Genomic DNA, 144,179 nt, shown 5'->3' with positions numbered 1-144,179 from the left:
CCCTCTGCCCTCCCTTCCTCCCTCCCTTCCTTCCTTCGTTCCTCCCTCCCTCCCTCCCTCCCTTCCTTCCTTTCTTCCTTCCTTCCTTTTCTTATTGATTCATTCACTGAAAAACTGTTGAAACATTTATTTAGAACTGTTTATTAAGCATCTGCTGTATGCCAGACACTGCACGAGACATCAGACTCAGAATAATGAGGAAGAAGAAAACCATGGCTCCTGCATACATGGCACATGAACACAGTGAGAGAGAGAAAGTGACAGAGCTGTAGGAACACATAGCAAAAACACCAAAACCGGGGGCTGAGGAGCAAGGTAGAGTGTCCCAAGCATAGGACCCTGAGACAAGTCATTGTAACGTGGCTGATGTAGCAAATGCAAGAAGGAAAGTCTGTGGAGGAAGAGGCTGGAGCCACCGGACGCTGGAAGAGATGAGGAGGGACTCTCCACTAGCGCCTCCAGAGAGGGTGCAGCCTGCCTATACCTTGATCTCAGACAACTGTGAGGGAATAAATTTCTGTTGGTATAAGCCACCTAGCTTGTGGTCATTTGTTATGGCCACCCTAGGAAACCATTCTCTTTTTAAAAATTACTCACATAATTATCAAGTGGAGGCCCTGACTTTGTTAACAATTAGAGTTATTAGCTACACGTTTGTGTTTTGCCTGTAAAATAGGTGGTGCTGAGTATGCATAAGTGGGGTAGATATTTTCTTTCTATCTTGTTTGTTTATGTCTTTCCTTGATGAACTCATTATAAAAGTCAAAGCAAAAATAAACATTAGTTTATCCGAATCCAAAGCCAGATTTGTGAGGTGTTGAATGAATAAGGTGCTAGTGTAAATGGTGCAACCTTTGCTATTTTTATAGAATGTCATGCTTGTGTTTGGCTAATGTAATTAATCATCAGCCAACATCATCTGTTCCACATGGACACTCTATTTTCAGTGTTTCAAACACTGTTTGGAAAGCACCATTCTGCTTTTGTTTGTTTCTCAGGTGAGTTTAGCAGTTTTCCTGCAAGTGGACGCTTGTTGTTAACTGGTGCAGGGGTTCTCAACTAACACAGCGCACACCCAGCAGGTGCTGGGGCACTTGTTTTTGATCGGGGTGGGGGGGGGGGAAGGCAGTTCTTGTTACTGAAATTCAATAGGCAAGAGCCAAGACTATCCCACTCAGAATGCCCATGAGCACCACTGTGAAAATTACTGCTATGGATTTCCATTGCAGCATTTGTGACATGCCAAAGAGATGCTCTATTGAATCAAAAGTGACTTGCATTGGCTTCATCCCTTTGTATCTGAGGTACTTTATGCATAACTCCCTTAATAACTTTTTCTCATCAAACTGTGTATTCGCCTATCTATCTTCCCATAGTCTCTATGTTGTATCAAAACTAAGACTGTGCTTCATTCACCATTGTACCCTAGCACACATCAGGAACACAAAGGGTGTTCAGTTCAGTTCAATGAAATTTGGGAAACCAAAATGTTTAGAAAATGTTCATAAAAACAAATTATCCCTTTTTTCTTTTTTACAGAAATACTTTTTGTTATCCTGTGCATTCTGGTTCAGTCTTGAGGAAAGAACACAGGATTTGGGATACTGGTTTAGGGTTCTTGGCATGGGGGTTCTCCCATTATTTTACTAAGTCTTTTTTTTTAATCTGGGAAATAAGAAGAGTTAGAGTTTGGTCTGTATTATTCTAAAATCTTTTTTAAGTTTAAAAATGATGTTTCCCTAATTTAAAATAATATATGCATCCCTATGTTCATTGCAGCATTATTTACAATAACCAAGCTATGGAAGCAGCCCAAGTGCCCATCAATAGACAAGGGAATTAAAAATTGATAGTACATATACAATGAAATGTTACTAGGCCATAAAAAAAGAATGAGGTCTTATCATGTGACAGTATGGATGGACCTAGGAGGTATTATGCTAAGTGAAATAAACCAGTCAGAGAAAGACAAGTATCATATGATCTCACTCATATATGGAATCTAAATAACAAAATAAACTGATGAACAAAATAGATCCAGAGGCATAGAAGCATGAAACAGACTGACAAATCTCAGAGGGAAGGGGGGACAGATGAAAGGAAGAGATTAACCAAAGAACTTGTATGCACATATGCATAACCATGGGCACAGATAATATGTGGTGAAGGCCTGGGGGCGGGGGTGCAGGATGGAGGGGTCAATGGGGAAAAGGGGGGGCATCTGTAATACTTTCAACAATAAAGATAAATTTAAAAAGAAAGAAACCCAGATGCACATTGACAGTTTTACTATTATGTTACTGGGTCTTGGTCTCTTTATATAGAAAATAAGGGCATTGTATTGAGCAGTATTATTCACAAGTTCAAAGTCATGGAAGACAAAGAAAGGATTTTCACAGTTAAAAGAAGACTAAGGAGACATGACAACTAAATGCCATACGGGATCAGAAAAGGAACATCAGGGACACTGGTAAAATTCAAATAAGATCTCTAAATTAGTTAATATCATTGTCTCAATAATTTATTGATTTTGAAAATTAGACTATGGTTATATAAGATAGCAACCTAAGGTAAAGTTGGGATGACAGGTATGCAAGAAGTCTCTCTACTCTTTTTTACAACTTCATTGCAAGTCTAAAGTTATTTCAAAATACAAAGTTTAGAAATAAAAACTCCACCTGGTATTCTAAGTTTGGGGTTCTGATGGTCTTTCAGCCTCACACCACAAGTTAATGGATACAAGACCTTTGATCTGAGCTACAAAAGAGTCTCTCCTTGGTAGATTTTAATCAACCCATATCAAAGGACATCTTGCTTTTGAACAACAGGTGGAGTTTGTGTTTCTGCTATATTGACTATTTTTATTTAAACCCTTATAAAACATTAGCTCAGTTTTAATTAATCCCTTCTAACTTTATAGAGTCAAGAGTCTACAGGTTTTAGTCTCTGTCCTTCATGTCATTAATGTTAGAAGAAATTGCTCATTCAAATCATTAGCAAAAAATACGTGCACTTCAAGATGCAAATATGCTGCTCTTTAGTCATGTTTTTACATTTTCCCATGACTTACATAGTCAAACATCATTTATCTGAAAATATGTCCAGAACGTGCACAGCATGGTACATTTCATAATTATATGAGGGAAAATTGATCACTAGCCATTTTGTGTATTATGTTGGTGGTAAGAGCTGTCTAATAGTGCCTTAATTATTTGTCATGATAACTAACATTTTATTCTTCTTATATGTCAGTCACTGAGCAGACCACTTTATGGATTATTTCCTTTAATCCTTCAATAGCCCTGTGAGGTTGGCACAGATGATGCAGCAAACACATTGGTTAATAATTTCTGGCTTTAGATAAATGCACACTGGACCTATTTGATCAATCCCCTTTTACTTATCTCTTAAATTGAATCATTCTGTTAACATTGGCATGGAGGGGAGAAAGGAAAGGTAGTGAAGGGCAGGGGGGAGGGAAGGAATAGAAGAAGGAAAAGAGGAAAGAATTATGTCAAATTGTATAAAGATTGTCAATGTCACAAACATGGAACTTACAGCTTGATGTGGTTTAAATTAGAGGATTTTCCAACTGGAGGAGAAAGACTCAGGGCAAACGTGAAAGCCATCTTTAAAAATGTGAAGAGCTGTTTTGAGAAAGAGGGATTAGAACTGGTGTGTGTGATCTGAGAGGGAAGTTTAGAGAGAGTGATTTCAGCTCATTATCAAGAAACTTTCTAACCCAGATATCCAATTACAGGTGAGGCTGCCTGAGGACTCAGCGAACCCCTGGTCCTGGAGGACCAGCGCTCAAAGAAGGATGAAAGCAGGGAATTTGTACTTAAATTAGGGGCCCTTGAAAGTCTCCTCCAGCCAAGAAGCTCCAGGAGAAAGTCTGTGCTTCCACTTTGCCACTGGATCAGACCCTCTGAGAAATGAAAATTTGCAGCCACTTGCTCCCGGTGACATAACTCTAACTTAGTTATATGTTCAATGTGGAGAAGCAAACTGAATAGGTGTTTGGGGACAAGAGACCAACTTAGACAACCGGTGGATTGATGTGAGAGTCATATGGAGCCAAAAGGGACCCTACATGAGGTCTAAAATTTGGAAAACCTACCTTTGTGAACTTGTCTCCCTGATGATCCTGCTCAGCCCTTACCTATAAGAAGAGCTGGTAAAGTATAAACTTTGTGACAAACTTAGTGCTCAAGCCAGACCACCAAAAACGGGAGAGGTGGACGGGGCTCACCACATAGGAATTCAAGCTGATTGTCTGCACCATGCCCTCTTGTTTCCTGACTGCGGAGGCTGGACGGACCACTGCAGAGTCTGGATGAGGTCAGCAAAGATAGTGGCCAGCTCCCTGGAGGCCACTTGTTGGGATTCTTTGGCTGGCTTGAGTCACTGGAAGGTTCGTTGTGTTCCAGAGCTACAGCAGCCCAAGAGGAGGCAGGGGCGTGACCCAGACTTCAGGGCAGTGTCAGGAGAGGCTGTGCTTACTTGTGAGAGATGGATAAGGGTTAACCAGGCAGAGCAGGGACTAAATAGGCAAAGGGAAGACCACAGCAAAAGGCAAGTAAATGACAAAGGCTGATGCTTTTAAGACGTTCAGTGTGACTGGAGTAGAGGGTGTGAGGGGGAGGATGAAGATACTAGTAGAGACCTAGGAATAGTATAGATGGCCTTGTGTGGGAGGCAGAGGAGTGTGGATGCTGTACTGAAGAGCTTGAGAGGTTTGGGGATAGGATTAAGGTCATCAGAGTTGTATTTTAGACAAATTAATCTGGCAATGTGTGGGGAAAATTGACTAGGTTCAAGGGTTATAGAAGGCAGCATACATATACAGTATAATTGCCAACCTAACTTGGAGGTCATGCAGGCACTTTAAGTCCAATGTGTTTAAAACTGATCTGAAGCTCTCACTCTGCAAGTCTACTTCTCTATGTTCCACAGTTCAGGAAATGGCACTGATATCAGAAACCTGGGCATTATCCTTGGCACTTTTCTCCTTCATCCCCTTGCCAGTCTATCGCCAAGCCCTTTAGTTTCTGATGGTTTCTCAAAGCTGATCACTTTTCTCTACTTTCACTGATGTTCTTTTCACCATCATTCGTAGCCTGAATTGGGCCATTGCCTCTGCACAAATATCCCACATCCATTCTTGCTCTCTTTCAGGTGTCTCATTTTTCATGACCAGAATTATTGTTTCAAATATAAGTTTGATCATTTTATGTCTCTGCTTAAGCCTGAATATCTGAATAGAGTCCAGTTCCTCATAAAATAAGGTCCCAAACCCTTAGCATGAACTCCAGGTCCCCAGGATGTGGCCTTTTCTCTCTGCAGTTTTATCTCACCTAATGCTTCTCCTTAATCTTTAAGCTTCTGTCTTGTTGGCCTTATTTCAATTCTTAGAATGCACCAAATTCTTTCCAACTGGAGTCTTGGCCCACACTCCTCTGTTTGGAGGAGTGTCCTTTCTCTTTTACCCCATCACCACCATCCCCCCCCCCCAGGCTGATTATTTCTTACTTTTAAGTTCCATTGTAAATGTCATCTTTTCCAAGAAACCTTCCCTGACCTCCCTGTCTCAATCATATTTGCTAATTATATTCTCCCTATACTTTACCTTCACAGCACGTAAGGAGGTGACAATTGTTAAATATTTGTGTAGTTGTTTAGTACATCTTATCAGAGGGTAATTTCTATAGCATCTGGAGTGTTGCCTGTCTCCTTCCTGGTGAACATCCAACACCTAGAACAGTTCCTGGGCCCTAGTTGGTACTTATTCAGTTTTAGATGGAAGGAAAAAGCTAGGTGCTTGGGGATATCAAAGATGATCAAGGAAGGCCTGGTTTTGTACCCAAGGAGTTTGCACGGGGATATTTACTCAAATCTCATCTAACCAAGAAGCATATGAGGCACATGGCTAAGAAATGGGTGGGAAAAGCTGCTTGAATCATGGCCACATACTCTGTTGACTGGGTTCTGCTCTGCTCAGAACTCTGCTCAGAATAGTCAAGGAGGTGGGTAGGAGCTAAAATCCATCCACGCTTGATTCTCCAAGTGGCATGTCTGTGGGAATTGCATCAGCTGGAGATGTGCCTTTTTTTTCTAATTTGCACAAACTAGTGTAGAGGCTGGTAACTTTCTTATTCACATCCCAAGGTGTGGGTCCTTGATGGTTTTGGTTTAAGTGGTGTCCAAAGAAATGGGATAGCCTGAAAGTCAACCAGGTAATAAATGAACCAAGAAAAAGCCCAATGCTTGTGGCAGATCCTTTAATCTATTATGTAGCAACTCAAACAGTTAATTGCCAGGGAGAACAGAAGAGAAAAATCTAAATACGTATTGAGTTCTGAGATGGTAATTAAGGACATCTAATAGAATCTGTAAGTGGTTCCTATCTGACTTTAAGATGTCTCTCAGAAGTCAAGTAGGGTTAAATGGAGCCTCCAAACACAATCTTGCTAGTTAAGATTCCCAATAATCCCAATATTAACCCCTCAATTGCTTTCATATATTGCACCACTTGCTACAAAATTAAAATCAATACAACGAATACTCAGTGTGTAAAACAATTCAAGGCTCTATTTCAACATGAAGTTTCATTTAAACTGTAGGAATAAAAAGAAAAGACAACCCTTTGTTCTCTTCATTTCACAATCCTGCAAATGGCCTCTTAGCCAAAATAGCTCCTCTAATCTTTAAGTTTTAATTAGCTGCCCACAATTCATAAAATATCAGGAATTAAAACGCTGATACCTCATTCTCCGAGAAATGGCACACAATTAACCTCTTTTGTCTGGTCAAAGGCAGAAACTGAGAAAGGGTAATGACAAAATTAATCTATTCTGGTGGCCCGGCTGGAAAGTAGCCTCCAACCCTGCCTCAAAGGGGAAAGCAATTGCGAGCAAGTAGAGAAACTGGGGATTCGTGTTGTGTGTAGCCTTTTGTATTCATGCTAAGCATATCACAAAACCATATTGGGCCCCCAAAATCTTACAAAAATGTTAAACGGCTCCCCAGAATTAATCAACTGCACCCACCTTCCTTTTGCCTCTGAAAACAGGTACACACATACAGTAGGCTTTAAGTCATGTCTGGCTAAAACTCTGGTTTTTCTAATGAGGTTGTTAGAAAAAGAAAAGACTGAGACATGCACACCTTGCAGGCATGCTCTCAAGATCAAAACATGCTCCTGGCAGTAAAATCAGAGGGAGTTGCTGATACCAAGTTTATGCCTTTCTAGAATAATTTTTTCTCTTCAAAAGGTAGATTCTGATTTTCTCACCTAACCATAAATTACATGGTAAACATTTAAATAAGATTAACCATTTAAACTTAATGAGAGCTCATAGAAACAGAATAGAGTTCAAGACATTTCAACATGCTCTCAATGATGATATGAGGAAGTAACCGTTAAGATGGAGGCTGATGGCAATGCGCTAGCTGTGTGATCTAGAGGAAGTTGCTTAACCTCTCTGAGCTTTTGTTACATATCTCTAAAATGGGAACAAAAACCTGTGTTGTGAGGATGAAACAGAGAATGCTTATAATATGTTTAGCACAATAACTGCCATTTTACAAGTGCTCATAACTATTCTTGTCAATAGAGGGACCCAAATATCTTTAATGAGTACAAAGAGAGAAAGATACTGTTTCATGTTAAGAACCCTTTGATAATTCCAATTGCTGCTGTTTTTCAGGTAATAGATTTATTAAGATACTATTGGCCCAGTTCGCGAAATTCATGCACTTGGGGCGGGGGGAACCCCCAGCCTGGCCTGTGCCCTGTCACAGTGCGGGAGCCCCATGATCCATCGCCCCAAAGAAGTAGGCCGGACCCAGGGGTCCCACCTCCGTGCCACACGGAGCCACGGGACCCCCATGCCTCGCCGCACGGAGGCCTCCGCTGGGCCCCAGGCCTCATGGTGATGGATTGTGACAGCGTGACACAAGTCTCCGACGCTGCAAGTCCCCATCCACCCATGCCTGCTGCGCATGCAGCCTGCTGATTCATCGTTACTGGTGGGGGCATCCCGACCATTTGCATATTACCCTTTTATTAGCATAGATAATTCTGTACCATACAATTAACCCATTTAAAGTGTTTACTTCAGTGGTTTTTAGTGTATTCAGAGTTGTGCAATCATCACCACAATCAATTTTACATTTTCATTACTGCAAAAAGAAACCCCTTACCCATTACCTATCATTCCCAATCCCTCCATTTCTCCCAGGCCTATGCAACCAGTAATTTACTTTCTGTCTTTACAAGTTTGCCTATTTTAGACATTTTATATGAATTGAGTAATGTAATATCTTTTGTGGAGTTTCTTTTGCTCATCATAATATTTTCAAGGCTCATCCATACTGTAGGCTATATTAGGACTCCATTCCTTCTTATGGCTGTATAATATTCTATTGTATGAATATACTACATTTTCTTTATCTATTGCTATTTTTCCTTGGTAGAGTAATTACAAATTCAATGCTAATAATAACAGCATAATAACACCTACCACCAACCTTCATCCACATGGAGGTGCTTTCTAGCCAATGGGTGTGTTGACATATGTGATTTCATTTGAACATAAGAGGTTTTATTTGCAGCTCACAATGATCTTGGGCGGCAGGTGTTGTTTCACATCTTATGGATGAGTCTGGGAAAGTTAGGAGTTTTAGCAAAGATTACATTGGCAGAACTGGAACTCAAACCAGACCTTCTGAGTTGAGTCCCATGTTTTTCCTAATACAGGTGATAGGTATGTGAAAATCCATAGTGATGGGTTTGTGAAAGTCCATAGCATTAGAACACACTTTCTGTGTCTTGGAGAGAGCTGAGAGGAGATAAAAGCTCTTTTCCATGACCTCCATTTGCCCCCAAATGTAGTCACCAGCGACTACATAACCAGGGGTAGGGAATCTTGGCTCTCCAACTTCAAAGCGAATGATGTATCACAGCTTCTACTGGGGTTGACCCATTTCTTGAGGAAGCAGAACAACAGATCCTTTCCTAAACATTCTATTTCATATCTCCCTAGCCAACTTCCTACAAGGTTTTACAACAACACCATTTCTAAGCAGCACATGTGTGATCAGAGACACATTTGCCCTGGATTCAGTTCCTTCTTTTGTATTTAAACCCCTATTTGAATTGTCTATACTTTCCTATAAACACGTACAATAGCCTGCTCCTTCTGATTATTTATATTTTCTTGTTCATTTTTTAAAAATCATTTTTCATTTCCCCCAAGCCTAAGTCAAAGTGATTTGTTAATAGTAAACATTCATGGACCCAACTCAAGTGTGTACAGATGTGTACACAAATCTGAAAACCACTTTAAGAGGGGGAAGGAGAGGAAGAAAAGGGTTTCAGAGGCTATCTGCAGATTTAAACTCAGTAAAAATGAGCTAATACCTCCTCCTTTATCTCAGGACAGATGCTCTTCTTCAGACTGTTCCATCCAGGAAAGACCCTCATCTGCAAAACTCAAAACCAGCTGTGACAGGGCACAGCATCTCGCACCTGTACCAGAGACCTATCCATTGTTCCATGATGTCAGAAGCTCTTGTCAACCCAGCAAAGCTCCTGACAGACACCCGTGGGCTGTGGCACCTTCAATGGCTCAATAATTGAAAGCAACATCACACAAAGCAGGGCAGGGATGCCAGGAAGCCATGTGTTCACGGCCTTCTGTCTGCTCAGGATGAGACACAGAGAACGTGACTATCACCAAGGCCTGCCAGCTCTCAACCTTCCTCAGTCAGATTGGACCCTTGCTGGTGCCATTTGCCACTGGCCTTGGGATGCTGCAGACAGGTTGGTGCAGAGTCCTGTGTACTGAGGTGGACAGTGCAAGCTGAGCCAGCATTACTGTACCGGTTGCTTTGTGACTCTTTACTTCGATGAAGAGGAAGATTTTGTTCCATTTTAAGCTCCTGTGCAAAGTCACTTTCAGCCACTGAGAATTCATAGAACCTTCTCTTGGTTCATCCTCAGTGGTGGCTTCTGGGGAACCCCAGCAGGGCTTTATTGTGGGTTAAATTGTGTTCCTCAAAATTCGTTTATTGAAGTCCTATTGCCCAGTATCTCAGAAGGAAACCTTTTTGGAAAGAGAGTTATTGAGGATGTAATGAGTTAAGATGGGGTCATTAGAGTGGTTCCTACCCCTATATGACTGGTGTTCTTGGAAAGAGGAGTGTGGATGCAGACACGCACACAAGGTAAATGCCATGTGAAGATGAAGGCAGAAATAGAGTAACACTTTTACACCACCAGAATCAAGGCAAAAGGCACAGAACAGTCTCCCTCAGAGCCTTCAGAAGGAGCCAACCATGCCATCACCTTGGTCTTGGACTTCTAGCCTCCAGAACTGAGACAATAGCCACCAAGTTTGTGCTACATTCTTGTGGAAGCCCTAGCAAAGGAATAAGGGCTGCTGCCCTCGCTTTTTGGAATTAGTTCTCATCGCATATCCTTTCTTCATGTCACAGGGAGAGCTACCTCTTTCATTCCAGCCTCACTTCAGCGGGCAGGCAGCTCCCTTCCCCTTGCTTGTCCTAAGGAGAAGTGTGTTGTGTTAAATGCAACTCTAGGGGCCTCTGCACAGCTGGGAATACTAAAAAGACATTTCCTTTTAATAAATTCCTTCCATTCATCTCTTTGTACTAAATTTTCAAGATAAGAATATCTTCATATTACAAATAATTAATATAATAATATAGAAAACACCTTTTTTTAAGTTTAGCATATTCCAGCCTCTGTTTGGGTACCTATATTAGCAATCTCATGATCACAACAATCCTATGAGGGTGGTACTGTTATGATCATCCCCATTTTACAGGCGAGGAAACCGAGGCAAGGAGAGATTGAATGACTTCCACAAGGTCAGTAGCTGAGTCAGAGTTCAAAGCCAGGCTTCAGTGCTCTGAACCACAATGCTAGATTACATCTTGCAAGCAAAATTAATAGCATTATTTTAGGTAGCAATCATCCCTGCCACCTAGGGGTCCAGCCCAGTGTCCGGGAAATGGGATGATGGTACACTTCCATCCACCCACAGTGGGTTATTTCATGCCACAGGATTATAAGAACGGGGGTCCTGGGCATGGTTGCTCCAAAGCTGTGTGTACGCCTGACTGCTCCCCACCAAGTGTCTCTGTTTGCCAGGCATCATTCTCAACCTGTGCACTTTTTGTATAGCAGCCTCTTGGATGTCCTTTCTTCCTCCCAGAACCTTCAAGCTTTGAATGGCCCCCTTTAGAAGGGGGAAGACCCAACTTCTAGGATACTCTGGAATCATGGTGCCACAAATCCATCTACCCAGGAGCTTGTGTCTGCTTAGATGACCCTGAAAATGTTTCCTTTGCCTTTGTAAACTTATCACCTATGTAACTGCTTTGAGTTGAGCATACAGACCCTGATGCTTATAGCTATGAGAGGTTAAGTTCAGATTTGTTCTCAGTAAAATCTGATGTGGGCACTAAATTCTGGCCATATATGCTGTCTTCAAGGCTTGTGGCTCATGGAGAGTGATTATCTCTTCACAACTTGACTAAACTATGGTGCATATGGCTTTGGGGTCCCAGCTGTGAGTACTGTCACAGCAAGAACTAAATTGGGCACTCATTCTGTGCCCACACATTTAGTTAACACAAGTTTACTGAGGGAGTATGTGAGTCAGGCACTGTGGGAGGCCCTAGGAATGAAATGATGAATAACACACAATTCCTAGCCTCAAGGAATTGAAAATCCAGATTAAGGACATTAAAAATCAATTACAAAGAATTTTCTTGAGTGTGTCTGATATATTCAAAAGGCAATTCTTGAAAAAGGGCCTCCCTAGCAAATTAAGTATGGAAAATGATAAATATGATGACCCATCTCCCCAAACTCCTTTTCTTTTTCCCAATTATAACGCAAAAGGATATGAAAATTTGGCAGTAAAAAATAAACAAACAAAAAAGTATTTTATTTGTTTAACCCAACTATTCCTTACATTACTAGACTATGAAATTACCTTTCATCAAATAAAATTTACTAGCATCTTACCTAAAATATTTACTGGGAATTTTTTTTAAATCTCAGGTGCAGGCAGCATTATAGGATGGGCTAACTAGGCAACATTGTGCCAATCCCTTGAGGCAGGCAAACACCCCAGGACAGGTAACCAGCTAGAACAAACTGTAATTACTGAATCTTACAGGAGAATAACCAAGTTGAAAGAAATGGAGTAGATAGATGCCCTCTTAACGATTGAACTGGAGCTGGTCAGTAGGACTGATAATTAAAAAAGTTGGTTAAAGCAGGGAATCATGAAAAAAGGACATTGGCACCTTAAACACTTTATTTTACCTCAAAACATTTAACAGTTCATCATTCACAAATCTTTTTATGCATGTATGCCTTGTTTGAGTATAAGCTGGCTAATTAACATCATTACATTTATTATATCATGATGCGTGTTCCATGATTTCCACTAGAGCAAAGTCATAATAATTCTTATGAAACAAGTTGAACACACCTCTTTATACATTCACAATTTCCCCCTATCTTTTCATTTATCTTTCTTCATCAACTGCCCAATCATGTCTAGTCCTCCAACAAAGACAAAGTAATCAAATAAATTTCCCTTCAAATCTGTAGTAATAAATTTCCCTTTAAGGCTGGTATCACCTCAAGGGAAGAATTGTTAAGTTCTCAGGTCATGTTAAGTGGAAAGTTCAACAGGTCAGTAAGCTGAGCCCCCATTACAGGCATATAATAACTATAGCCGGCAACTCCATTTTATTAAGTCTTTCAAAATAATCCAATTTCATTTTCCTAGAAACTCCAATTATTTCTTTGTCTTTTGCTTTTCACATTTATACAGTAACTAGAGGCCCGATGCACAAAATTCGTGCAAGGGGCTCAGCCCCCGCTGCCGCTTCAGCTGCCTTGCTCCCCGCCACCATGGCAGCTGCCTCTGTGGCCTCATCTGCCTCAGCCCTCACAGCCCCAGCTTCATCCAGAAGGTCCTCCAGAAGGCCGTCCAATCTAATTAGCATATTATGCTTTTATTATATAGAATAAGTACAACTGTCATGAATAGGTTTGGAAACAAGAACAATAAACGACTTTTGGCATGGATACAACTCAACTGCTGGGAGCAGAGAGTGCTGGGACAGCAGAGAGTGGCCAACTGGCCATGAGCTTTCAGTGAGTCCTGATAACCAGGCGATTTGTCTCAACGTAATGGAAAGCATAGGCTAACCGGTCAAGTGGAAGTCTGTCAGGATGGTATCTACTGCACTGCAATAGCTGCTCTAGGTGGGGGAGTGAGCTCTTCAAAGAACATTCTCAAACAACATCTGAAAGTTGCTGAAGTACCTTCTAAGCAGGATGAGTAGAGGTCATTTAAACACTCTCAGCTGAGTGAAGTAGGAAAATTTGAAGGCAGGAGAAAACCTGCCCAACATCAAAGCTGAGAGTTGCCACTTGCTATCACATCCTTCATCCCTCCCCTGTGCCATCCAAATAAATGTTGAATCAATATTTTAAAACAGCATTTTTAAGGACCCACAACCTCCTCACATGATTAGACTGCCTGAAATGTCCAAATATTTAATTCGACTTGAAGGATTTGGTTTCAGCTTGTCGATATATACAATTTAGAATACATTCCATGTACCCATTTTTATGCAGACAATTTTAGTTATATCTATTACTGAGGTTTAGGATCTACTATGGTCATATTTGATTGAATGGTGTAACAGACCCAAGAAAAGTCATTTCCATGAGATGAACTCCAAAGGAACTTTAGGTTTTTGGCTTAAATAAGGAGGAAGCATTATAGCTATGATGACATGGAGATATAGGGAAATGAAATGGAAATGGTGCCTGTCACTCCATCAAGCCCAATGGAAAGGAACTTGCAGAAACTGAAGGAGATCTGTCATAAAGATCTATCAGACAAGGGTGCTTCCAGACCCACCAGCAGCTCTTTTATGCAGAACACAGTAGCACTCAGCACCTGAGGGCACTAAAATATCTATGTCAGTGTCCCTGAAGCCAAGTAGGAAATGAGAGAAACCAGAAGTCCTATGGTGGTGCCTGGCAATCTGAGATTTGTTTGTGAAAATATATGAATTAACCTCAACAGGTATAGGTGAGAGTCTTTCTGGTTGCTGAGGTCTTCAATAAAGACTTGGGGCAAAAAAGTCAGAAAACTCTTGAGTTTTACCAATACCAAGACCCCATCTGTACCCTCAAGTTGGTAGGCCATGGGGAGTTGCAAATACACACTAATAATCAATACTTTGAAATAGTATAGCCCAGCGTAGTATGCCCTCTTAAAAGGAAAACACCTCCTGTCACCCTACAGAGGCTCCATGGAAAACCGAAGTCAACCCCACTCCTTCTCAGGCATCCAAAGAGGTGTTAGCTGGAGATAGTGTAAACCTGAACTCCAGGGAAAAGTTGGGCTATGCTTCTAAAATGGTCTTGAGAAACAACCCAGAAGCTAGTGAGTGACACAAAACCCTTCCACATCAAGAGAAAGTGAACCCTTTATTTAAGGGCTAGCGGACCCAACTATGTGCACAGATGTGTGGCAGCTACCAAGGGCCAGTGGCAGATACATTCTAGGATCCAGGATTGACAGGTCCAACCCTTAAGAATGCCATGCACCAAAAGGCCTGGACCTGATGATTTAACATTCCCATTGGACAGCATAATGTTCTGGGAGCCGCCAAGGTCTGTGATGTCCAGCAGCTGCTCTTCAAAGGGGATCTCCCAGGCACACCTCCTGAAGATCGACAAATAATGACCTGATAATTGATTACTAGTAATTAAGTAAAACGTTTGCATTAGTAGGACATGCTTCTGTTTGTGTTGGACTGTTTGTTTTCTTTATATCCCTTTGAATACAAAACCTTTATTTAGCTTTTAATCTGTTACATATGAAAGGTTTTTTAAAACCTGTTTATCTAGAAAGTTATTTAAACCTTACACTTAAAAATAGCAGAGCATTTTAAGTAACTTGAAAGTTGGAGAGAAGGTTTTGATTGCTGTTATTAAGACATTTACTGAATCTCACCATGTGTGACTATGATCCTAGCTCATGGATTTATGAACCAAATTCACCTGGGCTCGTGCTCTGGCAGATTCTGGTTCCCCAAATGACTCAGCTATTAAGACAAACCCATGCTCTTTTTGGAGCCAGAACAAAGAGATCCAACTTTCTGCTGTCCTGTTCTGCTGTGTTGAAGGTTTAGAGGCCTCTTTTTTCCCTCCCTTTTAAATTATTCAAATAAGAAAAATTTGTAAATACAGAGTAACAAAAAACACTGAAAATCATCCATAGTCTTAAATTAACCACACAGCTTCTGCAGTCCCTCTAAAAGAGTTACTTATTGTCAAATCGATAGATGTCAAGAAGCATTTCCTGAGAACCTAAAGTGTTTCTGGCACAGGGTTATGTGGTATAAGGCATAGAAAGGAAATAGGAACCTCAGTCTAGGCCCTCAAAGGAGTTAATTCCCTTGTTAGGGAATATAATAAAAACAAGTGCAGCCAGGGACTATGACATGGTGGTGAGCAACGATTGGCAGAGTGAAAAGGGAGAAGATGTGTTAATAGGCGTTCAGCACCAACTATGTGCCCTCTGCCATGCACTTGAATTGTGATCTTAAGCAGATCATAGCAGAAAAGGCCAGTGAAATACAGTAAGATATTATCTAGATGGATATGTGGATGAAGTGTGGGAGGCACAGAGTAGAACAACGAAGCTTTCCTGGGGAGCCACAAAGAGCTGGAGTTTAAACTGCTTCTGAAGGAAGAGAGCAGTGTGCAGGGTGAGCCTCCTGAGCATGCAGGACACTACTTGCTGGGCATGTTTCATAGATTCTCTCATTTAATTCTTATAATAGCCCTGTATAATAAGTGTTTCTCCTTTTCTCTATTTTACAGTAGGGAAACGGAAACTGAGAAGGGTTAGAGAACTTAGGAACATTACCCAGCCAATAGGTGGAGTCAGAGCTCAGCTCCAGCAGACCTGCCTTCAGGGCTATGCCTTTGGCCACTCCCCATTCGACTGCACAGGGCTGTGGCACCTTGGCTTGCCTCTGGGGGGACTGCATTTCCTCCTCTGCATCCTCTGCAGCCCAAAAAGCATATGGATTTGGTGCACCACCCACCTTTTTTTCCCCCAGTGTGAGAGTTCAAGGCTATAAGCTATTGCCATGAGCTTCACCTCCTATTCTTCAGTCAGGCTGGCTGAGGGGGACAGACTCTCCACTGCCTATCATGAATTTTTTAATCTTCATTGTTGAGAATAGTAACATTTCTCCCCCCATGTCCCCTCTCCACCCGGTTCCCACCCTGCCCCAAACCTTCACCACCCTATTGGCTGTGTCCATAGGTAATGCATATATGCATATAATTTTGTTGTTGTTGTTAATTTCTTCCTACCTCCCCCTGTCCCCTTCCCTCTGAGATCATCAGTCTGTTCCATATTTCCATGCCTCCGTTTCTATTTTATTCATCAGTTTATTTTGATCATTAGATTTCTTGTTCATTTAGATTTTTAGATTCAATTCAATTGTTGATAGATATATATTTATTGACATTTTATTGTTCACACTAGTGACCCAGTGCACAAAATTTGTGCACATTAAAAGGGGATTAATTAGAGGAAATAATTTAATATTGCTATTTGCTCTTTCTCTATAATAGAAGTGTCAGAGATGAAAGAAAATTAGTAAAATGTATATGAAAACCTTCCTCCTGTCAGAGTCTGGGGCTCACCACAGGATCCAGAGTCAAGTCCCTGCCCACCCACATGCACCTCAAAATCGCATGAGACCCAGACCTGGCCAGACATCCCCCCCCCAAAATTGGGCTAGATCCAGACCCGGCCAGTCCCATCCTTGTCAAGCCCTGCTGGGCAGGGGACATAGCATCAGGTCCCCTGGCCCGGTGCCAGGATGGGGGGCATGGCCTGAGGTCTCCCAGCCCAGACCGGGGCAGGGGTGTGCCTTGAGGTCCTCCGTCAAGCCCCACCAGGTGGGGGATACGAACTGAGATCCCCTGTCAAGCCCCACTGGGGGGGCATGGCCTGAGGTCCCCCATCAAGCCCTGCCAGGCAGGGGGGGCACAGCCTCAGGTCCCCCAGCCCAGCACTGGGAGGGGGGCACAGCTTCAGGTCCCCTGTCAAGCCCCACTGGGCGGGGGCATGGCCTGAGGTCCCCCAACCTGGCGATGGGGTGAGGGGAGCAGCCTGAGGTCCCCTAGCCCAGCACCAGGACAGGAAGTGCACCTTGTGGTCCCCCATCAAGCCCCGCCAGGCAGGGAGAGCGGCCTAAGGTCCCCTGTCAAGCCCTGCCAGGTGGGGGGTGCAGCCTGAAGTCCCCTGTCAAGCCCCAACTGGTGGGAGGCACAGTCTGAGGTCCCCTGGCCTGGTGGTGGGGCAGGGGGAGCAGCTTGAGGTCCCCTAGTCCAGCACCAGGGAGGGAAGCGCACCTTGAGGTCCCCCGTCAAGCCCCGTTTGGTGGGGAGCGTGGCCTGAAGTCCCCTGTCAAGCCCCACCTGGTGGGGGGCACGGCCTGAGATCCCCTGTCAAGCCCTGCGAGGGGGCAGGGGAGGGCGTAGCCTCAGGTCCCTGCTGATTGCTCATTAAAGCGCCTTATGGGTACTTAGCCTCAGCTGTGGGTGCAGCCATCTTTGTGATGGAGTGATGGTCAATTTGCATATTCCCTCTTTATTATATAGGATTCCTCTTCTCCTCCTCCTCCTTCTCCTCCTCCTCCTCCTCCTCCTCCTCCTCCTCCTCCTCCTCCTCCTCCTCCTTCTTCTTCTTCTCCTTCTCCTTCTCCTTCTCCTTCTCCTTCTCCTTCTCCTTCTCCTTCTCCTTCTCCTTCTCCTTCTCCTTCTCCTTCTCCTTCTCCTTCTCCTTCTCCTTCTTCTTCTTCTTCTTCTTCTTCTTCTTCTTCTTCTTCTTCTCCTGCTGCTTCTTCTTCTTCTTCTTCACTGCTTTTCTCTTGCTGCTTTTAAGATTCTACCATGATTGAGCCACAACCCAGGCATGTGCCCTGACCGGAATCGAACCAATAAACTTTTAGTGCACAGGAAGATGGCCAACCAACTGAGCCACACTGCCAGAGCAGGGAAGAGAGTTTGACTGCCCCTATGCCTGCCTGCCTGGTTTCATTTACCTTGCTGTCTTTGCCTTTTCCTTTTGTTCTGAGACCCCAAGCCCTACTCCACCTCCTAGGGGTATTCAGCCCACACCCCTCCAGCTACCAGGTCACATGACTTCTTTCAGAGCACCACTACTGGATAATACTGGCATTTCCTTGCTAGAACATGGAAACTCTGAAGTACCTCTCCCTGAAGTCAAGGCCACCTTTTTTGAGGAGGTAGCATTTTGTCACAGGAAATGAGCACCCATTCAAAAGTGAAAATGAAAGATGCTACAGAAATATATGCCTAATGTATAACATTGAGCTCCTTGGGAAGTCAAAATGGGGAGAGAGCTTGAGCTATGGGAAAGGTTTCATGAGGAGGCAAAACTTGAGAGAACCTGAAAAATGGTTTGAACTGAGAAGACATTCAAGAAATAAGAAATGAAATGAACAGGTAACTGATTATTTTTATCTGAGCAACTTACCAACTTGACATAAGAAAATACTTAAAAGGGAAATGTTTTTAGGCTGCTGTATACCTGTATCTCATTCTTATTTAATCAATAGCTGAAACTACTTAACAGATAAGGCCTTCATTATTTCAAAAGGAATAAAACCAAGCATTTGTTAATAAATGTTCCTAGAATAAGAGATCAGACCATTCAAATTTAGATACAGTTTATGGATTTAATATTAAAACCCTTTACAATCATATCTTTAAAATCCAATTCAATTAAGGAATGTAATCATTGATATTGGGTGAGTTTATCTCTGAATACTTTATAGGATACTAAATATGGTTTAAAAGTTCAGCTCAGGTTTACAATCGGTTAAGAAAAAAAAAGAAAGAAAAAAAGCAAGTATGGTGCTTTGTGAAAAAAAGAATGTACAGTTTTTTAAAAAAGCTTTAGAACAGTGTGTATAATAATGATACTATTTGTATAAAATGTCATATGTGCTTGCATATACAAAAACTCTTGAAGCAAGGATAGTCTAGAAGTTACTAACAATGGTCTCTGCAGAGGGGAGCGAGGCACAGAGCTAAAATGGAAATGTGCTTTTCATTGTACACCCTTTCTGTGTTTAAACTTCTCACTGTGTGTTTCAGTGATCAAGTCTAAAAAAGAAATTAGAATTTTTAAAACATTTTCTCAAATTCCCAAGTCTTAAATGTGAGATTAGACTCTGTGAGTTGAGAGAGGGGGATTGGAAAGAAGAGAGGATGGGAAGAAAGAAAGGAAGTATATGTTATTAATTAGATGCTGTGCTCTGGGAACTAAGGGATGCGGACAGAGAGCAAACCTCTTTTCACATTGTCCGCGTGTTTAAAAGGCATTTCCCTTGGAGCTGGGCTCTCCAGTTAGGAGACACTAGAAAAAACTGAATCAGCAACTACACTGACTTTGTGAAGATGAGAAAGACTATGGGAGGACTCAGATTTCAAAGGGAACCACACTAATGTGGAAAGAAGGAGGCTCTGCCATGATTCTGCACACAGCCCATTGCACTGGAAGGTACTCCAGTGGTTCAACTCCAGATTTTAGGAAATAACCTGCCCCCACCTTTACCTTCACACAAGTAAATGTATATAACTATATAAATATTCATTCCCTAGATAACTAACTTTAGGGACTACTGCTTTCCTGTCAAATTTTCCTTCAGGTAATCATGAAACTTGCATAAAACAGACTGGCAGGATGCATGCTTCCCCTGTAACAGGACACATCAATGTCATTTAAGTGTGTGGATTACTCTCGAAAGCACTTTAAACATTAAGTTAGGTCTTCATACTGACCAAGAACTCTTGAGCATTCCATTTTTTCATACCTATTCCCTTCCTTCAAGGCCCTCAAGAATGGAATGGCAATTTTCTTTGCTGAATTCTCACCAGATACTGCTCTGTGCTTCAGGTGTTCACCTCCACATGTTTCTTTTTTTTTTTTTAATTAATTTCTTTATTGATAAAGGTATCACATATTTTTCCTCATCCCCCCATTCCCATCCCAAACCCCTCCCCATGCATGCCTGCATCCCCCTGTTGTCCGTGACCTCTGGTTAGGCTTATATGCATGCATACAAGTCCTTTGGTTGCTCTCTTCCACTTACCCCCACCCTCCCCTACCTTCCCTCTGAGGTTTGACAGTCTGATCGATGCTTCCCTGTCTCCGGGTCTGTTTTTGTTCATCAGTTTATGTTGTTCATTATTTCCCCTAGATGAGTGAGATCATGTGATACTAGAAATACACTTATAAGAACCGAAAATGAGACAAGCAATAATGGTTATGCTGGGAGGCAAATGAATCAGTCTGTAGTGAGTTTCTTTCTGGGCCAACAGTTCTTTTGAGTCCCAATTTCAATGTCAAACAGTTCCTTATGTGTACATGTCAGTGATGATATTTCAGTTCTGGATGGTGGACAAATGGTGGTAATGCAGGTCCGACCCTAGCTGCTGACTGCTAGTATGGCAAGGAGTCATCGGCGTCTTCCATCTCTGGACTGTTTCTTTTCTGTCTTCATGGCTGGAGCAGTCCTGTCAATTCCTCTCTGTTGCAGGAATCCACATGGTCTTGGAGTTGTTTTCTGAAAATATACAAACATATTCTCGACCAAAAGTTAATAAAGGAATCTTTTCTATAAATTTGACTTGGGATCCTTTTTCATTTTTTGCCCAAACGATTTTCCTTTGGCTTGTTTAGACACCATGTGTGTTTTTCATGGGTGTCTTGCTGTTAGCATTACAAATGAAAGTTAATTTTCTAAAGTAAAAATTTTCTAGATGTAATTTACTTACAGGATATTTTTCCTTACATGATATTCTTCTACTATCCCTCTTTTTTTATTTAAATATTAGGACGCTTTTGGAAATTTTATAATGTAGTCTTGATAGCTTTTAAATTTTAATTTTTTGCACTAAAATATGACTGCTTTAGGTTCATTACATGTTTCATTTGCCTGAAACTCTACTGAAGGACCCAGATTTTTCTTTTCCTAACACTGAGTCCATCTTTAAGCAAACATTTGTTCTGAGAAAAGCACTTCGAAAAATAAAATAGATTACTTGCAAACAAACTAGCTTAAAAAAAAAAAAACAAGAAACTCTGAAATAAACCCCCAGAAAAATCCAACGTATATACCCATCTCTATACACAAGATGAACAATGTTATCAAGTTTACAGTTACTCCGTTCATCATGGGAAAACAGCGATTCTACCACAAGATTCTATCTACAAATGTCACCACACATCTTCAGACATCAACGCTGAAACTGTCATGATAAAATTATCTTTGACGCAGAGTCAATAACTTTCAGGAAAGGCTCATAACCTCATTTATTATGAGAACTCTTACTAGAGACATGGGATCTTCTGGGGGCTGCTTGGTTTATCTCAGCATACAGGGTGTTTCTGAAATTTTTTTCTGACTAGAGTACATGATTGTGACATGCACACTATCTCATCAGAGAGGTGGGGAGATATTCCATATGGCTCCTAGACCTATTTAATGTTAAGAGATAATAGGATCCATTCCAACTACCCCTTTTTAAAAATATATATATATTTATTGATTTCAGAGAGGAAGGGAGAGGGAGAGAGAAAGATAGATAGAAACATCAATGATGAGAGAGAATTATTGATTGGCTGCCTCCTGCATGTCCCCTACTGGGGACCAAGCCTGCAATCCGGGCATGTGCCCCAAGCGGGAATCAAACTGTGACCTTCTGGTTCATAGGTTGATGCTCAACCACTGAGCCACACTGGTGGGGCATCAACTACCCTTTTTATGGTCTCTGCCAGCAATGCCCACACTCCATGCTACCCCATCCCCTTCCTTCCAGAACTGTCAGCAGAACAACCACAAAGAAACCACAAATCAGTAGATTTTTTTTGGAGGTGTCTGAGGGTGGCAGAATAAGCCAACCCAAACATACCACTTTGGCATAAGGATTATTTTGAGCTGAATGCAATTGGGAACACACAAATACAAGAAAAGCTCACATCATTTGTAAAGATGTCCCCTCTCCCCTCTCTACCAGGAAGGACAGAAATTAATCACCAGAGATAACTCTAGACCCTAATCAGCCCAGAGGTGGCACCAGAGAATCAATATAACAAACTTTACTATCTAATCCTCATATTCTATTAGCTTCCCCATATATCTGCCTTTCCATAATTGGCCACCCTAGAAACTCCAAGTCCTTTTCCTTTGTCTTGTCACTTCTCTATAAATGTACTAGAGGCCCAGTGCATGAAATTCGTGTACTGGGAAGGTTCCCTCAGCCTGGCCTGCACCCTCTTGCAGTCTGGAACCCCTCAGGGGATTGGGCCTAAGCCGGCAGTCAGACATCCCTCTCACAGTTCAGGATCCCTCTCGCAGTCTGCGACCCCTCGCTCCTTACCACCCGCCTGCTTGCTGCTCCTTAACACTCAGCTCGCTGCTCCTTAGTGCTGCCACACAGGCAGGTGAAGCTCCTGCCACCGCCGCTACGCTTGTCATCAGTGAGCCTGGCTTCTGGCTGGTGGCGCTCCCCCTGTGAGAATGCACTGACCACCAGGGAGCAGCTCCTGCATTGAGCGTCTGCCCCCTGGTGGTCAGTGTGCATCATAGCCAGTGGTTCCACAGGTTGTTCGGTAGGACATATTTGCATATTAGAGTTTTATTATAAGGATTGTTTTTTGGTTAAAATGCTATAAACCCAAGTTCTAATCACCCCTTAGAGTTATTTATTACTGAATAGTACTCCCATGTGCAAGCATGCTGCACATAGTAAACTTGTTTGTTTTTCTCTTGTCAGTCTCATTTACAAGGCCCTAGCCAAGAACCTCAGAGAGTAGTGGGGGAAAAGTTTTCTTCTGCCCTACATACCAAAGTTGGCTAAACACAGACAAATCTATTCAACAGCAATTCTCTAGATTACCCAATTTGTTCAGCTGCTTTTTTAAAATCACAAATCTAGATCAAATATTTTATCATAATTTGTCTCTTTAACTAACAGAAATCTCTCACACCTTCATCTAAACCCATTTCTTCTTGTGGCATTTTCCTAAAAGTTATATAATCTTGAGAAACAATAATTTGAAGACAGTAATCAAGTTACTGTTAACTTTCTTTTATCTTAGCAAGTCTATTTCGTATCTTTTTTGTTATTTTATAAAATAATTCTCCTCTTCCTTAATCATGTTTTTGTTCTTTGTTAACCCTTTCCTCCTAAGGTGAGTTAATTAAAACTGAACAAAGTGCTCTGACATGGATCTCACTAACAACATATAAAAGAACTGCTACTTTATTTTTATGGCTAATGTTCCATTTTAATACATCTCAGAATTATGCTGGCTTTTTACAACAGCACACCACACCTATGTAGCATTTTTTAATTTATATTCATCTATGCCTCCTAACTCAAAGGGTTATTAACAGGTTTGATGGGGAAAGTACTCATTAGACTGCTTGGCACACAGACAACTCTCCATACATGGTGACTTTGGTTAGACTTGATACTTTATACTAGAGTCAATGAGGTATGGAGGGGAAAGGGTTGCTCAAAGTGCACTGTAGAACATATTTAGCTAGTGAATGGTCAAATATTTGTGCACCCTACTTTAAAACAACTCATTACATGAAAACTGGAATTTATGGAACCGGCATGTGACTCAGAAGTCTGTTATGAAGAAGTCCCTTGCCTTTGCTCCAACTGTCCTCTTTGCTTCCTTGGTTATCTGCTGGCCCTCTCCCAAACATTACATCCAGCAGCTGGACTGCAATCAATCCTTCACGATTTTCAGTTAGATATGTGAACTACATTTAAACAAGGTAATCCACATATGAAGAATGATTGAGCAGGATCCATATATTTCTGGAATCTAAGGCAAATCCAAACGAGTTGTACTAGTATTTCTGACCAAGGCACAACATCAGATAAATCAAAGATATCAATAATACAAATAATATAACATGAAACTAAGCAACTATAAGGCACTATGCATTTAAAAGAGTAGAAGTATGATCCAAGACTAATAAAATGAGCATTAATGTGTGTACACATCTATTACACAACAGGCCCCAATGAGTTATTAAATGCTCATCTAGTTTTATTGTATATAACAATTATAACAGCTCCACTGTATCATAAACCTGGCCTAAAATGAAAATAGTATCCAGAATAATTAAACAGTAAGTCTTCATTTAGGAGCATGCTTGCCAATCACCTTAGAAATTTGTCAGATGAGCCAGATGTCCCAGGTTTCTTTCTAAAATCATGTGGGGTTATTGCATCAGCCCCACAGGGTAGTCAGCCCTCAGATTATCTGAAATGACTCTCATTTCCAACATCTACACCATTCTCTTTCCATTTAAACACATGGATAGCTGGTTGTTCCTGTTTAGTCTTTCCCTGCTCAAGAAATCTCCCTCTTGAAGGCCCAATCAAGACCTACTTCCCCATAGAGCCTTTTCAGATTAACCAGCAAAAGCTTTTACTTTCCTCCAATTACCTCCACTTTTATGCACACACCTTAACCAAACATCCCAACACATACTGTATTCATGTATAGTGACATTTAGGAGGTGATAGATGTTAGATGGCTGACATATTTAGTCCTTGCAATCCTACAAGAACTGTTACATGTTATGTACTTCATAAGGTAGGTATGAAGATCAAATAATACCTGACACATAGTGGGAGGTCAATTAATGTACAATTGATGAATGAATTAACAATGTGAGAGCACATAGTACTTCATAAATATGAGTTGCCTTCCCCTCTCAGACCAATAGAAGCAAAAGATACACAAGACCAAATGTATAAATCCAACAGGTGACTCTTTCACCTGAAGGCCAGCAACTCAGCACCCCACTAAACTGTATATCCCATTTTCTAGTGACGCCAATAGATTAAGATTTCTTCCTCCTGTAATTTAGATCTACATCCCTGAACCTTCAACCCTGGAGTCATGACTCAGCTAAAGGAGCCATACAATCCTATCTAATAAAAGAGTAATATGCAAATTGACCATACCTCTGCTACACCCACAAGCCATACCCACCAACCAATCAGGAGCGAGTATGAAAATTAACTCAACCAAGATGGCTGCAGTCACAGAGAGAGCAGGAGGCTTGGGTTACCCCCAGCAATGGAGGAAGCCAAGCTTTCTGCCTGCCCTGGCAGGCCCAGGCTTCTGCTCAAGGTTATAAAGTTTCAATTATAGAAGATAAATAAATCCCAACAAAAATGGCTGCAGCCACAGAGCAAGCAGGAGGCTTGGCTCTGCTCAAAGCTACAAAGTTTCAATTATAGAAGATAAATAAATCTCAGATACCAGGGCCTCTGCTTGGGTCGCTGGGGGCGTGGCCGGCCTGCAAACTACCACAGGCCCCCACCATTTCACCAGGCCTCTATCCTATCTAATAAAAGAGTGATATGCAAATTGACCATCACTCCAACACACAAGATGGCTGCCCCCATGTTGTCAAAGATGACTGCCCCCATGTGTACACAAGATGGCTGCCACAAGATGGCCAGCAGGGGAGGGGAGTTGGGAGGGACCAGGCCTGCAAGGGAGGGCAGTTGGGGGCAATCAAGCCTGCAGGGGAGGGCAGTTGGGGGCAACCGGGCCTGCAGGGAAGGGCAGTTAGGGGGGACCCAGGCCTGCAGGGGAGGGAAGTTAGGGGCAAACAGGCTGGCAGGGGAGTGGTTAGGGGGTGATCAGGCTGGCAGGCAGAAGCGGTTAGGGGCAATCAGGAAGGCAGGCAGGCAAGCAGTTGGGAGCCAGCAGTCCTGGATTGTGAGAGGGATGTCTGACTGCCCGTTTAGGGCTGATCCAGGTAGGATCAGGCCTAAACGGGCAAGGGAGCGGTTTGGGCCTAAACGGGCAGTCAGACATCCCTTGAGGGGTCCCAGATTGGAGAGGGTGCAGGCTGGGCTGAGAGACATACCCCCCCATACACGAATTTCATGCACCTGGCCTCTAGTCTATATAATAAAAGCCTAAGTGACTGTTATGGTGGAATGACCAGAATGACCGGTGGCTATGATGCGCACTGACCACCAGGTGCAGACGCTCAATGCAGGAGCTGCCCCATGGTGGTCAGTGTGTTTCCACAGGGGGAATGCCACTCAGTCAGAAGCCGGGCTCACAGCTGTCGAGCGCAGCAGCAGTGGCGGGAGCCTCTCCCACCTCCGCAGCAGCGCTAAGGAGCAGCGAGCAGGCAGACAGTAAGGAGCAAGGGTTCCTGGACTGAAAGAGGGTGCAGGCGGGGCTGAGGGACGTCCCCCCACCAGTGCATGAATTTCTATTATAGAACTAGAGGCCCGGTGCACAAAATCGTTCACGGGGGGTGTGTCCCTTGGCCCAGCCTGCACCCTCTCCAATCTGGGATATACCTCTCACAATCTGGGACTGCTGGCTCCTAACCGCTCGCCTGTCTGCCTGATTGCCCCTAACCGCTCTGCCTGCCACCCTGATCGCCCTCTAACCGCTCCTCTTCTGGCCTGATTGACACCTAACTGCTCCCCTGCAGGCCTGATCGTTCCCAACTGCCCTCCTCTGCAGGCCTGGTCACCCCCAACAGCCCTCCCCTGCCAGCCTTATCTTGCCCCCAACTGCCCTCCCCTGCTGGCCTGGTCACCCCCAACAGCCCTCCCCTGCTGGCCTGGTTGCCCCCAACAGCCCTCCCCTGCCAGCCATCTTGTGGTGGCCATCTTTTGTGGCAGCCATCTTGTGACGACGTGAGGGTGGGCATCTTGTGAAGGCCATCTTGTGGCGGCTATCTTGTGATGATGTTGGGCTTGGACATTGCGCCACCTAGGCTTTTATTATATGGGATTAGATGCCTGGGGCCTCTTCCTAACTTAGCCTTGGGGTGGACCCCCACATAGCTAGGAAAGGGGATGCCCCTGCACATTCCACCCACAAAACACACTCTCATTGTGAAAGCAAAAATTCTTTAAGAAAAAATAATTTTGAGCAAATGTCAAAATTTTATTTCAGACTTGCAGAACAAAAGACAGCAAACAGGAAAAGTGTGTTCACAAAAAGTCTTGGTAAAGAGCTCTTTCGAAATAGAAAGGAATAGCTAGATAAATGGATGTCAAACTTTAGTTTCTTCAGAACCTCACTTGGAGGGCTTGTTAAAAGTGTTGGGAACAAGAGTTTCTGCTTCCTTAGGTGTGAGGTGGGGCCCAAAATATGCATTTCTAACTAGTTCCCAGGTGAACATGAGGATGCTGGACAGGCGACCATACTTTGAGAACCCCTGGTCTAGATTCCATATAAAATTGTATAGCTGCAAGAATGATTAATTTTACAGAGCTGTAAAGCTGCCTCGCCTCTATCCATTGGGGCACTCGAGCCACCCTGCCTGCGCCTCTAACCAGAAGTACATTCACCAGCAAGGCCAGATGGGAGCCATTTGATTCAACAGTTGCGTTTTGCCTTTCAAATTAGGATGCTCTGAGGAATGAAATTTGGGACGAAGTTTTCTCGTCCCCGGAGACGGAACCACTCCTCTCTCGCTGGACTCCCTACGCTGCGCCCTAAACTAAACAAGGACAGCGCCGGAGACCGGGACGGAACGGAACCTGGGCAGCCGAGGCCTCTGCCCCCAGACTCCCAGTGCGCACGCGCAGCAGCGCCTCCCACAGCAGCAGAGGCCTCTGTCCCAGGCTCCCATCGCGCACGCGCAGCAGCGCCTCCCACTAGCCTGAGAAATGGCCGCGCCGAGAGGCTGCTCCTCTAGGAGTGATTGGGACGGACACTTTCACTCCTCCCTTAGCCTCCAAGTCCCAATTCTGAGTTGCGCTGGCATTAATGCGTCAGGTTATTCCTTGGAGGAGATCCTACGAAATTTGAGTCCCTTCGCATTAAAAGGAAAAGTGGAAGGTGGTCCTGCCGAAACCCGGGATCGAACCAGGGACCTTTAGATCTTCAGTCTAACGCTCTCCCAACTGAGCTATTTCGGCTCCTCTCACGCTCGCCTTTCAGCGGGATATTACTGAATTCTTCGCGTCTTCCTGCTCCGTCCCTTCGATAATTGCAGCGTTTCTCCTTTGTCTCATTAAATTGTTAACATCAGAATTCTTTTGTCTTGCTTTTTACAAGACACAATTAGCTGCCCTGTAAACGTAACGTACTTTCTTCAACATGACCCGAATTTCCGACTTCATTTTCAACAGGGATCGTGAACGAGCCCGTGTGCGGCTGCCGGCTTCGGCGGTCAGTGCGAGCGGGGTCGGGGGTGGCGGCGGCCGCTGCGCAGCGGGGAGGCCGCCCCGTAGGGCTCCTCGGAGCTGGGCTGCTCCCCAGGACCCCGCACGGCGGTCCCTTCAGCCAACCCCCGGCCCTTCCCTCCAGCCCGCCCCTGGGATCAGGGAGTGGACAAGGTCGTGGAGGCAGGACTGGGTCCTCGAGATGCCCCTTCAACTTACCGCGGCTTTGTGCGGAGGGGCCTGGCTCAATGCAGGCGCTCTGAAAGCCTGGCGTGCTCATTGGGGCGATTATCCATTGGCAATCCTGCTTCCTACGCCAGTAGATCATGTTTCTGAAACATCCTCTGTTTCAGAAACATCCTGCAATGCCTAAACATCCTATTTTTTCCCTTCTCCAATTAAATTGTAATTCGCTGAAGGCAGGAATGATCATCGTACCGCACTTTTAGCCCGCTTCTTAGAGCATTGCATTAAAGCGGGGGCTTTACAGCCAACATTTAGGGATGGAGGCATGCATACATGCGTTCCAATGGGGGGGGGGGGTGGAATATTTGGATTTGTTTGCAAACGCTAAGGTGGAGAGTCGCTTTCTGAGCTCCTTTCTTGTGCCAAATCCAAATAACAGAAGAGCTTGAGATTTAAAAGAAGGTATTGGCTAAGGAGGGGAAGGGGACCAGGGAACTTGGGGACGGTAGTGATCTGTGAAGGCTTTGGTGGGCTTGGAGTGAAAGAAGGAGAAATTCGAAGCATCTGCCCTGTGCGCGTCATACATAAAGAAAGAGATAAGAAAAGATGACTTTTACAGGCTTTCTTGTGCGACATGAATGTAGCTACCTTTCACATTCTCTTCAAAACAGTGTAGGAAAGACTTGAACCTGGGTGACTAGGCAAGTGCCCGGTACGTTTTGAAGGGATTGGGGGTGTGAGTAGGGGGGTAAGAAAAGGTCCAGGGTCTGAGGGGAAACGGAGGAAAAAGGATCGGAGAGGTAAGAAAAGGAAGAACATAACCAATAAACTTCATATTTTACAATCTAATGTGGTAGCATCCTTTGGCCAATGACAATATAATAGAAACTAGGTTGTAATAGTGATCACTTGTAAAGGTGAATTTCAGAATGTAAGTGTTGTGATGTATGTCATGGATTAACTGGGTGGCCACGCTACTGTTTGCCCTGAACAGTCCTTGTTTACATCTGTTGTCTCTGAATATTGATATGTACTCTTGAAAATATCCTAGAACGACTGGAAAATAACGATGTGATCACCCAATTTACAAACTGTGAAAAAGAGCCACAGCTTGTTCTACATAATGAACTCTACTATGTCACCATTAGTGAAAAGATTTTTAACATCAGCACAATATTTGTTGCTGTTTTATAAAGGAGACTTTTTCCTGGGCGTGGTGTCATAATTCCCAAATTGTGCAGCCAGGTGCCATGGGGTGCTACAGTGCTGCATGGGTACATTTTTGAGGGAAATACAGTGATATTGGACATCTGCGGGATGCTGCACAACCTACTAGGTAGCTCATAGTTTCAGCCATAGATAACGCTACATTTCTTTCAGTGACATTATCTCTTTGGGAAGCTAGGTTTTCAGCCGTTATGATAAAAAGCAATTGCCTGTGAAAATAAATGTGTAAAGGAAATAAGAGTGGCGGTGTCTAGTCTGCTTCCATGGCTGGAGAAATTGTGCACGAGCAACAGGGTGCACACATCCCATTGGTAAATCATGATGTTTATAAATAACATAAAAATAGAATTTTTCTTTCCATTTATGTGTATAATTTTTTCCAAACAATTACAAAATTGTTGGACATAAATACTTGAGTTGTTTGAGCCTGAGCACTTAATAAAAGGAACTGTTCGTGTCCTGGCCAATGTGGCTCAGTAGGTTGGAGTGTCTCCCCATACCTGGGTTGCGGGTTCAATCCCCAGTCAAGGCATGTACCGATTGATGTGGATGTATCTCCCTTCCCCTCTTTCTAAAATCAATAAGCATAAAAAATAAAATAAAATAAAATCAATAAGCATGTCCTGAAGTGAGGATTTTAAAATTTTTTAAATAAATATGAAAGGAAGTTTGGTATTTCTTTTGGCCTGGAGCATTGGAAAAGATTATTGAGACACTGAGCATTAGGAACAGAGAAAGTTTGAAAACCTCTAGCTTAGTGCCTTAGTGTTGACAGTAAGAATGAAAATCATTACTGAGCTTGGGAGAAAATCTGGCTTTGCTCAGCAAGACTGCAGAGGCAAGGAGAGCCATCAGAACCTCCACAGAGACCATGTGCCAAGGGCTCCAGTAAAGTGAAAACCTGCAGATACGTCACAGTGAGAGACAGATGAGAAAGAAGTTGGCATTCAAAGGAGAAGGACGTTGAAGAAGACTCCATATTGAAAGCAGTTTTACATAGGCCGCAAATTAGCCCATGGATTTCAGCCAATTCCAGTCTAATTACCTATGATGACTATGAAAACTAATTATGAGAAGACCTGAGACTAAAACCACTAAAGAGAATATGTTGTATATAGTTATAACATCTAATACATTTTTGAGTTGCTGTCAACTGATAATTTGTCCTTAACTTTGCCTCCAGGACCCCACAGCACACAAAAATAGCACTTACTTTGATTTGCCTCTGATTTTAATCAGTATTTCTCAAGTGTTTAAAAAAACAACAACATGGGAATATATAAAAATGCATAGGAGCCAGCTTGAAGGGAATCCCAGTGGCCAAATTTAGGACAATCTGAGCAACAAAATAAATAAGGAAAGTAATAGATTATTTGCCTATTGAATAAAACAAATATCTATGAGCACAATAACAGAGGGAGAGGGACACTGATAATTCTGGCTTATGGGTGAATGACTTGCATCTACTGATAAATGTGAAGAGTGTAGTGGCATTGGAAATCATTTTCCAAGCATCATAGTAAAGACTGGTTCAGTCAAGAATAATCAATGGATGCAAAGTCTGGGGGGAAAGTTATATGATGAGCAGGATCATTGCATGGTCTCAAAGTGCTTCTCCACATATTGCTTCATAGTTGCATGGGGAAATAGAACCTATACAGTGGAGAAGCTGGACAATGCCTTGATCTGGTCATCAAGATTAACATCACCAATGAAGGACATTCAGATATCATGTGCCTCCTAATGTGATTACCTGGAGAGGACACAACTTTGTCACTTACGTAATGGTCCAGCCAGGGATGCGTAACCTGAATTTAATCTGGAGGCAACACAAACAATCCAAAATAAAGGGCATTTTGGTAAATGACTGGCTTGTATTACTAAAGTTGTTAAATTCAGAAAAGCAAAGAGCTGAGAAAAGCAAAGAACTGTTTCAGATGGAAAGAGGCTAAAAAGACATAATCACTAAATGCAATATGTGATCCTGGACTGGTTCCCATTGTGGGGAGGGGTAAATGCCTTAAAGAATATTATTGGGGCAATTGAAGAAATTGGAACATGGGTTGTAGATTACATAAAAGTTTCATGTCTGTGTTAAATTTCCTAAAACTGGCAACCATCGTTAGGTATGAAAATATTCTTGTTTTTAGGAAATACATACTGAAGTATTCAGGAACAGAGAGATATCAAATCTGCCATCTACTCGCAAGTGGTTCAGAAAAATAAAACAGTTTGCGTACAAATACACACACAGAAAAAGAAAAGAAGAGAATATGAGAAAGTAAATGGGGGGAAATATTACAAGTTGTTGAATCTGGATAAAAGAAAGATGGAGCTTCTTTGTACCATTTTGTAATTTTTATAAAAATTGGAAAGTCAGAATTTAAAAACAAAACAAAACACTTAACTGATGTCCTTCTGGAGCCAGAAAATTTCAGATTAAATCAAAGTAATGCTAGAGACAGAGAAGAACTTAGGGTTTATTTAGTCTGACCCACAACTTTTACATACCAGGAAACTGAGGCCAGAGATGCTATAAACAACTTGATCACGGTTATTGTCTTGCTTAAGATTGGCTTGGGCTGCCATAGCAAACCACCATAAACCTTCAGGGGAGAGGAGGACAGTGCTTAACGAACAGAAATTTGTTTTCTCACAGTTCGAAGTCTGGGAAGTCCAAGATCGAGGTGCCTGCCAATTAGGTTCCTTGTGAGCAATCTTTTCCTGCCTTGCAGGTGGCTACCTTCTCACTGTGTGCTCACAGGGACCTTTCCCTGATGCATGTGCCTGGAGAGAGAGATTAGAACCCTATCCTTATGAGCTCCTTAACTTTAATTACCTGCTAAAGGCCCTATCTCCAAATACAATCATTTTGGGGGTTAGGGCTTTGACATATGAATTGGGGGGAGGAGGTGTCACAATTCCAACCATAGTAGTTTCACAATTAGTTTAGTGCAGAACTGACTGCTGACCTATAGAACATTCTTTAGCTTGCACCAAATGCTCCTAATATATATATATATTTTTTAAGAAAGACCTTATTTCAATTAAAAATTGGCTTGAGAGTCTAAATCCTCAACTAGAATCTGGTATTGAGGGCTCAGCTTTTATACAGGCAAGTCTACACATTTGAAATTCTCTGTGTACAAAAAATAATACCTTTGCTTGATGGATATAAAGTGATTTCTTCAAAGTTATATGTTAATGTTGTAACTTAGGGGGAGAAGTATAAAAAAGTTAATAGATTGCAAAATCATCAGTGTACTAAATTGATCCAAAAGAAGTTCATTTATTTAAAGCCATTAAATCACAAGTCAACAAAGACCTTATTGTTTTTTGTTTTCGTTGAATCACATACATCGATATAAAGCCTCTACTTACCAGGCCAGAAACAATTAAGTAAATTATACTCAAGTTTTTCATATGTCCTAATCCAATCCTCCCAAATCCATCAAGCAAACGCCTAATTAATCATGTGGACCCTGCACGATGGCCTCAAGGCCCAAAAACTTGGATTCCAGAGCTTGAATTTCAGCAGTTTGCACACTCTTTAAATTCTCGTCAACTTAATTGCTTCTCTTTTTTAATGAAGTGGGCCAGCCTCCCAACTGCATCCCTGCCCAACTCCCTACCCCACCCCTCTCCAGCAATGAAAGGATAAGGTCTGATTATTCACTCAAAGAAATAAGACAAAATAAATGTAATGCAGGAGCTTCCTAAACCCTTGATTATTTTTTTAAATGCCAGAAACAAGAAATAATTAGTCTTTTTTTTTTCCTCAGTGAAGATGCACAAGGTAGTGTTAAATGACCAGAGGCTCAAAAAAGGAGGCCAAGACAGAGAGGCACCTGTGCTATTTGGCCCTGAGTCCCCTCCAACCTCCCAGGAACCTCATATTGTTGACTGTCACTGCTTTCATCACTTCTCTAGTCCTGTTCTTTCATCCCTTACCACACCTTCCTGTCTCGCCATTGGCCAATTCCTGATCCACGTCACACTTACCCAGGAGTCTTCACAACAGTCAGCTCTTCTCTACCATTCTTCCCCGTCTTCCTAGCAAAGCCCGGCCAGAGTTTTTCTGGAGGACTTCAGTAAATGGGTGGGATGGGGTGAGAAAAAAGAGTAGAACCTTGCTGCTTCCTGTGGTCAGGAAATGACTGCCAGTTTTCTTATGTATGAAAATGGCATTATAATTATGTAGGTAGGAAAATGCTATGGATTTTAGGCTATCTATGCTTGGTGTTGAAGTGCCATGGTGTCTACAGCTCACTTTAAAATGTCTCAAACATAAACACACACACACTCATATGAATAATATTAATACAGCAAAATATTAACAATTGTTCAATCTAGGTGAAGAAATGTGCCCTTTAATTTTTGTTTTAATTTTTTATAATGACATTTGAGAAAAGATAAATATGAGCCTTATGTCACAGATCCAAGGAATTTCTGAATTGTAATGCTATTTTCCACTACATAGTGAAAACCTTTGTTTCTTATTGATGGGTTTTTAGGCATCAGAATGTGAACAGGAATATATTTTGTGAGAATAGAGAGGTTCTTCACCAAATCCACAATCAGTCCAAATAGCCCATTTGTCCATCAGTTGCTAAAGTTTGTCCTGTATGTACCAGGACCATATTTTTGGAATCACCAAATCAGGACATGGGGTCTGACAAAGGATTTTTTCCCTTATTTCTGTTCTTACTCACATGAAAGCCTTACAGAGGTATAACATCAAAATATGCATAAATATGATTTTTTGTTTAATATATCATGAAGCACCTTTGCTGAAAAATAACACAATTAAATGAAATGATACTGTTTCAAAGACTGGGACACAATTTCCCAGAAAGTATGTTCAAGGAAGAAAGTATGTTTTATCTGGTCTGTGGTGTGTGAAGTAGTTGTAGTCAACTCCAATGTGATTTACAGAAAAACCTTTAACTTTACAAGGTCAACTCAATCTATCATGACATATGTTCGGGATAGAAATGTCTTCCTTTGTCTTTTATTATTAACTTTTAATTTCCTTCTTGAATCAGGCTTTCAGTTTTGACCTTCACAATTACTAAGGAAAATCAGATTGCAGTAATTAGAATATTGCAGAAACACCCTATAAAACTATGGTTTGATTAGTCCATTAACTTAAGCAACCACACTTTTAACTCCTGAGAATTTTAAACTGATTTGATGTTAGCTGTGTGGTACACTACTTTTTTTATGATAGCTGAGATATTTGCAAAGTCAGAGGTAGCATACTTCTTTAGAATGTTACAAGGGCAAAAGGAAAGCCTGCAGAATAGCAGATGAATCTTAGGGAAATGGGTGTTTTCTAAATATTAACACATGGAATTGACACTTGATATGTAACATCCCAATAAGCTATAATGTACATTTTACTGTGGAGGCTTTTCCTGAGCAAAAAAAAATTGCTTTATATTTTCACCTAAGTTTATTCTATTAAAAAATGTGAAGGGCAGAACTGCAGAACCATTCATCAAAGTTTTTAAATTTGCTAGAAATAGAAAGATGTTTCTCAAGGGCTTATTTGGCCTATTTCATGTAATATTTCTCATCTCTGTGATTTTTATGCAGCATTTTAACCTGAAAATGTGCTTTCCCTCCTCTCTTACCCGTATCACTGTTTCTCACCGTGATCTTCATTAAGTGTTCCAAGTCAAGTCAGTATTAAGGGATTAAGCAAAGCACAGAACTGTTATTAGAACAGACTTTTCATTGCAAGGTTTTCCAGCAGTTTAAAGCCAAGAGAGGGAAACTGTGAATTAAAATTGCTTTTTTGCTTCTTTAAAATTGACCTAATTAAGTCAAAATGATAAAAAGGAGCTTCCTACTTTCTGGGTTTTTTTTATTGAATTACATTGGTTAATAAAATTATATAGGTTTCAGGTGTACAATTCTATAATACATCATCTGTATATTATATTGCGTTCACCACCCCATGTCTCATTCCATCACCATTAAGCCCCCTTTCCCCACTTTACTCTCTCCTGCCTTCCTCCCACCCCCATCTACTTTCCCAATGTAGGATAGAAAGATTACATTGGTTAAACAGAATATTTTCCACCATTGGGTAAAGCTTGTCTAAGAGTGTGTCAATTAAAGCATGGTGAGTTTAGCTATAAACACAATATTAGAAACACTGACTATTAAAGCTAAGCAAAGATCAAAGAACAATTATTCAAAGAAGTTTCCACAAAGAAGCACCAAAGTGAGGATTAAAGATCAGTCCTTCTAAACAACAAAACATAAGTGAAATCAGTAGCAAGCATAAGACTTGTGAAACTGGTTTACCTCTTTCTTCAAGTGTGAAGTTCAAGGAAGAAAGTATGTTTTATGTGGTCAGTGGAGTGTGAAGAAGCGTGGGGTTCTGCCTGGGGTGGGTGGAAAAGCAGATGTGTTTGTGTGGAAAGAGGGGCAGAGAGAAACTGAGAGAGACAAAAAGACAGTGACAGATAATCTGCTCCTTTAAAACCCCACAAGTGAATAGAGATGCTGAGTGTCTGGGTCCTGGGGTACAGAGATGATTATACTCCCAGGAGCAACAAGTCTAGTGGGGCACACAAACCTATAAACAGATGAATCTCCGAGTAAAATCTATTGGTAATATAGAAGGCAGAATGTCAACAGCTGCAGGTGAGGCCAACTTTGGTGAGTAGGTGACATTTGGGTTGGGTTTTGAAGATTGACCAGGAGTTATTCAGACAAAGAGGAAGGTGCATTTTTGAATGGACAGATAGCTGTGCAGAGGAATAGGGCCTTCAAAGGGCTTGGAAGAGCCCAGCATCCTGAGGAGGCCAGGGTGCCCATGTGTGAGGGCAGCTGAGGATAGAGCTGGAAGGAAGCAGGGAGCCTGGGTATGGTAACCCTTTAGAGTTTGAAGCATTAGGCAAAAGGGAACCAAAATGTATTTTCTATGTCAGGGAGTGGTTTGATTTATAAAAATACAAGTCTGGGTGGGCTAGAAAAGGTCAATGGCAGCGGGGGGGAGGGGAGAGAGGGACATATGTAATACTTTCAACAATAAAAGATTAAAAATTAAAAAATAAATACAAGTCTGGGGAAGTATAAAGGAAAGGTCTGAGTGGAGAGGGTCTGGAGGCAGGGAACCAGCTGGAGGGTGTCACAGTTAAGTACTAAGGCAGTGGCAGTGAGTGAGAGCTGAAGAGGAGACACCAGAATTCAGAGATGGTTATGGAGGAATTGTAGGATTTATAATTAAACATGAGCAGGTAAAGAAAGAAGAGTCAAGGATGGCCTCAAAGCTACTGGCTTTGGAAAGGGGGAAAAGTTGCTCAGAGTGTAGAATACAGGAACAAAATGTAGGTGCTAGGAAAACGAAGTGTGGGCATCATGGTCATCAGGAGGATGAGGATTGAGGATATCCAGAGAGAGCATGTGAGTGAGGAGGTTCAGAAAGGAATGCTGGAAACATCATCACACAGCAATGCTTCTTAACAAGGGAGGCAGCACAGAGGAAAGAAAGGAAGGTCCCCTGAACTGTCTCGGGGGCTGGCTCTGCTTGGCTGCTTTTATTAAGCTGGGGACAAGGTGGGTTTTTGTGAAAGGGCATACTTTTTAGGAAAGGCAGGCTTGCGGAATTTTCCTTTTCCATCTGCATTGCAAACTATGTTTGCGCCTTTGCTGTGGGGACAAGATGGCAGATGGTTCATCACTGCCACCCTAGAAAGGTGTTCCTGTCAAACCTTTATCAATTGTGCAGGCAGGCCAGTGGCTTCAACACTCCCAGTTAGAAGGAGATAAAATCAGCTATCTCTGTGTTTCTGAGTAGAGAGTGGAGGGGTGGTGACATTCTTGAGGTCAGCCTATCTGGCATTCCTTCTGGCCATGTGGTCTTAACTTGGCTTTCTGGTCACCTGGTGTTTTCTATTCCCTGATGTCTCATAATCACTCCTCAATTTTTATTATCTAGATGCTCTCCTCTCCTACACTCCAATAAATGGACTCTAGATATTTTGCCTGTGTTGCCAAAAGGAAGAGATGTTTTTTGTCTTTACCTTACTAATCTTCAGCTGGCCACCTACTTGTTACTGAATGTCTATCCCTTTGGCTTCTGTGGTATTATTTCCTCCTGTTCTCTGCTGCTCCTCTATTTTTATTATTTTGTTTAAACATTCCTTCTTAATCTCTCTGGCTTCTCTGCCTAAAACTTATACCTTGGTGTTTCTCATGGTTTGTTTGTGAATCATGACACCCATCATCATTTTTGTGACCTCCTTGGAGAGATTTTAATCCATTCTCAGGGTTTTAATAGCCATTTAATGCCTAAATACAGTTGTTCGTATGGAAAAAGACTTGCAGTTTATGATGATTATAATAGCTTTAACTCAAAAGAATGTCACAACTATAAACCTACTTTGGCCCACACGGTTTGGATCTGTAGATCTCGAGACCTGCCCACCAATTTGAGCTTCAGAGTCATGTCTGATTGTTTGTTAGATGTCTCCCACAGATCTCTAAAGATCTGCTAAATGTAATTGACCATTCTCCACTCTTAACAGTGCAACACTTAAAAATCTTAAAGTACCACACAAGTCAAGTTCACCTCCCACATATAATCAGTGAAGTTTTTTAACCTCAAGCATTCTCACATCTGTCCTCCATACTACCCCTTCCTTACAGTGCTGTGCTTTAGGCCTTCTCATTGCTAGCCTGATTTACTGCAATGGCTTCATAACTTGAATCTCTGCAGGAGCTCAATATTGCTTTCCTTAAACTCATGTTCCATACTGCTACCAGAATAAGCTATCAAAAATGTAATTCTGCCTGACCACTGTGGCTCAGTGGTTGAGCGTCGACCTGTGAACCAGGAGGTCACGGTTTGATTCCTGGTCAAGGCACATGCCCGGGATGTGGGCTTGATCCCCAGTGGGAGACATGCAGGAGGCAGCCAATCAATGATTCTCTCTCATCATTGATGTTTCTATTCCTCTTTCCCTCTCCCTTCCTCTCTCTGAAATCAATATTTTTTTTAAAGAAATGTAGTTCTGCTATCAATAAAAATGGCAAAAGATCTCATAACATGTAAAAACACTCATGATATATTCTAAGCTAAAAAAAAAAAAGGCAGACTCTAAAACAGTATATACATTATAACCCCATATTTGGTTTTTAGAAATATACATATATATGTTTATATTTCAATAAATGAAATGAGGACCATCCATCTAAACAATAACGGGGGTTATCTTCCAGTGGTAGGTCATGGGTGATTTTCTTTTTTTACTTAGTTTTCCAAGCTTTCTGCAATGAATGGATATTCTTTTTGAAGTCAGGAAATCGATAAATCCCACAAATCTAACAATTTCAATTTCTACGGTAAATGTTGAGTTAGCTCTCTGCTGGCAGAATAAAGTCCAAGAATGTTTTCACGGCAGACAAGGCCCTCCATGAGCTGGCCACCACTCCTCTCTAGCCTAATTTCCCCATAGTGAAATGGTTCTCAAATGTTAGGGTGCATCAGGATCAGTAGGCCCCACCCACAGAGTTTCTGATTCCAATCAAGTTTGAGATGAGGCCCAGGAATTTGCATTTCTAACAACTGATTCCAATGCAGTTGGTCTGGGGACACATATTTTTTAAATTATTGTGATAAAATATACATAACAAAAATTATATCTTAACTATTTTTAAGTGTATAATTCAATGGCATTAGCAATTTACAATGTTGTGCAATTATCACCATTATCACTTTTAGAACTTTTTCATCTTCCCAAATAAACTCTGCACCCATTAAACACTAACTCCCTCTTCCCCTCTCCACCTAGCCCCCACCCCCTGGTTAACCTCTACTCTACCTTCTATGTCCCTGAATTTGCCTACTCTATATACCTCATATAAGTGGAATCATTTGTCAGCATCTGCTGGTGTCAGTGTTCCAGATTTTGGGTTAATAGGTGTGCAGTGGTATCTCATTGTTATGTTAATTTGCATTTCCCTTGTGACATATGACATGGAGCATTAATTTTTTAACACTTTGTTACATTAAAAACAAACTGGTTTTTTATGCTATGTTCCTAATGTCTGTCAAGGTCATCTTCTGAGATTAGACAAACAATAAAGTGAGTCTATTAAAACTGAAAACAAAAGTATACACAAAAATGTATGTAAGAACAAATGACAGAACAAATGATACAGCAAGTGTTTTATTTTGTCATCTGCCCTCAATGACCAACTCCACCACAGACAATTGCTCAGGTGGTCCCATTTGTGCCTGTAACTTCCTAGCCTCCCTGAACTTTCACCTCAACCTCCCTTACACCTGGCTCCTGACCTCCATTTTCTACAGGCTACCTCCAAGAGGCATTTCTTCCCTACACAACTAAGACCTGTGGAGCATCATTTCAGTTAATCTCACTCCCTAGTCCTTCTGCCCGACCTGATTCATACTATTCCCAATTCTGGCTCAATCTAACTATTTTTACCTATCTCAGAATTTTGAAGTTACAAGTATTCAACTTCAGTTTGCGTTTGATTTCTGTTTGGCAAATCCTCTAATCTTGGATATGCTTACTCTTTGCCCAATCTCCACACTCTCAAGGTCCTCACTCCATTTCTCTCCCTCTCCCTCACCACCTCTGGGTTAATGACCTTGCTTTCTACTTCACAGAGAAAACAACCATCAATCATGCACCGAACCCAGAAAGCTGGGCACACTCTCTGACTCTTTTCCCTTTCTCAACACAATGTCCAATCAGTTACATTTTCAAATAATCTTAAAGTCTTTAGGGGAGAAAGGAATTAAAAATACATAATTAAGTATTTAAAAACTCTTCTATAGGAAAATAAAAACATTCATTACTAAAAAAAAAACGAACATGTTCTATATTAAATACATTAAAATATAGATCATTTTATAAATAAAATCATTTTAAACATGATAAAATTTCTGATACAAGGTTACTTATACATAGTTCAATGATTGACTTTGAAAATATAAAAACTATGTCCTTTTAAAAAAGATTTAACTTCATGTTACAAAATTATCAAAAGTTAAAAAGTGCTTCTATTTTGTTCTATTTTTAAAGCAATTATAGCACAATATTATACCTTAAAAAAAAAAAAAAAAAAAAAAAAGATGAGTTAGGGCATACGTCTCATCCTACTTGCCTGAAAATGAGAACTTCAGAGACATTCTAGGCAGGAAAAGGCTGGGAGGCTGACTGAGTTCAGTGCCAGCAAAGCTGTCATCGGCCGAGCTAATACTGTCCTTGTTCTCAGAACCAGGCAATGCCTCCTTCTGCCCATTCCTATGAAGGAGTCTTTCTATGCCTACTGGTTCCTAATTCAGAAAAGTTTCCTGAAAGAATTTTGATACTTAAATCCTATGCCAATACTGAAACTCTTCTAAAGATTGAGGAATTTTGCATTTGGATTTTATACAAAAAGTCATGAATCTAATTCCAAATAAAAAATTTAAAAAAATAAAAACTTCATTTGGTCGCTTGATTGTGCATCTTGTCGAGGTAGGATAACTTTCTTCTTTTTCCAAAAACTGTCCTGACTATACAAACGGTGGCTGTACTGGGAAGGGTTCTAATGCCTTGTCCGCATTCTTCCAGTTGTCAAAATTTTCTTTGTACCACTCAACTGATAGGGGGAAAAAAAGACAAAAATAAAAATTAAAAAACTAAACATCAGTTAACCAAAATATACTGAGTTCTGCTAAGTAAGAAAAGTCTTGCCCAACAGCTTATGAGCAGGCAAGGACTGCCTAATGACAATCTGATTTTGAACTGACATTAATCAGAAGATATTTCATCAACAAAAATTGAGATTTAAAAATCAACTATTTTTTTTCTTTTTAACTTCAAAAGTGCTTCAATGTTTAATTTGCTGGTGAAAGTGTCTAAGACATTCTGATTTTAAGAAATTCAGCGGGAAATTAGATAAATCATTTGCATTAGTTTTAAAGTTACAGAAAATAGGTGTAGTATTTTATTCATGTAAATGTAGAATACTACATTACAGGCATAGAGAAATGATGTGAGTTTCCTTCTGTTACTATGTGAAATTATTTTATGTTGCTATACTATTAGTAAAGCTTTTTAATTAAAAAAAGATAAATTATCTTTGAATTTGCTTTTTAAAATTTAACACAAGTATTTTGTATTTTAAGCTCTGAATCAAGAATTTATGTTTGGACATATTTTTTCTCATTAGTACATTTCTAAGTAGAACTTTAACATATATACACAAACTTTATATATACTTATTTTAATAGATATTTCTATACATATTCAATTTGCTTCCTATTTATTTGTTTCAATATAAAAAGACTCAAGACATTTGCCCTAGCTGGTTTGACTCAGTGGATACAGCATCAGCCTGAGGACCTAAGGGTCCCAGGTTCAATTCCTGTCAAGGGCACATGCCCAGGTTGTGGGCTCATTCCCCAATAGGGGGCATGCAGGAGGCAGCCAATCAATGATTCTCTCTCATCATTGATGTTTCTATCTCTCTCTCTCCCTCTCCCTTCCTCTCTGAAATCAACATATTTATAAAAATAAAAAGACTCAAGACACTTGAAGACTGTAAGTATCTATATTTCATCAAATCTAAGATGGACCATTATTTTACATGCCACTAAGAAAGAAAAACGTTGCAATGATAATTTTAAGATGCTAGTGATTGTAAAAACACATACCTTTCAAGGATATGAAAAAAAGTAAAAAATTGTGTACCTGAGAAACAATGAAATAAGTAGCTGATAAATGCTAAAAAGATATAGGAAGACTGATCAGAAGTTAATCTATGAAATTCAAGATGCTTAGGAAATATAGTACTATTGCTAGAAATACATTAAATGTAACAATTTGAAAAGTAAAAATGATTCATCACAATATTCTACTGAATTTGTAGTGTTCCAAAAATAAACCACTTTTTCTTTAAATTTTTCTCAACCCTCATCCCTCAAATGACCAATTCATAACATACTTGTTTTCTTTATTCCTTCTTTCCAAGGCACTTTAGGTCTCCATCCTAAGCCATGTATTTTTTCTGATTTCATTGGATATCTCATGTCATTGATCGGTCTTGGGAAACAAAACAGATTTAAAATGACACTGTGGAAATACATTTACAAATCTAAATACTAAGAGAAATAATGGGTGCCCATGCATCTTCACCATAATTCAAATTAAAAAAAAAAAAAATTCTCCCTGATGACATGACCATAGAAAATTTATAAAATAAAGTGTATATATTTTTTAAATCATCTATAATCCCAGATACCTAACACTCACTGTGGCTTATCTTCTCATTTCGGCACAATCTAAGTATGCATGCAGTGGGTCATACCTAAATGTTTGATGAATAAATGAATGCTTATTAGGACTCTTGTGTTCCATATCCTGGGTTGGGTACTTTATATTATAATTGAAGCTTAAAATACTTTTTAAAAAGCAAGATAAGCCCTAGCTGGTTTGGCTCAGTGGATAGAGCATTGGTCTGTGGACTGAAGGGTCCTGGGTTTGATTCTGATCAAGGGCACATGCCTGGGTTGCAGGTTCAATCCCCAGTAGGGGGCATGCAGGAGGCAGCCAATCAAAGATTCTCTCTCATCATTGATGTTTCTATCTCCCTCTCCCTTCCTTTCTGAAATCAATAAAAATAATTTTTAAAAAAGCAAGATAATATTTTCTCTATTTCACACTCAAGGAAACCTGTCTTGGAAAAAGTCAGTAACTTTTTTTAAATCACACAGTTAGTTAGTAATAATGCTACACTTTATTCTTATGACATTTATAATTAGAAAAAAATATTTTGGTAGAAAACTCAAAATGGACAAACTAGTTTCTGGTTAATTCCATATATTTTATAATTTTATGAGTACCTAAGATGCCAATCTTTCCCCAACGTTTTAATTTGTTACTCACCTATCATTAACATAATCAACCCAGTTTTCCATTTCAGACTCTGAACTGGTCTCTTTGATCTGTCAAAATGGAAAGGGCTTTTAAGTCAAATTATAAAATGAGACCAGAGAATAACAATGGTTTTCAATAGAGGATTCAAAAGATAAGGAAAACAACTTCCTCAAAGCAGGAGAGACAACTAAGATGAACAGCATTTTAGTGACTTTCTGTACTTTATAACCCAAACTCTACCTGAAGCTCCGAAAGAATACATATTGTATACTATGGCAGAAAATAAAATTTTTTGGCTTTTGGTTATTACTCATTGTGATATTGTGATTTATAATAAGAAATATATGTTTGGTAGTCGACCCTTTTCCTGTCATGGGGCTCCTGAAACCCTTGGAATTTCCTAAATGATGAGAGATAAAGGTGTCTTTTGCTATTTATAATAAACCCCTTTCAATTGCACCAGAGGTCATGTTAGTAACTGATCTTGGGAAAGCCCCTAAGAATGGGGGCTGGTTGCCAGGGGAACCAACCAGGTGATTAGAGGGATAGAACTCAGGCCCCCCCTCCCCCCCCCACCCCCCACACACCTGGGAGAGGAAGAAGTGCTTGAGGTTGAATTAATCACCAATGGCCAACATGTTAATCAATCATGCCTAGTTAATGAAGCCTCCATAAAAAATAAATAAAAAAGACAAGGTTTGGAGAGTTTCTAGCCTGCTAAACACATGGAGGTGCTAGGAGAGGGGCATGCCCAGAGAGAGCATGGATACTCCACACCCCTTCCCTCACACCTTGCCCTATGTGTCTCCTCCACTGGCTGTTCCTGAGTTACAGCCTGTGTAAAAGACCAGTGATCTAGACAGTAAACTGCTTCCTGAGTTCTGTGAGCCACTCTAGTAAATTACCTCCAACTTATAGCTGGTTGGTCAGAAGCACAGGTGACAGCCAAGTCTTACAAATGGCATCTGAACTGAGGACAGTCTTATGGGACTGATTTGTTAATCTGTGGGATCTGATACTATCTCCAGATAGATAACATCAGAATTGAGTTAAACTATAGAACACCCAGATGGTAAATGACAATTGTTTGTTGTGGGAAACCCACACATTAGGAGTACAGAGAATTCTGAGAATAGTGCAGAGGAAAACAACAGTTTTTTCAATACACTCAGTCCTCCTTTCTACTGAATTCTGAGATTTATCATTGATGTTCACAAATATATACAGACACTCATAATCATAATTATTTACATATCATTGTTCCTTTATTCTAAGACTTACAGCTTTATATTTCTAAAATTGAGATATATCTTTTATTGGGTAGGTACATATAATATACTAGGATTTTCCCCCCTGAAAAACTGTTACTAAATGAGTGATATAATTTCAAATGACATATCGTAATGTATAGATAGTATACATCAGTAATTTTACATCTCATGGCACATAAACTAATTACTAAAATCTGTTGCACACCAAAAAATATATTTCTTGCTGATCTGACAAAAAAATAGATATTATTTTTATCCATTCACACCAGATGGCCATTGTTGTGTTGTCTGTTTTTTTTTGTTTGTTTTTTTTCAATCTAATGCTCTGAAAAGAGGTCAGTGCCCCTGACTAAATAGTTAGGTATTATTACATGTTTTAAAAATTCTTGCAGCACACTGGTCAAAAATTGCTGGTATATATAATAATAAATTTTATTTATAATTTATTAACCTTTCAATTGAATAAACTATAAATTGTTGATTTTGACTAAATTAGTCATTGCTATCACTAAATTTTGAAAACACTACTCTTTCACAACATATACGTACCAGTTGTATTAGTTCTTTGGCAAGCTGGAGAACTGACATTTCAAAATTGGTTCCAATGTTATAAATTTCACCTGGTTTCCCCTTTTTGAGGACAGTGAGAAATGCTTCTACTACATCAGCAGCATAAAGAAAATTTCTTGTTTGGAGCCCTGATCCATGAATGCAGCTAAAAAGATTAAATAAAAGGAAATCATAAAATTTTAAAAAGTAAGCTCTCCCAAGCCAGAGTAAGGCAACAATTGGGCACAACTCCAGAAAAGCCAATTCCCAAAGCGATCCTAGAAATCTTTTACTGAAAACACAAAATTTCACAACTTTTCTAAATTTTATCCATAGTTCTTAAATGATCTTCAAACCTCCTGAGGGTACTCAGTAGGAAAGTGGCAAATATATGTGACCCTCTGAGAAATATTTATTCATCAATTGTATACCATAAATTTATTTTGAAGAACTATCTACAGTTTAATGAATTAAATAAATCCTTTCAAAAAGTAAAATTATATAAAGATAGATGTCAAATTTGATGCAATAACTGAAAGTTCCAGGATAAATCATTTAAGAACTAAATTTTTTTCCCTCTGTCAACATTTATCCCCTTTCCCCCCTTTCTACCTCCCCACAACCCTCTTTCCCTCTAGTAATAACCATACTGTTGTGTGTCTATGAGTTGTTTTTTTGTTTTTGTATTTTGCTTAGTCCCTTCACTTAAGAACTGAAATTATCTTAGTAAATAAATTATAAAGATGAATTACAAATTATAGTTATTTTTTAAAAAACTATTGACTAAATGTAGAAGAAATTCCACAACATTTCAGAAAAACATATGGGTACAAAGGTAAATAATAACATACCATTTCCTGTTGTGCTGCAGTAAAGAAATAAATTTTGGAATAACCTAAAAGAATATTTAAATATTACTTTAGACTTTGGAAATTTACTCATTAATATGAATCTAAGCTCATTATAAGATTAAAACATTATTATTGTTAAGAAATATACATACATCAGAGTTCAAGAAAAACCTATTACAATTTCGATAAGTAAAAGAACTCTAAGACAGCTTCCTATTTCACAAAAACAAGTTATCTCTTAGAAAAATATGAAAATAAGATAATATTATAAAGTGGAGAATTTCAGAAAGTCTTCATGAACAATTTGCTTTTTTATCACAAAACTCACTACTCTGTTGACTGTATAAAATACTCTAAAACTTAAGCAAAGTAGATATTAATACCAGCAGATCATGATAAGGGCCCTTTCCTTTGGACAAACGGATTAATGCGACCAGCTGGGAAGTGAAAAACTCACTCTAAATTTAGGATGAGAGGGAGCATAGTTACTTAAAAGTGGGCTTAATGATACAGAACCAATCACACAGGCATTAACTATGTTTGACTACATTTCTTTTTTAAACATCAACTTGTTGTTCCATTTATTTATGCATTCATTGGTTGACTCTTGTATGTGCCCTGACTGGGGATTGAACCTGCAACCCCTAATGTATCAGGATGATGCTCTAACCAATAGAGCTACCCAGCTAGGGTCGACTACATTTCCTTTTATATATTTTTTTCTTTACTGATTTCAGAGAGAAAGGAAGAGTGAGAGATAGAAACATCAATGATGAGAGAGAATTGGCTACCTCCTGCACGTGCCCTACTGGGGATCAAACCCACAACCGGATATGTGCCCTGTCTGAGAATTAAACCTTGATCTCCTGGTTCATAGGTCAACGCTCAGCCACTAAGCCACACCAGCAGGGTCTGACTACATTTCTTTTTTTTTTTTTTTTTTTTTTTTTTTTTTTTTTTTTTTTTTTTTTTTTTAGACTACATTTCTTTATTCACTATTTGTACTACTTTCTGGAAGACATTCAGGCCTGCAATAATAAAGAGGAGTTGGAGAACAGTTAACCAGATGACTAAAAGATAAATTTATTTTTTTCCCCTTTTGTTTATTTTTTATCCAGTCTCTTCGCTCCCTCCAGCCCTTATCTCAGTTCACTTCAATTATTACTCTAAGTGAGGACAGGGACCACACCTTAGTTGTCCTATCCCCCAGCCATCCTCGGGGGCCACACACTGCACTCTCTAGAAGTGCTGTAGAGAGAATTGAATCAAAGGACAAGGACACTAATGTGACCTATTTGGGGATTTCATATAGTAGCAGGAAAAAAACAATGTTCTCCAAAGGCCTCAAGTACACAGTCTCTCTGGGGCACACTTTAAGCGCAGACAAGTTACCTAAAACTTGAATAAAACATTTTAGGATAAAACAGATTTGCCAAAGCTCTACCACACGCAAAGTACTCCCTCTTGCCTTTACTGAGCAAATATCAATGTACAACACCATCTGTCTCTTTAAATCTCCCTGACTTTGGAGTCCTGCTTTCCAAAATGCACTTTGAAGTCAGTATTTCCAGTTCAGGATTCTTGGGACTAGCATGGCTGATTTCGTATGGTGTCTCTGCCCACTTGGAAATGCTTTTATTCCATGCTAAAGTCCCATCACTGTGGAGTCTCAGATAAATTTCTGTTTAAGCTTCCCACATCACTCCCTAACTAGTTTTTACATTCATGTATAGCCTGACATACTGGTCTTACTGCAAACCAGGAGTCTAAACTGCAGCGTGATAGCAGTGCTTGGGAATCCTGAAAAGTGCAAGGCATTTTCATGTGTATCATCTCACTGGATTCCTCAAAATCCTTTCTAATATTATCCTTACTCCTCATTCTAAGGATGATGCTCAAAGGGCCCAAGGTCATCCCAGCTGATGAATGTAAGGTCAAGACTTAAGCTCAAGCCAAAACCGGTTTGGCTCAGTGGATAGAGCGTCGGCCTGCGGACTGAAGGGTCCCGGGTTCGATTCTGGTCAGGGGCATGTGCCTTGGTTGTGGGCACGTCCCCAATGGGAGGTGTGCAGGAGGCAGCTGATCGATGTTTCTCTCTCATCGATGTTTCTGGCTCTCTATCCCTCTCCCTTCCTCTCTGTGAAATATCAATAAAATATATTAAAAAAAAAAAAAAAAAAAAAAGACTTAAGCTCAAGTCTTCCAGAGATCAAGTAAACCAGAAATCTGCATGTGGCCTATATAGCATCTATAAATTACATATAATTACAACATAAATGTTGAACAAATAACTGAAGAGAGATTATTATAAGTTACAATCACTAAAACACTCTGAATTTAGAAATAAAATGTACCTTTTCTGGATATTGATGTGGTCCATAAACATTACTGCTTCTTGTGATGACAACTGGAAACTTAAAGAGTATTCGACAGTAAGATAATGGAAAGGTCCAAAATAATAATTATCTAGTTAAGCAGTTTTAATATATGGTACTTTTGGCTAAATAATTCCACACACCTTAAGGACAGAGTGAAGGGGTTTTTTTTTTTCTAATGTAAGACTTCTGAAAAGACAGGAGAGGATGGGATTCAGATAAAGACAGAGGTTTCAAGAGGAATTTTTTCTTTATTGGGACAAGGGGAGGACAAGTATAGATGAAGGCAGATTTGTAAGTTCAACAGAAGAAAACTAAGGAAATTTCCACCTGATTATTTCAGAGACCACCTCTAGGACTCTAGGTTTGATTAGATGTTACACTTCAAATTGGCTTTCTGTTGTACCAACCCTTACAAATAAAAAAAACCTACCAAGAAAGAGAAAAGGACCAATGCTACTGGAACACAAAAGGCAAGAGGACCTTAAGGCATTCCTTGGCTTGCCTTTCTGACCCAGGCCCTAATTACTCCCAAAGATCAGTGGGAAGCCAAACGTAGGGGATTAGAGCTGATAATTCACACTGGGTAAGGCTCCCCACTGACACTGTCAGAGCCACCCGGGGAACTCTGCCTCCTATTCTTGAGGAGCCACGAGAGGTGAATTGTGCAGAGAGGAGCACAGAGGCGGTAATGGAATCTGCCCTCCCTCTGTCTTCCTTCACTCCCAGGATTCCTGGGAACAGGGCTTTTCACTTTAGCTGTAATACTCTACCTATTATTGAAGTAAGAAAAAAACACATACAAATCATTCCTTTAAAAGATGAACTAAACAAGAAGAAAGAAGTAGGTCCTACTTTGTCCATGCGCTATAGAAAATCAGTTTTTTTAAATTCCTTAATATGTAACCTTTCTCAATACGTATCTTCTACTCTAGAAATGAAATATTGCTAATGCTAACTTGACATTTTAACCTAAGTCCAAAGAAAAATGATTCAAGAGTTTTAAATTAAAATAAGTTCTTACTTTATATTGTTCCCAGTAAGACTGTACAAAACACTCAGCCTCTGCCTTAGATGATGCATATGGATTTGTTGGTTGTTTGGGTGAAGATTCGTCAAATTCCTAATTTTAAAAAGATAAATTTCTTTTAAAAAGTACTATGTATACTTTCTAAGTAGAGGAATCAGAAAATATATTACAAACTTGAAATGTTAATCACTACATTAAAAAAGACATTAATGAACCCCAACTACGTGCCAAGCATTTCTCTGCACACTTTAATGCAGTAACCTATTTAAAGTTCACAACAACCCAATGAGGCAAGAGGCAGAACAGCAAGTACAAAGGCCCTGAGACAGAAGCGTGTTCAAGGGAACTACAAGGAGCTTCATGAGAGGGGAGAGAAATGGGAAATGAGGTTGGAGAGGGAGGCCAGAATATGTGGAACCTTGAAGGCCAACATTAACTGACCTTGAGCAGAGTAATGTTATGATCTTACATTTAAAAAATTATTCTGGCTACTGTGTCACATCAGATGTAGGGTGACAAGGTACAACAAGGAAGAAGTTCAGCTTATAAAAAATGCCAGGAGAAATGAAAATGGTTGCTTCACAGAGGTAGGATTGTGGATTGAAAAGCGGTCAGGGTCTGCTTTTTCTCATTTTAAGTTTTTCCAAATGACATGATTTTTTTCACTACACATGTGTTTTGGTAAAAACAAAACAAAACAAAACAGAATGAGGTCATTAATGACTATGAGAAATATAGACTGGAAAATGGAGCCATTTTTTGCATTAAAATTATGACATTTACAAATGATTAAAAAAGGAGAGCAAATTGCAGTTTCTACAATAATTTCACACTTACTCCTTGACATCCCAGGGTGCTTTCCTGAGTGAACAGACAGCATGCTGCAGCCTAATTTACACATGCCCTGGCTGATGCAAATAACATTCATCATGCATATAAGACTGGACAAAAAGATGAAATCTGCTGTTCTCTTGTAAAATATTGTCAGTCATATTACATTTAAATCTCTTCCGCGAGTATTGTTGTTGCCATTGGAGTGGCATTATGTGATATGAACAGAGGCACAATGGAATGAGAACTGGAGAGTCCCACAAGTAATGTATAATCAGAGGATAAAAAAAGCCCAGAGAAGGTCTTAATATTTAAGGTTTGTTGCAAGGTCCATGGTAAGTAGATGAAATATATATTTTCTAAGCTTACCTTATCAAGACTCCCTCCATATACTTCATCTGTGCTGACGTAAATAAATTTCTCCACTCTGGCTTCATGAGCGGCACTTACCAAGACGTGAGTGCCATAAACATTAACATATGTAAACTCAAAGGCACGTACAAATGAAAGATCTAAAGAAAAGAGAGAAAGCTAGAACAATTCCATCCAAGGGATAAAACAAATACCAAATGGTAGACTCAGGTTTCTATTCACTTCTCTTCATTCACTATAAATGCAATAGTTTTAAAAATAACATAAAACACATGGCTATTATGATTTCTTTAAGCCTAAATTACATCATATCTGTACATTCTTAGAGCCTAGAAAACCATCAGTGCTAAATTTGCAGGAAACACTTTTAATTCCATAAGAAAAAAAATATATACATTTAAATTTTAAAAAAATGATACATTTAAATTTAAAATATTTTTAAATTTAAAATTTTTTTGAAATTTCATGTTGAAGCTAGAGGGCTGGGCTTTTCAGCTCAACATGTTATTGCTGAAAACAACAACTATTGGACAAATTATTTTATAATACGTAAACTAGAGGCCTGGTGCATGAAATTTGTGCACTTGGGGGCAAGGGGGCCCTCAGTCCGGAATGCGAGAGGGCGGATTGCGAGAGGGCACAGGCTAGGCCAAGGGACCCTAAATAGTGCATGATTGGGGCCAGGGAGGGATGTGGTCAGCAGGGGAGGGACCACAGGAAGGCTCCAGGGTGTGTCTGGCCCATCTCGCTCAGTCCCAATCAGCTGGACCCCAGCAGAAAGCTAACCTACCAGTCGGAGCATCTGATCCCTGGTGGTCAGTGCACATCATAGCAAGCGGTTGAGCGGCCTTAGCCTATCATTAGCATATTACAATTTGATTGGTTGAATGGACGACCTGACGAGCGACATTTAGCATATTAGGCTTTTATTATATAGGATTCACTTCTAAAGAATCAATTCTCTATAATCTTGGAATGAGGGGAGCTTTCCTAACTATGGCTCACAATACAGAAGCAAAAGAAAAGAAACTGATAAATTTGACTACATAAAAATTCTTGCATTGTTAAAAAAAACAACAACAGAAAAATCTACTAATTAAAAAGACAAATGACAAACTGGGAAAATATTTAAACTTATCAGAAATAAAGGGTTACTATATTCAATCTATAAAGAAGTTATAAAAAATAACAACCCTATGGTAAAATGGGGAAGAGACATAGATTGGACAATAAATACAAAGGTCCTGAAGCTTAAGATGCTCAACCTGATTACAAGAAAAATCCAATTAAAAACTCATAGAGCCCTGGTCAGTGTGGCTCAGTTGGTTGAGCACCGTCCTGTGCACCGAAAGGTCGCCAGTTCAATTCCTGGTCAGGGCACAGACCCAGGTTTTGGGTTCAATCCCCAGTCGGGGTGTGTGCTAGAGGCAGCTGATTGATGTTTCTATCTCATATCAATGTTTCTTTCTCTCTCTCTAAAAAAAAAAAAAAAATCAATGCAAATATATATTTTTTTTAAATACAGTTTAAATGTCCATCTCCCCAGAAGTAATCCCTATGCTGACTTTCGTTAAACTCGTATTTTTAAGATAACATTCAAGGTTACATTTCAATCTACACTAAAAAAAGTGACCTGAAAAGCACCAATTACCTTGATGACAGAGTGACCCCTGGCTTGTTTTTCTAGTAGAGAATGGTATATGCTTGCTCAAAGACACATACTAAGTAGCTACTCGCTCAACCCCATTAGTGGACTTTGATTTAGGCTAAACAGCCACTGGAAAAGATAATTTGCCCCTCATAACTGTAATATAAAATAATGCTTACCTACATGTGTTTGTGCAGCAAAATGTAGTACTATATCTATTTTCTCTGTTTCAAAAAGCAGTTTCACGAAGTGAGAATCACATATGTCACCCTATATAAAAGCAAACATGAAAAAACTAAGTTTCATTTAGCTTTCTCATTTGTAAAAACCATTTTACTATATGAACAACAACAACAAAATGATAAGAATTCATTCTCCCCTCCCCAATTTAATAGAGAACAGCTTAAAATTAAACTGAGGGGTCAAGTAAGTACAGTAATGAATGATGTATTTTTTTTCCAACATCCTAGGACATAAAATATTCAATTCAAAAATATTTTTGCAAATAAATGTCTAAAATAATATTTTATTGAGTACCAACTACTACTGAGGACTGTACTAGGTTTTTTCCATAACATTCTTGCCAACCTAAGATCACTATGTTAACAGGACAAATTTTAAACATATTTTCAAAAGTTCAAGATAACCATTATTGTAATATATTTAAAGTAATTATTATAATTGGAATGACATTTTGAAAAATGTATTTTATTACAACTAAGTAAATGTAAGAGTACTTCTGATGTGTAGTTAGTTCTAAAAATATGTATTCTTGCCCTAGCTGGTTTGGCTCAGTAGATAGAGCTTGGGCCTGTGGACTGAAGGGTCCCGAGTTCGATTCCGGTCAAGGGCACATGTCCAGGTTGCAGGCTCGATCCCCAGTAGGGGACATGCAGCAGGCAGCCGATCAATGATTCTCTCTCATCATTGATGTTTCTATCTCTCTCTCACACTCCCTTCCTCTCTGAAATCAATCTTATATAGTGAAGGGCTAATATGCAAATCAACGGAACAGCAGAACAACTGGTCACTATGACATGCACTGACCACCAGGGGGCAGATGCTCAATGCAGGAGTTGCCCCCCTGGTGGTCAATGAGCTCCCATAGAGGCAGCGCAGCTCAGCCAGAGGCCGGGCTCATGGCTGGGGAGCGCAGTGGTGGTGGCAGGAGCCTCTCCCACCTCTGCGGTAGCACTAAGGATGTCCAACTGACAGCTTAGGCCCAGTTGGACATCCTCCGAGGGCTTCCGGACTGCAAGAGGGTGCAGGCCGGGCTGAGGGACCCCTCCCCCCAAGAGTGCACAAATTTCGTGCTCCGGGCCTCTGGTAAAAAGATTTTTTAAAATAATAAAATAAAATAAAAATATGTATTCTCAATAATTCTTTGGTGACTGAAGAAAACACTTTCATACAGAAGAACAGAATAATGAAATGTGGTTAAAAATAGAGTTTTTTAAAATAGAATCACTAAAAAAAAAACCCACATAAACCATAGGATAAAGAGTTGCATTTGACATTAAAATCTGCCTTTGCAAATTAATGACCTGGCTCTGTGGTTTATACTTTGGACTCCTTTAAGAGTGGCTAGTAAGGCCAAAACCGGTTTGGCTCAGTGGAAGAGCGTCAGCCTGTGGACTGAAAGGTCCCAGGTTCGATTCCGGTCAAGGGCATGTACCTTGGTTGCGGGCACATCCCCTGTAGGAGGTGTGCAGGAGGCAGCTGATCGGTTCTTCTCTCTCATCGATGTTTCTGACTATATATCCCTCTCCCTTCCTCTCTGTAAAAAATCAATAAAAATATATTAAAAAAAAAAAAAAAAAAAGAGTGGCTAGTAAGAATCAGCCTTCCAGAGCCAATCAATCAACTTTCATGGGAGAAGACTATCCAACGGGCTGTATGGCCATTGACTGGCCTGTGTAACATCCCACTTTATACCAATCTTCTTAAATCCCAGCAAAGCCTTGTTAAGAAAGATAGTGCGGACCTAAAAGTCACAAACCATGTAAGTTAAATCAGCTACTCATAGATGTGCCAAAGTACCAAAAATCACATGCAACTTTATATATGGTATCAATCTAAAAGTAGTATTCTCTATAGCATGTGGTACTTCTGGAAACTAAAAGGTCTTTAATTAGCATGCTTTCTAAGCCCATATTACACAAGTTTGTGAAGAAGAAAGATATAATGTCTGAATAGGTAAATGTATAATAATAGGCAATGTATAATAATTATATAATTATAAGAAACTTTCATACCTGTATAAATTTGTAGTTTTGTTTGTTAGAAATGGTTTCAAGATTCTTCAAACTTGCACAGTAATCCAGCTTATAATAAGAGGAAAGAAGGGTAGAGAAACAATACAAAAAGTGATAATAGCTTTTCCTATAAAATATCAATTTATTTTAAAGACTATAGATGTTCTGATTGTAATACAAGAACATATCTTTACTTAAAGTGTTTGCTTTTTGTATTTTTTAAAGTTTCGGATATCTTAAAAGTAAAAAACAAAAACGTAATTTTGTTATCGTTTCAAAACACACATACACACAAAAAAAATCACTTGTTATAAACCTCTCCTTTTAAAAATTTTCCTGCCCAGATTTGCCTCCAGCCCTTGGTGGCTAGAAAAGTTTACTATTCTTTACTGAAAAGGAATTAGTGATTGAGAACAATTACACCTGTGTTACAGATATTATAGCTCATTACACTTTTTCTGAGTTAACTGCTGGTAAATTGGTATAGAGATGGGAAAAAAATTACTATGAAAGTAAGGCAGGTAAAAATTTCTAGGACTTATGGATTGTTCTTTGACTACGTATTTTTCCCATTACATTTGTGAAATAAAGGTAACTAACCTTTTTTTTAACTTGTGTTTAAAGTAAAAAATTCAGTAATCATGGTATCTCCTCTGCCCAGCTGGTGTGGCTCAGTGGTTGAGTGTCTACCTATGAAACGGGTGATCAGGGCTCGGTTCCCAGGTGGGTCCATGCCCGGGCTTCGGGCTTAATCCCCAGTGTGGGGCAGGCAGGATGCTGCCAATCAGTGATTCTCTTTCATCATTGACGTTTCTATCTCTCTCTCTCTCCCGCTCCCTTCCTCTCTGAAATCAATTTTTTAAAAATTAGTGATTACCAATCATGGTTTTCAGATTATCTAGGGAGAGTCTGACTATTATATAAAAATTCTCAAAATTAAATTAATAACATTTTAATTTAAAAAGTAAATATATAGTTTTCCATGAGATGACAGTTATAAAATCAAATTATAAAATCAAATAATCATAATATTCCAATTCAGAAAAAGATTAATAATCACAAGATTATACTAAATATTGAGTTTAGGGTGAAGATATTTTTGGGGGTAAAAATACTGTTCTTAAAACCTTTACTTTATAGGCTATCATAATAAATGAAAAAGTTTCAAAGGACTTTATTACTAAGATTAAATATAGCATGAACACATAACTACAGGCCCCTAAGTTACTAAAATGATTAAAAAAAATGAAATTATTAGCATGACAAAATTCTAATACTTTAAAAAATATAAATACATTTCAGTGCATGAACTCATTTTTATAAAACTCACCTTGTCTAGATTTACGATCATATAGTTTGGATAATCTTCCACTAAAGACACAATCACATGTGATGCACTATAAGAAAAAAGTATATGTTAGTAGAAAATTTCATCTTTTCCATAAATTCTTTAACGTTACTGTAAGCTATCAAGTATTAGGCAACGAATGAAAGATATCCTTAAATTTTTACAAGAAATATAACTACACTGAATATATACACACCCACTCTTTTCACTAACTTTGTCAATAGTATCAACATATAAAGCCTTACGTTCCCTTTATGCTATGGAGAAGACAATTTACTGGTCCTGGGTGTAAGAAAAAATTAGTTTAAACAAATGATCTGTCCATGCATGCTTTGAGTATGGGAGTAAAGCAGGATGATAAATACAATGGTTGGTGGCCAATGCAAATGGACTGTCATGAGCCTTTTCAGAGACCGTAGGTATAATTATGTAAAAATTAAGTTAGTATGAGCATAGGAGTTGTCTATGCTCAATGTAATCCTACTGCAATTGCTATCTCTTAGTACAAGAATGTGATGGTCTACATCAGGGGGTCCTAGACTAAACCTAGGTTTCCAAGGCTAGCTGAAACCATCTGAATTAGATATCCACAGTGGCTCCTGGGTTTCAGAGGACCCTGAAGTGGAACCAGAGGCATTTCTCAGTGAGATGATCCACCAGATTTTATCATATACACCAAACAAGGGCAGGAACCAGGGCAGCCCTCGACCAAATGTTGCATTCAGTTTGTATTTAACAGCCCTTTCATAGCATTTTCTAGAAATACCCTTCCTGGACCAGCACTCTCATACCAGTACCATCCTTTAATGTCTACGCTCCTGTTATCATTAAGTGAACCCTGCCTGCTGGAACCCTTCTCCAAGTCCCTTTCAGATCAGAAGAGAAGATTTAATGTGCTAATGGGCTTGGGCAGTGGTCGGCAAACTCATTAGTCAACAGAGCCAAATATCAACAGTACAATGATTGAAATTTCTTTTGAGAGCCAAATTTTTTAAACTTAAACTTCTTCTAACGCCACTTCTTCAAAATAGATTTGCCCAGGCCGTGGTATTTTGTGGAAGAGCCACACTCAAGGGGCCAAAGGGCCGCATGTGGATCGCGAGCCGCAGTTTGCCGACCACTGGGCTTGGGAGAAAGAGTCCCATGTTCCTCTTCTTCCACTAGGCATTGGGAGTGTTTCTTGTTGTACTTATGCACTCATCCATTCAACAATTACTGAAGACCTTTATAAAAGGAGCATTCTTCGGGGTGCTAAGAGAGCAGCAGTTTCTGCCCTCATTCCGTTTACATTCTAAAGTGGGGATACAAGCAATAAACAATACATAACAATAAACACAATACAGAATACCATTTCCGGTAGTGGTAAGTGTGTTAGTAGGGAGTGGGTATTTTAGATGGGGTGGTCAGGTAAGGCCTGAGGAGGTGGTGTCTGAGTAAACACCTGAACTGAGTGATGCAAACAGCCTAAGCAAAGGGGAAGCAAGGGCAGAGGCCTCAAGAAAGGAGGAAGGAGCCTTCTGTGTTCCAGGGAACGAAAGAGGTAAGTGTGGCAGGCACAGAAAAGCTAGGGGTAGACTAGCAGGAGATCAGATTGGAAAAGTAGTGCTTGGGCATGTGAGAGTCTTCTAGATATGGTAGAGAGCCTGGCTTTTATTCTAAATCTGATAGGAATCATTGGGGTAATAGTTATGCACGCTTACTTAATAAACACTGACTTGTGAGAATCAGATTTGGAAGCATTATGACCAATCAGGAGGCTACAGCAGTCGTCTAGGAAAGAAGAAAGTAACATGGGCTAGGGTGGAAGGGGAAGGGTTAGGGTTAGGGTTATATTTGGAAGTCGGGAGAGAGGACTTGTTGATTGTGGGTGTGCGGGAAAGAGGCAGCAAACGTTTAGTACCAACAGAGAATTTTTAAGTCAGTTGCATAAATAAATGTCCTATCACATTACCAAAATTTATTTTTTGGCGACTATACGTACAAGACCTGTATATTGGAGGGGAGGGGGGGGGTCAAGGAGCGTTGAAGCAACTGGTGAGAAGCTTATTGCAATTACGGGCGCACACAGAAGAGCGACAGGTGCATCTCAGGCCAGGTAGGAGGGCGGGTAGCACCCAGCACCTCTGCTTTGGAAGGAAGGCGTTTTAAAGAAGTCGCAGTTACAAAGGAACCAGGTCCTCTCAGGCCAGGAGAGGGAAGAAGGTAGGAAGATACCGGTCATGCATTAAGACTCTCCCCGTATCAGACACCCAAAGCTGGTCCCAAGCTGCCAAGAGCAAGCAGAGGCGCAGGAAAAGGTTGGGATTTCCGGGAAGCCACTACTCGGCCAGCGACGCCGTTACCTACATGAAACCAGCACCCCCGGTCACCAGCACCCGTTTCGCAAAGCTGCTGGGAGGACCCAAGGGATCCACCCAACCCGCAGCCGACATCTCCAGGGTCAGCAGTGCCTGGCACCGTAAAGTGCCAGGTCTCTATACCGTAGGGAAGTTCCACCGCGACCTTTTACGACGCGCCTCGTTCCCGCCCCCCACCACCCCAAACGTTACAGGGGCGGCTTCCGGCACATAGCTGATTCCCCGCCCATTGGAGAGCTGGGCGGAACCCTCGGGTGCGCAAGCTTCGCAGCTCCACTGCGCAGGGGCGCAGCTATTCTATGCCGCCGCCTGGCTTGCTAGCATCTAAGGCGGGGTGTCTGGAAAAGTGGGGTCTTGAAGGTTTCCGGGCGAGTGTCACCAGCATGAATTAGGCTTTACTTAGATACACAGGTGGTCGGAGTTATGAATGATTACCTTCTTTTCATTCTTGTGCAACAGCGATCTCCACAGATGACGCAGCAGTTGAGTTGTGAACTCCCGGGCAGTTATCTTACAAAGTATAGAGATGAGAGGTTGGAATAGCAAAATGACCTTTTGTTATTGTTGTTAATATTATTATTACAGACAGCGCAAACTGCTTTCAATCAGGGTGAAGATGTTCCCTAGATCCTACCCTAAGATCTTTTTCTACTCTGCCCTAGCCTCTATCCTTGCTTTTCCTTGAATTCGCCTGGCATGCTACTTCCCTTAGGCCTGGGTGCCGTTTCCCCAGATGTCTGCCTAGTATTGACCAGCCCAGATGAACCACTTTACTCTTTATTTTTCTGCATAGCAGTTAATATTTACATTGAATTGGTCATTGTCCCTGCTCCATGAGGGCGGGGCTTTGCTTCCTGATACAATCCCAAAGCCCTGGGACCAAGCCTGGCACAGAACAAACTCAGTAAATATTGTTAAACTAGAGGCCCGGTGCATGAAATTTGTGCAGGGGGGGGGGGTGGTATGTCTCTCAGCCCAGCCTGCACCCTCTCCAATCTGGGACCCCTCGAGGAATGTCCGACTGCCCATTTAAGGCCCGATCCAGGTAGGGCCTAAACAGGCAGTTGAACATCTCTCTCACAATCCAGGACTGCTGGCTCCCAACTGCTCACCTGCCTGCCCCTAACCACTTCTGCCTGCCAGCCTGATCACCCCCTAACCACTCCCCTGCCAGCCTGTTTGCCCCTAACTGCCCTCCCCTGCAGGCCTGGTCACCCCTAACTGCCCTCCCCTGCAGGCCTGGTCCCCCCCAACTGCTCTCCCCTACAGGCCTGGTTCACCCCTAACTGCCCTTCCCTGCAGGCCCGGTTGCCCCCAACTGCCCTCCTCTGCAGGCCTGGTCACCCCCAATGCCCTCCCTTGCAGGCCTGGTCCCTCCCAACTGCCCTCCCCTGCTGGCCATCTTGTCGTGGCCATCTTGTGTCCACATGGGGGCAGCCATCTTGTGTGTTGGAGTGATGGTCAATTTGCACATTACTCTTTTATTAGATAGGATAGGTGAATAAAAATCTATAGGTTTTGGTTGTTGTTTTTTTTTAACAATGTATTGGCAGAGCCTAAAAAGAATGGGAATACCCAGTATATTTAGAGGTGTCATTTGTTACTACAACATTTTGGTGGGCAAATTCAAATGTACATATCCTATGGTCCTCAAATTCTATGATGTATAATATAGGTAATTTCAGGAAAACACAAGTATGTTCATTGCTATATTGCTCTTAGTAATGAAAAACTAGATACAATGTAAATGCCTACTAATACTGTTGTACTTTTAAAATCCAATGGGCTGATATACAGTCTTTTAAAATAATGTACCAACATGGAATGAGGAACAAACTCATTGTGGATACTTATAGTTTTATATGACCAGACTCCCCCACCCTTTATCATCGCCCCAAGTTGACCCCCTCCTTGCAGGCCCCAGAAAGGGCATCTGACTCACCCTAGGCCCATTGAAGCCTCTTCCTGGGATCTGGAATTGACTAAGGTTCTTGGATAGTCTGGTTAAACTCTAAGGACCTACAGATTTTGGACTTGCTCTTGGCCATATTCATTCAAATGAACTGAGGAATCAAAAAGCCTGTCTTTAGTGAGAGGGAAAAACAAAGTTGATAACAAAAAGAAGAAAGACAAGAGACAGAAAAAGAGGTCTCACAGCATTCAAGATCCATATTCTGGTTTAATTTTCAGGACCAGTTTGATTCATCTTCTTGATTTGCAAATACCACATATATTTACAAATGCATGTCTGAAAGGATCCACCTTAAACTATTAATATGGATTATCTTTGGGTATTAGGTATAGGCAAGGGAAAGGAGAAAATGAGGGCTTACATTTTTATTTCACTAGTGGCCTGGTGACGAAATTCGTGCACATTAAAAGGGGATTAATTAGAGGAAATAATTTAATATTGCTATTTGCCCTTTCTCTATAATAGAAGTGTCAGAGATGAAAGAAAATTAGTGAAATGTATATGAAAACCTTCCTCCTGTCAGAGTCTGGGGCACACCATGGGACCCAGAGTCAAGTCCCCGCCCACCCACATGCGCCTCAAAATCGCGTGAGACCCAGACCCGGCTACCCCTCCCCCCTTTATGGGGATAGATCCAGACCTGGCCAGTCCCACCCTTGTCAAGCCCCACTGGGCAGGGAACGTAGCCTCAGGTCCCCAGGCCTGGCGCCAGGTTGGCGGGTATGGCCTGAGGTCCCCCAGCCCAGACTGGGTGGGGGGACATGCCTTGAGGTCCCCCGTCAAGCCCCACCAGGTGTGGGACATGGCCTGAGATCCCCTGTCAAGCCCCGCCAGGCAGGGGGGGGGCGCAGCCTCAGGTCCCCCGGCCCTGCACCGGGAGGGGGGAACAGCCTCAGGTCCCCTGTCAAGCCCCATCGGCAGGGGGGTGCAGCCTCAGGTCCCCCCTGGGCAGGGGGCTCGGCCTGAGTTCCCCCGACCCAGCACTGGGGGTGCACCTTGAGGTCCCCTGCCAAGCCCCACCAGGCAGGGGGCACAGCCTCAGGTCCCCTGGCTCAGTGCCAGGGTGGGGTGCGTGGCCTGAAATCCCCTGTCAAGCCCCACCTGGTGGGGAGCATGGCCTGAGGTTCCCCCGGCCTGGCGCAGCCTGAGGTCCCCTAGCCCAGCACCAGGACGGGAAGCGCACCTTGAGGTCTCCCGTCAAGCCCCACTGGGTGGGGGGTGTGGCCTGAGGTCCCCTGTCAAGCCCTGCCAGCCTGAGGTCCCCTGTCAAGCCCCAGGTCCCTGCTGATTGCTTGTTAAGGCTCCTTATGGGAACTTGGCCTCAGCTGTGGGTGCAGCCATCTTTCTGACGGAGTGATGGTTCATTAGCATATTCCCTCTTTATTAGATAGGATAATTTTGACTATCTTTTTCTAAGCTGCCTGGGTGTCTTTCAAATTAAAATATAATGTAATTTTCTTAAATCTCATAATACCTCCAGTTTATTCCTGGTCTGCCAGAGATACCAAAAAATGCTGGCGATATGATAGGAAGTGTTCCCCCAAGGTTTCTTTTCCTAAAAGGTGAGGTCCATTGTGAGAACTTGCTAATATGTAATAAAGTTGGTTGTCGAATGAAAATAATTTATATACATTTATTCATGAAATAATTTTACTATAAACATTTATACCTTACTAGAGGCCCAATGCACAAAACTCGTGCAAGAATAGGCCTTCCTTCCCCCCAGCTGCTGGCACCGGCTTCCCTCTGGCACCTGGGACCTGGGCTTCCCTCCAGCCACCGGCAGGCAACCGGGACCCGGGCTTCCCTCGTAGCCCCAGCTTCATCCGGATGGTCATCCAGAAGGACGTCCGGTCTAATTAGCATATTATGCTTTTATTATTATAGATGGTAAGTGCCTGGGCAGGGAAGTAGGGGATTCCTGTTCTAGGGGCATCTAACACAGAGTTGACAGTTTGAGAAAGGCTTCAAAAAGAGCCTTGGGGAAGAAGAGTAAAGTAGAAAAAGGAAGGTGATGTGGAATTGAATAGTAATCCAGCCAGAGGGATCAGCAAATGCTCTAGGCCTGGAAGTGAGAACTTAAGAGTGTTCAGCGAACTGACCATGGCTTGGTAAGGATGGAGATAAAAGAGACCAGAGATGGAAATTTGAGATACTCGAAAACCATATTCTAAAGAGTGGATTGTGTACCAAGAGCAACTGAGAACTTTTGAAGGAAAGTAATTGCATTTCCCAAAACTTTCTGTGGCTCTAGAAATGGGCTATGTTGTAGCCAATTGGAGAAAATTAAGACTGGTGCAGCAGGTCAGTTGCCATAGGGCAAGTAAAAAGATATTATGATGGCTGGAGAGGATAGGGGCTGCTGCTTCCTACCATCACCACCCGGAAGACACCTTAATAAATATATGTTGAATTGAGTCGACTGGATGTACGCATGTAAGGGGTGGAGGGTCGCTGTAATTCCCAACTGTCTGGCCTGCTGGAAGATGATGTAATTCAGGAAGACAAAAAACTTTGGAGGAAAAACAAAGTCGATTGGACTGTAAAGTAATATCTTTGAGACATTAAAGTGGAAACGTCCAAAAGGCTGCACTGGCACCCAGGGCTTTGTGGGAGTTTCCCTCCCTTCATCAGAAATGGTGCTGCCTGGGTTTGCTGTCCCGCAGGCCTCTGCAAAACCTCCAGCCCCAGCCCGCAATTCCACGCATGCGCAGTGGACAACCCGGCCAATAATTTTTCCGTAACCTGAAGCAACATCCTCCTAACTCTCCATAAAAAAAGGCGGGAACTAGCCCACAGGCTGGGAAGTGATGGGGCGCACTCATCTGCACGTCCCGCCCACTTCAGCCTCTGATTGGTGGATGTCCCTGGCTCGTGTCGAGGCGCCCTCTTCATTGGTTGTTAATCCCCTGGCTAGTCGGCGGCGCCTGTCCGGCTCTTTCCTCCCCCTTCCCCAGCTGTCGACGTGGGACTGGGAGCCTCTGGTGGTTAGCGGCCGCGGGTGGGTGCCGGGCAGCGGGCCGGGATGGGGGTGCTGCAGCTGCTGGCAGTGGCCCTCGCCTGCTGCTGGTGGCCGCCCGGCAGCCAGGGTAAGACGCTGCGGGGCAGCTTCAGCAGCGCCGCGGCCCGAGACGCTCAGGGCCAGAGCATCGGCCACTTCGAGTTCCATGGTAGGTGCGGGGGCGGGGAGCGGGATGAAGGCAGCGGACATCCCGCGGGCCGCGCCCCCGGCTGGCGCGGGGATCCTGGCCCCGAGTGGCCAGGCGGGGAACTTCACCCAGCTCACCTGGACTCGCAGCGTCGCCCACAGCCCTCCTCTTACCGCAGCTCAGCGGAATCGGGGGAGGCGTTTATTGCGACCCCGACTATTACTGCTCCCTACACCCTCGTTAGCACCCGCTCCCCGCTTGGTGGTTGTATTCTGCACTTAAAAGATCGTTTCTCCGACCCTCCCATACAAACGTAGTAAGATGACACGCCTGCTGCATTTTTCGAGATCCTTCCCTCAAAGAAGCATCAGTTGCTCACTTCTGGCTCAATCTGGTTATATACACTAAGGCAATGTAATTTTGTGTGAGTTTAAACCCCAGAACGTAGATTTCTTGGGTTTGTTATTAAGATCAATTCGATAAAAACTACTTACAACGAAGAGGTTTTGGAAACCAAATAAAACACCTGGTAATCTAGTTGTCACCATTGCTAGAACAGTTTAGTTACTCTGCTACTAAAGGAGTAGATTAACTATGAATCACTAGGCCTAGAATTACGTTGACAAATGCATGTGTGTCCTGGGAGCTTCATAATTTGTATCCTCTCTGGCCCGTCTGAAATCGGAACTGCGTTCGATTCTTATCTTCTGGTCTCCTTCAAAAATCAGTAAGTCAACAATGAATGAATTTACAATTTATCCTAATTTTTACCATAGTCATTTGTACCCACAAGATTTTTCTTGGTACACACTCTTGGTACTCTTAATTTGACTACTACTATATTTTAAATAATCATTTGCCTTGATGGGGCTAGGATCCTTGGTTTACATAGTCTTTAGAGTTAAAAATAAGAATATCCTAGAGATGATTCTCAAGAGACGATAATAGAAATGAAAAGCTATTTTGTGTGGGAGAGCAATTTAAAGTATTGGAAAGTTACAGAATTGGTGGTTAAAGGCAGGGAATTTTTTTTTTTTAAACCCAAAGTTTTCAAAATAGCTGAGAAAAGGAGATGCAACCCAGTTTTCCAAAATCCAATGTGGAATAGATCTTGGGTGAATAAAATAGAAACTCTAGAAACAGAGTTTTATTTTATTTATTTATTTTTGTTGTTAATCCTCATCTGAGGATATTTTTCCATTGTTTTTTAGGGAAAGTGGAAGAGAGAGGGAAAAACAGAGAAACATCGATGTGAGAGAAGCACATTGATTGGTTGCCTCCTGCATGAGCCCTGACCAGGGCCCCTGCAGGGGAGGAGCCTGCAACCAAGGTATGTGCCCTTGACGAGAATCGAACCCAGGACCCTTTCCTCCACAGGCTGACGCTCTATCCACTTAGCCAAACCTGCTAAGGCCAGAATTTTACTTTTTAGATAACATTTTAAGTTTCTTAATCAACTTTGAGTTTGACAATGATAACAATATCACTACAATAAATGGCACAATCTGGACAGTGCTGGAAGGTGTAGAACGTATGGAAGCTATGACATGGGTTATTACCCATGTCTAGAAGCAAGACTTAGACAGTCATGATGATTACCTGGTAAACAGGAGAAACATATGTAGTAAGTCCAGATTTCTCAAGAAAGCTTGCGGAATAGAGTGATCCAAGTATTTTAACACTCTCCCTCTCTCCCCCTGCCCCCCTTTTGTGTGTGTGTGTGTAATTGCAATTTTCATTTAATGCAAGTTTAATAAAATAATACCACAACTATACTGAAATGATGAACTCTGATTCAGAATGCAATTTAAGGTGTTAATAGGATCTTAAAGTCATTCTTAACTTTTTATAATTTATAATGTAATCAATTTATATAGGAGACTTACACATTCTTTGACACATACAATACATTTAAATTTACTTAAAATGTCTAGTCAAAATGATAATTATAACAAAAGTAAAAACAATAAGATAATTTTAAAATGAAAAAAATCAGTCTCCTGATTTACTTCTCACCTAGAGTCCATTTCCATAGGAGCATCTATTTTTTTTACATTTATTTTTGGGCCTTAAATGTAGCTGATGTGTACAACCATACTCATTCTATAGTAGTCTTACAACCTATTCTGAAAGTTCTATTGTAAAAGTCACATGTCAAATTTTGTCAGGTATAAAATGTCTACCCCAAAACTCATTTATTTAAACTTTCTTGCTATTATCTATGCTTACTTTTTTACATTAAAAGTATAATTCAATTCCCTGTCCAGCACAGCTCAGTGGTTGAGCATTGACCTATGAACCAGGAGGTCAGGGTTCAATTCCCCGTCAGGGCACATTCCCAGGTTGAGGGTGTGATCCCCAATAGGGGGTGTGCAGGAGGGAGCCGATCAGTGATTCTCTCTCATCATTGATGTTTCTATATCTCTTCCTCACTGGGGGAAAAAAAACAAAAACAAACATTTAAGAAGTATAACTCAATATTATACAGCCATGTTATATTGAAAAACAAAAGAAACTTAGGAAATTTCTATAGATACTTTATGAACAGATGTTAAAGATGTGGAGTGGTTGTAAAATGAGGCACAAACTCTATTACAGTGAAGATCCACATACAGCAAATGTTGTTTATTCAATGAAATGTCATCAGTTAGCTGAAGTATAAGGAAAGGCCACACATTGATTTGGATAATTAATGTGCATAATCTCTTGACGTGCATCTGAATGGGATGTTCATTCTAATGTTATCTACCTAGTTAATGAGATTTAAGAAAAATTGTGTTCTTTAAATTCCCACTTTGATAAGTAGAAGTGAGTTGTCCTACTATCTTGCTTTTGCACAAGACCAAACTAGTTGATAATTTTTGTCTCAATGTCCAGGTGATCATGCTCTTCTGTGTGTCAGAGTCAACAATATAGCAGTAGCTGTTGGAAAAGAAGCTAAACTCCACCTATTCCCAGCCCAGGAATGGCTAAAGCTGCAGGAAAACAGTAATGGTTATAGTTGTAGTGAAAAATTATCCAAAGCTCAGTTGACAAGTGAGTATATCCTTTTTTATTTGATTATTGGGTATGTTTTTTTCCTCCTTAATGGTAAATGTAGTGTTTGCATACCAGGATGTTTCATGACAAGCACACATTACACTGTGGTGTTACTTCAGTAAGTTTCAAACTAGTTTAAGGAAACTGACCTTTTCCTTGATTAAAAGATAGAATGCCTTTTTTCCCCTTTATCATTCAACATTTTTGAAAATATATCCAAATAACTTATAAGGACATATTTTTTCCTTCATTCAGACTTCTTACAGGTCACATTATTCATACTAATGTTGCAGATATATTTTCATCCAGTAGCAGCACAGAGTGAATTATAACATTTGTTGAATAGTTACTATATGCCAGCACTGAGCTAAGCACTAAACAGGTATTATCTCAGTTAATTGTATTAATTTGACCCAAGTGATGCTGTTTTGCAACATGTTATTGGAACATAGGACCTCGTCATGTGGTGACACAGTATGTCATTTTAGGATGTACCAGTACCACATCATTTGTAAACCTTTAGGTTTGCCTCTAGAGAGGTACTGCTTTTATTCTAGTTATCTGTATCCTTGAGCTCTTCCATTCTCATCAACACTATCTCATGCATTAGGGTGTTAGCCATCCAGAGTGCGAACACACTTTTTAATATAGAAATGACAAGCATGTCCCATTCTACCCATTTCATTAGGAATATGAAGCCTCCATGAGAAAAAATGGAAATTATCTCTCTTCCCTTTTCTCCCCTATGTTTTCTCTATCCTGTTTTCCATATTGATGGATCTCTGACTCTTCTTTTAGTCTAGTCAAGTAAAACACTGGCCATTTCTAAACACCCAGTCTTCCTAGCCTTAGCAGCTCTCTGGTTCCCTCACAGGGCAGCGAGCCAGAATAGGGATAAGAGTAGAAGTCTCCAGTCCTTGACACCCATTGTGGGGATCTTTTATTGAGATTTGTCAGATGACATTGACAGTATGCTGCAGAAGTCTGAATGACTTAAGGAGAGACAGTTATATAAAGTTAGATACCTCAACCCTGAATTTCAGAACTTACCTGAGAAATTCGTACAAATGCTCATTATCAGTTGTCTTTTATATATATATATATATATATATATATACACACACACACACACACACACACACACACACACACACACACACACTGGTTTGCTCACCTGAATGTTCCACATATGTATAAATAGTCCTTGCCCATCCAAACCGGGTCCTCTTCCAGTATTCCCGGTTGTAGGAACTGGCCCCACCATCCATCTTGGACACAAGCTGGAAACCAAGGAGTTTTCCAATACTCCCCTTTCCGAATATCTCTTGAATTCATCTAATTTTCTTCATCTCCACCTCTACCATATTATTCCAGGTTGTCATAATCTCTTGCCTATACTGTTGCAGTAGCCTCCTGCCTGGTCACTGCAGCCATGCTGATCCTTCTCTGTCTGGCCATTGCTTACCTGCCCCTCCATCATAGTCTGGCCATTGCTTACCGGCCCCTCCCCACCAGCTTCATTTCACAGTAATGCCCCCTCCTGCCTCATTTTATTTGTAGTGCTTGTTTAATTTTAGTGTTATTCTGGACTTTTGTATAGGCTTTCCTCTTGTTATTTTCTCCCTTCTTTGGCTCCTCCCTCCTCTAAGTTAACACTTGAGTTTTTATAGCCTCTTGTTTTCCCTACAGTACTTATTATAGTTGCCACTTTTCATTTTATTTATTTGTTATAAAAGAAATCAGTAAGAGTACCAGTGCTCTTTTGGTCTATTCATTCATTCATTCATTCATTCATTCATTCATTCACTGAGCACTTCAATTGTTTCATGTATTATGCTAGGCACTAGTGATAAATCAGGGACCAAAATACTGACACACTTGAGTCCATAAGGCTAGGGGGTGACAGGAAAGAATCACATCATTGTAAATGTGATACTGCAACTGTGATAAGTATTATGGATGTTAGTTATGTGGTACTGTGAGAATGAGAATTCAGGATTCTCTAGTGCTGAGTAATAAGTGTTTACTAAATATTTGTAGGGTGAATTATCATAGAGCTTAGTGCTTGAGGGTTTTTTTGGTTGGTAGGTGATTTACTTTGTATTGGATACCTCAAAGTCTTTTTCTTTCTCCAATAAAAACTTACCAGGTAGTTTAAAGCTTTGAGCTGTAGGAAGGAGTTGTTTCCTTATATCATATGGCCAGTATTATACCACATACTATATACACTTGCAAAAGCATAATTTTTGTATCAGTCATAATATGCCTTCAGTCACAGAACTTAGTTATACAGGAAGACAGTATGGTACAATGGAAAGACTGCTAAATGGAGAATCACTGCTAGTGACTTGCACTTTTACTTTGAGCCACACTTATCTGTTCAACAAAGAAGCTGGACTAGTTTTTTCTAAGGTTTCTGAAACTCCTAAAATGCTGTGATTCTAATTATAATTCTTTAGGATGGAGTTACATATACATAGGGCTGTAACTTATAAAACCTCTTGCTGTTGTTTCTTTTTTTATTTTCCCTTTCAATTTCCCACTCGCTTGAGTACAAGAGTATTCTTTGGAATTATTGGAACAGAAGATCTCAAGAAACAGGAATTTTTGAGGAAGAACATTGTTTTGTTAAATTTTGGGTCCTGAAGTAAATTAAGTACTAATGAGACATAAATCACTTTCTACTTATTTCATCAGTTCTTTTTCCAATAACAAAAGCCGAGTTGTAAGAAAATGTATGTTCTCTAACTTATATATATATTAGTGTTATTGTTTAGGAGCATTGGTGCACTGAAACAAAAAGTATATCCTTAAATTCATGTCAGTGTAATAGTACTACATTTTAAAATAATTTATCGTAGAAATGATTCTTATTTTTCGGCCATTAATGAGATTTTAAGAATTAATAGTCTTTCACCTACTTAGTTATGAGTTCATTAACTATTCCTAATGCTTGTGTAAAACCTTACTGCTGCTGTGAACAATGAAAAGACTAGCAGATTTGAAAAATCCCCTATTGTCAAATGTGGCTTGTCAGTTGAGTATACATACATTTGCCCAAATGAATGTTTGAGAAATTAGTTTTCAGTCTTCCTTTGTTCTCTTTTAGTAATGCCGTAAAACATCAGCTTTAAAAATGATAAAATATTTTGTAGGTCTTAAAGCAAGCAAACAAGACATTTAAAAGCACTGAAAATAAGTTTATGTAAAAAAATTTAGCAAGGAGATTAAGAATAATTTACTGTCAGATTAGAAGAGCTAAATATAATTTTGCATATAAAACATCCTATCTAATAAAGAGGGAATATGCTAATTAACCATCACTCCGTCACAAAGATGGCTGCACCCACAGCTGAGGCCAAGTTCCCATAAGGAGCCTTAACGAGCAATCAGCAGGGACCTGAGGCTACACCCTCCCCCGCCCCCGCCGTGGGGCTTGACAGGAGACCTCAGGCTGTGTCCCCCACCCGGCAGGGCTTGACAGGAGATCTCAGGCCGCACCCCACACCAGGCAGGGCTTGACAGGGGACCCCAAGGTGCGCTTCCTGTCCTGGTGCTGGGCTAGGGGACCTCAGGCTGCTCCCCCTGCCCCAGCGCCAGGCCGGGGGACCTTAGGCCACTCCCCCCACCCAGCAGGGCTTGACAGGGGAGCTCAAGGTGCACCCCCAGTGCTGGGTCGCGGGAACTCAGGCCACACCCTCTGCCCAGCGGGGCTTAACGGGGGACCTGAGGCTGCACCCCCCCTGCTGGTAGGGTTTGACAGGGGACCTGAGGCTGTGCCTCCCTCCCGGTGCTGGGCCAGGGGACCTGAGGCTACATCCCCTGCCCGAAGGGGCTTGACAAGGGTGGGACTGGCCAGGTCTGGATCTAGCCCAGTGGGGTGGGGGGGCGGCCGGGTCTGGGTCTCAAACGATTTTGAGGCGCATGTGGGTGGCCGAGGACTTGACTCTGGGTCCTGTGGTGAGCCCCAGACTCTGACAGGAGGAAGGTTTTTATATACATTTTACTAATTTTCTTTCATCTCTGACACTTCTGTTATAGAGAAAGGGCAAATAGCAATATTAAATTATTTCCTCTAATTAATCCCCTTTTAATGTGCACGAATTTCGTGCACTGGTTCACTAGTATTCAATAATGTATTGTATATCATGTGCATATATTTTCTTTTGTATATTTGTCATGTTTATAATTCCTTTAAAAGTTTTAGTATATTCTGTGTATTTCTGTTAACAGTATTAATTTCCTTTTGTAATATTCATGCACTCGGGGGCCAGGGGGGGTTCCTCAGCCTGGCCTGTGCCCTCTCGCAGTCCGTGCTGCCACGGAGGCGGGAGAGGCTCCTGCCACTGCCGCTGCAAGCCGTGAGCCCAGCTTCTGGCTGAGGGTGCTGCCCCTGTGGGAGCGCACTGACCACCAGGGGGCAGCTTCTGCATTGAGCATCTGCCCCCTGGTGGTCACTGCACCTCCTAGCGACCAGTCATTCCTCCATTCGGTCAATTTGTGTATTAGCCTTTTATTATAATTAGCCATATAACATTATTCTCTGCAATTCAAGTTTTGTTAATATTTGAGGTACTGATTACATCAGCATAGAACATGTGTGCTGTTCTGTAGTCTTTTGTCTCAAAAACAATGAATATACAGTTTTGTCAAAAGGCTTGTTTCCCAGACTTGCTGAAAAAGGCAACAAGACAACAAGTTGAGGCTGTAACACACTCTTATTTTAATATGATGTAAGTCTGCATAATTTAAAATGAAACATTAAAAAGTATATTGGTGAAAATATAATGGCTAATTTTTATATTGTTTTATCTAAGAGGAAATTACATAAGGGTAAGCTACTCAAGTTGTTTTGAACGCAAATTAACCTAAAGGTAGTTTGTGAGACACTACTCTCCTTTATATAAAGTGATAAATAGAACAGCAACATTGCAGAGCTTTTATATAATGAGGTCCAAATTATGTAATTGCAAGCTGTATATTTCTAAAACCTTATTTCTGAGCCATGTATGTATGTATTTATTTTTTAAATGTATTTTGTTGATTTCAGAGAGGAAGGAAGAGGGAGAGAGAGATAGAAACATCAATGATGAGAGAAAATCGTTGATAAGCTGCCTCCTGCATGCCCTACACTGGAGATGTGCCCTGACCAGAATTGAACTGTGACCTCTTTGTTCATAGATCAGTGCTCAACCACTGAGCCACATGGGCTGGCGAGTCATGTATTGATTATATATTGAATTCTTACTAAAGGTCTTTAAATATTTAACAGAAATCAGAGTCTCTGTTACATTTTCCAGCAGCTGTATAGTCAAAAAACAACAACAGTATAAATGTCAGCTAAATTTAGATAGCCAGAAAAACAATGCTGTAGTATTGTTGATAAAATCATCTTGTCCATTTTAACTGCTATTAATAAAATCCCCAATTATAAAGTCCAAGTCCTCAAAATTTGAATCCTGACTAGATGCATCAGGATTTCACTTATAAAGACAACCTTATGAAAAAATAACGTTTTTCCAATTTTTTATTAGGAACATTTTCAGTCATTCAGAAAAGTTGAAAGTAAGTACAACCACCACTTGTACATCCTTTGCTTAGATTCAGTAATTGTTAATACTTTGTTACATTTGCTTTGTAGTTGGCATGCTGTGCAGGAAGTCTAGAGTTAGGAATCAGGCCTATGATAATTCTAAATTTTAAGAATACTTGACTTTGTACAGAATCAGACTCTTTACATAGCATTTTCATATACTGTCTCATTTGCTCCTCTCAAGAATCTGCGCTAGCTGGGGCAGGTATCTTAATTGTACTACCGAAAAACAAATTTAGAGAGGTTAAGTAATTTATTTGCTGAGTCATATGTTGTTAAGTAGTAGGGCTAAGACTTGCTCTTATACATAGTGTGTGAGACACTACTCTCCTTTAACTTTGTGATGGTGTTAGTAAGTGCGTCTTAGGTCAGAATCATAGATTTGAATTGAGAAGGGATCTTAAACATCACTTAGTGTTTCTCAAAGGGAGTTCTATTGGTATTTTGGGAGGAACAGGCCTATTTTGTGAGACTTTACTTTGGATTGCATGAGGCTTAGCATAGCCCCCTCTAAGTATCTTCTCAACTATTACAACAATAAAACTGTCCCTACACATTTTCAGATTCCCTGGAAGGGAACAGGATTACCCTGGATTGAGAACCGCTTGTTAGTGTAACCATCCTGTTTTAAAGAAAGGAAAAGGAGAATAAACCTTTATTCAGCAACGATCATATGACAGATACCATGCCAAGTGACATATAATTTGGTCCTTACATCAGCTCTTTGCTCTAAGTATTACCTTCGTTTTACAGCTGAAGAAAGTGAGTCATTGCTTATGTAATTTGCCCAAGGTCACATGGAAGGTAAGTATTGGAGCCAGGATCAAGTACAGCTTTGTGTGATGCTAACATTCATGAGTCCCCTCTCCCACCACTATATAGACCTGACCCAGTGTAATAACTCAGAATCACTGCTAGTGATTTATAATTCTTATAATTTCTTCTTCTTCTTCTTCTCCTTCTTTTTTTTTTTTTTTTTTTTTTTTTTTGCTTTTAGTGCCTTTTTTAAGAATTGACAATTAGAAAAAGATTTTGGAAAATCTTTTGAAGGTATTTGTCAGTCATAGTTACTAGATATGATTTTCTAAGTTAAATGTTTCCTTTTAAATTTAACTCAAATCAGTAGTTTTCAAAAATGTCATTGTGGTGGTTATACAGCATTTTGAATGTATTTAATGCCACAGAATTGAACACTTAAAAATCGTTCAAATTGTAACTTTGTTTTTTTTATATTTTACCACAGTGCAATATACAGATCATGTATCATAGAAACCTATATAATCTTATTAATCAATGTTAAGATCATGTGCATGTGAAGCCTATATAATCTTATTAACCCACGTCACCCCAATAAATTTAATTTAAAAATTTTAATGTCACTAACATACTTGAAAATTTTGAAACATTTAAAATTAAAAATCAGAGTTTCAGCAAAACCATTCTACTCATTTGTGGTGTTATATAGTACTATCATAGTGATTCCTTTGGTTAAGATACATTATTTTTCTCTGCTTCATGATATACAGACCATATGCCAATACTACAACAAGGTTTGAATTTCTAAGGCTATAAGAATTAAACAAGAGGTCTGACTGGTGTGGCTCAGTGGTTGAGCTTCAACCTATGAACTGGGAGATTGTGGTTCAATTCCAGGTCAGGGCACATGCCCAGGTTTGGGGCTTGATCCCCAGTAGGGGGCATGCAGGAGGCAGTTGATCAGTGATTCTCTCTCATCATTGATGTTTCTCTTTCTCCTTCTCCCTTCCTCTTTGAAATCAAATCAATAAAAATATAAAACAAAAAAACCTTTTTAAAAAAAAAAGAAAATTTTAACTTCAAACAAATACATGTGAGAGTTTTGCTTTGAATGTGCTATCTTCTTTCTCTTTAAAGTGACCATGAATCAGACTGAACATAATCTGACAGTATCCCAGATTCCGTATCCACAAACATGGCACGTATTTTATGCAGACAAGTATACATGCAAAGATGACAATGAGAATTCTCAAGTGGAAGATATACCATTTGAAATGATGTTACTAAACCCAGATGCTGAAGGGAATCCACTTGATCATTTTAGTGCTGGAGAATCTGGTAAGAATATGCATTTAAATATATGTCATAAATACAGAAAAAGATCTAGCAGTATGCACAAATTTTTTTATGTTTTTAGATATTAAAAATTAAAAACTTACGTGTCTAATAGTAGAGAAATGATTAAATGAATCTTCTTATAGCATTTTAATTGGTATGCTATTAAGTTAAAAAAGCAAAACACTAAATTTTATATTGTATTACTTGAAGTATGTTAGGAAATGTAGAAAAGAAGTACAGAATATTAACAGGTTATTACCATATGTTAAGTGGTAGAAATTTAGAATTTTATTTTATCCTATATATTCTAAATCTTTTAAAAGTGATAACCTAGCATTATTTATTTATGTTGCAAATATTTTATTATTTTTTTAATAAATCTTTATTGTTCAGATTATTACAGTTGTTTTTCTTCCCCCGCCCCATAGCTCCCCTCCATATGGTTCTGACCCCACCCCATGCCTTTACCCCCCCGCCCTCCACCACTGTCCTCATCCATAGGTGTATGATTTTTGTCCAGTCTCTTCCGGCACCCCCCACACCCCTTTCCCCCCAAGGATTGTCAGTCCACTCCCTTTCTATGCCCCTGATTCTATTATATTCACCAGTTTATTCTGTTCATCAGATTTTTTTATTCACTTGATTTTTAGATTCACTTGTTGATAGATATGTATTTGTTGTTCATAATTTTTATCTTTACCTTTTTCTCCTTCCTCTTCTTAAAGAATACCTTTCAGCCCTGGCCAGTGTGGCTCAGTGGATAGAGCGTCGGCCTGCGGACTCAAGGGTCCCAGGTTCGATTCCAGTCAAGGGCATGTACTTTGGTTGCAGGCACGTACCCAGTAGGGGGTGTGCAGGAGGCAGCTGATTGATGTTTCTCTCTCATCGATGTTTCTAACTCTCTATCCCTCTCCCTTCCTCTCTGTAAAAAAATCAATAAAATATATTAAAAAAAAATACCTTTCAGCATTTCATATAATACTGGTTTGTCGGTGATGAACTCCTTTAGTTGTTTCTTATCTGTGAAGCTCTTTATCTGACCTTCAATTCTGAATGATAGCTTTGCTGGGTAGAGTAATCTTGGTTGTAGGTTCTTGCTATTCATCACTTTGAATATTTCTTGCCACTCCCATCTGGCCTGCATAGTTTCTATTGTGAAATCAGCTGACAATCATATGGGTGCTCCCTTGTAGGTAACTAACTGTTTTTCTCTTACTGCTTTTAATATTCTCTTTTTGTCTTTTGCTCTTGGCATTTTAATTATGATGTGTCTTGGTGTGGTCCTCTTTGGATTCCTTTTGTTTGGGGTTCTGTGCGCTTCCTGGACTTGTAAGTCTATTTCTTTCACCAGGTAGGGGAAGTTTTCTGTCATTATTTCTTCAAATAGGTTTTCAGTATCTTGCTCTTTCTCTTCTTCTCGCACCCCATAATTCGGTTGTTGGTACGCTTGAAGTTGTCCCAGAGGCTCCTTACACTATCTTCATATTTTTGGATTTTTTTTTCCTTTTGCTTTTCCAGTTGGGTGTTTTTTGCTTCTTTGTATTTCAAATCTTTGACTTGATTCTTTCAATCCTCTAGTCTGCTGTTGGATCTCTGTATATTATTCTTTATTTCAGCCAGTGTATGCTTAATTTCTAGTTGGTCCTTTTTCATATCCTTGAGGGTCTCACTAAATTTATCAGCGGTTTCTAGAAAATTCTTGAAAAACCTTATAACTGTGGTTTTGAACTCTATATCCTCCATTTCTTTCATTTGTGACCTGTTTCTTTGTCTCTGCATTTTGGCTGCTTCCCTGTTGATAGAGTGGCTTTGTGTGCTAGGTGTCCTATAGGGCCCAGTGGCTCAGCCTCCCCAGTTACCTGAGGTGGACACTCTTGGTGAACCCCTTTGTGGGCTATGAGCACAGTCTTGTTGAAGTTAAGCCTTGATTGTTGTTGGTATCACTGGGAGGAACTGACCTCCAGGCCAATTGGCTGTGAGGATCAGCTGTGTATATGAAGGGAGAACTTCTGTGCTGGAGACACCCTTATGAGGCAAGACTTGCTTTAGTGGGGCTTTGGTGCTCACTGAGTCTGCCCCCTGAGTGTGTCCCTTATGGATTTGAGGAGTTGTAATCTGGATGGTCCCACTCTGACCACTGGGTACACTGCGTCTTGGATCTCCAAGGAGGTGCTAATTTAGCCTCCGCCTGAGGCCACCCAGCAGGAGCTACGGAGAGATCTACAGATTCCTCTTCTTTGTTTGGGTTTTGGAGGTGTCCAGATGAGGCCCAGCTGTGAAGCAATGCAAGCTGTTGTGGGGCCTTGGGCCTTCTTTTGGATGTTCTGGGTCTCTCTGACTCAGCTGCAGTTTGTTAGGTAATTTTAGATTTCAAAGGACCAGGCCATTCATATGCAAACAGCTTGAGTGGGGCGGGGTCTCAGGGTGGAGCAAACAGCAATGGCTTCCCATCAGCCCTGCCCTAAGAGGCCCCTGGGTCTCAGTGTCCCTCGGTAATTGCTGCAAGCACCTCTGAGAGAAGCCGCCCTCGAGTTCTGCCCAATGCCAGACAGTCCAGTTTCTCCCTGTATGAGTCTGGGTCCCCAGAGTCTCGCTGGAACTGGAGTTCAGAGTAGTCAGGAGCTGTGTTTCCCTGTGGATTGAAAAAGCCAGCCGCGTACTCAGTTGCCAGCCCTCTCCGCATGCGCGCCTCTGTACCTCTGCCTTCCGCACCTCTGCACTTTACTTTCACAGCTCCTCTGGATCTCAGTGTGCTTTTCTCTTTCCTTCTAGTTGTAGAATTTCCACTCAGCCAGCCTTCCTGTGGTTCTGGATGATGTCCGTTTTGTCTTTTAGTTGTAGTTTTGAAGTGGTTGTGTGAGGCAGCAAGTTCAGGTGTTTACCTATGCCGCCATCTTGGTTTCTCAGCATTATTTTTATAAACAGAAAAATATTAATAAGTTAAGTAACTGAAATTAGAAACTTAATGACTACTTTGTATGACTATCCTTTTACTAGGTTGTTTGAGCAGATTTAAAGATTGTATTTATTGGAGCTTTCAACCATTTTAAGAATGATCAAAGTTTATAATGCTTTCCAAAATTAGGTGTACTCCCATTAAATTTTTCATCAAAATTTTAGGTTGATTGTATGGTACTACTGAAGTGAGATACTTAGCCCAAACAGAAATGATTTCTTGTGATTCATGATAGACATGCCAGAAAGTATCCTAATAGATTTGTAAATTAACATGTCAGAATGAAAACTAAGACCTGTAGGCCATCTGTCAAAGAAAATAAGATTCATGAGTTCATTAGCCATTCGGAAGCGTCAATCTGCTTAGAGAAAAATTTAATCCCATTACATCTCATTGGCCATCAAGTTGGATGGGTGGAGGTAGAACAGGAGTTGAGGCTACGTTATACAAAACTGATTGTTTAGTTCAAAATATAAATTGCCACAGAAAAGCAACTCAAGGAGCATGTGTTAAGGACAACAGGTTACAAGTAAATGTATGAAGAGAACAACTTTTTTAAAAATATCTTTTGGTCTGAAAAATATCTTTTGTCACTATCTATATAGTGACAAAATGAAATGCTAAATGTTTTAAAATAGTTAATTCTGAAAGTTTTTTGTGTAAAGGAAATTACATAAGGGTAAGCTACTCAAGTTGTTTTGAATGCAAATTAACCTAAAGGTTAAACTTTACTTAATGGTAGTTTGGATCATTGTGTTGCCAGTAGAAATAAGAAAAGCTGTTTTAGGGATCCACCCATGGGAGGTTGAGGTGGTGTTGTAAGATTTATTGGGGTTGAAATGGAAAGCAACCCCCAGGTTCCTGGGGTGTCATCTCCATCCGACCCACTGTGGAATATGACCAGCCTTGTCTCCATCAGGCCCAGAACAAAGGCCAGTGTCCAAAAATTTTGCCATGCTGCAGTTTACTGCAGTTTAGCCTCTGACCTTATTCAGCTAGCTTAGTCTGTTCCTGGCTGTACTTGGGCTGGTGCTGTGGCAGGCTAATGCTTGGAGTTCCACAGCTTCTGGCTGCTAGGGCCACATGACTGCTATGGAGGGAGAACATGTGAGAGAAACCATGGGGCGAGAGTGTGCGAGAAAAAGAGAGAGAGAGAGAGAGAGAGAGAGAGAGAGAAAGATAAAGATTGTCTTTGTTAGATGTTAGACTGAAAGTGGAGGGACCTCTCCCTGTGCCATCTTGGCTTCTACTGCCCAGTAGAGGAATTTTTCCTGCTATTTTATCTCTTCCTCAGTAATCTAAGGACTAAAAGATCCTTCCTGCCTGTTAGGTCCTGAGTATAGAGGAAGCAGTGGTCCCCTGGAGAGTGTATGAAGCTGTAGCTCCCTAATGAAGCAGATTTATTGTCTGATTCAGCTCTCTAGTTTATTAGACTTGATGTCTGATTCCCTTTGCTTCCTTCCTTTATTAATATCTAGCTACCTACACTAACAATTGTAGAGTACTATTAGAAGTTAAGGCAATGCTACCATTTCTTTTATCTTTCTAAAAGATGTTGGCATTTATTTTTCACTAGAGGCCCAGTGCACTAATTTGTGCACCAGTGGGGTCCCTCGGCCTGACCTGCAGGATCAGGCCGAAACCAACTCTCTGACATCTCCCAAATGGTCCTGGATTGTGAGAGCGTACAGGCCAGGCTGAGGGTCCCCACCAGTGCACGATCAGGGTCAGGGAGGGACATGGGAGATTGGCCAGCCGGGGAGGGACTGCGGGAGGGCTCTAGGGCATGACCAGCAGTCGGACATCCCCTGAGGGGTCCCGGATTGGAGAGGATTCAGGCCAGGCTGAGGGACCCCCAACACCCCATGCATAAATTTCGTGCACCGGGTCTCTAGTCTATATATATAAAAGCCCAGCTACTGGAATGGCGGAATGACCAGTGGCTATGACACGCAGTACGGCAGCCAACCAGCCTGATCTGGGGCCAGATCGGCCCACCCGCCACCCCCGGCTGGCCTAGCCGGCAAACTGCCCACGACCCCTCCCCCCAGATAGGCCCCCATCAGGTGGGGCGGCCGGACCCCACCCATGCACGAATTCATGCACCGGGCCTCTAGTTAGGATATATCTTGAGACACTTGAGGGCAGGATGGACCCTGTACCTCAGAGAGAGCAAGCATCATGGGTAGGCAAGAGTGTCCCAGGTGCTGCCTGTGACCCAATGACTCTCTTCCCTTCTCTTACCCTCTTGTCTCCCATCTCCTATCATTTTAGTTGGAGCTGAAGTTTTTGTGTTGATGTTCTTTTTAATATGTTTTTATTGATTTCAGAGAGGCTGGGAGAGGGAGAGAAAGAGAAACATCAATGATGGGAGAGAATCATTGATAGGCTGTCTCCTGCATGCCCCCTACTGGGGATCGAGCCCACAACCTGGGCATGTGCCCTGACTGGGAATCGAACTGTGACTTCCTGGCTCATGGGTCCATGTTCAAGCACTGTGCCACACCAGCTGGGCTGGAGCTGAAGTTTTTAAAGCTGTCCTGTTAAGTTTTCTTACTACTGAATGTTGCCAGTGCTTCTTCCTATTAAGCTTGCCTTAAAAGCTATACATTTCCTAATAACATAAGAGTTTGTCACTTGTTGCATGCTCGTTTAAGAGCATTTTTTTCTCTTTTGTGTATAAGTAAAATTTAATACCCAGCACCCATCTGTTTTAAAATTAGATTTTAATTTCAAAGTGAATATAGATTGCTTTCTTGTGAAGGATAGTGGCAGAACAAAAGTTAAAATTGATAGCTGAAGAGAAAAAAATATTTTTTTTTTCCAAAGGTGATTTATTTAAAAGAACACGAGGGCAGAATTCATGTTTTATTTTTAAAGTGTCTTGTGGACAGGGTTAGGGTAAAAATAATTTATGCAAAATTCAATGAACTAAGTATAGGACAAATGACCTAGTTCAAGGTATTTAATATATTACCTCAATGAAGTAATTTGTTGGTTATAATGTTAGCTTTTTCAAAAGATACACTTAATCTTGAATAATCCTAAAACACTTTTTTGCTGGTGACATGTCTTATTTTCAAAATTTCCTCCCTCTCCTATATTATTCTGATTACTCAGTAAATCATCTGAGGATTTTCTTTTCATACTGGATTTGTAACCTAATGAAGTCTAAAACTTTACCTTGTAATGGATATTCTGTACAGAATTATAAGTAAGTAAAACTTTAAATAGAATTCCATGTTTAATTCTTTATACTAAGAAGGAAAGCTAAAAACCAGGATTTAAAACACAAGCTAGCAAAAAGAATTTTACTGAGTTATAATATAATCAGCATATTTTCCATCTTGTTACATTACTATTACAATCCCAGGTTTATTGTCCCATTATTTCTAAAGCTGAATACTTTTTCTATGTAGGGAATTTTATAATCAAATATGCCTTTTCTGTTATTTGATTTTCTCTTCCTAAAGACTAAATATAAACATGCCTTTTCACCTGGACTAGAGAGTGGACTATCGCCATTTGTATACATAGAGCAGGAGAGACACCCAGTGGTTGAAATACTTCTTATCTCTCTTTTTTTTTCTCCTAACCCTGCCAAAAACATGATTGAGATTGAACTGTTTATTGACTATTTTTCCTATTAGTATCTGGATTGCTTTTCTAAAATTATTTGTCATATAATGGAAATATTCCCTTCTCTGCCTTTTGGCTGGAGTTTGCCACAAATGAGAATTGGAGTAGGTTCGGTATTCACAATTGGAATGGAAGTGATTGCAATTTAGACTGTTCATCCACAGGTTCAATAGAGACAGCTCTATCCATATCCACTGTCACTAGACTCTCGTGTTATTTACATAGGATATAAAAGCCCTAATATTGAAGATTAACTTTAGATGTAACCAAGTAAATGCAATTCATTAAACTCGAAGCTAGCCTTCTGGTTTATTATAAAAATTTTCTGAAATTTCTGAAAAATTAAGACAGTCAAAATATTCCAGGTAATTCAGGAAAGGGGTGGGAAGGATTTATCATGAGGATGCAGGAAGGCTGAACTGAAAGCTGCTACTATAGTAGGAAGGAGCGAGAGGCCGCTTAATGACTGGCACCATTTTTAATATGAAATCTGCACATTTACTTCGTTTTTGTCTTTACTCACCAGCTCCCTTTGATCATTCAAAATTTCAGTGTACTCAAAATTTTTATTTTATTATGGTCTGGGTTGACTCCTTTGGCCTATCCCAATATTAGCCCTTTTTAGCTTCAATTTCTGTTGCCTAATCCTTTCCATGTTTTGTGGTTTGATTTCCCAAGAGAATATGATTAGCCTAATTTATTTTTGAGAACCAAGTTATGCTGTTTTTTGGCCAATGGCTAGTCTTTGGACTGGTGGCCATTTAGACAGGTGGTATAGTTTAAGTTAACTGTGAAGTGGAGTCACATGGTACCACAGGGTTTCCTCGTTGACCAGAGATGAAGACAGTTAACTTCAGAAGGGGGCTCTGGTCAGGACAGGTATTTTGAAGCTTTGTCCAAATGGAAATTTAAGGTAATGATACATTCCACAGCTGTGGCTCTGGCACTTAGCTGCAATCAGAATCACCTGAAGGGTTTATTAAAGCACAGATTGCTGGGCCCTGCACCCAGAGTTTTTGATTCAGTAGGTCTGGGGTGAGGCTCAGGAATTTTCATTTCTAACAAGTTCCCTAGTAATGCTGCTGATACCGGCCCTTGGATCTCACTTTGAGACCTGTTGTCAGGGTATATTTTACTATTGTTGATTAACTAAAGCGGTTTCTAAGTGTCTTACAAAAGAAATCCACTTTGAGGCTAAAAAGTATATCTAACAATGCTGAAATCATTGTTTTAATTTACTATTTTTGAAAAAAACTTTTATCTTATGGGTAGTCTTTGGGCTTATGCCTTGGCCACTATGCTTTTTAATAGATTAACTAGTTTAATCTGTCTTCCTATAGTTAGAACTGTCCAAAAGTATAACATTTTTAAATTTCAATGATCTCCTTTTTTCCCCCTCTTACAAAAGTGAATGCTATGACTTCAGTTAAAAAACAAGTTCTAGAAATTCAATGATAGAAAGATTTGAAAGCAACCCAATACTATAACTGGCTTGTTTTACTGAAGCAAACTCCTTTCTTCTCTTCACAGGGTTACATGAGTTCTTTTTCCTCCTAGTCCTAGTGTACTTTGTGATTGCTTGCATTTATGCTCAATCATTGTGGCAGGCTATTAATAAAGGAGGACCCATGCACATGATTTTAAAGGTTCTGACAACTGCATTGCTGTTACAAGCTGGTTCAGCTTTAGCTAATTACATTCATTTCTCCAGGTAACTTACAACCACTAAAACTGTGTTCATCATTACGTCTAATTAATCCTAATTAGTCCACCAAAATTATGCTTGATTTGATTATAAACAATTTTTTTCACACTTGTAATTTATACTGATACTCTCCTCTTCAATTCCTCAGTTACTCCAAAGATGGAATAGGGTTACCTTTTATGGGAAGTTTGGCAGAATGTGAGTATCTTTCTGAGCCTTTTATTTATTTGTTTATTTATTTTTTTAATGTAAACTTGCTATCTACTTCTTGTTTGTTTTTCTTTTTTGTAAATTATTTCTGTCCTACAGTATTTTTTATTCAAGGTTGGTTTGAATTTAACATGACTGAACACAGGGCTACAGCTTTAGTTCCCATATACCCTGTTTAGTTTTTTCTTAATAATAGGCAATGTGTGTAGCTGCTTATTGGTTTTAGAGCATATTCATATGTGTTCTTCCATTTTATCCTCAATAAAACCTCAGTAAGGTATAGGTTTGCTTATTCCTGTTTTGCAGATAAAGAATCAGGGCTCAGTGGCATGAAGCGTATTTCCAAATGTCAGTCAGCTGTTGAGTGGCAGAGCCAAGACTCAGACACAAGTTTTCTGACCGGAACTGAAGCCTTTTTCCTATTTTTAACCTTTTTTTTTTTTTTTACTTTTTTCCCTCTTTTCTGACCCAGAGCCATAGAGTATAACTGAGCTGACTTATAGCTTTGCCATTGATGGGCTTCTATGTGTTTTGCCTCTTTAGGCCTCAATTTCCTCACCCAAAATGCAGCTAAATTATTTAAGCTCTGTCCAGCTTTAAAATATTATATGTTTCTATTAAACATTCAGAGTCATCTAAGAGAAAAGAGTGTGAGAAACTTTGGGGGTAAAAAGAGCTCTAGATGATGTTAAAAAAGGAGAAGCAACTCTTGTTATGTCTAAGAGGGGAGCAGTACACATTCTCTTCACAAGGAAAATTAAAGGTTCTAGAAGTTTTTTAGAACCTTAAAATAGCAAGTGTCTACACTATGTATCTTCACTGTGGGTTAAAAAGCAAAAGTCTTTAAAAAAATACTTTTATTGATTTTAGAGGGGAAGGGAGAGAGAGAGAAATAGAATCATCAATGAGAGAGAATCATTGATCAGCTTCCTCCTGCAAGCCCTACACTGGGGATCAAGTCCACAACCCAGACATGTGCCCTGAATGAGAATTGAACCTTGACCTCCTGGTTCATAAATTGACGCTTAGCCCTAGCCAGTTTGGCTCAGTGGATAGAGCATTGGTCTGCGAACTGAAGGGTCCCGAGTTCGATTACTGTCAAGGGCACATGCCCAGGTTGAGGGCTTGATCCCCAGTTGGGGGCATGCAGGAGGCAGCCAATCAATGATTCTCTCTCATCATTGATGTTTCAATCTCTCTCCCTCTCCCTTCCTCTCTAAAATCAATGAAAATATATTTAAAAATAAATAAATAAATCAACACTGAATTGCTGAGCCATGTTGGCTGGGCAAAGCAAAAGTCTTTTTTTTTTTTTTTTTTAATAAAACTGCAGTAAATCAATATTATTCATTTTGGTAGTTTTGACAAGTTAAATGTTTAAAATTTTAAGATTTTTAATCAAATCCCACAGAATAGAATTTTTGTGTAATCTGTGTATTTTACCTACAATTAATTATTTTTTAACAACAAATAAACATTGTTCTACCTATCCTCAAAGTTACAGTATTATATCAATACTAGAAGCCCAGCGCACGAAATTGCGTGGCCCTGCCCACCCGCGCGTGCCTCTCCATGCTCACAGCCCCACCCACCCGTGCCGGTCTTTGGTTGTTATGGCATTAGGGCCACTGGGTTTTTATAATATAGATGGCCAGTGCACGTTATGGCAGCCCCTGCGTTGAGCATCTGCCCCCTGGAGGTCAGTGTACATCATAGCTACCTGTCGGAGGGACAAACACTTAGCCTTTTATATATATAGACAGAGGCCCAATGCACAAAATTCATGCAAGAGTAGGCCTTCCTTCCTCTGGCTGCCGGCGTCAGCTTCCCTCTGACACCCGGGACCAGGGGTTTCCGGCCACCGGGACCCAGGCTTCCCTCGCAGTCTTGTCTTCATCCAGAAGGTTGTCCAGAAGGACATTTGGTCTAATTAGCATATTATGCTTTTATTATTATAAATGTGTATAACTTAGTATGTAAAGAAATGAACCAGAAAAGTCAGGTGTTTTTCCCCCCAGGTATTTGTTTTTGCAGATTAGCAACTTATGTAGGATTATTTCTTTGGCTATGACTTTTTTAACTAACTGAATATGTACTTGTGAAATGCTTAATAAAAAGTAATTAGCATTATAGGCATTTAAAATTTATGAAAGAAAACTGTGCTTGGTCTGAAAGGCTATGATATTTTATCTCACTCAAATGTAGTGACAGTTTATTATCAGAATTCATTATTATAAATATATAAGCATAAATGTAGAGTATCCAGTTTTAATTTGGCAGAGCAGGGGGAAAATATGTCAAAATATATTTGAAAAAATATACTAATAGGTTTTTGGCTTGTAACTTTTAAATATAAGTATTATACTATAACTAGTTTTATCTGTTTCTCCAAGAATTTCTTTATATAAAAGAAGTTACAAAGTTATGGATGGCAATTTGAGGAAAGTTTTATTTTGTTAAACTGTGATCACGTGTTCATTCTAAAATCCAGATTAAAGTACACTATGAAAAGTGATAATCTCTTTAAAATCAGTAAATACTCTCTTCTAAAATTAATAGGCCTTGAAATATTTATAGGTTATCTTTTTCTTGTGGCGCTGAAAAGGGTGCATGCAGGTGCTTTTGTTGCATCCTCTTTAAAGTAGCAGGCTTTCCCTGCAGTGTAGATGATGGCCACCTGGTGGCACATCACACTAATGCGTGGAGTATTTTATTTGTCTCGGGACTGACACTGAAGCCAACATAATTGGATGTTACTGCAGCTATGTGTTTTATTGTCATGCTATTTCTTATGAATAGTTTTAGAAAATACTCTTCAAATTGTAGTTCAGCCATCAAAAAAAATTAGCAACTGAGAAATGAAGACACCAATATTCTTTACATGGCAGAAATTATATTTAAAATTTGTTCCTTTTAATAAGCAGTGAGATATAAACAGGATTATGTACTTAAAGAAGCTAAGAAAAATGGGAAACAGAGATTTAAAGTTTATCTCCTTTTTTTAAATATATTTTTATTGATTTCAGAGAGGAAGGGAGAGGGAAAAAGAGCCAGAAACATCAATGATGAGAGAGAATCATTGATTGGCTGCCTCCTGCACGCCCCCAACTGGGGATTGAGCTGGCAACCCAGGCATGTGCCCTTGACCAGAACTGAACCTGGGACCCTTGAGTCCGAAGGCCAACACTCCATCCACTGAGCCAAACCGGCTAGGGCTAAAGTTTAATATAATGGGTTATTGGCATGCATATCCATGTAGTAAAACAGGAGTATTGCACTTGTTTTAACTATTCTCATACATGTTTACAAATTTAATGGCAAAATTTTACTTTTTTAAGAATTGTTACACATGAATACATATTATTGAATTTCATCAGTTCTCTTTGAAAATGCCCATCTTTTTGTAGTTTAAAAATTAATTATATTCTCAACTCAAAAGGGACCACATTCATTGTATTATGAAAACGTGGTTGTCTTTGGTTTTCATTTCCCATTAGTTTTTGACATCACTTCCCAAATTCACATGTTATTCCTACTTCTGAGTCTGTGCATGGGCTGGACAATAGTCAGAATGAAGAAGTCTCAAAGCAGACCTCTGCAATGGGATTCTACTCCTGCATCCACTGGCATTGCTGTGTTCATTGTCATAACACAGGTGAGTACTGGCATTCAGTGTTTCTACTTTTCAATATTCAGAAATACAAATCTAGATATATATCATATCAGAATTGAAACTTGGGATCCATAAGTAATGTGCGTCATTTTAAAGTGTGAATTTAAAGAGTGATAGATCAGATAACCTGTTAATCTTCTTAGTACTGAATTTAATTGTAATTTACCTGAATTTGTGCTTCCTATTGCTTATTCAAGTACAATATGTTTAATACTAGGTTAGATTCTTATTTCCTACTTAATAGTTTTCTTTTCATATTTTCTAGCACATAGTAAGTACTCAACATTGAAGGAGTGAATCAGTGAATTTGAGATTCATTCACTGGCAAGGATCTTTAGGTTCAGTTTTTCTACTTTATACATGAAATAATTCAAGTGAATATCTGAGATCAATGAAAAAGCAAAATGTAGTATAAAAAAAGAATGGGATCTTGTTTTTAAAAACAATTACAAAAACAATTTGGGGTTTTAGAAAGGTCCTCTGCCTTTTTCCTCTCTATAGCGATAGTATAGATGTTATTCTACAGTCTCCATATGCCTGTGTGCAATGGCTTTATAAAAATTAAGAAGAAAGGTACAAACATAAAAATTGGTACTGAGTTTGTAACCATCATTGGCTATAGATAAAAATGAAATATACACCTGGGCTCTGACAATGACATTATAATCTAAATTTTAATGCATTAAATAGTTGCAAAATTTATTAAGGAATGATAAGGTCTGTGCTTCATTCTTCCCTGTACTTCTAGTATTTAGTAAGTACAGTAGGTGCCGAATGAAGTAAGTGTCTTGAATTAACATGATTGAATTTAGAAAGAGACTATATCACAGTTAGTGGTATTTAGAAAGGAGATAATGCCAGGAAGGGAAGGCTCATGAGAAAGAAGGTGGGGGTGGGTGGGTGGGAAGAGATTAGCCCAAGAACTTGTATGCATATATGCATAATCCATGAACACAGACAATTGTGTGGTGAAGGGCGGGGGGTGGAGGGGTGGGACTAGAAGGGGTCAATGGGGGAAAAACGGAAACATATGTAACACTTTCAACAATGAAGATTAAAAATTGAATTAAAAGTAATTAGACCAAGGACAAGATTCTACCAACTTAATGTGTTTGACTCAAGATTTGTGGAGTTTAGTGTTAATATCAGGTTAAATTTTCATTTCTCAATGAATAACTATTAAAATTTAAATTTTTATTATTTTATTGTAATTTAACTTGATTATCCTGGACAAATACAAATTAAGAATTGAGATTATGACACTACCCTAGACTATATGTGAGCATTTGTGAAGAATACATTAGATCTAACCCTGGTACTCAACAACTCAGACAAGGTGAATGATACAGGCAACCAGAGACTATATGAATACTTATGCATATTCCATAGGTCATGTATTCACATACATATATGAAAATATGGGAGTTCAAATTGTAAAAATGTGAGTCATGGGAATTGGTAGGGTTTTCTTCTGCTTTATTGCAGTATAATTGACAAGTAGAAATTATATATATTTAAGATATACAACTCGATGTTTTGGTATACATATACATTTGAGATGATTATAAACATATTCATTACCTCACATAGATAGCAGGAAATGGTAATTCTATAATGGCACTTTTTGTTGTAAAAGTTAAGTTTAGAAATGGAGGATGGGAAGATAAGGGGTGAGTGGGTTGTAATATATGGTGACAGATGATTTGACTTTGGGTGCTTGACAGTGCAATATACAGATCTTATAACAGAAATTGACACCTGAAACCTGTTTGATCCTATTAACCAATGTCATCCCAATAAATCTAATAATTAAAAAAAAATGTAAGAAATCAGATGGGTACAATTGGGTGGAGTGGAGGAGTAACATTTTCAGTAATACAGAGCAAATATTTAGTCCAAGAAGGAAATTCATGTGTGCCAGATAACAAAGGAGATCACCTATCAAGAATGGTAGCAAGATTTGAGAATGAGAAAAAGAAGAGGTTGCTGGTTAATAAAGTCTAAGAATTGGAATTAATACTTGAGTTTTGACATGAATATTTTGGAAGCCACGGAAGACACGATTCTGAGGTCTGGGTTGGCAAGTGAGGAAGCACAGAGGCTTACTGATTATTATAATAATTTATTTAAGTGATTGATGTTTGATAAAGATGGAAGGAATATGAATACAGATTTCTACTGAATAACAATAAACAGAACAGCTTGATGAAGAACTTGCTGAGCTTTTTACTTTTACAGTAACAATATGGAAGAAAAAGAAGTAAGGATAGGTAACTGTGCTCTTGGTGCTTATAATGAATATTAAAAATATATTCTCCTTTACCCAGGAAGGTTACCATGGAAAAAGAGTAAAATCTGAATCAGCAATTCTAACTGTTTATTTCCGGATTACAAAAAATACTGAGATATTTGAAAGTTATCCTGAGATAGTAGTCTTGAATGCAAGACAGTTTGATTTCGAATACGGTGTTGAAGAAAAAGATGGATTTGGAAAAAAGTTTATATTTATTCTCTTAATCATTTCAACTTATTTTTATCCTTACAGATATCTTACTTGAGTCATGATAGCAATAGCATTTTTTATCTTTTGTATGTGGTCTCATTTGGTAATCCATTTTCTCTAGCTTAGGGTTTCAGCAAGGAAAAGACTGCTTGTGCTTTATTAACTGACAACTTTATAGTCTGATAAATCTTAGAACCTCTTAGGAATGTTGGTGTGTTTAAATGTATGTTTAAAATAGTTGAAAAGTACTTTATTGTAAGCAGATAAGATTTTTTTTTTCTCGAAATGTATTTTTTTTTTTTTTCAGAGTATTTTGCTACTTTGGGAACAGTTTGGAGAGACCAGTCCTCACAGCTATTATTCACACCACAACTTAGCAGGGATCCTGCTAATCATTTTAAGAATTTGCCTGGCATTGTCATTAGGCTGTGGACTCTACCAGATCATCACAGTGGAGAGGAGTACCCTGAAAAGAGAGTTCTACATCACTTTCGCCAAAGTATGGGTTTGGTTAGAAAATGGCTTCTAATTATCAGCTTTGTTCTGCTTTCTTTTTCTTTTTCTTTTTTCAAAAATATATTTTATTGATTTTTTACAGAGAGGAAGGGAGAGGGATAGAGAGTTAGAAACATCGATGAGAGAGAAACATTGATCAGCTGCCTCCTGCACACCTCCTACTGGGGATGTGCCCACAACCCAGGTACATGCCCTTGACTGGAATCGAACCTGGGACCTTTCAGTCCACAGGCTGATGCTCTATTCACTGAGCCAAACCGGTTAGGACTATTCTGCTTTCTTTAGGAAGTATATAGGCAACTACATGCCAATACTCCTTAAACTTTTATTATGTGCCAGGCACTACTGTAAGCCTTTCATGTGCTTCAACTCATTTAATCTTCACAACCTATGACATGTGGATGATACTATCCTTATTTTATAGAACCCGTAGAACAGCGGTTTCCATGTAATTTTTGGCAGGTCATTTTTGTCTGGTTCATGATTTCTTTACCAATAGGGAGTTGACATTTTTCTGCAGTATCAGAATTTAAAAATTTTTTTAAATTAGAATACAGCTTACATTTCTCAAAAAACAGTTACTAATTGACTATTACTAGATACTGTTACTCAGAATTATGCAGTGATTTAAAACAAATTGTGAGGAGCTATCCTTGGCATAAGCAGATGGAACAGGAAGCTGAGTCCATATTATGTTTTAGCCATTTCACTGCCTCCATATGAGATGTTCACTTTATTCCCCCACTGCCCTTCATATGATAATGAGATCTAAAAGCAAATTTAATTTTTTTTTCTATACCCATCTAATAAAGGGGAAGACCAGGAGAGAGGTTGGGCAGTGACACTGCAAGCCTTCCTCCATAGAAGGTTATGTTTTCCTGTCAGATTGAGAGAATCCATATTCCTTCATCTTGGCAAGTTGAATAGCACTCTGATGAGTTTTTCCTCAGCCCACCCTGCTCCCCAGAAATCTCTGAGGAGTCAGAGGCTGCGGTGGAAGAAGGGCCACACTCCTTTATTGCTGGTGCACAGTTTAAAGTGGCTGCAGCCTAGAAACACCTTTAGGCTCTGAGCACCAAACAGGCAAGAAAAGGCCATTGCGCTTCCAAATTTTTACAGGGAAAGCAGTGCTTATTGTTTGAAAAGTGGTTATGTATTTAAGATGTTTAAAAACTAAATTTTGGAGAAACCAAGATGGCGGCATAGGCTAACACCTAAACTGCTGCCTCGTACAACAATTTCAAAACTACAACTAAAAGACAAAACAGACATCATCCAGAACCACAGGAAAGCTGGCTGACTGGAAATTCTACAACTAGAAGGAAAGAGAAAAGCACACGGAGACTCAGAGGAGCTGCAAAAGGCTAAGGTACAGAGACGTGTGCGGAGAGGACTGGCAGCTGAGTGCGTGGCTGGCTTTCTCAAGTGGGAGGGAGACGGAAGCCTCTGACTGCGCTGAACTCCAGTTCCGGGCAAGACTCTGGGAACCCAGACTCATTCGGGGAGAAACTGGACTGTCTGGCAGTGGGCGAAACTTGAGGGCGGCTTTCTCTCAGAGATGCTTGCAGCGATTACCATGGGACACTGAGACCCAGGGGCCTCATAGGACAGGGCTGACAGGAAGCCAAGGCTGCCTGCTCCACCCTGAGAATCCGCCTCATTCAAGCTGAGCACAGAGGCTTTTGCAATTTTGCAAGTCTTGTCTCATAAGGGTGTCTCCAGCACAGAAGTTCTCCCAGCGTAGACACAACTGATCCTCACCGCCAATTGGCCTGGAGGTCAATTCCTCCCAGTGATACCAACAACAATCAAGACTTAACTAAAACAAGGCTGAGCCACTGGGCCCTATAGGACACTTAGCACACAAAGCTACTCTACCAACTCAGGGAAGCAGCAAAAATGCGAAGACAAAGAAATAGATCACAAATGAAAGAAATGGAGGAAAGCAAATGACTGGATATAGAGTTCAAAACCACAGTTATAAGGTTTTTCAAGAATTTCCTAGAAAAGGCCGATAAATTTAGCGAGACCCTCGAGGATATGAAAAAGGACCAACTAGAAATTAAACATACACTGACTGAAATAAAAAATATTATACAGAGACCTAACAGCAGACTAGAGGACTGCAAGAATCAAGTCAAAGATTTGAAATACAAAGGAGCAAAAAACACTCAACCAGAAAAGCAAAAAGAAAAAAGAATCCAAAAATTTGAAGATAGTGTAAGGAGCCTCTGGGACAACCTCAAGCATACCAACATCCAAATTATGGGGGTGCCAGAAGAAGAGAGAGAGCAAGATACTGAAAACCTATTTGAAGAAATAATGACTGAAAACTTCCCCCACCTGGTGAAAGAAATAGACTTACAAGTCCAGGAAGCCCACAGAACCCCAAACAAAAGGAATCCAAAGAGGACCACACCAAGACACATCATAATTAAAATGCCAGGAGCAAAAGACAGAGAATATTAAAAGCAGCAAGAGTAAAACAGTTAATTACCTACAAGGGAGCACCCATACGATTGTCAGCTGATTTCTCAACAGAAACTATGCAGACCAGACGGGAGTGGCAAGAAATATTCAAAGTGATGAATAGCAAGAACCTATAACCAAGATTACTCTACCCAGCAAAGCTATCATTCAGAATTGAAGGTCAGATAAAGAGCTTCACAGATAAGAAACAACTAAAGGAGTTCATCACCACCAAACCAGTATTATATGAAATGCTGAAAGGTATTCTTTAAGAAGAGGAAGAAGAAAAAGGTAAAGATAAAAATTATGAACAACAAATATCTATCAACAAGTGAATCTAAAAATCAAGTGAATAAAAAATCTGATGAACAGAATAAACTGGTGAATATAATAGAATCAGGGGCATAGAAAGGGAGTGGACTGACAATTCTCGGCAGGGGAGGGGTGTGGGGGGTGTAGGAAGAGACTGGACAAAAATCGTACACCTATGGATGAGGACAGTGGTGGGGAGGTAAGGGCAGAAGGTAGGGTGGGAACTGGGTGGAGGGAGCTATGGGGGGAAAAAAGAGGAACAATTGTAATAATCTGAACAATAAATATTTATTAAATTAAATAAATAAATAAAAACTAAATTTCTTCTTTGTTTTATGTTTAAAACAATATCAAACTCTCATTGAACCTAAACATTTATTTTTATTTATTATAATTTAACTTTTTGAATGGGTTCAAACATTCAAAAGTATTTAAAGAGTAGCAAAACATGTTTCTTAGCTGTCTTCCATCCACTCAATTATCACCTCATATAATCACTGTTGTTTTAATTTATCCTCCCAGAGAATTTTAAATATATAATTGTATGTTTTTCCCTCCATTTTATATAAATGGTAGCATAGTAATTACGTTTTTCTACATAGTTTTTTCCTTATTTTCAATATAGTAAGCATCTCAACAACTATTGTTTGTTAACTTATTATTTTATTTCAAATTTTAATTTTGGAAAAGAGAATATGTTGCCAAGGTTTTGGGAAAAATAGAAAAGAGATCTTTGAAAAGTATAATGTTAAAAAGCTTCCCATTCTTACTTGCTCAGTTCCACTCTCTTTTGTACTAACACCCTCAAACAGGTAACCACCATCAGTCACTTTTTTGTGTATTCTTTCACAATTTCTTTGTGTGTGTGTATATATATACAAATATGACTGTACAGCCTGGCCGGTGTGGCTAAGTGGTTGAGTGTCGACCTATAAACCTGGAGGTCACAGTTTGATTTCTGGTCAAGGCACATGCCTGGGTTGCGGGCTCGATCCCTCAGTGTGGGATGTGCAGGAGGCAGCCGATCAATGATTCTCTCATCATTGATGTTTCTATCTCTCCTCCCTTACTCTCTGAAATCAATAGAAATATATTTTAAAAAATACGAATATACATTCTTATATTTTTACAGAAATATACATTTGTACATTGGTTTTTCTCAATTACTAATTTGTTACTTAATGTATTCATAGTGTATCAAAATGTCCAAATGTAGATTTAAGATTTTAAATACTGTGGAAAATTTGATTATAAACAAAGTAGCAACAGCAAATTTATTTCTACCTTTTTATTGCAAATTCTCTAAAGTCTGGTTGATATCAATCAAGACCTCTTAAATATGCCTACTGTGTTTTATCTGGTACATTCTGAAAATAAAGACATAGCTGCACTTACTTGACTTACTTTTCATTTGTTTCAGGGCTGTGTCTTGTGGTTTTTATGCCACCCAGTTCTTGCATGCATATCTTTCATGTTTAATGACTACCAAAGAGATAAGGTAAGTAGTATATATGAGCAAAATAGTTTTTGGTAATTTTTATTGGGCCTGTTAATCCTTTCAGAGGCTTCTTGAGCTCTTCAAAATAAAACTTTGAAACAAAATACTGAATTGATGAGGGTATAGTTTTGAAGTTTAAAATATAAAAGATAAATTTTTAAATTTAGTTTATAAACAAAATGATGGAAAATAGCTTTGTTATGCATATTATAACCTATTTCATAGTGCCGTGCATAAATTAGAGGATTCATAACACATCTTTGTTAAGAAAAATGACAAACTTTTTTGCTGTGTAATAGTAAAAATCAAGATAGATTTATAAAAATCAGTCTAGTTGCTTTAACAGACTGGACTGGAGTGCCACGTTCAGGTACGCCACATTTTGATTGTGTTGATACCTACCTTGTTAGGTGAACAGCTCCATCATTTCAAAGTGGAGTTCTGCCAGAAGCCCTTCACAAGCAGTGCAGTATATGCTTGAACTCACAAATGTGTCTTGAGCCTAAGGTATTTACAAAGAGTAAGTAGATAGGAAGGGAGTCTACAAAAATAGAGAAGCAACTTGAGGATTTTTGAAAGGACTCCGGGGCATGTTTTATTCCCGTTACTAGATTAGCCAGGAGCCTGGTTTTTCTCATTACTTTCCGTAGTGCATGCACCGTAAGGAGGGAATGGCATAGCATATTATTCTTTTCTGTCTTATTTTAGTGTCTTTAAAATGTCAAAGGAATTGCCAAAACCGGTTTGGCTCAGTGGATAGAGTATCGGCCTGCGGACTGAAGGGTCCTGGGTTCGATTCCGGTCAAGGGCATGTACCTTGGTTGCGGGCACATCCCCAGTGGGAGGTGTGCAGGAGGTAGCTGATCGATGTTTCTCTCTCATCGATGTTTCTAGCTCTCTATCCTTCTCCCTTCCTCTCTGTAAAATATCAATAAAATATATTTATAAATAAATAAATAAATAGTCAAAGGAATTTAACCTTTGAACAGTTACAGGTCTGAACATTAGTCATATTTTCCTATTGAAAATGAATTTGATAAAATGTACCCATGGAGAGATGGAGGATAGTGTGTGTACATATACAGGGTGGGGCAAAGTAGGTTTACAGTTGTGAGTACACAAAGCATAGGATTTATTATATTATTTATTAATGATTATGTTATTTTCCATATGAACAACTGTAAACCTACTTTTGCAATATCCTATATGTATATATAAAGTACATACAGGTTTGTGATTAATTGAATTCTCTGTTTTTGCATGCAGTAAAGGCATTCTCTTTCTGTTCTTTTCAGGTTATTACAATAGGTGTTATCCTTTGCCAGTCTGTTTCCATGGTCATTCTTTACAGACTCTTTCTGTCCCACAGTCTGTACTGGGAAGTTTCTTCACTCTCCTCAGTAACACTACCACTGACCATATCCTCTGGACACAAAAGTCGGCCTCACTTCTGATACTTGATTTTCTTAAAGAAAAAGTGAATTGATTAAACAGAGTGCAATAAGGATCCAAATACACTGACTTTTTTTTCATACTTTTGGTATGAAAAATTGAACATAGAAAACAGAGCATGTTATTTATACAACTGCATTTAAGCAGTACCAAAACTGAAAAAGGAAATAAATGAAATGTTTTGAAAAATACTTAAACTTTGAAGAGTTTTGTTATAAGGTGATTTATGTGATTTCCATGTGGAAATAAAGATGGAAAAGAATTATATGATATTTTGGTAAGAGATTCACCACTTATAATGCCTCATTTTAAGTCAATAGTTAACTCAGGTTTGACAGTCTTATAAAAAGTAATCAGTTAAATGATTACTTGCTTATACATATCTGAACTAAGTCCAGTTATGAAATCAGTGTAGTATACTGATTAAAAACTGCTTTTTTATGCTTTAAAGAAAATGCATTTCATATTGGAGTTTAAAGGAATTGAAAGTAAAATTCAGAAAATATAAAGTATATTCATAGTTAAATGAATAAGCTTTTGTTTATTTGTGGGTGGGGATTTTCTTCTATCATTTTGTTCTAATTACAGTTTTAGTTTGATTAGCAAAGAGTTTTGGACAGTTTATGAAAAATAAAATTAGATACATTACATGTGTTTTAAGGATAAAGGGTTTTAAAACCTGAGCATTTAGGTAAAGGGACAAGTAGTTTTACATGTTAAAAAAGAAAGAAGGAAAAAATACTGTGCGATATGGTACTAATTTTAATTCTGATATAATTCATTTCTCTTACATTGAATCCCCAATCATAATTAAGCCATATACACAGATTAAATTAATAGAAGCATTTCACATAAATGTTGATTTCAGTCATCAACTACCTATGAATTCCTGCCCAAGGATACTTAATCAGGATTAAATTTTCTATGAATAATTGAAAAACAAAATACTCACCGGATTTGTTATAATCCATATTGGCAATGGAATCTAAGTGGTTGCCATCTTGAATCCTTACTAATAAAGTAATATTTTTGTGTGTGTCTATGATGCCTCTGTATTGAATATGATAGCAAAAAGTACTCTATCAAGTGCCTGTTTAAAGAATTGTTAAATGGTTGTTAAAACCTGCTATATAAAATGAGTATGCCCATTAATGGTCACTGATTGGAAATTATTCCATTTCTGTCAAGCTGTTCAGGTCTGTTCATTTTTACCTCTGGCTTATTTTTAAAGATTATTTTAATCTACTTTCAAAGGTATTACATGTGTTTAAGCAAGAACTGGTGCACTTGCCATGGCCAGGTGGCTCAGCTGGTTGGAGTGTTGTCCAATATTGCCAAAAAGGTTTTGGTTTTGATCCCCAGTTGATGTTTCTCTCCCCCCTCCCACTTCCTCTCTCTCTAAAACAAACAAACATATCCTCCAGTGAGGATAAAAAAAAAAATGGTGCACTGATCTGGTAATTAAACTTAATTTTAGTTAAATAGTTAAAATAATGTAGTGCAACTTAAAAATATCCATGGCTTGCCCTAGCTGGTTTGGCTCAGTGGATAGAGCATCGGACTACAGACTGAAGGGTCCCCGGTTCAATTCCAGTCAAGGGCAGGTACCTCTGTTGTAGGCTCAATCCCTGGCCCTGGTCAGGGTGCATGCAGGAGGCAATCAATTAATGTGTCTCTCTCACATCAATGATTCTCTATCCTACTCCCTTCCACTCTCTAAAAAAATCAATGGAAAAATATCCTCGTGTGAGGATTAACAACAACAAAATCCATGGCTTTATTTTTGTTTTTCCCTTACACCTAGTCTCATTGGAAATGAATAGTATTGTTTCTTTTTAAAGGCAAAAATACATGCGTTTGTGACTGGCAAAGTGGCAAAGTTCAGCCTGCTCATGAAGTCATCTCTAATAGTTCTTTCTAAATTATTTAATAATGAGATCTACAGGTTGAGACTGGAAGGTCTGGCGGATATTTTAGGTTTACATGATCCGCTGAGTGGTCATGACCATTTATTTTACCACATCTCACTAATAACACCATTATTGTCTGTTGTGTTCAACTGAAGTGCAGGTTAATTAAGCTGGGAAAAATAGTGAAGCCTTTTCATAAAGTTTGTGAACTTGCAACAATGGCAAGGGAATAATCTTTATGTTACCTTACACAAAGAACATAGACACTGTAATCAGTATATATATACAAATATATTACTATGCTTGCGTTTATGAAACTTCAAGGGTATTTTTCAATTTATGGTTGAATTTGCTGATTATTTTGTTCAAGAGCTATTGTTAAAGGAAGTAAAATAATTGTTAATTAATGTATAAGAGAGTTGTTAATAAAGTTTAGTGATCAGAGCCCAAATTTACTATTTCATAAGTCATGACATAGCATACCCCTTTTCCTGAATGTTTACATGGAGTTATGTCACTACAGATTACAGAAAGATGAGTATATACTGTAAACTATTTAAAGATCAAAACTTTTCTATTTTCTTTCTCTGTTAATAATGATTTTTTAAAATTTATTTTTATTTTATTTTTTAAAGATGAATGGTTTGTCCATAGACCTTTCTTTTAAAAAAAAAGAAAAAAAGAAAGATTTGGGGTTTTTTCCTTTAGAAAGGTATAAAAGATGTTTATTTGTATTGATAAGTATAGTAATGTTAATTCCTACTTAATTAAGTGAGCACCTCAGCGCACTTCAATATTTGAACCTTGGCTTTCAGCAAGAAAGCATTGCTAACAGGGAGAGATAATCCAGGCAGAAGAGCTTGCTTTAGGGAAGTTTTTCATGATCTCAAGTAAAGTAAGCCAAGTCTGATGAAAATAGAAGATATGCAAGTCTAAGGCCAACTTGAACATAATGAGAATAGGATTTACACATTAGCATGAACCTTGCAGCCTTCAATATGTTTTCCTTAGAAGGCTGTGCATATTCTCTGGAAATTCTTAGAAAACCCGAAATTATTATTTTTTTAAATCTTTATTGTTGAAAGTATTACATAGGTCTTCCTTTTCCCCCCATTAACCTCTTCCAGCCCTCTCCGTCCCTCCCCCCACTCCGCTCCAGGCTCTCACCACCCCATTGACTGTGTCCACAGGTTATGCATATATGCATACAAATTCATTGGTTGATCTCTTCCCACCCACCCTCCCCTACCTTCCCTCTGAGGTTCAACAGTCTGTTCATGCTTTGAAGTCTCTGGAAAACCCAAAATGATTTGTGAAACATTCTCTGGATAACTTAGTGGTAACAAATCTTTGAGGTTTTTTTGTTTGTTTGGGGAAATTGCGATAGTCAATTTGAGACCAAATCTGGAGAGGTAATACTATTTTTGTTTCAACCTGAGTTCATGAATTGAGACTAAATGAATGAGACTGGTTTTTCTGTGAGTTAAGAAAACTAGTGTAGAGCTTTGGCCGGAACTCTTGCAGTAGTTCTCTAAGTAATATTGCTGCTTCCACACTTGGACATCCTCCTGTGCACAACTGGAAGGCCTTCATGTACCTTGTGCTCTAGGAATCATCGAGGTAGACTACCAGGAGGCTCCATGTCATGGAAAAAGTGGTCCTGCTCACCAAAGCCCATTCTCTGCAAAGCAAAGCTGGATGATAGAATTCTTGGTGCTAACCTTATGCCTTTTTTAAAACTTTTAAATTAGTTTATTGTAGAGTTAAAAAAAATGTAAATCAGGTCAAACTACTATTTTCCTGTTAAAAACTTTGCTTCCCATTGCACTTAAAAAAAGTGATCCATGCTCATTACCATATTTTACACGGCCCCACATGATCTGGTCCCTTCCTCTACCTCTGACATATTGTACCACACTCCCTCTCACCAGGCCCCAGCCTCATTATTAAAATAACCTCATTTATATCACTGCCTCAGAACCTTTGCACTTAACCCTTTTTTCCTGCCTGAAATATTTTCTTTCAAATCTTGGCATAGTTGCATGGCTAAATCCTTCTCATTCTTTAGGTTCTCAGCTCAAATATCTTTAGAGACCTCTGACCATCGGCCTTGGATTTATTCGTTGCAAATTTAGATAAGCTGGAAATATGTTCCTTAGAATCCTCCCTGCATAATTCCAGGATAGTGTAGGTCACAAGAGATGTTTGCTGCAAGGTTTAGAAGGTGAAAGTAAAGTAGCTAGATGCAGATTTTTATTTTTATAATTGAAAGGTCCAAGCAACGTGCTCACCCACATTGTTGCTTATCTGCTGGTTCATCTTGGTTTATAGGCCAACAGCCAGGCCCACAGGACCACAACTGCTGCTGGATCGCCTCCTTCAGCTATTCTGACTCCTGGGCCAGGTATATGTTTTACTAAGCGACAAAGGGTGCCAGGTTTGCAGAACAGCTCATTGTTGGAGGCTTGGAAACAGTGAGAGATTGGCATGAGTTCCACTCAGTCTCCATGGATTCTGCTCACCTGGCAGGCTCCAGTGTCCCCTTGCTTCCCTCCCCTCTTCACACCCATCATCCCCACCTATCAGACACAAAAGGATCAGCCTCCTATAATCCCCATAATAAATCTCTTACTTTAGCCAAAACTGGTTTGGCTCAGTGGATAGAGCGTCGGCCTGTGGACTGAAAGGTCCCAGGTTCTATTCCGGTCAAGGGCACGTACCTTGGTTGCGGGCACGTCCCCAGTAGGAGGTGTGCAGGAGACAGCTGATCGATGTTTCTTTCTCATCGATGTTTCTAACTCTCTATCCCTCTCCCTTCCTCTCTGTAAAATATCAATAAAATATATTTTAAAATAAATAAATAAATAAATAAATAAATCTCTTACTTTATATGTTAAAGATGGTGTGTATGTAATATCCTAGTGGTTCATTTCCATCAGACCCTCACTAATATGCCAGCCTATCTAATGCTCCACCAGCCTAATTGCTCTTGCATTATCTCCTTTTCTCTTGATAGTATTTACTGCTTTATCTCTTCCCAATTAGAATGTGAATTCTAAGGGACTTTGACCATTGTCTGTATCCCTAGCACCTAGAACATTCCCTGGTGTACACTAGATGCTCAAAAATGTTTTTGAATGAATGAAAAAGAGCCCCAGATATGAATTTAGCAATATAGCATCTACACTAATAAAAGAGTAAGATGCAAATTGACTGTACCTTCACAACGCCCACCAGCCAATCAGGAGTGAGTATGCAAACTAACCCAACAAAGGTGGTGGTTAATTTGCATACACAGGCGGCCAGGGGTGGGGCAGGACACTTGCGTCATCACAGGCGTTCCACACTGCCCCAGCTGCTCCAGGCCTCTGGGCAGCATGGGAAGGTGGAAAGGTGGCTCCAGCCAGAGCGAAGGTGGTGCCGGCAGCCAGGGGAAGGAAGGCCCATTCTTGCATGAATCTTCGTGCATTGGGCCTCTAGTTATTAAATAATAGAACCTCACATTGTGACTTCAATAATACTTTGCCTGTTCTTTATTCAATTCTATGGAACTGAGAATATGTAAAAACCTTAAGTAGTCAAGTAGTTGTTATAAGTCTAATCTCTACAACTCATCAATTATGAGAAGATTCCTCAAGCTATCAAAGAGGCAGTTTCCCTCTATTTTACATAGTACTATATTAAACCAAGTGTCTGGTTTCTTGGCCCATCAAAACTAAAAGCGCCAATCTAAAAGAAGTTTGAGTCAGAGAAAGAATAGCTGACATCAGTAAAAAAAAAAAAAAAAAAAAAAAAAAGCTGGGAGAAGACAGACAAAAATGACACTGGTACATTTACAAAATGGAATATTCTGTAGCTGTAAAAAATGAAAGCGCTCTTACCCTTTGCAGCAGCATGGATGGACAAATATCACATGATCTCACATATGTGGAATCTGATTTAAAAAATAAACTAATGAACAAAATAGGTCCAGAGGCATGGAAGCATTGAACAGAATAATAGATCTCAGAGGGGAGCAGGGTGAAGGGGACAGGAAGAGATCCACCAAAGAATATGTATGCATAACCCATGGACACAGACAATAGTGTGGGGAAGGCTTGCAGTGGAGTTGGGACTTAGTGTAGAGGAGAACGGTGGGGGAATAAAGGGAGGACACCTATCATACTGTCAATAATAATAGATAGATAGATGATAGATAGGTAGATGATAGATAGATAGATGATAGATAGATAGATAGATAGATAGATAATAGATAGAGAAAAATGACACTCAAATCACTGCAACCTGGGGTCATTTAGTGTGAATAAAAACAGTCTATGGGCCTTAATAGACACTTGGAATTGTATTGTTCAATACTAGGGGCCCAGTGCATGAATTCGTGCACCTTGAAAGGAACTGTGGGCCACGAGGCTGCGGTGGGCACACAGGCGGGTCTCTGCCCATCCTCCACACGCCCACCCAGCCCCTCCTGCCACGGCCCCTGGTACCCTGTCTGCTGGTAGCCCCACTCCTGCTGCTGCCACTCCCACACACTGATAGCACCAGCACCCACTGATGGTATGGAGAGATTGGGGCCAGCACCAGCAGCAGGTGCAAGCAGGGCTGGTGCCATTAGTGGGTGTGAGTGGCAGCTGCTGCCCCTATTGCCCCTCAGGAGCAGGGGCAGGTGGAGCAGCCCTCAGGGGCAATCGGGGCCAGCAGCTGCCACTCGCACCCGGTGATGGTGCCGAGTGATTGGGACCGGCGCCAGGCGCTGGGAGCAGATGTGAGTGGCGGCTCCAGTGCCAGCAGTGGGTGTGAGAGGTGGCTGCCAGCCCCGATCACCCCTCAAGAGCAGGGTGAGGTGGAGAAGCCCTGAGGGGCAATCAGGGCTGGCAGCCGCCACTCACATCCGCTGACAGCACTGAGCAATCGGGGCCGGTGTCAGGCGCCAGCAGCGGGTGTGGGCACCGGCAGCAGGTGCAAGCGCTTGGCGGTACTGCGGCACGTGGGAACAAAGAATTTTCAGTAACCACCAGAGGCTTGCCCTAATGACAGCGACAGGCACCCCGCCTTGGTCTGGCGCCCCCGCTCACCTGCTCCACCATCCCGCCACAGCCAATGCCCGCCATGTTCTGTGCACGCCCCCTGGTGGTCAGTGCACATCATAGCTACTGTTTGTTTGGTTGTTCGGTTGTTCTGCTGTTCAGTCTATTTGTATATTAGGGTTTTTATATATAGATAATTCATGAAGATTAAATTATATATTATGTTTAGTATCTTCAGAGAAATGTGCAAATGCATTGTAATATTTCAGTCTCATTAAACAGGTAATACATGCATATTATACAAAAATCAGAAGGTTGAAAAAGATAAAAAAGTAAGTCATTTTCCCAGTGATTTCTCTTCTCTGGACCCAGCCTCTATTACCAGTTTCTTGTTTATTTTTCTAGAGGTGGCCTCTTGGATATATAAATATACATATATATAAAGCACACCATACAGATTGTTTTGCACATTCAGCAATTTATTTTATATACCTACCTACAGAGTTGGCCCACTCCTTTCATTAATTGCATAGAATTCCACTATATGGATGTATTTTTAATTTTTTTAATTAGTCCTTTGTTACTGTACATTGTTAATTTCCAGTCTTTTGCTATTACTGCTAGCCTCCCTTGGAATAAAACTGTGCCTGGCCCTCTTCCTCTCCTTCTATCCCCCTTCCTTTCAACTTCCCCCTCCCCCTTCCCAGGATCTAAATCCTTGGAGTTTCCAGAGTGATAGAAGTGTCCTTGTTGTTCATGATGGAACCTGATATTTTATGCTAATGAGATAATTCAGTAAGAAGGTTAGCCACACCAGAACCACATACTTAGAGGGGGTTGGTGCTTTGAGTCACAATGATATCAGCCTGACCTGGGGAGGGAAGAGGGATGGAGATTAAGTTCAACCTGTAGTCAATGATTCAATTAATCATGCCTATCTAATAAACCTCAAATGGAAACCCTAAGCTTAAGTGAGCTTGTAGATTTTTTTTTTAAATACAGGTGAAATTATCAGTATATTTTTTATGGCTTCTCTGTGTGTTCTACCTGTACCACATGTGGAATGCTTTACCTCTTTGAGATTATGTTTAAATCCTCTATTTTTTTCTTCTGGTAGTTTTATGTTTAAAGTTTTGATCCACCTAAAATTTATTTTGCTATAAAATATGAACCAGGGTCCTGACAGGTGTGACTAAGTGTTTGAGCATGGACCTATGAATCAGGAGGTCACAATTCAATTCCCGGTCAGGGCACATGCCAGGGTTTTGGGCTCCATCCCCAGTAGAGGGCAAGCAGGAGGCAGCCAATCAATGATTCTCTCTCGTCATTGATGTTTCTATCTCTCTCCCTTCCTCTGAAATAAATACAAATATATATTAAAATATGAACTAGGGATTCAACTTAATTTTTTTCAAATGGTTGCCCACTTATTACAACATCATATATTGTGTGGTCCACATTTTCTTTTTTTCTTTTAAATATATCTTTATTGATTTCAGAGAAGAAGGGAGAGGGAAAGAGAGATAGAAACATCAATGATGAGAGAGAATCACCGATTGGCTGCCTCCTGCACATCCCCTAATGGGGATCAAGCCCACAACCTATGTGCCCTTGACCAGAATCAAATCTGGGACCCTTCAGTCCACAGGCTGACGCTCTATCCACTGAGCCAAACCAGCTAGGGCTGGTCCACGTTTTCTTTACTGATTTGTTTCTAGTCCATTTCTGGGCTTTTACAGCTGTTCCAATAAACTGTTGACTCACGATCTACTACCACACTGTTTTGATTATTGTAGCTTTAAAATATGCCTTACAGTCTTGTAGAGTTAATTTCTTTTAGTGCTGTTCTTCGTAATTTTTCTGATTATTCTTGCTAATTTTAATTTTAGAATCAATTTTTCTGATTTTCAGAAGAAAAATTCTGTTTATTATTTTTAGTGGATAAACTGAATTTCCAAATCAATTTAGGGAGATTCGGCTTTCTTTCTTTTAAGATTTTAAAAGATTGATTTTTAAAGAGAGAAAGGGAGAGGGAGAGAGAGAAACATAGATGTGAGATCTTTGTCTGCCCCTACTGGGGATTGACTCCGAAACCTGGGCATGTGCCCTGACTGGGAATGGAACTGGTGCATGTGATGACTGACACCAATCAACTGAACTACACTGAACAGGGCAGGAGATTCAGCTTTCTGTTGGATGTCAACCCCACAGACGGAAGCTCATTCTTTTGGCCAAGCATATCATCAACTGTCTGAATCTGTGATTGCTTTCATAGTGATCTAAGAAATTGGTATAAAATACCTTTCCATTTCCTCAACGTGAGCATGTGTTTCTTACTTTTTAAATACTTCTTTTTATAGCTCTTGTACATTTTTTTATATCTCTGGATATTTTAATGTTTTTCTTTCATTCTATCTTGCATACAGCTATTATTTTACATGTGAAGACTGTTGTTTTTTAATTTTGCTCTCAATTACCTAACTGAATTCTCCTAACAGCTGTAGTAATTTTCTAGTCCTCTTATATGTTTGAGGTAAATAAATATGTCATCTACAAATAATGATCATTTTAATTCTATTTTTTCCATTTCATTTTTTTACCTCTCATTTTTATCCCTTTTGCCAGTATCTCCAGAATAGTGTTAATTACTTTGGGTAATATGCAGTAAGATTTCTACATTTCACATGAAGTGGTTCCAAGTAGACTTTGAAAAGTTAAATATGTATACTGTAATCCCTACAGTAACAACTACAAAACAAAACAAAATACACAAATGTTTTGTAAGAAATACAATAGGAAAATTAAAGTGAAGTACAAAAATATGTTCAAATAACCCAAAAGAAAAGAGGAAAGGAGAAACAGGGATTAAAAACAGACAAAAACAAGCAGAAGACAACAAAGATAGACCTAAATTCAAACACAAAAATAATTTCAATAAGTCTAAATGTTTTAAATACCCAAATTAAAAGACAGGTATAGTCAGAACAGATTTTTTAAACATGTTCCAACTATATGCTCTCTACAAGAAATTCACTTCAAATATAATGATATAGGTAAATTAAAATAAAATGATGGGTCTAAAAATATATATATACCCATGCAAACAATAACCAAACAAAAGCTGGAATGACTATATTAATATCAAAGTAGACTTCAAAGTTATGAAAATTACTGGGGATAAAGAAAGCATGAAAAGATAAAAGTGTCAATTTACTAAGAACACATGCAATCCTAAATATATACACGAAGCAGCAGATCTTTAAAAAAATACAGTGAAAACAAAACCAAAAGGAGAAATAGACAAACCCCTAATTATAGTTGTAGACCTCAACATTCTCTCAGTAATCAATGGAAATAGTAGAAAATCAGCTAATATAGAACAACTGAACAACAGCTTTAACTGGAGTAGTTGGCATTTTTGGATCACGTGACCCAGCAGCAGAATACATACTCTTTCAGGTTGCACGTAGACCATCAAGATAGAGCGTATCCTGGGTCAAAAACCATAACAAATCACAAAGAATTGAAATTATACAAAGTATGCTCTCTAATCATAACCAGTAATGGAAAAATAACTGGAAAAAATCTATAAGCACGTGAAAATCAATTTCAAACTAACCATAACTTACTAAATATTTTGAACTGACTATAAATAAAAATACAAGCATACCAAAATTTGTGAGAGGAAACAAAAGTATTTCTTAGGAGGGAACTTACAGCATTAAATGTTTATACAGAAGAGAAGTCTTGAATCAATAATCTAAGCTTCCAACTTAAGAATTTTTTTAAAAGTGAAAAATAACCCCAAAGCAGCAGGAGGCAGGAAATAGTAACAGTGAGAGCAGATATAATGAACTTGATCACACAAAAAAACCATAAATAAAAATCAATGAAACCAAAACTGTTTCTCTGAAAAGATCATTAACATTGATAATTCTCTAGCAAAATTAACAAAGGGCAAAATGGACAACAAAAAATTAACAATATCAGAAATGAAAAAAGAGATACCAGACTCTGCAGACATTAACAGGACAACAGTAAGGAAATACTGTGTTGGGGGCTGAGGGGACAACTACTAATATAAATATGACAATTTAGATTAAATAACCAATTCCCTGCAAACTATATTGTGGGGAAGCATGAGACTTGGTTGGAAAGTTTGTAAGGAGAACATTCTGATAAAAGGGAAGTGTGCAGAAGGCCATCTGCCCTGTTTATCGGAATTCTGACTTAGGGGAGTGACCTTTCCAAATAAGCCTGTGCATAGTAGACCCCCGGTGTCTACTGGAATCCTTAGGCTTAAATCTTTGGGTGTCCTTGCTTAAAAGACACTACAAACACATGTGTCCTCCCAGATTACTTAACTTACTGATTGTATCTAAAAGATAAACTTTATCTCAAACTGCTGCTACAATAAAAGGCTAAAGAGGCAGGCAATCAAGGCTGTCTAGTTGCTATAGCCAGGCAGTCCCTTAGCCTCACTTTCACAGCAAACATTGTGTCAGAGTAATCCATTCATCTGTCGATCAGGGTCTGCTGGTCAGTCCTGGCACTGTATGTCAAGAACTATGAAGGGTCTGAGATTTTACCCTACTTACAAGCTAACTAGTTAACCTATTAATGCTTGATGGAGGCTGCAGAGGACACAAGACTCCCAGGTCAGAGATGAAGGACTTTATTATTCACAGCACAGCAAGCATCATGAGCTTCATGTTGATTTGCATGGCTTGTACATAACTCCTAAGGCCATAGGGGCAATACAGCTAAGACTAGGTGGATGCTACACATGTAATGGATTTGTATATCCCCCAAGGAACACTGAATTTAGGGAATTTATCTCTTTTAAAACTGCCTCTGTATTGAGAGGGAGATGTTAGCTCAATGCTGCTCACAGCAAAACAGTCCTGAGAAAGGGCCCAGATAAAGAATCATTGGAGCTTTGCATTTTGGGCATACCTAGAGCATGCAGGGGTGCATAGAGCCCATGGTAGGTTTCCTATTTCAACACCCCAAACTACCAAAACCCACTCAAGGTGAACTCAGTATCCAAAGTAGTGCTCTAACAACTAAAGAATTCTTGTTTAAAAGCCTTCTGAAGTAGAAATCTCCACGGTTTCACTGGTGAATTCTACCAAACATTTAAAGAAGAAATAATACCAATTCTACACAATCTCTTCCAGAAAAATATAAGAGAAGCGAGAAGAAGTTGCAAAGGCAATTCAGTGGAGAAATGAAACTATTGGACTTTGATATGCAAAATAAATGAATCTCAATCTAAGCCTCATATCTTATATAAAAATTAATTCAAAATGAATCATTGATGTAAATGTAAAACATAAAACTATAAAGTCCTTAGAACACATAAAATGAAGTTTTTGTGACTTAAGGTCAGGCTCAGATGATTTTTCTCTTTTGTTTTATTAATATGATGAGTAGTATTAATAGATTTCCTGATGTAGAATGAATATGCACTACATTTTTGAAAGTTTTATCATCTCAAACTGATGAGATTTTTTAAAAATCTGGAATATTTAATAGGATATAAATCTTAGTAGGTTGGAGAATGAAAATATTCAGATTCTCTCATTTCTTGAGGATGTCTTAGAAAGATAAGACCCATAGGTTCTAAAAAGAGTATTTATTTTAATCCTTACCCAAGGACATGTTTATTGATTTTTAGAGAGAGAGAGAGAGCATCAATCGACAGCCTCCTGAACACCCTGAACAGGGATCCAACCTACAACTTAGGTATGTGCCCTGACCAGGAATCAAACCCACAACCTTTTGGCATATGGGACCGGCATTCCAACCAACTAAGCGACCCAGCCAGGGCCTTAAAAGATGTGTATAAAATAAGTTGTATTAAAGGAGGCAAGAGCAGACAATGAAGTCAAGACAGTCTCTTCAATAAATGGTATTGGGAAATTGGACAGATACATGCAAAACTAATGAAACTAGACCACCAACTTACACTGTACACAAGAGTAAACTTAAAATAGATAAAATACTTAAATGTAAGTTGTGAAACCATAAAAATACTAGAAGAAACCATAGACAGCAAAATCTCAGACATCCCTCACATATGTTTGCAGATACATCTCCTAGGGCAAAGGAAACTAAGGAGAAAATAAACAAATGGGACTACATCAAAATAAAAAGCTTCTGTACAACAAAAGAAACCATCAACAAAATGAAAAGGGAGCCCACTGTATGGGAGAACATATTTGGCAATGATACATCTGATAAAGAGTTAATCTCCAAAATATATAAGGAACTCATACAACTTAACAAAAGGAAGACAAACAATCCAATTAAAAAATAGTCAAAGAACCTAAATAGACACTTCTCCAAAGTGGACATACAGATGGCCAAGAGACACATGAAAAAAATGCTCAGTCACTAATCATCAGAGAAATGCAAATTAAAACCATAATGAAATATCACCTCACAACTGTCAGAATGGCTATCATCAAAAAATCAACAAACAACAAGTGCTGGTGAGGATGTGGAGAAAAGTGAACCCTAGTTCACTGCTGGTGGGAATGCAGATTGGTGCAGCCACTATGGAAAACAGTATGGAGTTTCCTCAAAAACTTAAAAATGTTACTTCCATTTGATCCAGTGATCCCACTTTGGGGAATATATCCCAACCCCCCCTCAACCCCCACAAAAAAAACCCCAGAAGAATATATGCACCCTTATGTTCATAGCAGCATTATTTATAATAGCTAAGATTTCAAAATAGCCCAAGTGCCCATCAGTAGATGAGTGGATAAAAAAGCTGTGGGACATTTATATTATGGAATACTGTGCAGCTATAAAAAAGAGGGATCTCTTACCCTTTGGGACAGCATGAATGGACCTGGAAAATATTATACTAAGTGAAATAAGCCAAACTAAAAAAGACAAATATCACATGATCTTACTTATTTGTGGAATCTAATGAACAAAATGAGTTGACCAACAAAATAAGACCTGAAGCAGGGAGGCATGGAACAGACTGACATACCTCAATGTGGGGTTGGGGTGATGAGAAAAGATAAACCAAAGAACTTATATACTTACTAGAGGCCCAGTGCATGAATTCATGCACAGGTGGGGTCCAGCCGGCCGGGTCCCAATTGGCGGATTGGGGCTGGGCCTGTCAGGAGGAAGAGACGACAGAGGTTGACCGGCTGGCCCGCCCCAATTGGGGCTTGATCAGGACTGGGCCAGCTGGGGGGAGGGACTGCAAACAATTGGCTGGCAGGCCCTGCCCCCGATTGGGGTGGGGGGGCGGATCAGGGGCCAGTGGCCTGGGGGAGGGGCCATGGGTGGTTAGCTGGCTGGCCCTGCCCCTAATCAGAGTGGGGGGGGGCTAATCGGGGGTGGAGCTGGCTGGGGGGAGGGGCTGTCAGTCAATTGGGGTGATGGGGGCCCATCGGGGGTGGGCTGGCTGGGGGAAGGGGCCACAGGCATTTGGCCGGCCGGCCCTGACCCCTATTGGGATGAGGGGCAGGGCGATCAGGGGTGGGGCCAGCCAGAGGGAGGGGCTACAGGCCGATGGGTTGGGGTGGCCAATCGGGGGTGGGGCTGGCTGGGGGGAGGGTCCTTGAGAGTTTGGCTGGCTGGCCCCACCCCCCAATTGGGCCAGTTTGCTGGCCACAGTGGGCATCATGGCCACCAGTTGTTCTGGTTGTTACGACATTCTGGTCACTGGCTTTTTATATATATATATAGACTAGAGGCCTGGTGCACAAAATTTGTACATGGGAGAGGGTGTCCCTCAGCCCAGCCTACACCCTCTCCAATCTGGGACCCCTTGGGGGATGTCTGACTGCCGGTTTAGGCCCGATCCCACAGGCTGAGTCAGACAACCTCTCACAATCCGGGACTGCTGGCTCCTAACCACTTCTGCCTGCCAGCCTGATTGCCCCCTAACTGCTCCCCTGCCAGCCTGATTGACACCTAACTGCTCCCCTGCCAGCCTGATTGCTCCCAACTGCCCTCCCCTGCCAGCCCGATCGCCCCCAACTGCCCTCCCCTGCTGGCCTGATCTCGCCCCCAACTGCTCTCCCCTGCAGACCTGATGGCGTACCCTTCCCTGCCGGCCTGGTCACCCCCAACTGCCCTCCCCTGCTGCCTGGTCGCACCCAACTGCCCTCCCCTGCCGGCCATCTTGTGGCTGCCATCTGTGGTGGCCATCTAGTGGCGGCCATCTTGTGATGATGTCATGCAAGGGCGTGATGCCACCTAGGCTTTTATTATATAGAATATGCATAGCCCATGGACATGGGCAATAGAGTAGTAGGGGGTGGGTAGGGGCTGGGAGGGAGGGAGGGAGGGAAGGGGGGAAATGGGAGATGTCTGTAATACTATTAACAATAAAAAATATTTTTTTTAAATGACAATGAGGAATCACACCTGTCAGAATGGCTACCATAAACAAATCAACAAATGACAAGTGCCGGTGAGGATGTGGAGAAAAGGGAACCCTAGTACATTGCTGGTGAGAATGTAGACAGGTGCAGCTATTGTGGAAAACAGTATGGAATTTCCTCAAAAAATTAAATATGAAACTGCCATTTGACCCAGTAATCCCACTTCTAGGAATAGATCCTAAGAAATCAGAAATACCGATCAAAAAGAATATATGCACCCCTATGCTCATAGCAGTGCAATTTACAATAGCTAAGAATTGGAAACAGCCCAAGTGCCCATTGGTAGATGAGTGGATAAAAAAGCTGTGGCACATTCACACAATGGAATACTATGCAGCAGTAAAAAAGGGATCTCTTATCCTTTGAGACAGCATGAAGGGACCTGGCGAGTATTTTTTTATATATATATTTTATTGATTTTTATACAGAGAGGAAGGGAGAGGGATAGAGAGTTAGAAACATCGATGAGAGAGAAACATCAATCAGCTGCCTCCTGCACGCCCCCTACTGGGGATGTGCCCGCAACCAAGGTACATGCCCTTGACCGGAATCAAACCTGGGACCCTCGAGTCCGCAGGCCGACGCTCTATCCACTGAGCCAAACCGGTTTCGGCAAGGACCTGGCGAGTATTATGCTAAGAGTAAAATAAGCCAGTCAGAGAAAGACAAGTATCATATGATCTCACACATATGTAGAATTTACTGAACAAAATAAACTGATGAACAAAATAGATCCAGAGACATAGATGCATGGAACAGACTGTGGAATCTCAGAGGGAAGGTGGGGGTGGGTGGGTTGGAGGGAAGAGATCAACCAAAGAACTTGTATGCATATATGCATAACCCATGGACACAGACAATAGGGTGGAGAAGGCATGGGGTAGGGGATGGGGGCGGGCTAGAAGGGGTCAGTGGCGGGGGGGAAGGGGACATATGTAATACTTTTAACAATAATGATTTTAAAATAAAACAAGTTGTATTATTTTGAAATTTTGCTTTATGCATCACTCATAGTTCAGGTTTATTGTCACCAGATGCTTTAGAGTACAGCTGATTAGGTATAAAGGAGTCCAAATCTTTCATATAAAGAAGGCATTATGTTTTACAGGAAAGAGCATGGACTTTTTGGCAAGGTAGATCAATTTCAAATCCTGGCCCTGCCACTTTTCAATGATTTTCTCATGGAGCAAATGGTGATTCTTTTAGCACAGAGAAGGGGTCTTACTAAAAAGAGTGAGGAGTGGCCAGATGTGAGAGATGACCTCTAATATTACTAAGTCATGCAATTGTTTTAAAGATTATGTGTAAAGCTTGTGCCTATTCAACACAATGGTCTTTATTTATAGATCTGAAGGTTGTGTGCAACTTTCAGTGAACCTGAGTTTCTTCCTAATCTTTCATTTCTAAAGATAATATTTAAATCGCAACGAGAGGAAAGTGTTTGCTTTAAATGATCATACATATGTGGTTAGTGCAGAAAGTAGGTGTGATTGGAATATCTTCAAGATTCTATCTAATCCACACACGACTACATTCCAATTTACACCCACACAAAATAAGTTTTTAAATCTCTTGCCTAACCTGTGAGCCTTACAGATCTTTCAGATTAGTTTTTAAGACTTACCCAGAAGTTAGCGTTTGTAAAAGATTGTTGTTTGTTTGTTTTGTGTGTGTGTGTGTGTTTTTTTTTGGGGGGGGAGTGGATTCTTTTAAATGGAAATTGTTTTTTTCTCAGATCCACCCATTGCTATAACTGAAGTTCTTTGTCAAATTAGTAAATTATCATATCCTTTATTACCTTTTGCAAAGAAATCTGGTTTTGTAAAAATAAATGATATTCAGTAATTGTTAAAATTTAATAGTTCTAAACTAACACTCTTTTTAAGCCCCTGGTAATTCCAGCTTTGCTTGCTCCTCAAAGCATATAGAATGATTTGTAAAGTTAACCTGAGAATTCAAGACGGAAAACATTCCTGACATAGGAAGGTCTAGTTTTAAACACAACAGCAAAAATGTCAAGTGACAGCTCCTATCTGGATTTCAAGGTCAGAGATCCCTTATCTTTTAAAATATAAATTTTCCTGTAGAGATCAGCGTCTCACTGGCTGCTCACGTTTCTCACATCTAGCCACTCCTCACTTTACCCAGTGGCCTTCACTGTGTTGAAAGAATCACTCTTTCCTCTGAGCCGGATATTTTCTCCCAGAGCTCTGCTTGAAGTGGGGAAGGCAATATTTTTTGCCCTTTGCCTTCTTATTTTTCACACTTCTACGCTTTATCATACTGTGGTTTTGGTGTTTCTAGTTCTTGATGATATACCACTGTCAGTTCAAGCTCATGCTATGAGTTTCAACAGCTATGGCATGTCTAAACTGCATTATCTTGAAAGTGTTGGCACCAGTGGAAAAAAAGCAAGGAGCCAAATTTAAAAAACAAAGCATTTCAAAGGGTTCCTATGGCTACATCCTGAAACCAGGAAGTAGACACTGGGTTGAGTTGACTCCATCTGCCTCTAATAGCCTCTGAATCATTTGTGTACACACTGCACAATACATGCCTGAGGAGAATGAGAGCATCTGATGACTGTGATCACATCACTGACACTGTGCCCTTTGCCTATAAAATCTATTCTTAAATGGGTTACTGCTTTGAAGTGATTTATCACAATCATCAAGGATAAAATAGGAGTACTGTACAAGGGGCATGGAAACCAAGGTACAAAATGGTGTGTTTTATGTAGAGAAGTAATCAGAAAATAACGAGTGTGCATCCTAATGAGACTGAAAAGACTTCCTTTTTATTGCAAGTTGAACCTGTGCAGAGCTGGACTCGGGCAGCAATCAAGTGGTGTTATGTTCTTTTGCATCTGATTTTATGAGACTTTTATGTGTCAGTGTCACTTTCCTCTTTATGTATTCATATTTTAGTTTTAATATATTTGCTTAGAGTTTGATTTTTAATGAGATAAAGCTTTCATGGTATAAATGTAAATGCTACCGGATAGCCCCTGAGTTTAAGGGGCAGGGGAAGACTCAGAAAAAGAGGAATATATTCTGAAGTGAAGATCAGCTTATTTTTCATTTAAAAAGAAAATACTTTTATCTCTATATATTTAGTGAGGTTTTTTTCTGGGTAATTTTCCTATACCTAAACTTTTCTATTTAGTCCTAAATGTTTTTCTTTATAATTTCTTAAAATCTTTGCCTATAATGTATATTGGAAATATTTTTTCTAGTTTGTGATTTGCTTTTTAGTTTTGTTTGTGGTTGTTGTTGTTGTTGTTTGACATTCGGAAAACTAAAGTTCTCATGTAATTAAATATATGAATATTTTCCTTTGGTGTTTCTGTCTGTAGTATTCTTTAATACCCTAAAATTACATATAAAGTTATATTTTTATTCAGAAATTCCACAGTTTCTTTTTTTAACAATCAATTTTTAAATCTATTTGGAATTTATCTTGTTGTCAAACAACAGTTCTCATCCAGGGCTATGTATTAGAATTACATGAGTGAAAAAAATTGTGCCTACATCCCATCCCAGACTAATTTATTTAGAATCTCTGAGGATGGGGAATGACCACTGTATTTTTAAATTTTTTCTGAAGTTGATTTGTGCTATGCAAACAGAATTAGGAACTACTATGTAAGGAGTCAAGCATGGATCCAATGTTTTCTTTTTCCAAAATGTTCCAATCTACCTTGCAAAGGTTTTCTTCTTTTAATTTAATAAATCTTTATTTTTCAGATTATTAGAATTGTTCCTCTTTTTTCCCCCCATAGCTCCCCTCCACCCAGTTCCCACCCCACCCTCTGCCCTTACCTCCCCCTCACTGTACTCATCTATAGGTGTACGATTTTTGTCCAGTCTCTTCCGGCACCCCCCAAACCCCTTTCCCCCAGAGAATTGTCAGTCCACTCCCCTTCTATGCCCCTGATTCTATTATATTCACCAGTTTATTCTGTTCATCATATTTTTTTAAAAATATATTTTATTGATTTTTTAACAGAGAGAAAGGGAGAGGGATAGAGAGTTAGAAACATCGATGAGAGAGAAACATCGATCAGCTGCCTCCTGCACAACACCACTGGGGTTGTGCCTGCAAACCAAGTACATGCCCTTGACCAGAATCGAACCTGGGACCCTTCAGTCTGCAAGCCGATGCTCTATCCACTGAGCCAAACTGGTTAGGGCATCATCAGCATCAGATTTTTTATTTACTTGATTTTTAGATTCACTTGTTGATAGACATGAATTTGTTGTTCATAATTTTTATCTTTACCTTTTTCTTCTTCTTCCTCTTCTTAAAGAATACCTTTCAGCATTTCATATAATACTGGTTTGGTGGTGATGAACTCCTTTAGCTTTTTCTTATCTGTGAAGCTCTTTATCTACCCTTCAATTCTGAATGATAGCTTTGCTGAGTAGAGTAATCTTGGTCGTAGGTTCTTGCTATTCATCACTATGAATATTTCTTGCCACTCCCTTCTGGCCTGCACAGTTTCTGTTGAGAAATCAGCTGACAGTCCTATAGGTACTCCCTTGTAGGTAACTAACTGTTTTTCTCCTGCTGCTTTTATTTTCTCTCTTTGTCTTTTGCTCTTGGCATTTTAATTATGATGTGTCTTGGTGTGGTCCTCTTTGGATTCCTTTTGTCTGGGGTTCTCTGCACTTCCTGGACTTGTAAATCTATTTCTTTCACCAGGTGGGGGGAAGTTTTCGGTCATTATTTCTTCAAATAGGTTTTCAGTATCTTGCTCTCTCTCTTCTTCTGGCACCCCCATAATTTGGATGTTGGTACACTTGAGGTTGTCTCAGAGGCTCCTTACACTATTTTCAAATTTTTGGATTCCTTTTTCTTTTTGCTTTTCCGGTTGAGTGTTTTTTGCTTCTTTGTATTTCAAATCTTTGACTTGATTCTTGTGGTCCTCTAGTCTGCTGTTAGGTCTCTGCATAATATTTTTTATTTCAGTCAGTGTATGTTTAATTTCTAGTTGGTCCTTTTTCATATCCTTGAGGGTCTCACTAAATTTATTGGCCTTTTCTAGGAAATTCTTGAAAAACCTTATAACCGTGGTTTTGAACTCTATATCCAGTCGTTTGCTTTCCTCCATTTCTTTCATTTGTGATCTGTTTCTTTGTCTTCGCATTTTTGCTGCTTCCCTGAGTTGGTAGAGTAACTTTGTGTGCTAGGTGTCCTACAGAGCCCAGTGGCTCAGCCTCCCCAGTTACCTGAGGTGGACACTCTTGGTGCACCCCTTTGTGGACTGTGTGCACAGCCTTGTTGTAATTAGGTCTTGATTATTGTTGGTATCACTGGGAGGAATTGACCTCCAGGCCAGTTGGCTGTGTGGATCAGCTGTGTCTATGATGGGAGAACTTCTGTGCTGGAGACACCCTTATGAGACAAGACTTGCAAAATTGCAAAAGCCTCTGTGCTCAGCTTGGATGGGGCAGAGTCTCAGGGTGGAGCAGGCAGCCTTGGCTTCCTGTCAGCCCTGCCCTATGAGGCTTCTGGGTCTCAGTGTGCCTCGGTAATCACTGCAAGCACCTCTGAGAGAAAGCTGCCCTCGAGTTTCGCCCGCTGTCCGACAGTCCCATTTCTCCCTGAATGAGTCGTGGTTCCCAGAGTCTCACCTGGAACTGGAGTTCAGCGCAGTTGGGAGCTTCCATCTCCCTCCCACTTTAGAAAGCTAGCTGTGCACTCAGCCACCCATGCACTCAGCAGTCAGTCCTCTCTGCGTGCGCATGCCTCCAGACCTCTGCCTTCCACAGCTCCCCTGTGTCTCAGTGTGCTTTCTCTTTTCCTGACAGTCCAGATTCCCCCCAAATAAGCCTGGGATCCCAGAGTCTGCCAGGGACTGAAGTTCAGCGCAGTCGGGAGCTTCTGTCACCCTCCTGCTTTAGAAAGCAGCCGCACACTCAGCCGCTTGTGCACTCAGCCACCTGTCCACTCCACACGCACGCGTGCGCATGTCTCCATACCTAAGCCTTTTGCAGCTCCTCTGAGTCTCAATGTACTTTCCTCTTTCCTTCTAGTTGTAGAATTTCCACTCAGCCAGCTTTCCTGTGGTTCTGGATGTTGTCCGTTTTGTCTTTTAGTTGTAGTTTTTTTTTTTAATATTTTATTGATATTTTACAGAGAGGAAGGGAGAGGGATAGAGAGCTAGAAACATCGATGAGAGAGAAACATCGATCAGCTGCCTCCTGCACACCTCCCACTGGGGATGTGCCCGCAACCAAGGTACATGCCCTTGACCGGAATCGAACCCGGGACCCTTCAGTCTGCAGGCCGACGCTCTATCCACTGAGCCAAACCGGTTTCGGCTAGTTGTAGTTTTGATATTGTTGTGCGAGGCAGCAGTTTAGGTGTTTACCTCTGCCGCCATCTTGGTTTCTCTCCTTGCAAAGGTTTTTTGAAGAATGCTTTCTGATATGAAAACGATCCTGATAAAATGAGCATAAGTAAAACACATTGATATAAACTTTATATATGTGGCATCAAACAGACTGTCAAATTACAGCGGGAAGGTTAGGGAGAGGTGGGGTAAATAAGAGATCAACCGAAGGACTTATATGCATGCATATAAGAATAACCAACGGATGCAAAACATTGGGGGGAGAGGGCATGTATGGGAGTGGGGTGGGGGGGGGCAATGGTAAGCTATGTACACATATAATACCTTAATTAAAAAAAATAGGACATAAAAATAAATAAACTATATATATATATATATATATATATATATGCCAGTAGTCTCTGATTCCAACTTTACATGCATGTATATAGTGCTACATAAAAGACTGGAAAAATACATCCAAATATTACTGAGGGTTATTTCAGGGTGGTGAAATTTTAAATTCTCATTATTTTTTGCATTTTTCAAATTCTCTACAAGAAGCATGTGTTACCCTTTATAATAAGAAATATTAGTTGCAAAAGAACATTAATTTTTTTAAAGATTAATTTCTAGTCATGATTTTCTAAATAGTGATTAGAAGAGTATCAGAAATATTCCAACAGTGATAATATAATTAGATTAATTCTACAGCTTATGAAGGTGGCTTATTAGATGTTGACTTGTATACATAAGTTTCACTTTATTAGCTGCTTGTATTTTTATAGACAAATGCTTATTTTACATACTTATAGTTATTGAAATTATAACTGCTCATAAGCTTATTAATTTTTTGCTTTTTAATATTGCCCTGGCTAGTGTGGATCAGTTGGTTGAGCCTCATCCCATGCACTGAAGGGTCATAGGTTTGATTCCCAGTCAGGTCACATGCCCAGGTTGTGGGTTTGATCCCCAGTGGGGTGAGTACAGGAAGCAACCAATTGATGTTTTTCTCTCTCTCTCCCTCTCCCTTTCACTATAAAAAAAATCAATAAAAACATAATTTTAAAAATATGTTATCTGAGAATAAAATACAGTTGGGAAAGACTGCTAAAAAGAATCAGTATAGTTCAGCCTTTGATTTCCTTGGCCAATGAGAAAATCATAGCAGCCAATATGGTTTTATCTTAGCTTGTGTTAGCACATTTCCTCACTTTGCAGAGAGAAAGCAATTTAACAAGATTTTGCATTCATATAGACTTTCTAAAGACATTAGAGACCAAAAACTTTAGACAACACTGAGTCCATTCTCCTGTTTACAATTGATAAGATTTTTTGAAGACCATTTATTTACCAGAGCCTTACAAAAATTTCTGTATTGAGTTGGCAGAATTTTACTCTATTTAACTGAACTTAAAATTCTATTCCTTTTAAGAGTCATCATTAATTTTATGAAGAAAGAAAAAGTATTGCTAATCAAATTATGACACAATGTTTTTCAAACACATACACTATTAGATGCATTCAATTTCAAGGTCTTGAAATACAAGCATTACTCTCTTCAATTGAGAATTTTGAAAGATAAGGAAACTTTCTTGTCCAATACATCCAGGATTTAAATTAATATCCAGATTGCTCTACACCATCCAAACAATTAAGTTGTAGATGTTACAACTGAGTTTAGTGAAGAGAAGTGTCATGTGATAATTTGTTAGGAGACTTAGTTCAAGTGATAAAGGTATTACGGTGGGAGGTCAACCTGAAAAGTACCAGAGGCCACCATCTTCCTGCCAATCCAAGTGACACTCAAATTACCTATTTGGAGACATTTCTGCCATATTAAGTGTAATGTCTTATAGATTAGTAAGAGTTTGCTAAAGCTTTCTGATTGATTGGTTAAATGACTCAGGCACCTACTTTGCCATAGCTTTGGCACCTTCCCTAAGTGCTAGAGTGGAGTGAGGGGATGTGAAACATTTTATCCTAAGTATTTGACTCCTTCAATATGAGCATTGTGGCAATTACTGTATATTACTTAGTCAAATCTTAAAATCATAGATTTGAAAAGCAGTCTTAGAGTTTCTCTTAAAACAATCCCCACATCTTACGGATAAGGGATCTAGAGCCTCTGGGAGTAAATAATTTGCTGCAGATACCATGTCACATAGAGGCAGAGCCAAGACTAGAATCCAGGCCCCCAGTGAAATATGCCCTTTCTACTGTTTCATACTCCTGGCATTCAGGGATCCAATGAAGATTATGGTTATTAAGTAATTTTAAATGCTCAATTTGAAAACCATGAGCTTACTTTGGCATATTTGTTTTGTGTTTGCTTCACCTACTTTGGGGAAAATCCAAAAAAGAAACTGTTAGTGACAACTTACTCGTTATTTACAGAGTTCAAGGCAGTGGCCAAGTACACATTATTTAATGTAATCCTCTCAACAACCTTGGGAGGAAATGAGTTGAAATAGATTAATTAATTTACCCACTGTTGCACAGTTAAGTGACAGAACTGAGCCTGTCAGGCTCTAAAGCTAATTAGCTGCTACACTCTTCTTCCTTCTTTTCATTAAAACTATGCCCTATTTTATACTGTATAGAAGACGGACATCCCGGGCCTCTCTCGCATTTGCAAAAAAGACTTTGATAGACTTTCCAGAACATTCATAGCCCCTTTGGAAGAGGAGTAGGAGGGAAAACACTTTGGGAGGGATCTTGCACTGGTTCTGCTTGCACTGTGTTTGTAAACAAGGGAAGAAAAAGGCATTCAATTTTTTCTAGGTCACTATACAGCCGTTGTTTTTACTGGTAGCATAGCCTCTTTCTCAACAACCAGGTTATCGTTCATTTTTATTAAGTATTATACTTTGTGCCTGGCCAGGGTGGCTCAGTGGTTGAGCATAGAACCATGAATCAGGAGGTCACAGCTTGATTCCCAGTCAGGGCACATGCCCAGGTTGCAGGCTGAATCCCCAGTGGTGGTTGTGCAGGAGGCAGCCGATCAACAATTCTCTCTCATCATTGAAGTTTCTCTATCCTTCTCCCTTCCTCTCTAAAATTAATAAAAAAAATATATATTTTTGAAAGTATACTTTTCTTGCAGTGTGTTAAAGAAACTAAGATTCTTTGCTTACATTTTGTTATATGATTTTAGTTGTATATTTATTCATTCATTAACAAGTGTACTTTTTCAGCATTTTTTGGACCCTTTACAAATATTTAACCTTGTATTTTGTAAAACATGTTAACAATGACCTCCAATAGAGGTGTGTCATTGGTAAGAGTCATAAAATGCTCTCTTCAGGAATAGTGTATAGCATTAACTTATCGCTCTCTTGTTACAATTCTTTCTTTCTTGAAAATTTTTTAAAATGAAATTCTAAAATTTGAATCAATGTTTGTTATGTTCCCACATATACCTAATGGTTTTGTATTCAAATGTTATGGGGTATATACGATGCTAATCCATATACAAACTGGGCAGACCTTCAGGACAAAGAGAGATTGCATTGGTTATTGTTTTGTTGGCCCAACAAACCATCATGAAATTATTTGTTTAATAAAGTTGACTTTTTTTCAAAGATTATATTAGTATTAAACAGTGTATGATTTTTTAAAAATATATTTTTTATTGATTTCTGAGAGGAAGGGAGAGGGATAGAGAAATAGAAACATCAATGATGAGAGAGAAACATTAATTAGTTGCCTCCTAGATGCCCCCTACTGGGGATTGAGCTTACAACCCAGGCATGTGCCCTGACTGGTAATCAAACCATGACTTCCTGGTTCATAGGTCTGCACTCATCTACTAAGCTACACCAGCCAGGCTAACAGTGTATGATTTTAAAGATGCAGCCAAAATAATATTGAAAGAGAACAAAATTAGACTCATATGACTTGATTTTAAGACTTACTATTTTTTTTAAATTAGAAATGTCTTTTTTCATATATTCTATTGCAAATTGAACGTATAAGAAAATTAGAGGAATTCAGTGGAAGACAATTTAAAAACAAAATTAAGAAATAGATATTACCAACAAAAAAACAAACAAAATATGCTGACCAGCCAGATACCACTATTGATAAATTTGTGGATATTCTCCTTATGCAGAGTATGCTTAGAATCTATATACACTGAGTGGCCAGATTATTATGATCTCTGAATGCAAAATAATCTGGCCACTCAGTGTATATCCTATATAATAAAAGGCTAATATGCAAATTGTCCCCTCGACTAGGAGTTCGACCAGCAGGCAGGCCAGCCAACCTCCCATGTCCCCTCCGGCTAGCCGGACCCCCACCCATGCACGAATTCATGCACCGGACCTCATATATATATATATATATATATATACATACACACACACACACACACACACACACATACACACACACACACTAGAGGCCTGGTGCATGGAATTCATGCATGGGGGTGTGTGTCCCTCAGCCCAGCCTGCACCCTCTCCAATCTGAGAACTCTCGAGGGATGTCTGACTGCCCGTTTATGGCTCCCAACTGCTCGCCTGCCTGCCTTCTTGATTGCCCCTAACCACTTCTGCCTGCCAGCCTGATCACCCCCTAACCACTCCCCTGACAGCCTGATTGATGCCTAACTGCTCCCTGCCAGCCTGTTTGCCCCTAACTGCCCTCCCTTGCAGGCCTGGTCCCTCCCAACTGCCCTCCCCTGCTGGCCATCTTGTGGCGACCATCTTTGTCCACATGGGGGCAGCCATCTTTGACGACATGGGGGCAGCAATCTTGTGTGTTGGAGTGATGGTCAATTTGCATATTACTCTTTTATTAGACAGGATAGAGGCCTGGTGCATGGGTGGGGGCCAGCTGGTTTGCCCTGAAGGGTGTCCCGGATCAGGGTGAGGGTTACCTTGGGGCATGGGGCAGCCTGGGCGAGGGGCCTGTGGTGGTTTGCAGGCTGGCCACGCCTCCTGGCAACCCAAGCGGAGGCCCTGGTATCTGGGATTTATTTATCTTCTACAATTGAAACTTCGTAGCCTTGAACGGAGCCAAGCCTCCTGCTTGCTCCGTGGCCACAGCCATTTTTGTTGGGATTTATTTATCTTCTATAATTGAAACTTCGTAGTGGAGTCCAAGGCAGGCCAGGGCTTCAGGAGCTTGGCTTCTTCCATCACCAGGGGCAACCCAAGCCTCCTGCTCTCTCCAGCTCTGTGGCTGCCGCCATTTTTGTTGGGATTTATTTATCTTCTATAATTGAAACTTTGTAGCCTTGAGTGTAGGCCTGGGCCTGCCAGTGTGTGTGGAAAGCTTGGCTTCCTCCATTGCCAGGGAAACCCAAGCCTCCTGCTCGCTCCGTGGCTGCAGCCATCTTGGTTGGGTTAATTTGCATACTCGCTCCTGATTGGCTGGCAGGCGTGGCTTGTGGGTGTAGCAAAGTGATGGTTAATTTGCATATTATTCTTTTATTAGATAGGATATACACTGAGTGGCCAGATTATTATGATCTCTGAATGCATAATAATCTGGCCACTCAGTGTATATGAAAAACCAGGGACTGGGACACTGTAACAACCAGAATGACCGGAGGTTTGATGCCCACTGTGGCCAGGAAACCTGCCCGCTGGGGGGGTGGGGCTGGCTGGCCAACCTCCCGCGGCCCCTCCCCCTGGCCAGCCCCACTCCCAATCGACCCCTTCCACCCTGATCAAGGGCGGCCAACACCCCCATTTCCCCTCCACCCACTGGCCCTACCCCCGATCGCCTTCCTTACCCCAATAGGGGGCAGGGCTGGCCAGCCAACCTCCTGCAGCTCCTCCCCCTGCCAAGCCCCACCCCAGGTTGGCCCCCCGACCCTGATTAGGGGCCAGCTGGCCAACTACCTGTGGCCCCTCCCCCTGGTCAGCCCTGCCCTGATCGGCCCCCCTCCCCATAGGCTCATGGCCCCTCCCTCAATGGGCCCCCCACTCTGATCAAGGGCAGGGCTGGCCGGCTGACCACCCACGGCCACTCCCCCTGGCTGGCCCCACTCCTGATCAGCCCCACCACCCCGATCAAGGCCGGCCAGCAGGCCAACCTCCCACCATTTCCTCCTCCCGACAGGCTCGGCCCCAATCCACCCCAATTGGGTCCAGGCCGGCTGGACCCCACCCATGCATGAATTCGTGCACTGGGCCTCTAGTATTTAATAGTATTTCAATGATTTTTAAATGTAAATGCTACAAATAACTTCTATTAATTAGATTTATGTGACTTTACAAAATTCACTCATTTCACAGACCTAACACCAAATTATGGAACTTTTAGTAGCCCTGCTTGCTTTGAGAAATAACAAAGATAAATAAACTGAAGCATAAAAATGATGAAATATTTGAAATAGATGCAAAGTATTTTTTTTCTAGAATACAAATGAAAAATTTTCAAGCCTTTCTACAAAATAATTTTTTCTTTGGCAAATTTGTTAATGCATAAAGAATCATAAACATTGGAAAATGTCTTAAGAACATATTTCAGCCCAGCTGGTGTGGTTCAATGGTTGAGTGTTGACCTATGAACCAAAAAGTCATGGTTCAATTTCTGGTCAGGGCATACTATGCCCAGGTTTCGGGCTTGATCCCCAGTAGGAGGCATGCAGGAGGCAGCGGATCAGTGATTTTCTCTCATCATTGATGTTTCTATTTCTCTTTAAAAAAACCTCTTTAAATAGAGGAGGATCAAAGATGGCTGCTGACGGGAAGGCAGGCTGCAAGATAGTGTGTGAGTGAGAGAACGAAAGGAGAGTGTGTGGACGTATGGGAAGTGTCTATTTGTGAGTGAGGGACAGCTATATTCCAAGGGACTGTTGGAGACTGCCAGACCGGGCTCCCCTGACCTGGCAGCCTCCACTGCTGCTGAAATCTCTCCCAGAGTGTCTGGCTCTGCTGCAGAGACTGTGCCATCTTGAAGGGGAGAGTGGCTGTGATCAGAAGCCTAGCCTTACCTTCAACCAGGAAGAATCGGATACCTGCTGGGACCCTACAACTACAACACCCAGGGACCAGCTGTGAACCCATGAACACTGGGTCTCAAACAGCACGAATACGCAGACTTGGACGAGCTCTGCACCTTCTCACAGAAAGGTCAGATTTCAAACAGAGAAAGGTGAGGTCTGCAATCCAGGCTGGAGGGAGAAATGTGCACAGCGGGATCTAGAGGTTTAGAGGAAGTCTGCGCCCCACAAAATCTGTGACCGTCAGGTTCAGCATAGTCTGCAAATGTGGAAGGGAGTCCACAGGGCTGCTGGCAGAAGGGAACTCTAGAAATCAACCCATAGCTGGGCTGGGCACAAAAAGGCATCATGAAGTTTTACCAGTATACCGGCTATGCTGTGCCAGGGGAAAAAGACGTGCGCAGAAACGTGCGCAGAGTCGCGTGCAGTGCCAGGGTGACAAAGTCATGAGTTTGCGTGCTTACTCTGGCTCTTTTTTTCTCTTTAAATCCTTGCTTTTGATCACATCGCATCACCCAATTAAAAACACTCTCAGAAACTGCAGGGGAGAGTTGTTTTTGTGGAACCTGGGTATCAGAGCAGGGAGAAACGATCAGAAAAACAGCTCTGGGGCATTCCATTCTCCCAAACCAGTATTAAGTGCGGTAAGGAAAACAAAATCTAAATACTGGATAGAGAGGATATATAGCCCTGGATGTCAATACAGAAACACTGCCACCCAGGGGTTGAATCACAAATTGATTCTTGTGTAAATACAACTAAAGGCAGGCTGAGAAACAAAGAAATACTGCCTGCTTGAAAACAGGATTGTGGTTTACGACACAGAGGAGTGGTGGAATGCAGGGAACTTCAATATTATCCTGACTACATGACAGGAAACAGGCATGCCAAACAGAACAGTAGAGGAAGTGAATGACCTTCACTACTGCACATTTTTATTTTTTATCTTTTATTTAAGAAACTAATTTTTTTCTCACTTGATTTTACCTTTTTAATTATTATATTTCTATTTTTAACCGTGTTATTATTACTATTATGTTATCTTTTTTTAAAGTTTCATTTTATTTTCTCTTTATTTTGGGATTAATGTTCTACATTCTATTTTCATTTTTCCTTTAGCATCATTTTACCCTATCTCACCTTTACCTTTATGCCAACACTCTCTTCCTCACTTTTCCACTTTCATTGTCCTGTTTCTCTTACCCTATTCCTGGTTTAGATTTTCCCTATTCCTTCTTTTTACCCCCTGTTAAAAATTCATCCTACTTATATATCTAATTTCTGATCCCCTGTTCCAAGTCCATACACACTTCTCTCTTCTCTTTCTTCACTATCCAATTTTTGCTCTTTTTCCTTTTTTTGTTGTTGTTTTTATGTTTTTTTGTCTTATTTTGTTTGGTTTTGCCCTTCTTTCTCTCTGTACTATTGTTGTTGTTTGTTGATTAGATTGGTTTTTTTCTTTGTTTGTGTGATTGTTTCTCTCTCTTTTTTGCATCTGTTTTTCCTCTTCTCGCTTGTTATTAGTTGTTGTTTGTAGTTTGCATTCATCTCTGGGTGTTAGTTGTTTGTATTTTTCTGGATTAGTTGCTGTTCTATTGAGTTTTCTCCCCATATAAATAGTTATTTTCTCTTTCTTTTCTCTCTCACTTTTTTCCTTTCCTCAATATCATTTTTTCACTCTCTTTTTTTTAAAAAAAATCCCCTAATTCTCTTTTCTCTAGTGGTCACCTTTGTTTGGGGTTATTAGTATTGTGAATACATTTGTGTTCAGTGCCTTGTGTGTTGTGCCTTGTAGTGTTAAATTTTGTTCCTTTAAGTCAACTCAGGAGAGAGACAGCTACATAACCAGATACCCAGAGAGGAGAGATCATGGGAAGACAAAGAAACAGCCCGCATACGAATAAAAAGGAGGCATCACCAGAAAAGGAAGTAAACAAAATGGAGGCAAGCAATATGTCAGAGAAAGAATTCAGAGAAATTGTCATAAGGTCACTGATAAGGCTGGAGGACAAATTCAATATGTGTAAGAACCAAGAGGAAATGAAAAATGACATCGCTGCTATAAAGAACTCAATAGAAAGCATCAACAGTAGACTAGAAGAAGTGGAGGACCGCATCAGTGAGCTAGAAGACAAAGTAGGAAAAAATACCCAAGCAGAGCAGCATCTAGAAAAAAAAACTTAAAAAGCAGGAGGAGAGCCTAAGGGAACTTTGGGACAACACGAAATGAAACAACATTCACATAATAGGGGTGCCAGAAGGAGAGGAAACTGAGCAAGGAATAGAAAACCTGTTTGAAGAAATAATGACAGAAAACTTCCCTGATATAGGGAAGAAAAAACCCACACAAATCCAAGAAGCTCACAGAATCCCAAACAAAATGAACCCCAAAAGACCGATACCAAGGCACATTATAACTAAATTGTCAAACACCAACGACAAAGTAAGAATCTTAAAAGCGGCCAGAGAGAGACAGAAAGTTACCTACAAAGGATCCCCCATCAGACTAGCGACTTATTTCTCAACAGAAACACATCAGGCAAGAAGGAAATGGAATGAAATATACAAAGTCATGCAAAGGAAGGGTCTGAATCCAAGAATACTGTACCCAGCAAGGCTATCAATCAAAATTGAGGGGGAAATCAGGAGTTTAGAGACAAGAAAGGACTAAGGGAATTTATTACCACCAAACCAGCAATGCAAGAAATGCTCAAGGGTCTGCTGTAAAAAGAAGAAATAGGAAGCGAAGAAGGAACACAGGCATAAAGCATAAAAATGGTGACAAACAAGTAGCTATCAATAATAACTTTAAATGTAAATGGATTAAATGCCCCAATCAAAAGACATAGGGTAGCTGAGTGGATAAGAAAACATGGCCCATATATCTGCTGTCTACAGGAAACCCACCTCAGAAAAGAGGACTCATCCAGACTGATGGTGAAGGGATGGAAAAAGGTTTTTCAGGCAAATGGCAATGAAAAAAAAAAGCTGGGGTAGCAATACTTATATCTGACAAATTAAATCTCAAAGTGAAGGACATAAGAGATAAGGAAGGCCGCTTCATAATACTAAAGGGATCGATACAACAAGAGGATATAACCCTGATAAACATATATGCACCCAATGCAGGAGCACCCAAATGCATAAAAAAACTTCTGGAGGATATCAAGGAAGAGATTGACAGCAACACAGTCATAGTAGTAGACTTTAATACCACACTAACACTGCTGGACAAATCCTCTAAGCAAAATACCAGTAAGAAACATCAATCCTAAATGACACACTAGATCAGATGGAATTAATTGACGTCTTCAGAACATTTCACCCCAAAGCCACAGAATATACATTCTTCTCAAGTGCACATGGGTCACTTTCAAAGATGTCCCATATATTGGGACATAGGCAAAGTCTCTTCAAATTCAAGAAGATATAAATCATATCAAGCATCTTCTCAGATCACAATGGCATAAAACTAGAAATCAACTACAATAAAAATAAAAAAATCAAACACCTGGAGGCTAAATAGCATGCTATTAAACAATGACTGGGTTACCAAAGAGATCAAAGAAGAAATAAAAAGCATCATGGCAACAAACAACAATGAAAACACAACAATCCAATATCTATGGGACACAGTGAACTAGCAGTCTTGAGAGGGATGCTCATAGTTCTACCTCAAAAAAACAAGAAACAATGCTAATAAATTATCTAACCATACAACTCAAAGAGTTAGGAAGAGAGCAACAAGAAAAGCCCAGCATAAGTAGAAGGAAGGAAATACTAAAGATCAGAGCAAGATAAATGACATAGAGACCAAAAAACAATCCAAAAGATCAACAAAACCAAGAGCTGGTTCTTTGAAAGTATAAACAAGATTGATGAACCTCTATCCAGGCTCACCAAGAAGTAAAGAGAGAGGACCCAAATAAAAAAAATCAGAAATGAAAGAGGTGAAGTAACAACCGATCCCATAGAAATACAAACGATTATGAAAAAATACTATGAACAACTCTATTCCAACAAAACGGACAACCTAGATGAAATGGACATATTCTTAGAAAAATACAAGATCCAAAAACTCAACCAAGAAGAAAAAAAAACCTGAATAGGCCGATAACTACTGAAGAAATTGAAACAGCAATAAAAAATCGTCCAGCAAAGAAAAGCCCTGGTCCGGACGGCTTTACAGGGGAGTTCTACCAAGCATTCAAAGAAGAACTAAAACCTATCCTTCTCAGACTACTCCAAAAAATTCAAGAGGAAGGCATACTTCCAAGCTCTTTCTATGAATCCAGCATTATGCTAATCCCAAAACCAGTTAAAGACACCACAAAAAAAGAGAACTACAGGCCAATATCCTTGATGAATATAGATGCTAAAATCTTCAACAAAATTCTAGCAAATAAGGTTAAGCAACACATTACAAAGATCATACAACATGACCAAGTGGGATTTATTCCAAGGATGCAAAGATGGTACAATATCCACAAATCAATAAATGTGATACATCACATAAACATACTGAGAGACAAAAATCACATAATCATATCAATTGATGCAGAAAAAGCATTTGACAAAATCCAACACACTTTCTTGATAAAAATTCTCAGCAATGTGGGAATAGAGGGATCATACCTCAACATTATAAAAGCCCTATATGACAAACCTACAGCCAACATCATACTTAATGGTCAAAAACTAAACCCATTTTCCCTAAGGACAGGAACAAGACAAGGATGCCCATTTTCACCACTCCTGTTCGACATAGTACTAGAAGTACTAGCCATAGCGATCAGACAAGAAGAAGAAATAAAAGGCATCCAAATTGGAAAAGAAGAAGTAAAACAGTCCTTATTCACAGATGACATGATACTTTACATAGAAAACCCCAAAGACTCCATAAAAAAACTACTAGACCTAATAAATGAATTCGGCAATGTAGCAGGATATAAAATGAATACCCAGAAATCTATAGCCTTTTTATACACCAATAATGAACTCACAGAAAGAGAAATGAAAAAAACAACCCCATTTACCATTGCACCAAAAAAAATTAAGATACCTAGGAATAAACTTAATTAAGGAGGTAAAAGACCTGTATTTGGAAAACTACAGGACATTGAAAAAAGAGATAGAAGAAGACATAAACAGATGTTCATGGATTGGTAGAATCAACATCCTAAAATGTCCATACTACCTAAAGCAATCTATAGATTCAATACAATACCTATTAAAATACCAGTGGCATATTTTAAAGATTTAGAACAAACTCTCCAAAAATTCATCTGGAATAAAAAAAGATCCCAAATAGCCACAGCTATCCTGGGAAAGAAGAACAAAGTAGGAGGGATCACAATACCAGACATCAAGCTATATTACCAAGCCACGGTTCTCAAAACTGCCTGGTACTGGCACAAGAACAGACATATAGACCAATGGAACAGAATAGAGAATCCAGAAATTGACCCAAGCCATTATTCTAAATTAATATTTGATAAAGGAGGCAAGAGCATACAATGGAGTCAAAACAGTCTCTTTAATAGATGGTGCTGGGAAATTTGGCCAGATACATGCAAAAAAATGAAACTAGATCACCAACTTACACCATACACAAAAACAAACTCAAAATGGCTAAAGGATTTGAATGTAAGATGGGAAACCATAAAAATCCTACAAGACTCCATAGGCGGCAAAATAGCAGACATATGTCGTAGCAATATCAATATAGACACAGATCCTAGGGCAATGGAGACTAAGGAGAAAATAAACAAATGGGGCTACTTCAAAATAAAAAGCTTCTGCACAGCAAAAGAAACCATCAACAAAACAACAAGATAGCCCACTGCATGGGAGAACATATTTGCCAATGTTATCTCTGATAAGGGTTTAATATCCAACATTTACAGAGAACTCATACAACTTAACAATGGGAAGATAAACAATACAACAAAAAAAAAATGGGCAAAGGACCTAAATAGACACTTTTCGAAAGAGGACATTCAGAAAGCCAAGAGACATATGAAAACATGCTCAAAGTCACTAATCATCCAAGAGATGCAAATCAAAACAACAATGAGGTACCACCTCACACCTGTCAGAATGGCTATCCTCAACAAATCAACAAATGACAAGTGCTGGTGAGGATGTGGAGAAAAAGGAACCCTACTTCACTGCTAGTGGGAATGCAGACTGGTGCAGCCACTGTGGAAAACAGCATGGCGTTTCCTCAAAAATTTAAAAATGGAACTGCCATTTGACCCAGTGATCCCACTTCTAGGAATAGATCCTAAGAAATCAGAAATACCAATCAAAAAGAATATATGCACCCCTATGCTCATAGCAGTGCAATTTACAATAGCTAAGAATTGGAAACAGCCCAAGTGCCCATTGGTAGATGAGTGGATTAGAAAACTATGGTACACAATGGAATACTATGCTGCTATAAGAAAGAAGGTATTCTTACCATTTGCAGCAGCATGGATGGAACTGGAGAGCATTATGCTAAGTGAAATAAGCCAGTCAGTGAAAGAAAAATACCACATGATCTCACTCATTTATGGATAATAAAGAACATTATAACCTGATGAACAAAAAGATAGATACAGAGGCAGAGAAGCATTGAATAGACTGTCAAATTATAGCAGGAAGGCTGGGGAGGGTTGTGGAGGGGGGGGGGTAAGACAGCAACTGAAGGACTTGTATGCATGCATATAAGCATAACCAATGGACACAAGACACTGTGGGGGGAAGGGAGGGTAGTGGAAGCCGGGGGAAGGTCAGTGGGGAAAAAAAGGAGACATATGTACTACTATTTGTAATACTTTAAACAAAAATAAAAATAAACACTGCCTTTATAACTAAAAAATAATAATAATAAAGAGTGTGGGTCATTGTAGGATTCTGCCTACCACAGAGAATGTATAGTGAATCAAACTAGAAAATAAATGGAGACAACTTTGTTGGGGTTAAATATTGAGTTTAATTTTCAAGGTATTGAATTTGAAATTCCTCTGTGTCATCTGGGTGTAGAGTGCTGTATTTGATGACTTTCTACACAGTACCTATGGGCTGTGGCACACATTCCACTTTTCCACTTCAGCACAAATACTGAAAACTCATCTTCTAAGTAACTATTTTCATCCAACTGAACAAAAGTAATCGCATGAATAGTAAGAGCATCTTAAAATTTATTTGCATTCTTACATTACAATCTTAATGTAAAATTTCAATTTTATGTACTCTAATTTTACTTATGGTTTTGTGTATATGTGTGTTTCTGTGGGAACCCCTTTCACGTCCCGCGTGGTTCAGGGTTCCGGTTCAGGGTTCGGGTTCTGGAGAAGGCCGCACACAAATGAAAAGAGACTTGGAAAAGTATTAATTTGGAAATATTGGGGGCCAGGCGGGAGCCCAACTCTAGTGGAAGGACTACCCCCTGCTCTGGCCTTGCAATCCCTTTTATTGAGACTATGGGATACGCCCATAACCTTTAGGCAGGAAATTCCAATAACAGAAATTTACATAGGAGAAACAGAGGTGGAAGCTGCTTCAGCTAACAATGTTTCAACTAAAGAGTGAGTGATTAAAACATTTAAGGTTGTTGACCAGCCTTCCCAGTTTCCTGTCCACATCTTTCTATTAGTGGTAGAATGATTGGTTTCCGGCATGTTTCCACATACACACACTCGCGCGCGCACACACACACACACATCTTGAAATAATACAAAATGCTTTCCTAAGATATATTTGCTTCTAAGTAGTATGGGATAGTCCTATGAAAGATGCATGCCCAAACTACTTGTTTTACATATTTCATCAACAGTATACACTTTCCCCACCCCCCAATATTTTCTGTGCTCTCTGGCTTCAGGACCGAAATGAAAACACATTCTTTCTTATGCTTTGAATTCTAAGAAGAATTATCATTATAATGACATGTTATCATGTCCTTCTACAGAGTGTAATCTCATGCAGTAAAATGCAATGCCCAATATTATATAGTTGGTGTCCATGAAAATGTTTGCATTTTACATTCACAGTGGGTGGATTGGCGTTTTATAGGAAGAGTCTGTGTTATAGCTACACAACTGCCCACCAAGTTTAAAACAGTGGCCGGATGGGAGTAGACACTGCCTGAAACCTGTCAGAGCACTCTTTACAGGAACAACATAAAACAAGATGGTGGATTTCTTCATTAGCAGCCTGTTTGAATAGCATTTTCTCCCTCTGAGATAAAAATGTTCTAAGAGTTTGTTTAGGTCTACTAATGACTATTCCATCCCAGCTGGGGAAAGCACACAGGGGAATTCTACACAAACAAGCCTTGCAGAAACTCGCCACCCTTTGTGCTAAGTGGTGGATCAGGCTGGAGAGGATGCGGCTGCATATTTGAGAGCACTGACTCTTTCAAACGTGGTTTTCTTGTTTTTGTTTGGTTTTGTTTGCTGTGTAAGACACCTGAATTCTCACTTCCAGTCTGAGTTCTGTACATGTGAGAAATTAAATTAGATCCGTATTTATTTGGTAAACAACTATTTTAAGAGTTGTCAAACCCTCCCTCCTAAAAACTTTTATGATGCTGAAACTTTATATGGAATAAAAAAATAAAAAAGTTTACATATAAGTATGTTTTGCTGTGTCGTATGATGATTTTAGTTTATGAGCTTTTTTTAAAAAAATCTTTGAAGTGTATCATCCCTTACAAATTCACCAGATCTGGAGGATTAGGTACTTCATTTGCATTTTTGTTTTTTTCCTTAGCTCAAAATAGATTTGATTAAAAAACAAAATTTGGCACAAGATTAATCCATAATAGTATTTTATTGCTTCTGTTACTTAAAAAAAACAACCAACCAACAATGGTATGCTTCAAGGTATGATTAGCATGTAAGTATACAACAGCTATATTTCAGATATGTCTCATTTCATTTTATTCTATATTCACCCATGGGGTTCCACATTTATGGACTAGTGTGTTGAAATTTTACAGTTTCTCCTTGCATTTACCAAAAAAACATAAATTTACTATTGGTGTTGGGGGTTTTTTGGCCAGATTGCAACAAATGAGTCCTTATATTAGTATGTATACACAGGTCTGAGGTCTAATCCTACCATGTTTCCCCGAAAATAAGACATCCTCCGAAAATAAGACCTACTTACAGGTTTCCTTCTGAGTGAAATATAAGGCATCCCCCGAAAATAAGGCCCCCAGGCTTTGTCTCAGAATGGAAATTAATTTACCGTAAACTGGTCGCTAGGGCCGCCCCGACTGGCATCTAGCAACCAGTGACGTTATGCGGAGTCCTGACGTCACTGCTGTGTGGAGGCGGAGCGGAGGTCGGAGTGAGCGGTGAGCATGGGGCGGGAGAGAGGAGGAGACTTTCGCAGATGCGTGTAGAAGAACAGGAGGATTAGAGCGGATGGGACGCAGCAAAGGTGGTGAGTGCTGGTCTGTCTCTGGTGACACTACCTGATGCTCGCGGCCGCTTTCATGATGACTGAAGGTTCTCAGTCAGTGGCAGACCCTGCTCCAGCCCAGATCCAGGCCCCAGCAAGCCCAGTGACAGTCCCCAGGCAGGCCCCAGGGGGTAAATGTCTGATAAAGGGGTAGGGGGGATGTCTGGTGAAGGTGTTCAGTGGCACAGGGGTGGGGGAGGGGGATCACTTAAAATGACACAGGAGGATCAGAGGGGGCAATCAAAATGACACAGGAAAATCAAAAGGGGTTACTAAAATGGTAATCCCCCCTCTGATTCTCCTGTGCCATTTTGATTCCCCGCTCTGATCCCCCTGTGTCATTTTGAGTGATCCCCCTCCCCCCACCTTGATACCCCAATTCCCTTTATTTTACCCCTAGAAATGAGCTCAAAAAGAAAAAGCTACTCCGTGGAGTACAAGAAAGGAATCGTGGAAGACTCCTGGGGCCAAAATCTTACTGCTTTCTGCAAAGAGAAGATGTTGAGTATCCGATTGGTCCGAAAATGGCGAGCAGAGTATGGTAACCTCATTGAACAAGTGGACAAGGGAAATGCTGAAAAGCGCAAGTGTGGATCAGGTCAGCAACCATTATTTTCCGAGCTGGAAGACCTGATCTGTGAATGGGTTGTTGACAGGAGAGCAAAGGCTTTGGTTGTGAATAGGGCTCAGATTCAAGAATTTGCCCTTGCAATGGCACCACAGTTTGACATAGCCCCCGAAGACTTCAAAGCATCACAACACTGGCTGGATAATTTCCTTCAGCGAAGTGAACTGTCTTTAAGAAGATCTACAACATTGTTTAGGTTGGAAGATACTCAAGTTATTAAGCGAGCACTTGCATTCAAGTCCTTTATTGATGATGCTGACTTCTCTAAATACAATCTTTCCAATCTGATTGCTATGGATGAAACTGCAGTGTTTATGGACCAATCATCTCAAACAACAATTGAACAGCGGGGTGCCTCCTTAGTGTACATTCCCTCCACTGCTTACGAAAGTGCACGTGTTTCCTGTATTTTGGCAATTCATCTGGATGGCACTAAAATCCCACCTTTAATCATTTCTAAGGGCAAGAAGGAAAAGATTGAACGTGTTTTGGGCGTTTTTATTCTTGAAACTGAAAAAGCCTGGGCCACACAAGCAGTTATAAGGAAGTGGGTCGATTTAATGCTGCCGCTTGTTATGCGAGGGAGCCAAAGAGGTCTGCTAGTCTGGGATGCAGCCAGCACTCACCACGCTAAAGACATGAAGACATTTCTTCAAGAAAGAAAAATAGATCAGATAATGATTCCCGCAGGAATGATGGCCTATCTCCAGACTCTTGATATTGCAATCAACAAGCCATTCAAAGACAATTTGCGCATGGAAATTAATGACTACATTGAAAATAGAATGGAGAGAAATCAGCGTGGAAACTTTGTGAAACCTAAACTGCAAGAAGTTGTGACTTGGGTGAAGAATTCATGGGAGAAAATCACTGACAGTTGCATTGCAAACGCATTGCGAGCAGGCTACCTTGACAAGAAGTACTCATTTAAAGACAGTGCTATTGCTAAACATGAGAGATTTGGTCTACTGATTCTGAAAGAAATGGAGTCACAAGAAATTCACCAGGAAATTCAGGAATTGGATTGTTATGATGATGTTCCAGAAGATGATGACATGATTGTCATTGAATAAATGAGTAAATTCTTGATACTGTAGGATTCACAGTTTGTCTGGTTTGTGTTGACAACTACCGTACTACTGTACCATATACAGGTAATAAATTTCCTTTATTTTCATTTAACAATAAATGTGTACCATATTCTTCTTCATGGAAAAATAAGACATCCCCTGAAAATAAGACCTAGCATGTCTTTGGGGGCAAAAATTAATATAAGACACTGTCTTATTTTCGGGGAAACACGGTATATAATAAAAGCCTAATATGCTAAGTGTCCAGTCGTCTGGTTGTCCATTCAACCAATCTAAGTGTAATATGCTAATGATATGCTAAGGATGCTCAATTGCTCACTATGACGTGCACTGACCACCAAGGGGCAGACACTCCAACGGGTAGGTTAGCTTGCTGCTGGGGTCCAGCCAATCAGGACTGAGCAAGACGGGCCGGACATGCCCTGGAGTCCTCCTGCAGTTCCTCCCCGGCTGGTCGACCTCCCATGTCCCTCCCCAGCTCTGATCATGCACCAATGGGGTCCCTCAGCCTGTGCCTTCTCTCAATCTGGGGCCCCTTGGGGGATGTTGGAGAGTAGGTTTCAGCCCAATCCTGCTCAACACAGGAGCTGCCCCCTGGTGGTCAGTGTGCTCCCACAGAGGGAGTGCTGCTCAGCCAGAAGCCAGGCTCATGACTGGCGAGCACAGCAGCAGTGGTGAGAGCCTCTCCCGCCTCCGTGGCAGTCGGACACCTCCTGAGGGCTCCTGGACTGTGAGAGGGTACAGGCCAGGTTGAGGGACCATCCCCCACCCCGAATGCATGAATTTCGTGCACTGGGCCTCTAGACCTATATAATAAAAGCCTTGGTGGCGTTGCACGACACCCTGGCTTGACACCCTCACGTGATGTCATCACAAGATGGCTGCCACAAGATGGCCACCACAAGATGGTTGCCACAAGATGGCTGGCAGGGGAGGGCAGTTGGGAGGACCAGGCCTGCAGGGGAGGACATTTGGGGGCCATCTGGCCAGCAGGGGAGGACAGTTGGGGGTGACCGGGCTGGCAGGGGAGGGCAGTTGGGGGCGATTGGGCTGTAAGTGCAGGATAGCTGGGGACCATCAGGCTGGTAGGGGAGGGCTTTGGGGGCCATCAGGCAGGCAGGGGAGGGCAGTTGGGGGTGACCAGGCCAGCAGGGGAGGGCAGTTAGGGGCGACCAGGCCAGCAGGGAAGGGCAGTTGGGGCGAGATCAGGCCTGCAGGGGAGGGCAGTTGGGGGCAATCGAGCCGGCAGGGGAGGGTAGTTGGGGGCGATTGGGCTGGCAGGGAAGCAGTTAGGCGTCAATCAAGCCGGTAGGGGAGCGGTTAGGGGGTGATCAGGCAGGCAGGCAGAAGCAGTTAGGGGTAATCAGGCAGGCAGGCAGGTGAGGAGTTAGGAGCCAGCTGTCCTGGATTCTGAGTTGGACATCCCCCAAGGGGTCCCAGATTGGACCGGGTGCAGGCTGGGCTGAGGGACACCCCCCCCCCATGCACGAATTTTGTGCACCGGGTTTCTAGTTTATTATAAAAATGAATGGGTTTGTCTAAAAGTTCATCCAGTAGATATTTGAATTGTTAGAAATTAAAGTTATGGTTGAAATGCTAAAATTAAGTTGCCACACCCTACCTCAGGAATGTATACTATAGTGTCCAGATTTTACACTATTAGACATCTACATAAGTAAGGATTACAGAAATTAGTACACTTCATGTAATGTGTAATCTACTTGGAACATTGTTCTTTTTCTTTATTTTTAAATATATTTTTTATTGATTTCAGAGAGGAAGGGAGAGGGAGAGATAGAAACATCAATAATGAGAGATAATCATCAGTGGGCTGCCTCCTGCATGTCCCCTACTGGGGATCGTGCCCACAACCCAGGTATGTGCCCTTGACTGGAATCGAACCCGGGACCCTTCAGTCTGCAGGCTGACACTCTATCCACTGAACCAAACCAGCTAGGGAGATTGTTCTTTTTCTTATAGTCTATCTTGTTCTTTTTCTTATAGTCTATTTGGGTAAAAGAATTGACATCAGAATGGCTATTGACTTAGTTTTCTATAAATGACCAATTAATTTTTTCCCTGGATATGACTTGATTTTTTAATTATTCACTTTGTTTCCTATAACATTATGGTCATAATTTAATATTTCTTGAGCACAAGCTGAAAATTTGACAAAGCTCAAGACTAGAAGGTAAACTTGGTCCTTGGAATTGTGATCTAAATTAGTTGTATACTTCAAAGACAAATTGTTAAAACATGTAGTAGATATATAAAACTCATTACCTGAAGAAGTTGTGTCAACCGTATGTATGTATTGGGTATATCTGTGAATTATATACATGCCTAGCTCTATAAATACTTGTCCTTTATTTTATTTATATATGAACATATGTATGTATATAGATATGCATATATATATATATATATGAGTTTACACCCATACACACATGTGTACACAAGTATACATATATACAAATAAGAAAGGATGAGTTTAAACCCTTATTGGTGATAACATTGGCAAATATGTTCTCTCATGCAGTGGACTTTCTTGTTGTTTTGTTGATGATTTCTTTTGCTGTGCAAAAGCTTTTTATTTTGATGTAGTCCCATTTGTTTATTTTCTCTTTAGTTTCCATTGCCCTAGGAGCTGTATCAGTGAAACTGCTTCGGCACATGTCTGAGATTTTGCTGCCTGTGGATTCCTCTAGTATTTTTATGGTTTCCCATCTTATGCTTAAGTCCTTTATCCATTTTGAGCTTATTTTTGTGTATGGTGTAAGTTGGTGGTCTAGTTTCATTTTTTTGCATGTATCTGTCCAATTTTCCCAACACCATTTATTGAAGAGACTGTCTTGACTCCATTGTATGTTCATGCCTCCTTTGTCAAATATTAACTGAGCATAGTGGTTTGGGTCGATTTCTGGGTTCTCTATTCTATTCCTTTGATTTATATGTCTGCTCTTGTGCCAGTACCAGGCTGTTTTGAGAACAGTGATTTTGTAATACAGCTTGATATCTGGTATTGAGATCCCACCTACTTTGTTCTTCTTTCTCAGGATTGCTGTGGCTATTCAGGGTCTTTTTTTATTCCAGATGAATTTTTGGAAAGTTCGTTCTAGGTCTGTGAAATATGCCGTTGGTATTTTAATGGAAAGTGCATTGAATCTATAGGTTGCTTTGGGTAATATGGACATTTTAATGATGTTGATTCTACCAATCCATGAACACGGTATGTTTTTCCATTTGTTTATGTCTTTCTCTATCTCTTTTTTCAATGTCCTATAGTTTTCTGAGTACAGGTCTTTTACCTCCTTAGTTAAGTTTATTCCTAGGTATCTTAATTTTTTTAGTGCAATGGTAAATGGGATTGCTTTTTTAGTCTCTCTTTATGTAAGTTCACTATTGGTGTATAGAAATGCCATAGATGTCTTGGAGTTAATTTTGTATCCTGCTACATTGCCGAATTCATTTATTAAGTCTAATAATTTTTTGATGGAGTCTTTAGGGTATTCTATGTACAGTATCATGTCATCTGCGAATAAGGACAATTTTACTTCTACTTTTCCAATTTGGATGCCTTTTGTTTCTTCTTCTTATCTAATCGCAATGGCTAGTATTTCCAGTACTATGTCGAACAGGAGTGGTGAGAGTGGGCATCCCTGTCTTGTTCCTATTCTTAGGGGAAATGGTTTTAGTTTTTGCCCATTGAGTATGATGTTGGCTGTGAGTTTGTCATATATGGCTTTTATTATGTTGAGGTATGATCCTTCTATTCCCACATTGCTGAGAGTTTTTATCCAGAAAGGGTGTTGAATTTTGTCAAATGCTTTTTCTGCATCAATTGATATGACTATATGATTGTTATCTCTCAATTTGTTTATGTGATGTATCATGTTTATTGATTTGTGGATATTGTATCATCCTTGCATCCCCGGCATAAATCCTACTTGGTCATGGTATATGATCTTTCTGATGTACTGCTGGATCCGATTTGCTAGAATTTTGTTGAGGATTTCAAAAAAAAAAAGAAAAGAAAGGTTGAGTATGTGGAGAATTAGCCATGTGTATAGTTCACATATTTTAAATCACAAATTTACCTTAGTGGAAAGAACATGTATGAACATTTGCCTCTTATCACTCAAAGATCCACTGCAGCTCTATTGCATAAAGATGTAAATTCAGACATGTTATTTTAATTCCTACACTTTTGTGAAGAGCCTGCTTAGGGAGACACCCTTAGGCATTTAATCTTAGACTGGCTCTAACTCCCCACCAACCTGCTAGGTAGAGATGATAAAGTCTATATGTTACTGATGAGGACCTGATAGGCTGGGCATACCTTTTTTTATGTTGATGCCATTGTAAGCCATTCATTCCCAGGCTCTCTCACAAGACATTCTTTTATGCAAGACTAAATAATCACTGCTCTGATTTAGCATCATGTGGTTTACATGAACAAAAATGTGAAATGTGTAAAAAGAACACTTGTATGACTAAATTTGACTATCCAAAAGTCAAAGTCATGTTTTTCAGACTTTATAGCCCAAACTGGAAAATAGTAGCATTGCCAAATTTACACATTACTAGAAAAGAAATGGAATATCCCAATAATGTTTTGAATTGTTAAATATAAAATACTTCAACTTAAAATTTTCTTTAGGAAAAGAATGATATTTTTAAGATAATTTTTTAGGGAGCGTAACTGTAAAAACAATAAAAATGATTACCAGTTTAACTGATCAATTAATAAAAATGATAAACTATTAAAAGCAATTTTTAAAATCAAATATTAAGTGCTTTCAGAACCAGCATTCTCAATGTGGGAAAAGGGAGATACAATGTAATCCAGAAGTTGAATAAAACCCTGTAGCCCTCAATTTAAATTAGATATAGCACTATGAATCCTCGATGTAGTTTATTTTTAATAAGATAAACTTTCCTAGTGCTGTCCACTGGAAAAACCAAGAAATAATGGTAAGCCCAGTAACAACGAGCACCTCCAGTACCATCTCCGTCTATTATTTTTCACTCAAAGGAACTAGGGCTCCTTGGAGAAACTGCTGCCTCAGAGTTGGGCAGAGAATGTATAAGAGGATAACAGAGCATCTTGTCAAACCAGAAAGAAGGGAAACTATCGAAGATTACTAGGTTCTTGTCTAAAGGACTTAGAATCCAACTTGAAAATGTTACTGCTAGCCAAAGATGGAACAGTTTGAACAGCAATCTACACTAATAAAAGAGAAAGATGCAAATTGACCATACCTTCACGATGCCCACCAGCCAATCAAGAGTGAGTATGCAAATTAACCCAACAAAGATGGCCGGTTAATTTGCATACACAGGAGCCAAGCGGCCAGGGGCGGGACACTTGCGTCATTGCCATGGTGATGACTCAGATGTTCCGCACCACCCCAGCCATTCCAGGCCTCTGGGCAGCGTGGGAAGGAGGAAAGGCAGCTCCAGGCCAGAGCAAAGGCAGTGCTGGCAGCCAGGGGAAGGAAGGCCCATTCTTCCACAAATCTTCATGCATCGGGCCTCTAGTTAGAATAGTAATGTACTGAAATGCATCAAAATTGTTTAAATACATGAGTTCATGCAGATACCAAAAAATTGGTTGCCATAGAAGGAAACCAAATCATGATTGAAAATTGATAAAGGGAAAAAAGCCAAATATTTACCCTGTCTTTCCTATATATACTGTATTAGTAAGTGAGGGGATGTTTCTCTTTATACAAGTATCCCAGCTCATAAATGAAGAAAGGTTGGGATGATAGACTATCACCATTTGTAACTCCAAATAACTAATAGATAATCTGAATAAGTTGCCATGGACATTCCTGTGCATGTGTGAAAGCATTTCTCTGGGACACACTCAAGGAGTGAGACTGCCGGTCATAGACAATGCAAATGTTCAACTTCACAAGATGATCTCAACCTATCTGTTACTGTAGGTCTACCAAATTATACTCCAACCAGCAGTTTATAAAGATTTCCATTGGTCTGTAATTATTCTTCACATTTTCTGTTAAGAAATGGAAGTGGCCTTCTCAATTTTCTATTAGGAAACCATCTCCTACTGTTTTCCCAATCCACATGGTTTCAGTGGGGTTAGCCCAGTGGTTGGCAAACTCATTAGCCAACAGAGCCAAGTCTCAACAGTACAATGATTGAAATTTCTTTTGAGAGCCAAATTTTTTACACTTAAACTTCTTCTAACGCCACTTCTTCAAAATAGACTTGCCCAGGCTGTGGTATTTTGTGGAAGAGCCACACTCAAGGGGCCAAAGAGCCACATGTGGCTCGCGAGCCGCAGTTTGCCGACCACGGGGTTAGCCTACTCCCCAGATGTATGCCTGGCCCAGCCCTGGCCCATTCCCCAGGTACAGGTCAAGAGGGAAAGGAGACTCAGATTGTGCCTCTAGTTGGTCCAATGAGACTTGATTTCACAATTTTTGTTGCAAAGTTTGAGGAAAAGGAACTTAATTTTTATTTTTTACTTTGGGGCTTCTGAGCTCATAGAATGTATGCTTAGAGGTGCTGAAGGTCATGCGAATGTATGGATCAGAACTGCCTGAAAGTAAATCCAACACAGGAAAAAGCAGAACCAAATGAGAGAGAGATTGGTTTCTGGATCTAGCCCATCCCAGAAGCCAGTTAATGTTCACTGGTTTCTTCAGGGATACAAGCCAGAGAGTACCACTCCCCACTCTGCACTCCTCGTCCTGAGTTACCTATGATTTATTTTGCAAATATTTATTACCCACACATGCTGGGTTTAAATGCACAGCAATGAACATGCTCCATAAATGTTTACTTATTTTGATTTTTATTTAAATGATCTTGGTGTCGGAAAATTATGGTTTTATCCTATACAATAAAGAGGGAATATGCAAATTGACCATCACTACACCACAAAGATGGCGGTGTCCACAGAGGAGGCTGAGTTCCCCTAATGAGCCTTAACGAGCAATCAGCAGGGACCTGAGACTGTGCCCCCCCGCCCCCATGGGACTTGACAGGGGACCTCAGGCTGCGCCCCCCACCCTGGCACCAGGCTTGGGGACCTAGGCCGCGCCCCACACCCGGCAGGGCTTGATGGGGGACCTCAGGCCATGCCCCCAACCCCAGCACCAGGCCGGGGGACCTCAGGCCATGCCCCCTGTCCAGCAGGGCTTGATGAGGGACCTGAGGCTGCGCCCCCCTGCCCGACAGGGCTTGACAAGGGTGTGAGTGGATGGGTCTGACTCTAGCCCAATGGGGAGGGAGGCGGCCGGGTCTGGGTCTTGCGCAATTTTGAGGCGCACGTGGGTGGGTGGGGACTTGACTCTGGGTCCCGTGGTGTGCCCCAGACTCTGATAGGAGGAAGATTTTCATATACATTTTACTAATTTTCTTTTATCTCTGACACTTTTATTATACAGAAAGGGCAAATAGCAATATTAAAATATTTCCTCTAATTAATCCCCTTTTAATGTGCACAAATTTTGTGCACCGGGCCACTAGTTCTCTAATAATCTTTAATGTAGACACTTACAAACAAACCAACAGTTTCAAACTTCCTCAGAAGCAGTTGGTCAAAATGTTTGTTCTGTACATTAAAAATATTAAACCAAAACTCTTATATTCTGGTACAAAATATAAAAAAGAGATAATGCTTATTGTGAAGTCATTTATTATATTACCTAATGAAAAAGATAATACAGTTGCAGAGGGGAAACCTTTGAGCTCCTAAAACTGACAATACACACAAGCACAATATGTAAGAGAGAGCAAGCAGGCATGTGTGCAAGTCCTAAGAGGAGATGCCCATATGTAGGAGAAATAATAAAGGGTGAAGCCTGGGGCAGGTCCTGATTATGTGGAGATTGAAGCTTATGCAATTTGGGGAGCCCTATGCAAGCAATGGGCCCTACATACTAAGCTTCATTAGCTTCATGCTGAATATGCCTATATAGGCGAGGTATGTGTAGGTGTAAAAACCCAAGTTGTGGTTCAAGGCACAGCAAGAAGTTTTAACTAACTACAGTCTAGTCACAGTGGTGCTCAACCTTTTTAATGCCGTGACCCTGTAATACAGTTCCTCATGTTGCGGTGACCCCCAACCATAAAATTATTTTCGTTGCTACTTCATAACTGTAATTTTGCTACTGTTAATGAATCGTAATGTAAATATTTGTGTTTTCCGATGGTCTTAGGCTCTATAGCAGCGGTTCTCAACATGTGTGTCGTGACCCACAGGTTGAGAACCGCTAGCAGGGTCACCTAAGACCATCGGAAAACACAGATATTTACATTACGATTCATTAACAGTAGCAAAATTACAGTTATGAAGTAGCAACGAAAATAATTTTATGGTTGGGGGTCACCGCAACATGAGGAACTGTATTACAGGGTCGCGGCATTAAAAAGATTGAGAACCACTGGTAGCGTATAGCTGAAAGGTGACAATTGTGTTACTAAATGGTTGATTAAAAAGACCAGTCCTGTTAGGGGGCCTCCAAGCTAAGGAGATAAAGTTTCATGGTGATGTAGTTGGGAACCTGAGCATGTTTCTGAGAAGGAAAGTTGCATTATTAGGTAAATATATATATTTATATTTGCCACTGGAGTTAGGATGAATTAATTAATAAAAGGAGGCACTGGGGCTCCTAGAAATATTTCTAGCAAGAAATGATAATTTCATGGACCAGAAGGGAGACTGCAGAAACTGAAAGGAAGGAAATGAAGCGAGCCCAAATGTTATTGAAGGAAATAGTCTAAATACTTGGGAGAAAACTGGACTTAAAGTTCTGCAGGCTTTCAAGGTTGAAGGCCAAGGAGGTTTGCAATGGATTTATGTCCAGGTGCTACTCTTTCCTAAAGTTGTAAGCTTCTTGTAGGTCAGGGCTTAAGGACTTAGGATAATTTTGCACATTTTTTTTTGGTAGATGCACATTTAGTAAATATCTAATATTATTCTCCTCCCGTATTCCAGTGCTGTGGTCTGAATG

General features: G+C 40.2%; 2 protein-coding genes across 3 annotated transcripts; one reads left to right on the top strand and one right to left on the bottom strand.

Annotated features, from left to right (window-relative positions):
* Positions 1–39,954: 39,954 nt before the first annotated feature.
* On the bottom strand, positions 39,955–58,705 carry TGDS (TDP-glucose 4,6-dehydratase). The gene is made up of 12 exons (XM_080661083.1): positions 58,569–58,705; positions 56,205–56,271; positions 54,875–54,943; positions 52,799–52,889; positions 50,969–51,111; positions 49,763–49,861; positions 48,718–48,777; positions 46,364–46,407; positions 45,513–45,678; positions 43,702–43,760; positions 42,761–42,858; positions 39,955–41,413 (listed from the first exon to the last, which is right to left on the bottom strand). Exons 1-12 carry the CDS (start codon positions 58,652–58,654, stop codon positions 41,328–41,330), a joined length of 1,068 nt encoding a protein of 355 aa, XP_080517209.1. The 5' UTR covers positions 58,655–58,705; the 3' UTR covers positions 39,955–41,327.
* Positions 58,706–63,458: 4,753 nt separating this feature from the next.
* On the top strand, positions 63,459–96,401 carry GPR180 (G protein-coupled receptor 180). Of its 2 annotated transcripts, XM_080660665.1 has the most exons (10): positions 63,500–63,721; positions 64,912–65,030; positions 66,578–66,736; positions 74,226–74,426; positions 82,552–82,732; positions 82,875–82,924; positions 86,434–86,591; positions 89,420–89,611; positions 93,830–93,907; positions 95,203–96,401. In XM_080660665.1, the coding sequence occupies exons 2-10, from the start codon at positions 64,985–64,987 to the stop codon at positions 95,359–95,361; spliced, it is 1,224 nt and encodes a 407-aa protein (XP_080516791.1). In that variant the 5' UTR covers positions 63,500–63,721; positions 64,912–64,984; the 3' UTR covers positions 95,362–96,401. The 2 variants fall into 2 exon arrangements, with proteins under 2 accessions (XP_080516790.1, XP_080516791.1); XM_080660664.1 differs by lacking the exon at positions 64,912–65,030 and having other exon boundaries at positions 63,459–63,721.
* The last annotated feature ends 47,778 nt before the right edge of the window (positions 96,402–144,179 follow it).

The sequence above is a fragment of the Plecotus auritus genome (assembly GCF_963455305.1).
Source record: "Plecotus auritus genome assembly, chromosome: 3".
In the NCBI taxonomy this organism is placed as follows: Eukaryota; Metazoa; Chordata; class Mammalia; order Chiroptera; family Vespertilionidae; genus Plecotus; species Plecotus auritus.
This window is presented reverse-complemented; position numbering and strand designations above follow the sequence as displayed.

Excerpts from the sequence above, each read along its gene's own strand:
- TGDS (XM_080661083.1), bottom strand. The coding sequence starts at position 58,654 with ATGTCGGCTGCGGGTTGGGTGGATCCCTTGGGTCCTCCCAGCAGCTTT. Across the intron at positions 56,272-58,568 it reads ACCGGGGGTGCTGGTTTCAT|TGCATCACATGTGATTGTGT; the intron begins GTAGGTAACGGC and ends TTTTTCTTATAG. Across the intron at positions 52,890-54,874 it reads AAAACTACAAATTTATACAG|GGTGACATATGTGATTCTCA; the intron begins GTATGAAAGTTT and ends GCTTTTATATAG.
- GPR180 (XM_080660664.1), top strand. The coding sequence starts at position 63,577 with ATGGGGGTGCTGCAGCTGCTGGCAGTGGCCCTCGCCTGCTGCTGGTGG. Across the intron at positions 74,427-82,551 it reads TTTTAGTGCTGGAGAATCTG|GGTTACATGAGTTCTTTTTC; the intron begins GTAAGAATATGC and ends TTCTCTTCACAG. Across the intron at positions 86,592-89,419 it reads TGTTCATTGTCATAACACAG|AGTATTTTGCTACTTTGGGA; the intron begins GTGAGTACTGGC and ends TTTTTTTTTCAG.